The 144,179-nt window shown below is 44.1% G+C and overlaps 3 protein-coding genes across 6 annotated transcripts; 2 read left to right on the top strand and 1 right to left on the bottom strand.

The window, feature by feature from the left end:
* The first annotated feature begins 29,992 nt into the window (after positions 1 to 29,992).
* LOC121586737 (eomesodermin-like) lies at positions 29,993 to 36,775 on the top strand. 2 transcript variants are annotated; one of them, XM_041903682.2, is made up of 7 exons: positions 29,993 to 30,285; positions 32,378 to 33,029; positions 33,345 to 33,499; positions 33,646 to 33,767; positions 34,095 to 34,250; positions 34,533 to 34,594; positions 35,299 to 36,775. In XM_041903682.2, the coding sequence occupies exons 2-7, from the start codon at positions 32,506 to 32,508 to the stop codon at positions 36,062 to 36,064; spliced, it is 1,785 nt and encodes a 594-aa protein (XP_041759616.1). In that variant the 5' UTR covers positions 29,993 to 30,285; positions 32,378 to 32,505; the 3' UTR covers positions 36,065 to 36,775. The 2 variants fall into 2 exon arrangements, with proteins under 2 accessions (XP_041759616.1, XP_045070180.1); XM_045214245.1 differs by lacking the exon at positions 29,993 to 30,285 and having other exon boundaries at positions 32,167 to 33,029.
* A 5,706-nt stretch (positions 36,776 to 42,481) lies between these two features.
* On the top strand, positions 42,482 to 106,965 carry LOC121586735 (ankyrin repeat and IBR domain-containing protein 1). 2 transcript variants are annotated; one of them, XM_041903680.1, is made up of 20 exons: positions 42,482 to 42,663; positions 51,979 to 52,257; positions 61,025 to 61,325; positions 66,828 to 67,004; positions 67,656 to 67,773; positions 72,369 to 72,577; positions 76,948 to 77,036; positions 77,369 to 77,513; positions 78,402 to 78,568; positions 87,099 to 87,187; positions 88,647 to 88,777; positions 90,765 to 90,899; positions 93,635 to 93,721; positions 94,155 to 94,221; positions 96,035 to 96,180; positions 96,679 to 96,857; positions 97,092 to 97,143; positions 101,910 to 102,012; positions 105,259 to 105,302; positions 105,645 to 106,965. In XM_041903680.1, exons 2-20 carry the CDS (start codon positions 52,070 to 52,072, stop codon positions 106,548 to 106,550), a joined length of 3,333 nt encoding a protein of 1,110 aa, XP_041759614.1. In that variant the 5' UTR covers positions 42,482 to 42,663; positions 51,979 to 52,069; the 3' UTR covers positions 106,551 to 106,965. The 2 variants fall into 2 exon arrangements, with proteins under 2 accessions (XP_041759614.1, XP_041759615.1); XM_041903681.1 differs by lacking the exon at positions 42,482 to 42,663 and adding an exon at positions 51,200 to 51,282.
* An 8,633-nt stretch (positions 106,966 to 115,598) lies between these two features.
* Positions 115,599 to 123,099, bottom strand: LOC121586734 (protein lifeguard 1-like). Of its 2 annotated transcripts, none has more exons than XM_041903678.1 (10): positions 123,025 to 123,099; positions 122,249 to 122,663; positions 121,726 to 121,804; positions 121,257 to 121,310; positions 120,911 to 121,001; positions 120,790 to 120,827; positions 120,123 to 120,210; positions 116,689 to 116,778; positions 116,300 to 116,347; positions 115,599 to 116,029 (listed from the first exon to the last, which is right to left on the bottom strand). In XM_041903678.1, the coding sequence occupies exons 2-10, from the start codon at positions 122,625 to 122,627 to the stop codon at positions 115,880 to 115,882; spliced, it is 1,017 nt and encodes a 338-aa protein (XP_041759612.1). In that variant the 5' UTR covers positions 122,628 to 122,663; positions 123,025 to 123,099; the 3' UTR covers positions 115,599 to 115,879. The 2 variants fall into 2 exon arrangements, with proteins under 2 accessions (XP_041759612.1, XP_041759613.1); XM_041903679.1 differs by having other exon boundaries at positions 123,030 to 123,071.
* Positions 123,100 to 144,179: the final 21,080 nt, after the last annotated feature.

Here is a 144,179-nt window from a genome sequence, read left to right as displayed (position 1 = left end):
TGATGCGAGGAGCAGGCACAGGCCGGGCCGGACTGGCGACGCGCACCACTGGCTTGATGCGAGGAGCAGGAACAGGCCGGGCCGGGCTGGCGACGCGCACCACTGGCTTGGTGCGAGGAGCAGGAACAGGCCGGGCCGGACTGGCGACGCGCACCACTGGCTTGGTGCGAGGGGCAGGAACAGGCCGGGCCGGACTGGCGACGCGCACCACTGGCTTGGTGCGAGGGGCAGGAACAGGCCGGGCCGGACTGGCGACGCGCACTACTGGCTTGGTGCGAGGGACAGGAACAGGCCGGGCCGGACTGGCGACGCGCACCACTGGCTTGGTGCGAGGGGCAGGAACGGGCCGGGCTGGCGACGCGCACCACTGGCTTGGTGCGAGGAGCAGGAACGGGCCGGGCCGGGCTGGCGACGTACACCACTGGCTTGGTGCGAGGAGCAGGAACGGGCCGGACCGGACTGTGTAGGCGGCCTGGAGGTCTGGAGCGGAGAGCTGGCACAACCCGTCCTGGCTGGCTGCCCACTTTCGCACTACACGTGCGGGGCGCTGGCACAGGACGCACTGGGCTGTGCACGCGCACTGGCGATACAGCTCGTAGAACTGGCGCAGGATATGCGGGACCGAGGAGGCGTACTGGAGACCAGGAGCGTTGAGCCGGCACACCCCGTCCTGGCTGGATGCCCATCTTCGCACGGCACGTGCATGGTGCAAGCACAGGACATACAGGACTGTGCCGGCGCACTGGCGACACAGTACGTAGCTCCGCATAACACAGAGCTTGCCCAGTCATACGCCTTCTCGCGTGAGTACAGGGAGTTGGCTCTGCTCTAACCCTAGGCTCCGCCAACCACCCCGTGTGCCCCCCCCAAAATGTTCTTGGGGCTGCCTCTCGGGCTTCCTCCTCGACCGGCCTCCTCCGTGTTGCCGTTGCTCCTCTCCTGCCTGGGCATCTACCTTAGCCCATGGTCCTTTCCCTGCAAATATCTCTTCCCATGACCACAATTTGCCCACCTGTGACATGGCCCTTCGCTCCGCCTGGGCACGCTGCTTGGTCCTCGTTTGGTGGGATCTTCTGTCACGTTCGTTGAATGACGGGTCAGACCAAGGCGCAGCGTGATATACGTACATGTTTATTTAAATGAATAAACAACCGACAAAACAACACAGTCCAAGGCAGCACAACACAACATACCTTAACCGGAACAAGATCCCACAATTTGACAGTGCCAATAGGCTGCCTAAGTATGGTCCCCAATCAGAGACATCGAGCGACAGCTGCCTCTGATTGGGAACCACACCGGCCAACATAGATCCACTCATACTAGAACTTCAACATAGAAATACACAACATAGAACATACACACCCTGACTCAACATATACGAGTCCCCTGAGTCAGGGCGTGACACGGAGCTAGTTTTTTTTCAGAGTTCCCAGTTGTCTTGAACGCACTGAAGTCGGAAGTCGGAAATTTCCGAGTTCCTAGTTGTTTTGAACGCAGCATTAATGCTCAGAGGGAGAAGGCAGGGTATTCCCTTTGAGTCAGGAACCAAAACTCTTCCATAGTGACCCGTGAATGTGTTGTTTGCAGCATTCGGTCAGGACAGCTCGATCAGCTGTTCGATTTCACTTACCGGTATGTCAACTGAGCCAAGATCACAGTCAGACGGATTGGGAAGTAGGTCCCAAGGTGCTCTTCCACGCGTTTGGAGGTGAGCAGTCATCACTTGTGTGGGACACTTACTGATGCTGTTTTCTGTTAGAAACATGCACAGCCGAGGGAAGGGGGCAGTGGTGTAAAGTACTTAAGTAAAAATACTTTAGAGTACTACTCACTAAACGCATGCTTCGTTTGTAAATTATGTCTGAGTGTTGGAGTGTGCACCTGGCTATCCGTAAATAAAAAAACAAGAAAATGGTGCCGTCTGGTTTGCTTAATATAAGGAATTTGAAATGATTCATACTTAAGTATATAGCAATTACATTTACTTTTGATACTTAAGTATATTTGAAACCGAATAGTTTTAGACTTTTGCTCAAGTAGGATTTTACTGGGTGATTTTCCATTTTACTTGAGTCATTTTCTATTAAGGTATCTTTACTTTTACTCAAGTATGACAATTGGGTACTTTTTCCACGGCTGGAAGGGGGCACGGTTTGCTTTTGAAAGACTCTCTCCGATAATAATAATCCACTGATTCAGTCACTGATCTGTAGAATGTTTTTATATTTCCCCTGCTTACTTGCGTTCAGTTTGTTCAGTTTCCCAAATAAGTCTGTTACATAGGCAAGGAGACACATTTTATTTTCATTACTAACGAATTCAACCAAATCTTTTTTTTTTTTTATCCATCGTGAATGACAACAGTTCCTCTCTCAATGCGGAAAATCTTTCCAACACTCCCCCTCGATAACCACCAAGCCTGGGTGTGAAATAGAACATTGTCATGCTCAGTGGCGATTTTAGCATGTCAATCTTGGTGGGGCAAACTCCCCCATTTTTTTTTTTAGGAATGCCAGCAAAGCCACAACACAACACTAAACAATCCATTAATTGCACTATAATGGTGACAAACGGTGCCCACAAACTGTTAGGGCCTACATAAAGCTATCCCAACAGCAGAACTTTCTTTTCAGCACCATGGAGTGAATCCTTACCCCACCGCTACACCTGGCTATCAGCGGAGCCTTGTCTGGCAGCGAAACAGTTAATTCAGCCTCATTTACTGCCTTTAAAAAAAACATAACTGATATGGCTGACTTGCTTAAACAAATGTGGTTTCTACTGACAATTGAGATGTACAAACTATGGCATAAGGGGACGACGAGCGGATAAGAGGCAATCCGTAATATCGATTAAGACATTAATGAGCGACCTAGGACGGACGTAGTCAATATAACTATTTGTTCAACACTTTTGAAATGTACAGCGACAGAATTCAGAACATGGGCCGTTCTTACAGTGTTCTCCCTGTACACCAAGTCAGAACCATAGGATAAATAAAGGGGGCATATAAGCAGACAATGAAAGCTCTTACAATATTTGATGATGACATTTCTCTAAGACAGGCTATAGGCTACATGTGCACCACCAAGTCAGAACAATAGGCTAAATTCTGAGGGGAAAGGGACCAAATGATTAGGGTGTAGCACATGGGCAACTAACTGCTTACTACACAACATACACATAGTATTACTTTCTTAGCTACAGTATACATATTTCCCTGGCATATTACATCAGTTATGCAGCAGCGTACAATACATTTTTGGACTCACCTTGTTGTGCTGTGCTCACTTGAACAGGAAGGTGGTGCGGTGGTCCTTCTTGTGGGCAAATTTTGTCATTAAACTTTGTCATCAAAGTCTGGTATTCTCTGGATTTATGGTGCTTTCAAGACAACTGGGAACTCTGAAAAAAAACAAGGTCGAATCATGACGTCAGTGATCTTCAGGTCGGAGCTCTATAAATACTTTTTTCAAAACATATTTTCCCAGTCGGAGCTAGTTTTTTTTCTCACTGAAGTCTGAGATTTCCCAGTTCAGAGTTTCCAGTTGATTTGAATGCAGCAGAAGTCATGCTGGATTGACAGCATGGCCAATGTATTCAACCTTTTCTGGCCTATGGCATGTGAATGTTTATCCTTTTAAACTTGGAAAAGAGACCCTTAAACCCAGACTTGGACCACACACCCACTCCACTGAATAGCAGACTAGTGATTGCTTTGCAACGCTTGCAGTTAGCCACTGATTCCTTCCAAACCACTCATTGTTGAATTTGCGATGTCCATCTTGTTGTGTAATGTTTATGTCCAATGGCCGATGAGCACCGATACATTTTATCTATAATTTCTCTTCATATGACAAGGATTGAAAAGGATTTGCCAGTAGATGGTCGACTTGATTCATGATTATGACTGCTAAGATTTTGAAAGTATGATGTTGAAATGATCTGTCCAATCAAAGCTACGGTAGATATAACATGATTTTATGTAATTTTATCTGTGGCCAATGACCTTGAGCCTTATTGGATGGGCATTACTAATGTAAATATATGGCAGCACCCAAGGGGCTTGAATTTTCGAGCTCTCCCTGTAGATTTTGTGGTGACGTAGTGTCCCCATGAGTGACAGAACACTGAGCCAATCACGGCACCACTAGAGAACATTACCAACCCCTACGCTCCGTATTTTCCGCTGGCTGCCCCACCACCACAGAAATCACTGAGCTAGGCTGAAACACCTGCATTTTTGAGGCGTCTTACTCAAGAAAGCAAAAAAGAGACCATGTTTGTATGCGGCTTTATTAACTCAATGATTTGTCATGCGACGTGTATGCGGTCAGCGAAGTCAAACGCAGGACACAGAGCGGCTGGCAACGTACTTTTCCTGAACACAGTAAATAGAGTACAAAAACAACAAACCTCCAAACAGGGAGGAAAACACAATAACCCGTACACCAAAGCAACTGCCGGAATGACAAAGAACAATCACACACAATAACCAATGAGAGACAGGGGTTAATATAGGGAATACAATACAACATAATGGGAAACAGGTGTACACAATAAAGACTAAACAAGACAAACACCGAAACATCGATCGGCAGTAGCTAAATTATAATTATTTTAGCTAAATAGGTGGCACTCAAAACAGGCCCTGAATGACAGGTCGCCACTGGTCATGCTCTGATCCCATATCTCCACATAGTTTTGCGAACAGGCATGCGCAATGTAGTTTACAATCGAAGTTACCTGCTGCAGTATATCTCAGAGTTCTGTGCTCAGCTCTTTTGCCACCAGTTGCTGTCGGTGTATCATACAATGCATCCATATGGCAGAGGGAGACTCATTCATAGACCTGCCCGCCGTGCCACCATAGATGGAGCCCCATCTGTGCAAGAGCCCACCATTCGATCCCATGGAATCTGTTTTTCGTCAATATAGCCACCACAGGAGGTTGGTGGCACCTTAATTGGGGAGGACGGGCTCGGGGTAATGACTGGAGCGGAATTGGTGGAATGGTATCATATCAAGCACATGGTTTCTAGGTGTTTGATGCCATTCCATTTGCTCCGTTCCGGCCATTATTAGCAGCCTTCTGTGATAGCCACGCAGCACACTGAACTGAAAATTGCAGTTTCATGCTCGGGAATCGTGATACAGAACAATATGTCCTCGTGAATAGCATCCCCTGATATGTATGGCGAACAAAAGTCAATGCATGGGCATCTCGGCCCTCACAGCTAACGTCCATCTGGAGAGCATAAGCTTGGGAGTTTGAGTCATTCAGTCAGTTTCCTCTTGATTGCTAGCAATAGTATCAATTCTTCCTTTAACAGTCTTATCTGACAAAGGTATTGATGTGAGCATATGTGCCTCTGCCTCCCCACACATTGTTTTCACCATATCAATTGTGGCCTGTAATATCAACGTCTCTGCAATAGTGTGTGGTTTCATAGCATAGTGGGCCTAGCCATTTACTGTGGGAATGATTCAAGTGCAACGGTCAAGTGCTGCCTTTTCCCACGATCTAAGGGTGCTCTCTGGTTGAATTTTAGATCGGAATAATTTTCATTAATATTTTTAAGGTTAACCACATTACAATGATTTTGAGATACAAAGATGATATTATAATAAATCTATTTTTTTGTATATATATATATACACAGTATATATTACATTTTTTCAGGATTTGGGAAATTCTCCTGCAACCCCATTTTCATATCAGTCGACTGACTCCACATGGGGTCGTGACCACTAGTTTGGGAACTGCTGCTTTAGAACCTTGTGACATTTACATTTACATTTTAGTCATTTAGCAGACGCTCTTATCCAGAGTGATTTACAGTTAGGGAATGCATACATGTTGTTGTTTTTTTTGTTTGTTTTTTTCATACTGGCCCCCCATGGGAAACGAACCCACATCCCAGACGGCCAAACCCTCCCCTACCTTGGACGACGCTGGACCAATTGTGCGCTGGACCAATTGTGCGCCGACCAATCGACAGTCCATTATTACAAGATAAGGATGGTCTATGGGTCTTTATTATCAATGAATGATCAACCTAAAGATGAGAAACACACCTCAACAAGACCTCTACAGGATGATGAACCCTTTAATAATAATATCTGATCTAAAAGCAGTAGGTTATTTCAGCAGTGGCTAGTCTTTTTAATTCATCCTGGCTCCTATTTATCCTGAAGCATGGAGCAGATCACAGAAGAGCACAAGCTTCAGAGGAAAGGTGCTAAAATATACAGCGAGAAAAACTCCCAGTCTGATAGAGAGGAAACATATGGGGGAAGGAGGAGAGGGGGTTGATTTGGGTTTGAGTTCTGTGAGACTATACCAACCTGCCTACACTCCCAGGGGGAATTCTCCTCGGAGCAGTTTTGTATTTACATCTAAGGTTGTTTTCTATATGATGTTGTCTTCACCAAAGGAATGGAGTAGGTTTAGCTAACAAGGTCAGATACAGAGATATGGAGCAGGCTTAGTTACCAAGGTCAGATACAGAGATATGGAGCAGGCTTAGCTACCAAAGTCAGATACAGAGATATGGAGCAGGCTTAATTACCAAGGTCAGATACAGAGATATGGAGCAGGCTTAGTTACCAAGGTCAGATACAGAGATATGGAGCAGGCTTAGCTACCAAGGTCAGATACAGAGATATGGAGCAGGCTTAGCTACCAAGGTCAGATACAGAGATATGGAGCAGGCTTAGTTACCAAGGTCAGATACAGAGATATGGAGCAGGCTTAGTTACCAAGGTCAGATACAGAGATATGGAGCAGGCTTAGTTACCAAGGTCAGATACAGAGATATGGAGCAGGCTTAGTTACCCAGGTCAGATACAGAGATGGATCGTGAAGATCGTAGATCAACTGTCAGCGATCACAAGGATCACGATGATGATAAGCACAGTGTTATGAATATATTGAGGTGTATCTTTCATCTCTCTTTTATTTATTTCTTCCTTTCTTTCTCTGTGTTTGCTGGCTCCTCCTCTTTCCCCTCCATCTCTCCATCCCCTCCATCTCCCCACCCAGCCCCATCTCCTCCTCTCTCCTCTCCATCTCTCCATCTCCCCACCCAGCCCTATCTCCTCCTCTCCATCTCTCCATCATCTCCATCTCCCCACCCAGCCCCATCTCCTCCTCTCTCCTCTCCATCTCTCCATCCCCTCCAACTGCCCACCCAGCCCAATCTCCTCCTCTCTCCTCTCTATCTCCCCACTCAGCCCCATCTCCTCCACTCTCCTCTCCCCAGCACAGGGAGCAGAGCAGCAGCCTCTCAATTAACAACCTATCCTCACAGCTCCTCACAGCTCTCCACACCTCGCCTGTTTCTGTTAATCACAGGATCAGTGACTATGATTAAGATGCATTTAACCCACAGCACCAGCTACCATTCAACCACCATTACAAACCCTATTACAGTTTTTTTTCAATTGTTTAAGCACAATTTTGAAAACAGGGCCCGGTTTGTCAAAACACTACACACAATTAGCACAACCCTACACCAAAGTAGCACAACACTTCAGATCATTTGCAAAATGGAACACTTTTGTCAAAACTATACACGACTTCATAAAAACAATATTTTGTTACCATACGAAACACACACATTTCATATGACTTCAATCTTTTTGAACCAGTTACACACTGCTGTTGCTAACCTAAAACACTTTTAGCAAGTCTAATTCTCAGTGATTAGAGTACTGTAAATTAAGTACACAGAGAAAGTGCAACTATACAAACACTACACAAGACCAATGCTGCAGACTGAGGAAAATATCATTTATTTCTCTCCATATACCCAAATCAGTCAACATGTCAACATGGAGAATCACAACAAAACATGTCCCAGTTTTCATGCTACTACAGTAGTGTGCATAACACTGTTAGCTCAGCAAACAACAGACAAACGTAAAATACTGTATCCAGTACAGGTTACAATTACAGTAAATAACAACAAACATAAAAAATAATCTGAAAAAAAACGGACAATATTGTACAGAAAATACTACAGTAAAATATACTATACATTATCTCTTCGCCTAGCTGGATCTGGCCAGAGAATTTCATCAACATCACAAGCAATATCCTCATTAGCAAGACAACGCGGGAAGAACCGTCTTGAATGTCGAATCCATCCTTGCACAGCTGCGGCGTCGACTTGGTCACAGGCGTCCTCCATGGCCTGAATGAGGGGTACCTGAGCCTGGGGCTGGAGATCGTAAACCTTCCACCGCCATGCAGAGAAAAACTATTCGATAGGGTTTAGAAACTGAGAGTATGGTGGAAGGTATAGTACTGTCAACTGTGGATGGTGTTGAAACCAGTTCTGGACCAAAGCAGAGCGGTGGAATGATACATTGTCCCAGATGACAGTGTATTGCATCTGGTGCATTTCATTACCTGCTGTGACGATGTGGTGCAATCGGTCCAAAAATGCGAGAATGTGAGGTGTGTTGTAAGGGCCCATTTTGGCATGACGGAGGAGAACCCCATGCTGTGAAATGGCAGCGCAAAGGGTGATGTTACCCCCACGTTGCCCTGGGACATTGATTATAGCCCTGTGGCCAATGATATTTCTGCCTCTCCTTCTTGCTTTTGTGAGGTTGAACCCTGCCTCATCAATATATATGATTTCATTAAGGATTTCCTCAGCACCCATCTGCAAAACTCTCTGAAATAGAGTGAAAGACAAGATTGTGTAGTTCAGGATAGGTCTAGTATACAGTCAATGTAAAAAAGTCATGTGTGCAGTATGCAACATCACAGTGCTAAAGTGAACAATACAAACCTCCACATACTCATGCTGCAGCCATTTGACCCTCTCTGAATTCCGCTCAAAAGGCACTCGATAAAGTTGTTTCAGTTGAACCTGATGTCTTTTCAGGATGCGTGCCAGTGTTGACTGAGAGACCTGATGGACATTATTGAAAATGGCATGGTCACCGATAATGTTGGCTTGTAGTTCTCTGAGCCTGATAGCATTATTGGCCAAAACCATGTTTATTATCCCTCTCTCTTGTTCTTGCGTGAATATGGGCCCCCTTCCTCCTTGTCGTTCCCGACCCTCAATCCTATGTAGAGAATAATACATGTAACTTACTGTACAATTGTCAGCTTCCTGCTTCCCCTGTTTGTCTCCTGGCCTCTAGAGGTCAGCTGTGTTCCCCTTTGCCTTAGTTTTTCCTCATGTGTCCTAATTAGCTTATCTATGTCACCTGTGCCTTGTTTCCCCTTGAGTATTTTAGCTGTGTGTTTTCCCCTTGTTTCTCACTTGGTTATTGCGTCCTGTCTATGTGTCTCCTGCTTTGTCCCACCGTATCAGTCCTAGTAAGTTATTCAAAGTTATCTTTAGTTTGTTTTTCTCCCCTCGGGGAGTTGTTTTGTTTTGCCTCCTGTTTTGAACATTAAATCTACTTACCTGGAGTATTGCCTGGGGTGTTTCATTTGGGTCCTACAACATCTCCTCTGTGGCAAGGGGTAGTACCCCCAGCTCTACACATTTGAGACCGGAGTTCTAGCCCGGCTTGTGACAGAATAACCAAGTCAATCATGGACCCAGAAACACTCAGTTCCCAGGACCTGTTGGCGGTGATCATTCGACATGAGGCTTCTTTCCAGCGCCATGAAGCCGTTCTCAGCCGACAAGAGGAGCTGATGGCTAGACATTCTCAACTCCTGGCCGAAATGATGAGTTCCCTTCACCAGCTCTTTGAACGCCTCCTTGGTTCTCCCCCTTCCCCCGGTCACCTCCCAGTGACGACAGGCCTTCTCGGTTGGCGGAGCCCCGACTACCACCTCCCAAGCCCTTTTCTGGGGATCCAAGCTCTTGTCAGGTTTCCTCACCCAATGCTCCCTCACCTTCGAGCTCCAACCCTCAAGTTTTCCCACAGACCGTTCCAAGATTGCCTACCTCATTACCCTTCTTTCAGACAAGGCGCTCGCCTGGGCCTCTGCGGTGTGGCAGTCCCAGGAGGCCTGTTGTGACTCCCACGCTGCATTTGTAGAAGAGTTCAAGCGGGTGTTCGATCATCCTGTCAGTGGGCGGGAGGCTTCCAAGCGCCTACTGTCTCTCCGTCAGGGCCCCGAAGCACGGCAGATTTTGCCATTGAGTTCGAACCATAGCAGCAAGGAGCGGATGGAATGATGAAGCGCTGAGGGTCTGCTTTCAGGGAGGGTTATCTGAGCCCCTTCAAGATGAGTTAGCCACCCGTGAACCAGCTGAAGATCTCGAGTCCCTCATAGCCTTGGCCATCCGCCTGGACAATCGTCTAAGAGAGCGGAGAACGGCTCGCCGTCAGGTGTCTCAGTCCCAAGTTCCTCTGAGCAGCTCTGTTTCTCCTGTTTGGATTCCGTCATTCAGAGCTGCCCCGGCTCCTGAACTGCCCCAGGATTCCCCGGAGAGCATGCAGTTAGGCCGTTCCAGGCTTTCTTCCAACGAAAGGGAACGTCGCATGAGGGAGCGTCGGTGCCTCTACTGCGGGGTTGCCGGCCACTTCCGCTCCACTTGCCCCGAGCTTTCGGGAAACGCCTGTCCCCGCCCAGCTACAGGAGGGTTGTGATGGGGAAAATTAGAGCTCCTCCTACTAACGCGGTCCTAGCTATTCCAGCCACTCTGTCCTGGGAGGGCCACCAGCATCGGGTCCAGGCTATGATCGATTCCGGTGCCGCAGGTGATTTTATGGATGTAACCTTGGCTAAGGAACTTAAGATCCCTACCCAACTACTTCCTCAACCCCAGGCAGTTACAGCCTTAGATGGCAGACCTCTGGAACCAGGAAAAGTTACTGAGGCGACTCAGTCCCTGCGACTTACCATCTCTCAACACCAGCAGGAGGAGACCTTCTATCTCATTGACTCTCCCGAGTATCCTATTATCCTGGGTCACCCTTGGCTATGCAGACATAATCCCCAGATCGACTGGCCTACTGGCACCATTCTTAGCTGGGGTCCCACTTGCCAACTCACCTGCATGCTTCAGAGTTCCTCAGCCCCTAGTACCCAGTTTCAAGAGTCTGTTGGCGTCTCCCGAGTCCCCAGTGTTTACCATCGGTTCAAAGCAGTGTTCAGCAAGGCCCGGGCTACTGCCTTGCCGCCTCATCGCACTTATGACTGTGCCATTGATCTACTCCCTGGGTGCTGCCCTCCTAGAGGTCGGATCTTTTCCTTGTCCTCCCCCGAGCACGCAGTTATGGACACCTACATTAAGGAGTCCTTGGCAGCCGGCCTCATCTATGCCTCTACTTCCCCGGCTGGGGCGGGCTTTTTTGTTGAAAAGAAAGACGGGGGTCTGAGGCCTTGTATTGATTACCGGGGACTCAACAAGATCACGGTTCGGAATCGATACCCTCTTCCTCTCATGGCCACTGCTTTTGAGCTGCTTCAAGGGGCTTCCATTTTTACTAAGCTGGATCTCCGCAATGCTTACCATCTCGTGCGGATCCGGCCAGGAGACGAATGGAAGACGGCGTTCAACACGCCCACGGGACACTATGAATATCGGGTGATGCCGTTCGGGCTCACCAATGCCCCCGCAGTATTCCAAGCCCTGATTAATGATGTTCTCCGGGATATGCTTAATCTGTTCGTCTTCGTGTACCTGGACGATATCCTCATCTTCTCGAGGTCACTGAAGGAGCATGAGGGGCATGTTAGCCGGGTTCTCCAGAGGCTCCTTGACAATCACCTCTACGTTAAGCCTGAGAAGTGTGAATTTCATGTTTCTCAGACTCAGTTTCTCGGGTTTATTGTCACTCCCGGGCACCTAGAGATGGATCCCAAGAAGGTCAAGGCGGTCCACGATTGGCCCACACCTGCCACGGTCAAGGAGGTTCAACGGTTCATTGGCTTTTCTAACTTCTATCGGAAGTTCATTAAGAATTTCAGCTCGGTGGTAGCCCCCTTGACGACGCTTACCAAGGGAGGAGGGACCAAGATTCACTGGGGTCCGGAAGCAGCAGGGGCCTTCGAGGATCTCAAGCGCCGCTTCACTTCTGCTCCGATTCTGGTGACCCCTGACCCAGAGAGACCTTTCGTGGTGGAGGTGGACGCCTCAGAGGTGGGGGTGGGAGCCGTCCTGTCTCAGAGGGGGTGCGGATGGGAGATTACACCCTTGTGCCTTCATGTCTACGCCGCCTGTCTGAGGCCGGCGCAACTACCACGTGGGGGATCTAGAGTTGCTTGCGGTTAAACTGGCCTTGGAAGAGTGGCGCCATTGGCTTGAGGGGCTCAGCACCCTTTCCAGGTTCTCACAGACCACAAGAACCTGGAATATCTCCCAACAGGCTAAGCGGATGAACCCTCGGCAAGCACGATGGTCCCTTTTCTTTAATCGATTCCAGTTCATCCTGACTTACCGACCTGGCACCAAGAACGTCAAGCCGGATGCTCTGTCTCGAGTCTATTCTCCCGAGGTACAAGAGAAGCCCTTGGCATCGATTATTCCGAGGTCTAGGATCGTCGCACCTCTTCAGTGGGAACTAGAAAGAGGGGTACGAGAAGCTCTTGCCCATGAGCCCGATCCAGGCGGTGGTCCTGCCGGTCGCCTGTCGTTCCTCTCTCGGTTCGGGCCCGCGTCTTGCAGTGGGGTCTGAGTCGCCCTTGACATGCCATCCTGGCAGTGCTCGCACACTGGAGTTCCTCCGACGGCGGTTTTGGTGGCCGTCCATCAAGAAGGACGTGCAGGTCTATGTTGAGGCCTGCCCTGTGTGCAACCAGGGGAAAAGTCGACACGCCAGCGACCCCAGGGACTGCTCCATCCCTTACCTGTTCCTCGAAGGCCATGGTCACACCTTTCTCTGGACTTTGTTACGGGACTTCCTCTATCCCAGGGCAACACCGTCATCCTTGTGGTGGTAGACCGTTTCTCTAAAGGCTGCCCGGTTTATTCCCCTGCCCAAGCTGCCCTCGGCTAAGGAGACTGCGGAGCTCCTCATGAACCATGTCTTCCGGATATTTGGCATTCCCCTGGACGTGGTCTCTGACCGAGGTCCCCAATTCTCGTCCCGGTTTTGGGGGGCCTTCTGCAGGCTTATTGGGGCCACAGCCAGCCTATCGTCAGGATTCCATCCAGAGTCTAATGGCCAAACGGAACGGATGAATCAGGATCTGGAGACCACCCTGCGGTGTATGGCGGCCAGTAATCCCACGTCTTGGGCCACCTATATCATTTGGGCTGAATATGCCCACAACACCCTCCAGTCCTCAGCCACCGGATTGTCCCCCTTCGAATGCCAGTTCGGTTACAACCCTCCTTTGTTTCCAGAGGAAGAGGCGCAAGTTGGTGTTCCCTCGGCCCAGCGCTTTGTCCAACGCTGTAGGCGGACCTGGAAGAAGGCCAGGTGTACCCTCCTTCGGACCTCCCAGAGATACCAAAGTCAGGCTAATCGCCACCGCCGGACGGCCCCTAGTTTCCGAGCTGGTCAGAGAGTTTGGTTGGCCACTAAGAACTTGCCCCTCCGGGTCGAATCCAAGAAGCTTTCCCAGAGATACATCGGCCCTTTCCGCATTTCTAGAAAGGTTAACCCTGTGTCGTATCGTTTAGTTCTGCCTCGCTCCCTTAGAGTTAACCCCACTTTCCATGTTTCACTCCTTAAACCTGTCTTGTCTTCTCCTTTTGCCCCCCCACACAGACCCCCGCCACCTCCCAGGATCATAGACGGCCAGCCAGCCTACACAGTCCGCCGGATACAGGACTCCCGGAGGGTCCAGAACTCTCTGCAGTATCTGGTGGACTGGGAGGGCTACGGGCCAGAGGAGCGCTCCTGGGTTCCGGCCAGGGACATCCTGGACCCAGGGTTGATCCGAGATTTTCGCACCCTGGGGCCAGGGTGTTCTGGAAGGAACGTCAGGAGTCGTTCCTAGAGGAGGGGTCCTGTCAGCTTCCTGCTTCCCCTGTTTGTCTCCTGGCCTCTAGAGGTCAGCTGTGTTCCCCTTTGCCTTAGTTTTTCCTCATGTGTCCTAATTAGCTTATCTATGTCACCTGTGCCTTGTTTCCCCCTTGAGTATTTTAGCTGTGTGTTTTCCCCTTGTTTCTCACTTGGTTATTGCGTCCTGTCTATGTGTCTCCTGCTTTGTCCCACCGTATCAGTCCTAGTAAGTTATTCAAAGTTATCTTTAGTTTGTTTTTCTCCCCTCGGGGAGTTGTTTTGTTTTGCCTCCTGTTTTGAACATTAAATCTACTTACCTGGAGTATTGCCTGGGGTGTTTCATTTGGGTCCTACAACATCTCCTCTGTGGCAAGGGGTAGTACCCCCAGCTCTACACATTTGAGACCGGAGTTCTAGCCCGGCTTGTGACAACAATGTCACAGGAAGGGGTATCACAAGTGCTGATATGGTGCATACAATAGGCGGCTGATTACTGTAACTGTAGACAGATCTTCTTTTACCTGTTTTCCTGTCGAAAAGTCCTTATGACAGATGACACTGTACATCTGCTAAGATTTGGCTGAACTCTCAGTCCAGCCTCCCTCAGTGTCAATCCGTGGTTCACAACATGGTCCACTAGTGTTGCACGAATGTCATTTGCTAAGTTTGGTCCTCTTCTTCTTTGTGCACGTTCTCCTCCTGCTTCAGGTCTTCCTCGACCTCTGGCTCGGCCTCTGCCTCTTCCTCTACCTCCTTCTCCTCCTCTGTGTACTCCTCCTCTCACCCTCACTCTTCTTCTGACTCCTTCCATTTTGGTTGAAGGCAGGTGAACATACCTGCTGCATTTGTTTGGGGGGGCTGTGGGTTTATTTAAGATACTCTTTGAAGAGGTAGAGTTTCAGTTGTTTTTTTCTGAAGCTGGGCAGGGACTCTGCTGTCCTAGCTTCAGGGGGAAGTTGGTTCCACCATTGGGGTGCCAAGACAGAGAAGAGCTTGGACTGGGCTGAGCGGGAGCTGGAGTGGGTGGGAGGCCAAAGAGACCAGAGGCGGCAGAACGGAGACCTCGGGTTGGGGATCTGTACCCCTTCCCCGTGCCGTGCTGGGAACTTAAAGAGCTTACACATTACCGCTGGGGAAGTGATTAGCCACAGAACCAATACAGTACATCAATCAATGAATCTAATGAAGCCTGAGTGTCTCCGCTGGTTATTATCTATTTGCACTGATTTCCAATCATCTGTGGAATAACAATGAAAGGAAGAGAAGAGTCCATAGCAGGCTGTTAATCCTGATGTGAGACCAGACTCAGCAGATTCCACATCAGAGGCAGACGCCTTGCTCTGAAGAGAGGACTAATAATAGGGAAAATAGTGTTACCCCTCTCCCCAACCCATTCCATTCAATAGTAATACCCCTCTCCCCAACCCGTTCCATTCAATAGTAATACCCCTCTCCCCTACCCGTTCCATTCAATAGTAATACCCCTCTCCCAAACCCGTTCCATTCAATAGTAATACCCCTCTCCCCAACCCGTTCCATTCAATAGTAATACCCCTCTCCCCAACCCGTTCCATTCAATAGTAATACCCCTCTCCCCAACCCGTTCCATTCAATAGTAATACCTCTCTCCCCAACCCGTTCCATTCAATAGTAATACCCCTCTCCCCAACCCGCTCCATTCAATAGTAATACCCCTCTCCCCAACCCGTTCCATTCAATAGTAATACCCCTCTCCCCAACCTGTTCCATTCAATAGTAATACCCCTCTCCCCAACCCGTTCCATTCAATAGTAATACCCCTCTCCCCAACCCGTTCCATTCAATAGTAATACCCCTCTCCCCAACCCATTCCATTCAATAGTAATACCCCTCTCCCCAACCCGTTCCATTCAATAGTAATACCCCTCTCCCCAACCCGTTCCATTCAATAGTAATACCCCTCTCCCCAACCCGTTCCATTCAATAGTAATACCCCTCCCCCAACACGTTCCATTCAAACGCAATACCCCTCTCCCCCAATCCGTTCCTTTCAATAGTAATACCCCTCTCCCCAACCCGTTCAATTCAATAGTAATACCCCTCTCCTCAACCCATTCCATTCAATAGTAATACCCCTCTCCCCAACCCTTTCCATTCAATAGTAATACCCCTCTCCCCAACCCACTCCATTCAATAGTAATTCCTTCTCCCCAACCCGTTCCATTCAATAGTAATACCCCTCTCCCCAACCCGTTCCATTCAATAGTAATACCCCTCTCCCCAACCCGTTCCATTCATTAGTAATAACCCTCTCCCCAACCTGTTCCATTCAATAGTTTTACCCCTCTCCCCAACCCGTTCCATTCAATAGTAATACCCCTCTCCCCAACCCGTTCCATTCAATAGTAATACCCCTCTCCCCAACCCGTTCCATTCAATAGTAATACCCCTCTCCCCAACCCGTTCCATTCAATAGTAATACCCCTCTCCCCAATCCGTTCCATTCAATAGTAATACCCCTCTCCCCAACCCGTTCAATTCAATAGTAATACCCCTCTCCCCAACCCGTTCCATTCAATAGTAATACCCCTCTCCCCAACCTGTTCCATTCAATAGTAATACCCCTCTCCCCAACCCACTCCTTTCAATAGTAATTCCTTCTCCCCAACCCGTTCCATTCAATAGTAATACCCCTCTCCCCAACCCGTTCCATTCAATAGTAATACCCCTCTCCCCAACCCGTTCCATTCAATATTAATAACCCTCTCCCCAACCCGTTCCATTCAATAGTTTTACCCCTCTCCCCAACCCGTTCCATTCAATAGTAATACTCCTCTCCCCAACCCGTTCCATTCAATAGTAATAACCTTATCCCCAACCCAACCCGTTCCATTCAATAGTATTACCCCTCTCCCCAACCCGTTCCATTCATTAGTAATAACCCTCTCCCCAACCTGTTCCATTCAATAGTTTTACCCCTCTCCCCAACCCGTTCCATTCAATAGTAATACCCCTCTCCCCAACCCGTTCCATTCAATAGTAATACCCCTCTCCCCAACCCGTTCCATTCAATAGTAATACCCCTCTCCCCAACCCGTTCCATTCAATAGTAATACCCCTCTCCCCAATCCGTTCCATTCAATAGTAATACCCCTCTCCCCAACCCGTTCAATTCAATAGTAATACCCCTCTCCCCAACCCGTTCCATTCAATAGTAATACCCCTCTCCCCAACCTGTTCCATTCAATAGTAATACCCCTCTCCCCAACCCACTCCTTTCAATAGTAATTCCTTCTCCCCAACCCGTTCCATTCAATAGTAATACCCCTCTCCCCAACCCGTTCCATTCAATAGTAATACCCCTCTCCCCAACCCGTTCCATTCAATATTAATAACCCTCTCCCCAACCCGTTCCATTCAATAGTTTTACCCCTCTCCCCAACCCGTTCCATTCAATAGTAATACCCCTCTCCCCAACCCGTTCCATTCAATAGTAATAACCTTATCCCCAACCCAACCCGTTCCATTCAATAGTAATACCCCTCTCCCCAACCTGTTCCATTCAATAGTAATACCCCTTTCCCCAACCCGTTCCATTCAATAGTAATACCCCTCTCCCCAACCCGTTCCATTCAATAGTAATACCCCTCTCCCCAACCCGTTCCATTCAATAGTAATAACCCTCTCCCCATCCCGTTCCATTCAATAGTAATACACCTCTCCCCAACCCATTCCATTCAATAGTACTACCCCTCTCCCCAACCCGTTCCATTCAATAGTAATACCCCTCTCCCCAACCTGTTCCATTCAATAGTAATACCCCTCTCCCCAACCCGTTCCATTCAATAGTATTACCCCTCTCCCCAACCCGTTCCATTCAATAGTAATACCCCTCTCCCCAACCCGTTCCATTCAGTAGTAATACCCCTCTCCCCAACCCGTTCCATTCAATAGTAATATCCCTCTCCCCAACCCGTTCCATTCAATAGTATTACCTCTCTCCCCAACCCGTTCCATTCAATAGTAATACCCCTCTCCCCAACCCGTTCCATTCAATGGTAATACCCCTTTCCCCAACCCGTTCCATTCAATAGTAATACCCCTCTCCCCAACCCGTTCCATTCAATAGTAATACCCCTCTCCCCAACCCGTTCCATTCAATAGTAATACCCCTCTCTCCAACCCAACCCGTTCCATTCAATAGTAATACCCCTCTCCCCAACCCGTTCCATTCAAGAGTAATACCCCTCTCCCCAACCCGTTCCATTCAATAGTAATACACCTCTCCCCAACCCGTTCCAATCAATAGTAATAACCCTCTCCCCAACACGTTCCATTCAATAGTTTTACCCCTCTCCCCAACCCACTCCATTCAATAGTAATTCCTTCTCCCCAACCCGTTCCATTCAATAGTAATACCCCTCTCCCCAACCCGTTCCATTTAATAGTAATACCCCTCTACCCCACCCCTTCCATTCAATAGTAATACCCCTCTCCCCAACCCGTTCCATTCAATAGTAATACCCCTCTCCCCAACCCGTTACATTCAATAGTAATACCCATCTCCCCAACCCGTTCCATTCAATAGTAATACCCCTCTCCCAACCCGTTCCATTCGATAGTAATACCCCTCTCCCCAACCCGTTCCATTCAATAGTAATACCCCTCTCCCCAACCCGCTCCATTCAATAGTAATACCCCTCTCCCCAACCTGTTCCATTCAATAGTAATACCCCTCTCCCCAACCCGTTCCATTCAATAGTAATACCCCTCTCCCCAACCCGTTCCATTCAATAGTAATACCCCTCTCCCCAACCCATTCCATTCAATAGTAATACCCCTCTCCCCAACCCGTTCCATTCAATAGTAATACCCCTCTCCCCAACCCGTTCCATTCAATAGTAATACCCCTCTCCCCAACCCGTTCCATTCAATAGTAATACCCCTCTCCCCAACCCGTTCCATTCAAACGCAATACCCCTCTCCCCAATCCGTTCCTTTCAATAGTAATACCCCTCTCCCCAACCCGTTCAATTCAATAGTAATACCCCTCTCCTCAACCCATTCCATTCAATAGTAATACCCCTCTCCCCAACCCTTTCCATTCAATAGTAATACCCCTCTCCCCAACCCGTTCCATTCAATAGTAATACCCCTCTCCCCAACCTGTTCCATTCAATAGTAATACCCCTCTCCCCAACCCGTTCCATTCAATAGTAATACCCCTCTCCCCAACCCGTTCCATTCAATAGTAATACCCCTCTCCCCAACCCATTCCATTCAATAGTAATACCCCTCTCCCCAACCCGTTCCATTCAATAGTAATACCCCTCGACCCCAACCCGTTCCATTCAATAGTAATACCCCTCTCCCCAACCCGTTCCATTCAATAGTAATACCCCTCTCCCCAACCCGTTCCATTCAAACGCAATACCCCTCTCCCCAATCCGTTCCTTTCAATAGTAATACCCCTCTCCCCAACCCGTTCAATTCAATAGTAATACCCCTCTCCTCAACCCATTCCATTCAATAGTAATACCCCTCTCCCCAACCCTTTCCATTCAATAGTAATACCCCTCTCCCCAACCCACTCCATTCAATAGTAATTCCTTCTCCCCAACCCGTTCCATTGAATAGTAATACCCCTCTCCCCAACCCGTTCCATTCAATAGTAATACCCCTCTCCCCAACCCGTTCCATTCATTAGTAATAACCCTCTCCCCAACCTGTTCCATTCAATAGTTTTACCCCTCTCCCCAACCCGTTCCATTCAATAGTAATACCCCTCTCCCCAACCCGTTCCATTCAATAGTAATACCCCTCTCCCCAACCCGTTCCATTCAATAGTAATACCCCTCTCCCCAACCCGTTCCATTCAATAGTAATACCCCTCTCCCCAATCCGTTCCATTCAATAGTAATACCCCTCTCCCCAACCCGTTCAATTCAATAGTAATACCCCTCTCCCCAACCCGTTCCATTCAATAGTAATACCCCTCTCCCCAACCTGTTCCATTCAATAGTAATACCCCTCTCCCCAACCCACTCCTTTCAATAGTAATTCCTTCTCCCCAACCCGTTCCATTCAATAGTAATACCCCTCTCCCCAACCCGTTCCATTCAATAGTAATACCCCTCTCCCCAACCCGTTCCATTCAATATTAATAACCCTCTCCCCAACCCGTTCCATTCAATAGTTTACCCCTCTCCCCAACCCGTTCCATTCAATAGTAATACTCCTCTCCCCAACCCGTTCCATTCAATAGTAATAACCTTATCCCCAACCCAACCCGTTCCATTCAATAGTAATACCCCTCTCCCCAACCCGTTCCATTCATTAGTAATAACCCTCTCCCCAACCTGTTCCATTCAATAGTTTTACCCCTCTCCCCAACCCGTTCCATTCAATAGTAATACCCCTCTCCCCAACCCGTTCCATTCAATAGTAATACCCCTCTCCCCAACCCGTTCCATTCAATAGTAATACCCCCTCTCCCCAACCCGTTCCATTCAATAGTAATACCCCTCTCCCCAATCCGTTCCATTCAATAGTAATACCCCTCTCCCCAACCCGTTCAATTCAATAGTAATACCCCTCTCCCCAACCCGTTCCATTCAATAGTAATACCCCTCTCCCCAACCTGTTCCATTCAATAGTAATACCCCTCTCCCCAACCCACTCCTTTCAATAGTAATTCCTTCTCCCCAACCCGTTCCATTCAATAGTAATACCCCTCTCCCCAACCCGTTCCATTCAATAGTAATACCCCTCTCCCCAACCCGTTCCATTCAATATTAATAACCCTCTCCCCAACCCGTTCCATTCAATAGTTTTACCCCTCTCCCCAACCCGTTCCATTCAATAGTAATACCCCTCTCCCCAACCCGTTCCATTCAATAGTAATAACCTTATCCCCAACCCAACCCGTTCCATTCAATAGTAATACCCCTCTCCCCAACCTGTTCCATTCAATAGTAATACCCCTTTCCCCAACCCGTTCCATTCAATAGTAATACCCCTCTCCCCAACCCGTTCCATTCAATAGTAATACCCCTCTCCCCAACCCGTTCCATTCAATAGTAATAACCCTCTCCCCATCCCGTTCCATTCAATAGTAATACACCTCTCCCCAACCCATTCCATTCAATAGTACTACCCCTCTCCCCAACCCGTTCCATTCAATAGTAATACCCCTCTCCCCAACCTGTTCCATTCAATAGTAATACCCCTCTCCCCAACCCGTTCCATTCAATAGTAATACCCCTCTCCCCAACCCGTTCCATTCAATAGTAATACCCCTCTCCCCAACCCGTTCCATTCAGTAGTAATACCCCTCTCCCCAACCCGTTCCATTCAATAGTAATATCCCTCTCCCCAACCCGTTCCATTCAATAGTATTACCTCTCTCCCCAACCCGTTCCATTCAATAGTAATACCCCTCTCCCCAACCCGTTCCATTCAATGGTAATACCCCTTTCCCCAACCCGTTCCATTCAATAGTAATACCCCTCTCCCCAACCCGTTCCATTCAATAGTAATACCCCTCTCCCCAACCCGTTCCATTCAATAGTAATACCCCTCTCTCCAACCCAACCCGTTCCATTCAATAGTAATACCCCTCTCCCCAACCCGTTCCATTCAAGAGTAATACCCCTCTCCCCAACCCGTTCCATTCAATAGTAATACACCTCTCCCCAACCCGTTCCATTCAATAGTAATAACCCTCTCCCCAACACGTTCCATTCAATAGTTTTACCCCTCTCCCCAACCCACTCCATTCAATAGTAATTCCTTCTCCCCAACCCGTTCCATTCAATAGTAATACCCCTCTCCCCAACCCGTTCCATTTAATAGTAATACCCCTCTACCCCACCCCTTCCATTCAATAGTAATACCCCTCTCCCCAACCCGTTCCATTCAATAGTAATACCCCTCTCCCCAACCCGTTACATTCAATAGTAATACCCATCTCCCCAACCCGTTCCATTCAATAGTAATACCCCTCTCCCAACCCGTTCCATTCAATAGTAATACCCCTCTCCCCAACCCGTTCCATTCAATAGTAATACCCCTCTCCCCAACCCGCTCCATTCAATAGTAATACCCCTCTCCCCAACCCACTCCATTTAATAGTAATTCCTTCTCCCCAACCCGTTCCAGTCAATAGTAATACCCCTCTCCCCAACCCGTTCCATTCAATAGTAATAACCCTCTCCCCAACCCGTTCCATTCAATAGTTTTACCCCTCTCCCCAACCCGTTCCATTCAATAGTAATAACCCTCTCCCCAACCCAACCCGTTCCATTCAATAGTAATACCCCTCTCCCCAACCCGTTCCATTCAATAGTAATACCCCTTTCCCCAACCCGTTCCATTCAATAGTAATACCCCTCTCCCCAACCCGTTCCATTCAATAGTAATACCCATCTCCCCAACCCGTTCCATTCAATTATAATACCCCTCTCCCCAACCCGTTCCATTCAATAGTAATAACCCTCTCCCCAACCCAACCCGTTCAATTCAATAGTAATACCCCTCTCCCCAACCCGTTCCATTCAATAGTAATACCCCTTTCCCCAACCCGTTCCATTCAATAGTAATATCCCTCTCCCCAACCCGTTCCATTCAATAGTAATACCCCTCTCCCAACCCGTTCCATTCAATAGTAATACCCCTCTCCCCAACCCGTTCCATTCAATAGTAATACCCCTCTCCCAACCCGTTCCATTCAATAGTTTTACCTCTCTCCCCAACCCGTTCCATTCAATAGTAATACCCCTCTCCCCAACCCGCTCCATTCATTAGTAATACCCCTCTCCCCAACCCGCTCCATTCAATAGTAATACCCCTCTCCCCAACCCGTTCCATTCAATAGTAATACCCCTCTCCCAACCCGTTCCATTCAATAGTAATACCCCTCTCCCCAACCCGTTCCATTCAATAGTAATACCCCTCTCCCCAACCCGCTCCATTCAATAGTAATACCCCTCTCCCCAACCCGCTCCATTCAATAGTAATACCCCTCTCCCCAACCCGTTCCATTCAATAGTAATACCCCTCTCCCCAACCCGTTCCATTCAATAGTAATACCCCTCTCCCCAACCCGTTCCATTCAATAGTAATACCCCTCTCCCCAACCCGTTCCATTCAATAGTAATACCCCTCTCCCCAACCCGTTCCATTCAATAGTATTACCCCTCTCCCCAACCCACTCCATTTAATAGTAATTTCTTCTCCCCAACCCTTTCCAGTCAATAGTAATACCCCTCTCCCCAACCCGTTCCATTCAATAGTAATAACCCTCTCCCCAACCCGTTCCATTCAATAGTTTTACCCCTCTCCCCAACCCGTTCCATTCAATAGTAATACCCCTCTCCCCAACCCGTTCCATTCAATAGTAATAACCCTCTCCCCAACCCAACCCGTTCAATTCAATAGTAATACCCCTCTCCCCAACCCGTTCCATTCAATAGTAATACCCCTTTCTCCAACCCGTTCCATTCAATAGTAATACCCCTCTCCCCAACCCGTTCCATTCAATAGTAATACCCATCTCCCCAACCCGTTCCATTCAATAGTAATACCCCTCTCCCCAACCTTTTCCATTCAATAGTAATACCCCTCTCCCCAACCCGTTCCATTCAATAGTAATACCCCTCTCCCCAACCCGTTCCATTCAATAGTAATACCCCTCTCCCAACCCGTTCCATTCAATAGTTATACCTCTCTCCCCAACCTGTTCCATTCAATAGTAATACCCCTCTCCCCAACCCGCTCCATTCATTAGTAATACCCCTCTCCCCAACCCGCTCCATTCAATAGTAATACCCCTCTCCCCAACCCGTTCCATTCAATAGTAATACCCCTCTCCCCAACCCGCTCCATTCAATAGTAATACCCCTCTCCCCAACCCGCTCCATTCAATAGTAATACCCCTCTCCCCAACCCGTTCCATTCAATAGTATTACCCCTCTCCCCAACCCGTTCCATTCAATAGTTATACCCCTCTCCCCAACCCGTTCCATTCAATAGTAATACCCCTCTCCCCAACCCACTACATTCCCTCATCTAATGTATTGTAGGAGCTATTCCTTGGTGGTCCCAGATACATAGTAATATATATGTATAGTATGTGTTGCCGTTTCTTCGTCTCTCTGTGTTCCTTGACAATGAGGACATTTGACAATATGTCACTTGCTAGTGACCCGGGGTGGTTGAGTGCACTTAGATCAAGATCGAGGAAAATTGAAGACAAAGTTGTTTAATTAAATGTTTTTGCTTGATTTCAGTGATTTTAATTGATTTGATATTTAGATTTTTCTTCACGTAACTACAGTTTTTATCTCCTCGCCTATCGTCCCAGATTTAATGTCAGTAATTAACGTCAGCATCTTGTCTTTCTAGATAGATATTTAAATTCACCACCTTCTAAAAGTGTGTTGAATCTAAAATCATGCTAATAGAATCTAATTAGCAAATGCAAAGGAGAAAACCTGAGATGTTCAGCAAGAGGCAGAAGAGGAGCTCCACGGGAGAGCTGGAACATGTCAGCTCACCCACCCACCACCCCCACGCTGGGCACCAAATGTGATGGTCCACTCCTGCTGCTGCTCTGCACAGGACACTGGACTCTACCATTAATAGAAAGACGGGGGGTAGAGAGGAAGAGTGTCACTGGAGGGCTTCACCTTCTGGCATCCGTACCTGCCCTCTCCAAACTGTCCCAACGGTACATTTGACTGCATGGGGGGGGGGGGTTTATTTACTGTTATTCACATTCCAATAATTGTATGTAAAAATGTACACCCCTGAGTCAATCTGAATTCCACTATTTGCTGAGCATCAGATGGTAGGCCTACCCACTGCCAAATCAGTTCCACAGTTCTAGAAGCAATCAGAGCTGTGGAGAAAGAAGGAACTCACCATTCCACCAATCACAGCCTCTCATCGGCCTCTGCCATTATGACATCATGAGGAGCGTTGGAGCGTGGTGTTCCTGGCATGGCGCGGGGGCCGGACCTTCTGCTCTCCGCAGGGTGGGAGTGGCCTCACCCTCGGCAGCAGTGGCCAGGTCACAAGCTCTTTCTTCCTGCCTGGGCGCGGCGGGGGCGGTGGCAGGCAGGATGGCAAGGTGTCAGAAACAACCCTTTAGACGTGTCAAAAAGAAAACACAGGGGAAGCTGCTCATCAAGCGTGACGGTCGAGATATTCTCTCTTCCAAGACTGTCCATTCTGCATGCAGGAACAATACAGTACTGTTACCCTGTTGCACATCATGGAGGTACAGACCAGATAACCATTACACATCATGGAGGTACAGACCATATAACCATTACACATCATGGAGGTACAGACCAGATAACCATTGCACATCATGGAGGTACAGACCAGATAACCATTACACATCATGGAGGTACAGACCAGATAACCATTACACATCATGGAGGTACAGAACAGATAACCATTACACATCATGGAGGTACAGACCAGATAACCATTACACATCATAGAGGTACAGACCAGATAACCATTACACATCATGGAGGTACAGACCAGATAACCATTACACATCATGGAGGTACAGACCAGATAACCATTACACATCATGGAGGTACAGACCAAATAACCATTACACATCATGGAGGTACAGACCAGATAACCATTGCACATCATAGAGGTACAGACCAGATAACCATTACACATCATGGAGGTACAGACCAGATAACCAATAATGAATGTTGGTTTAAAGCTTTTCCTTAGTTATACCTTACATAGGCAGATAAAATTAATATAAGATGAACTTGGTTCTGTCAGAGTTGTGGTGGTTTTGTGATGGGAACATACAGTAAATCCGAATAGATATCTTCAGACCTATGTAACAGGTTGTCTAATGTACATTTACATTTTATTCATTTAGCAGATGCTCTTATCCAGAGCGACTTACAGTTAGTGAGTGCATACATTTTTCATACTGGCCCCCCGTGGGAAACGAACCCACAACCCTGGCGTTGCAAGCGCCATGCTCTACCAACTGAGCTACAGGGGACAGGTACCACGTATACCCCCCTCCTGTCCCTCTGTCCCCTCCTGTCCCCGTCTGCCCCTCTGTCCCCTCCTGTCCCTGTCTGCCCTTCTGTCCCCTCCTGTCCCCGTCTGCCCCTCTGTCCCCTCCTGTCCCCTTTTCCCCCTCTGTCCCCTCCTGTCCCCGTTGAGGGGGCAGAGTAAGGGGTCCGAGCTATGAGAGGGAGGGGAGCCCACCTCTTCACACCTGTGGGTAGCAGCAGAAAGATCCAATGAGTCACTGAGAGCAACAAATACTCCCACTTCTTGAACACACTCACACACACACACACACACACACATACACACACTCACACACAGACACACACTGTCGCCAACCAACACTTGTTCATCTGTTTGTGTGCATGCATCTGTGCATACGTCCTGATGCTTGTGTTCTACTGTCTGTGTGAAGACAGTGGCTTGTGTTCTACTGTCTGTGTGAAGACAGTGGCTTGTGTTCTACTGTCTGTGTGAAGACAGTGGCTTGTGTTCTACTGTCTGTGTGAAGACAGTGATCAAGTGTGTCTTTCGTATCTTCGCTTAAGAACCAAACCCACAAAAACGACATAACCCATCACAACCTGGCCCACAGCAGGGGAAACCAAACCACACGTCTGGTGGCAGGCCCAGTCTCGCTCTCTCTCTCTCACACACACACACACACACACACACTCACAAACACACACACACGCACACACATATTTTGCAGTACAATAAATCTCTATAAAAAAAAACATTCTGAATTCTTATGAAAATACAATTAAAATCATGTGATTATTTTTGAAGAATTTTAGAGCATTTTGAAGAACAAGGTTTCCAGACAGCATTATGACTCCAAATACCTATATATTGGTTTGAAGACAGTGATGCAACATAAGAGCCACTCCTACTGAGGAGGAAAACGTGTTAAAACTCCACATTGTAGCAAGAGTTTGAGCTGGGTGTATGTGCGATGTCAGTGTGCTGCAGGAGTTTGAGCTGGGTGTATGTGTGATGTCAGTGTGCTGCAGGAGTTTGAGCTGGGTGCATGTGTGATGTCAGTGTGCTGCAGGAGTTTGAGCTGGGTGCATGTGTGAAGTCAGTGTGCTGCAGGGGTTTGAGCTGGGTGTATGTGTGAAGTCAGTGTGCTGCAGGAGTTTGAGCTGGGTGTATGTGTGATGTCAGTGTGCTGCAGGAGTTTGAGCTGGGTGTATGTGTGTGCATGAGAGAAGAAGTAATGAGAGACAGAGAAAAAGAGAGGTGGAGAGAAGGAAGCCTTATTAGGGTCACAAGACAAGCAGAGTAAATAGACAATTTGCAGGCTATTCCCATGTCAGATGATGGTCCTCTGTAGCTCAGTTGGTAGAGCATGGCGCTTGTGATGCCAGGGTAGTGGGTTTGATCCCCGGGACCACCCGTACGTAAAAATGTATGCACACATGACTATAAGTCGCTTTGGATAAAAGCGTCTGCTAAATGGCATATTATTATTCTATTGTGATAAGATCCATCCTGAAAGGGGGACCATTTAACTGTTTGCCATTCAGATGTAATTTAAATTGGTTTTATTAACAGGATAAATTAAAAGATAGCCTCTCTGTGGAGTTTATTTGCAGTGGAACAACTACAGTAATCTCTTCACCATCAGCCTGTCTTTCACATGTAAAAGTCCCAGTAAGCAGCGTCTGGGGGCTTGACTGTGGCCTTAAAGTTCATGTTGCGACAGGATGTGTTTTAGAGGGTCTTTAAGCTGCTATCAGCTTAAAGACCCCCCCCAACAGAGCTCCCTGCCATTCAGGACCTCTATACCAGGCGGTGTCAGAGGAAGGCCCTAAAAATGATCAAAGACTCCAGCCACCCAAGTTATAGATTGTTCTCTCTGCTACCACACAGCAAGCGGTACCGATGCACCAAGTCTGGAAGTAACAGGACCCTGAACAGCTTCTACCCCCAAGCCAGAAGACTTCTAAATAGTTAGTTAAATAGTTACCAAATATCTACCCGGACTATCTGCATGGACCCCTTTGCACTAACTCTTTTGACTCATGAAATACACTGCTGCTACTGTTTATTATCTATCATGTTTCCTAGTCACTTTACCCCTACCCATATGTACATATCTACCTCAATTACCTTGTACCCCTGTACATCGACTCTGTACTGGTACCCCGTGTATATAGCCAAGTTATTGTTACATACAGTGGCTTGCGAAAGTATTCACCCCCCTTGGCATTTTTCCTATTTTGTTGCCTTACAACCTGGAATTAAAATGGATTTTTTGGGGGTTTGTATCATTTGATGTACACAACATGCCTACCACTTTGAAGATGCAAAATATTTTTTATTATGAAGCAAACAAGAAATAAGACAAAAATAAAGAAAACTTGAGCGTGCATAACTATTCACCCCCCCATTTACATTTTACATTTTAGTCATATAGCAGACGCTCTTATCCAGAGCGACTTACAGTTAAGTGAGTGCATACATTTTTCATACTGTCAATACTTTGTGGAGACACCTTTTGCAGCAATTACAGCTTCAAGTCTCTTGGGGTATGTCTCTATAATCAGGGATCAACCATAACCCTGATACTACCCTGTCTCCCAAAAGCATATTTTACAGTTAGTCTAAACAAACATATCTGGAACACTCAGCTTGTCATACACAATGGACCACTGGTTTATATCAAGACATCTCAGATTACACAGACCCAAAAAGAATTAGAAAAAAACAAATCCAATTTGGATAAACTCCCATATCTGTTGGGTGAAATACCACAGTGTGCAATCACAGCAGCAAGATTTGTGACCTGTTGCCACAAGAAAAGGGCAACCCGTGAAGAACAAACACCATTGTAAATACAACCCATATTTTATGTTAATTTATTTTCCCTTTTGTACTTTAACTATTTGCACATTGTTACAACACTCTATATATACATAATATGACATTTGAAATGTCTTTATTCTTTTGGAACTTTTGTGAGTGTAATGTTTACTGTTCACCTGTACACAGCCCATCTGTAATTAGCCCACCCAACTACCTCTTCCCCATATTGTTATTTATTTTGCTCATTTGCACCCCAGTATCTCTATTTGCACATCATCTCTTGCACATCTATCATTCCAGTGTTAATACTAATTGTAATTATTTTGCACTATGGCCTATTTATTGCCTTACCTCCATAACTTGCTACATTTGAACACACTGTATATATATTTTCTGTTGTATTTTTGACTTTATGTTTTGACCATATGTAACTCTGTGTTGTTTTTATCGCACTGCTTTGCTTTATCTTGGCCAGGTCGCAGTTGTAAATGAGAACTTGTTCTCAACTGGCTTACCTGGTTAAATAAAGGTGAAATAAATAAATAAATAAATAGAAAATGTTTAATTTGATATTGTTTATTATCTATTTCACTGGCTTTGGCAATGTTAACATATGTTTCCCATGCCAATAAAGCCCATTGAATTGAACTGAATTTTGAGAGAGAGAGAGAGAGAGAGAGAGAGAGAGAGAGAGAGAGAGAGAGAGAGAGAGAGAGAGAGAGAGAGAGAGAGAGAGAGAGAGAGAGAGTCATCAATTACCAAGGTGTGTGAGCTGGTTGCTTGGGGTGTGATAACGAAATTCATTCTGTGTCACATCAGTAAGTGTGTTTCAGTTTGATGTGATTTGATTGGATGGCAGTCCCAGTCATGTGCAGGCTTGTGCTACTAAATACGCCTTGTCAGTTGGCTAGGAGCATCCTGGCAGTTTCATTATCATTATTATTGATGTATTTTCCCGTTCTGCTCCGAAGTTCTAGCGCAACTACAACTAAGGCTGAAATTATACGACTATTTAGGGCCCACTATTGAGTATCACCGAGTGAAGCGATTGCTGCAGCATAACCTGCATTATTGCTGGCAGCGTGGTTCTCGAGTTGTAGGCCTATATAGTCTCCTGTAGCTCAGTTGGTAGAGCATGGCGCTTGCAACGTCAGGGTTGTGGGTTAACTAACTGTATGTCGCTCTGGATAAGAGTGTCTGCTAAATGACTAAAATGTAAATGTATATTCTGTATATATTCTGCTTCCCCAGTCGCTCTTGGGAATCGAAAGCTAAATTAATAAGAGGCTGCTATGTGCTCAACTTCGACACAAGAGAGCGCTCCTAAACCGGGACGGTTGCAGCTGAACCGCAAGACAGGAGCCTATAGCGACAAGACTACATATAAGCTCTTACTTTAACCATCTCCTCCAAAACAAGGAGAGGAGAGAAGATGCGTTGAAATACTTTAAAATTACCGCTCTCTCTTATTTTCGTTATTGTGATTGAAAAAAAAGATATGTTGCGTTCTTATTTATTTCCAAATTATTAGGCTAACAAGGACCAAGATTGGTAAGTTTGTTCTATTGATTTTTATATAATATAAATATACTAATCCTTTTTAAACGCATTTATCGGTATAGATTCATGCATTAACAATTCGTAGGTTGTAGATAAGTTACAAAAAAAATTATTATTATATTTCAATAGTTTAATTTAAAAATATGTATATTTTCTCTCAGTGAAATCAGTGCACTATATTTGAATGAGCACTGCTGCTTCAATTCTGTCGGAGCTTTGTTTCACCAATATGCTTGTATCTGTTTTCATAATGCAGTTCCTATAAGAGGCTGTCGGTTCTGCGATACATCACAGGCTTCTTCAAACGGAAAGATAATTGACCGTTTCCCCTCTGTTCACAAAGGGCAGTCCGGTGGGACAAAATAACGTGGACTCTCATCTCTCTGGAAATTAATGCAAATTCATGACTCTGAATTTAATGTAAACTCCAGATGTAAAAATATATTAATTCAATTATCTTAAAATGGAAGGAAATATACTAAATTATAGCCATAGTCTAATCAAACTGTTTGGAAAATAATTTATGAAATTATCAAATATTATTCTGAACAACCCGTTTAGGCTAGCCTATGGCCTAATAATTTTGTAGGCAAAAACAGTTAACAAAATTAAATAGAAAAAACCATTGAAAACATTACAGGCCTACTTAATATATCAGGGAACACAACGAGTCAAACCGTTATCGCCAAACGTAATTCTGTAGTGCTATATGAGCAATACCGTGGAAAGCGTGAGCAAAAAATACAAGTGCCTGTTTCGATAAGGGTGACAACTTTCCATAGAGCGTTTTCACGCCTTTATACAAACCCTCAGGTCTCGGCTTTTCTGAAAACAAATCTCATACAATTTGTCATGTGGTTTACAAGAAAACGAATAGCTAAGTGAAAGGTATAAATGGTAAGCAATGCAATGATTTACCGTAGCCAATTCCTCTTTATAGGTCTAATAGCCGAAATTTACTACAAAGATCTTTGCTATCAATTGAATTGTTACACCATAATTCAATTGTTCTTATTTTCTAGTGAGCATCTCGATGTTATAAATCAATATGACAGAAAAGAGGGCTTAAATAAACATTTAGATATACCACGGGGAGGTAGGCCCTATATGTCTTAGTGAAGGGTTCCATAATGAGGTGATAATGGTCGATCATCGGCCTGTCAATGACCTGATGGGCTGTAGAGAGATAGTTCAGTGACAGCTGTCTGCCGGGAATACACAAATAACTAGCGAGAGAAGGGGGAAACATGGGAAACTTTCATGTACATTTTCATTTAGGATGTTACAAAAAAAGACACAATATTTAACATTTACTCCAAGAAGTTCAAATATATAACTAGAAAAAATTAAGACTTTCTTGAACTAGCACTCGCACTTGACTCCCCTTACTAGCTCTGACCTTGCTGATAGCTACTTTATTGAGGACAAATGTACTTACTATGACCGTGATATGTGGTTGTCCCACCTAGCTATCTTAAGAATCTTAAAATGAATGCACTGACTGTAAATCGCTCTGGGTTAGAGCGTCTGATAAATGACCAAAATGTTAAAAAAAATGTCAAATATAGGCTAGACATGGGAAGTAGGTTATTCCTTTTTTATTGCAAATTTACAGACCAGAATAAGAATCATGCCTATCTGACAGGTCCTTATCTGGGAGATGAAGTGCAGCTCAAAATGTCAGTATAAGCCTAACTGCGCAATAATATTTTGTGTGGACTAAAACATTAAAAATGAAATTTTTATCAATTAATTCACACCCCAAAATGGCCATATATGTGGACTGAGCCATCTATCACGATCCATCCTCAAAGCCACACCCATGGCCTTCACGGCAAATTGGGAGTGTGAAATTGGAATCACGTAATCACCGGTGCAGGTTATCACAGGGGAGCAGCTCGTGAGTTTACACAGTCGTACTCAGTGCACGCGGCCAGCCAGACAGGCAGGAGGACTTCTCTGCCTCTTGATTTACAGAAGCCTATAGCCAGTTAGCCCGTTTGAGAGTATAGGTCTATAGCCTATGCAATTATAATTTTGGATATACTTTTAATAAGATAATTGTACTTTTGTTTCTCAAAAGAATGCAGAACTTATCAAGAAGATCCCTGGCACCGGTGCGTCTCCAACCCTTCTGACAGAAGCCCCTGAGCAGAATTGGAAAAGAAAGTTGGACCACATCTAATATAACCTTGCCTGACAAAAATTGCCATGCTCGGAGAGAGAGAGAGCAACGCCTTTCCTTCCCCCAAGGACGCCCCCCGCCCGGAGGAGAGGAGAAAGTCCCCGGTGGTGGGCGCAGATGACCCGGCAATGGCCGGCAGCGCTAGCCGATACACGGAGGGACTCGGGTCAGACCGCTATTATATCTCACCTCCATCCAAGCAAACTGTAGACATGGCGAGTCCATGTTCGTTATTCCCTTATTCCCAGTCCAGTACCGTTTACACGGCATCCGGCGGATCCAGGTATTCGACCTCGCTTCACTTCAGCTCGGTGTTGCCTCCCACGGGATTCTCCTCGGCGGTGTGCGCCGGGCGCAGTCAGTTCGGCTCGGCCTACCAGTTAGGACAGGGTGGATGTCTCTACCCTCCATACAGTACAGGGTCCGGGATCGGCACAATGCCCCTACCCTCAGGCACCGGGGTGAGGGCTCAGGTCTACCTCTGTAACCGGCCTCTTTGGCTCAGGTTCCACCGTCATCAGACCGAGATGATCATCACCAAACAGGGCAGGTGAGTGCGATGTGGCCAGCGGCTAAATCCTTCCGAATGCTTCGGTTTGGCTGGTGCCGAGTGTGCTCGCATACTCCATTAAAAGACCTTCGCTTGAAATACCATAAAAATGTGTCCGCATACTTAAAAGGATGCCATCACCAGTTCGATTGTATTTATATTTTATGTTGTGAAACTGTATTCTCTGAAACGCACCCACACAATCATTTTTTCGCTCTCAAATTCTCACCTGCTCTGGCACATGCATAAAACACCCACACACCGGCACGCACACACACACACACACACACATTTGAATCTCTGTCTGTTTGTCAGGCGGATGTTCCCGTTCCTGAGTTTCAACCTGACGGGTCTGAATCTCTCTGCTCATTACAACGTGTTTGTGGAGGTCGTGCTCGCTGACCCCAACCACTGGAGGTTCCAAGGCGGGAAATGGATCACCTGTGGAAAGGCAGACAATAATATGCATGGTATAATCCTAGCAATTATTAGGCAGTATAAGGATTCTAAACCATTTCTAAATAGATGTTATTATCACATTATTATCACATTACCCACAGCGATGAATAACTCATTTGATTACGAAACAATTTTTATAACCATTTTCTTTCTTTAGGAAACAAAATGTATGTCCATCCTGAATCTCCCAACACGGGAGCACACTGGATGAGACAGGAGATCTCCTTCGGCAAACTGAAGCTCACCAACAACAAAGGAGCCAGCAACAACAACGCACAGGTGATGCATTTTTATGCCACGTGCATGGGAATCATTTTAAGGAAAATAAAACATACCATAAGCCTGGGAATGTATTGATTTATGTAAGAATATTTTCATCCTCTGAAAGTAAATGTCTTCCTACAGTGGTTAGTGTGTAACTTCTAGGCGCACCCACATTTTTTAAAATGCAAAACAAAATAAACACGTATTTTATTCAGTGCGGGCCAAATCGTGAAAACTTTCGCGTAAAATTGCATTGATGTCAGTGGGAGTTTTATGCGAAGTATGCATGTGTATAGGATTTGGCACACAAATTGACTTTCTGTTTTGTTTTTCTGTCTATAGATGATAGTCCTTCAGTCTCTTCATAAGTATCAGCCGCAGCTGCACATTGTTGAGGTGATAGAGGGGGTGGAGGACATGAGCAGTGACCCAAAGACCCAGACCTTCACCTTCCCTGAGAACCAGTTTATAGCCGTCACTGCTTATCAGAACACTGATGTAAGAATGCATCTTTCTCTCTCTCGCTCTCTCTCTCTCTCTCTCTCTCTCTCTCTCTCTCTCTCTCTCTGTCTCTGTCTCTCTCTCTCTCTCTCTCTCTCTCTCTCTCTCTCTCTCTCTCTCTCTCTCTCTCTCTCTCTCACCCCCCCCTCTCTCTCTCTCTCTCTCTCTCTCTCTCTCTCTCTCTCTCTCTCTCTTTCTCTCTCTCTCATGATGTTTCTTAACCCTTTTATCTCTTTATAATACATTGAGTTTTCTAATTGCTTCTCTCTCTTTCCATAGATCACACAACTGAAAATTGACCACAACCCTTTCGCAAAAGGATTCAGGGATAACTATGATTCGTGAGTATCTTTAATTTTTCAGCAATATTTATATTCACTTACAGTGACTGTAATTTTAACAGCTGATTTTCATTACTACTTGGTGATGTCTTATCCCTGACACATTTCCTTATACACTGAGTATACAAAACAATAGGAACACCTTCCTAATATTGCATTGCAGCCCTATTGCCGTTAGAACAGCCTCAATTCATCGGGGCATGGACTCTACAAGGTGTCGAAAGCGTTCCACAGGGAGGCTGGCCCATGTAGACTCAAATGCTTCCTACAGTTGTGTCAAGTTGGCTGGATGTCCTTTTGGTGGTGGACCATTCTTGATACACATGGGAAACTGTTGAGTGTGAAAAACCCAGCAGCGTTGCAGTTCTTGACACACTCAAATCGGTGCACCTGGCAACTACTACCATATCGCATTCAAAGCCACTTCAATCTTTTGTCTTGCCCATTCACCCTCTGAATGGTACACATACACAATCCTATACACAATCCATGTCTCAATTGTCGCAAGGCTTAAAAATCCTTCTTTAACCTGTCTCCTCCCCATCATCTACACTGATTGAAGTGGATTTAACAAGTGACATCAATAAGGGATCATAGCTTTCACCTGGATTCACCTGGTCAGTCTGTCATGGAAAGAGCAGGTGTCCCTGATGTTTTATACGCTCAGTGTACATTCTCCATCTCACTACTCCTGTGGTTTCTAGGATGTACACAGCTCCAGAGGGTGACCGACTAACCCCCTCCCCCACCGACTCCCACCGCTCCCACCAGATCGTCCCAGGTGCCCGCTACGCCATGCAACCTTTCTTCCAGGACCAGGTCATCAACAACCTGCCCCAGAACCGCTTCTACAACAGTGAGAGGACAGTACCCCAGACCAACAGCCTCCTTTCCCCCCAGCCAGAGGACAGCGCCTCCCAGAGGTGGTTTATCTCCATGCAGCAGGGAGGAGCTGGCCCCAACAAGCTGGATCTCAGTTCCTATGAAGGGGACTACTCCAGCAGCCTGCTCCCCTATGGTATCAAGTCCCTGCCTCTACAGACCTCCCACGCTCTCACCTACTACCCTGACTCTCCCTTCACCTCCATGGCAGCAGGATGGGGGTCTAGAGGATCTTACCAGAGAAAGGTGACCACAGGCCTGCCCTGGTCCCCTAGACCCAGCCCCACTGGGTTCCCAGAGGACCAGCTGTCTGTGCCTGACAAAGACAAGGCTCAGGAGGAAGAGATCAGCAGTATTGGTGGTAACATAGCTTCAGCATGGACTGATACTCACTCCTCCACTCTGAGCCTGGAGAAGGCTGACTCTGGGAACATGGTGTGTAAGAGGAGACGTACGTCTCTGAGTGGACCCGGCACAGAGAACTCCCCCACTATAAAGTGTGAGGATCTGACTGCCACTGACACCTACAGCAAAGACTCCTCCGTTTCTAAAAGCATGGCTTACTATTCCTTCTACACAAGCCCTTAATTAAATTGTTTCTTGTCACCTTTTAAAATCTTGTTGCCAGATTTCCCCCTTTCGTATTTGTTGGAGTTCCAAGTCTGTTGATATTCTGCCAAACCATTACCTATACCAACCTTACCCACCAGAGTTCTAAACCAGTACCTATACCAACCTTACCCACCAGAGTTCTAATAAACCAGTACTACCTATACCAACCTTAGCCACCAGAGTTCTAAACCAGTACTTATATCAACCGTACCCACCAGAGTTCTAAACCAGTACCTATACCAACCTTACCCACCAGAGTTCTAAACCAGTACTACCTATACCAACCTTACCCACCAGAGTTCTAAACCAGTACCTATACCAACCTTACCCACCAGAGTTCTAAACCAGTACCTATACCAACCTTACCCACCAGATGTTTAACAATATGTGACTGACATTGTGATTTTTAACAATATGTGACTAACTGTGTGATTTTTCTTAAAGTGCCAGAGTATTTGATACACCCAGTGGGTTGTGCTATAATGTGTATTGTCCTTCAATGTACCCAATGTATGTACAATATATGCCTTCACATTGAAGTTTTGTTTACAAATGTGACTTTTTATTGAAGGAATGTGAATATGATATTTGTGCACTGTAAAATGTGAGGGATCTTGTATAATATATACTGTACATTGCAATGTTAAGAGTTTTTGTTTTTGTAATAAAAAGCTTCAAGCTTCGTTATCCAACTACTGGAAGAATAGGTGTCTTCGGCCCATCAGCATAGCGGATTAAAGATAACAGTCTAAATCAGGGCTATACCAGCGACTCTACCACTACAGGGCCAATGCAATACGATCTCCATCTATACCATCAAGGTCCAGACATCTTGGCAGTTTGTTACTTCGGATGGTACAGTCTCAGAAATACATATCCTCTCTTCTGGTCACAGATATATATGTTTCATTGTCACACACCGGATAGGTGCAGTGAAATGTGTTGTTTTACAGGGTAAGCCATAGTAGTACGGCACCCCTGGAGCAAATTGGGGATGTTGTAATGAGGAAATATGCTGGATCTTACTCTGATCATCAGTTAGAGCAGTGGTGGTCACCAACCTTTTTGGAGTCAAAGTCACTTTCGGAATCAAAAAGCAAGCCGAGATCTACCACTCAGATTTTTTTTTTACTCTCTTGAGTCAATTTCCCAGAAGCCTCACTAGACTCATGAAGGTAGTAGCCTGGTACCAGTTCAAAAAATCAGTAATTTAGTGTCTAAAAAAGGAGTTAAATATGTGTAAAAATAAACAAAGTTTCCTGATCTTTCTTATATCTCTGAGATATAGGACAGACACTTCAAAACAAACTTCCTTTAGATTAGTTTTTTGCTATCTGTTTTTCCATGTATGAATCTGTTCTTCAATGCGTTTCTATGGGCTAATAGCAGTAAGGCCAAATACAATGTTTCGTCCCCCCCCAAAAAAGGGGTCCTAAAATTCTAAATCAAACATCTAAATGATCCTTGGTAGGAACATCTTAAAACAATTCCATGTTAGCTTAGTAGAACACCCCACCTCATATTGTTCCTATGACCAGAGCAAGTTAAATAATCCTTGATATTAAAGCTGCAATATGCAGAAATCGCTCCGCCATTTTCTGGTTGCTAAAATTCTAATAGTTCACCTAATTTCAGTTTATGTGACAAAACAAGCAGTGTAGAGAATCATTGTACCATCTAAATCGCTGTGAAATATATTTTCAATTACCAAAAATATTGTAATTTCAGATGTTTGAAGCTGGTGTACAAAACCGAAAGTAAAACTAAACTTAACTGCTTCTTAGACTTGCTTTCAATGAGAATGACAGATCTACAGTGCCTTCGGAAAGTATTCAGACCCGTTGACCGTTTCCACATTTTGTTATGTTACAGCCTTATTCTAACATTTATTAAATAGTTTTTCCCCTCATCAATCTATGCACAATACCCCATAATGACAAAGCAAAAATAGGTTTTTAGAAATTGTTGCTAATTTATTACAAATAAAAAATGGAAATATCACATTTACATACACTCAGTGATGGAGTGGCAAAGCTGTCATCAAGGCAAATGGTGGCTATTTGAAGAATCTCAAATATAAAATACATTTTGATTTGTTTAACACTTTTTTGGTTACTACATGATTCCATATGTGTTATTTCATAGTTTTAATGTCTTCTAAAACTTTTGACCGGTAGTGTAAGTATTCAGACCCTTTACTCAGTACATTGTTGAAGCACCTTTGGGAACAAGTACAGCCTTGAGTCTTCTTGGGTATGACGCTACAAGCTTGGCACACCTGTATTTGGGGAGTTTCTCCCATTCTTCTCTGCAGATCCTCTCAAGCTCTGTCAGGGTGGATGGGGAGAGTTGCTGCACAGCTATTTTCAGGTCTCTCCAGAGATGTTAGATCGGGTTAAAGTCTGAGCTCTGGCTGGGCCACTCAAGGACATTCAGAGACTTGTCCCGAAGCCACTCCTGTGTTGTCTTGGCTGTGTGCTTAGGGTTGTTGTCCTGTTGGAAGGTGAACCTTTGCCCCAGTCTGAGGTCCTGAGCGCTCTGGAGCAGGTTTTCATCAAGGATCTCTCTGTACTTTGCTCCTTTCATCTTTGCCTCAATCCTGACTAGTCTCCCAGTCCCTGCCGCTGAAAAACATCCCCACAGCATGATGCTGCCACCACCATGCTTCACCGTAGGGATGGTGCCAGGTTTCCTCCAGACGTAACGCTTCGCATTCAGGCCAAAGAGTTCAATCTTGGTTTCATCAGACCAGAAAATCTTGTTTCTCATGGTCTGAGAGTCTTTAGGTGCCTTTTGGCAAACTACAAGCGGGCTGTCATGTGCCTTTTACTGAGGAGTGGCTTCTGTCTGGCCACTCTACCATAAAGGCCTGATTGGTGAAGTGCTGCAGAGATGGTTGTCCTTCTGGAAGGTTCTCCCATCTCCCCAGAGGAACTCTAGAGCTCTGTCAGAGTGACCATCGGGTTCTTGGTCACTTCCCTGACCAAGGTCTTTCTCCCCCATTGCTCAGTTTGGCAGGCCAAACTTCTTCCATTTAAGAATGATGGCGGCCTCTGTGTTCATGGGGACCTTCAATGCTGCAGAATTCTTTTGGTACCCTTCTCCAGATCGGTGCCTCGACACAATCCTGTCTCGGAGCTCTATGGACAATTCCTTTGACCTCATTGCTTGGTTTTTGCTCTGACATGCACTGTCAACTGTGGGACCTTATATAGACAGGTGTGTGCCTTTCCAAATCATGTACAATCAATTGAATTTACCACAGGTGGACTCCAATCAAGTTTTAGAAACATCTCAAGGATGATCAATGGAAATAGGATACACCTGAGCTCAATTTAGAGTCTCATAGCAAAGGGTCTGAATACTTATTTAAATAAGGTATTAATGTTTTTTATTTTTCATACATTTGCAAATATTTCAAAAAACCTGTTTTAGCTTTGTCATTATGGGGTATTGTGTGTAGATTGCTGAGGATTTTTATTTATTTAATCCATTTTAGAACAAGGCTGTAAAGTAAGAAAATTTGGAAAACGTCAATGGGTCTGAATACTTTCCGAAGGCATTGTATAACTCATATTTCTATGTGAATTTGGTTTGGTCATATTGCATCTTTAAAATAAACATGAGGAGCTGATAATAATAATAAACAGTGCGAGGGGAAGTAGGGAGAAGAGCATTTATGTTTTATAAAAGTGTTTAATAAAAACAGTGTTGACAGCGCTGAATAAAACTTAAACATGAACTCACTTATATAAACAGAAACAATTTGCTGTACTCTCTCTGGTCATGGTTTTAAAAGTGATGAAATCTCACCTAGGCTGGTATCAAACTTTCCTGTGTGGTTGTGGAAGCTGTAGGAACGGTGATTTGAGCTATCTGATTGGCTAGCGTAGTAGGCATACCTTTTTTTTTAGCTCTCCTGGTCCGCTGGGTAGGCAGAGTTTACCCCATCAGACAAATGAAATGGTTCAAAATGGGAACACTTTGCCTACCAGGCACGCAGGGCTTCTGAAATCTAGTGCACCTGCCGCCAACAGACAAATTGAAAAACAAAATAGGAGCGCAAGGCTTTATTGTTGGCTTTTCCACAGAAATGTTTGGTGATCGACTAGGAATGCCTTGAAGATCCACCGGTTGATCTCGATCCACTGGTTGGTGACCACTGAGTCGGAGCGTTTGTCAAACACAAAACTGTATCTGGCAAAGCAAGACAACCCCTGAAATACACTTTCAATAACTTATTTTCTTAAATGATCAGTGACATGGAATACTTTAAATCAATGGATTTTGAACCATGATCAGAATGTTAGATCTATCCTATGTAAATAAAGCTCTGAGCCTACCTACGCACAATCACATCCTCCATTGAGAACAATGAGGGGATTCGATTAATCTGTCCCGGGTGGTCCTAGGCGTGTTTTGCACGGGTGAAAGTTGATTATGTTCGTTTTGGAACTGGGCTGCCTCCAGGGCTTGAGCCAGGTGCCCCGCTCTGGCCCACGGCGAACTCGGCTCAAAACAAAAGTGATGTATAGGAGTGAACGTTATTTATTAATAAGGGTTACATGGAGAAAATCAGACCTCTCTGAATGCTTGGAGAAAAAAAACAAGTGACCCTCCCCTATACCCAGAATAATAATTAAAACAAAGTGGATAGCAGAGAACATGTCTACCATTTACCCTCACTTATTGGACAGACCAGAGCCTTAGATGTGCTGTTTTAGAAACTGTTCTTCATCCTGTAAGCATTAAATGGCAACGCAGGAATTTTGATAGGTTCAGGGTTGCGAGCCAGAAGGTTGTGGGTTCGTAGACCACTGTGGACAAGAGGAGGGGTGGAAAGATCTGCTTTATAGTAAAAGCATTGCATGAATCTATCATCATATTTGCAGGTCCAAGAAAAAATTGTGTTTTATAAAAATGTCATGCAATTCTACGTCATTTTACATATTAGCGGAATCTTCAAGGCTAAGAATGGACAGAGAGATAGGCCTATGTGTTCATCTGACAGGCTAAGAATGGACAGAGAGATAGGCCTATGTGTTCATCTGACAGGTTAAAAATGGACAGAGAGATAGGCCTATGTGTTCATCTGACAGGTTAGGAATGGACAGAGAGATAGGCCTATGTGTTCATCTGACAGGCTAAGAATGGACAGAGAGATAGGCCTATGTGTTCATCTGACAGGTTAGGAATGGACAGAGAGATAGGCCTATGTGTTCATCTGACAGGCTAAGAATGGACAGAGAGATAGGCCTATGTGTTCATCTTGTCATATTTCTCCAATGCCAAATCAGTGTGTCTTGCAGCAATGGGACAAGACCGTAACTACCAATTGGGGAGAAAAAGGGGTAAAAATAACAAAAGCAGCAGCTCTTTGCTGTTTCCTTTGACAGTCTCTCTCTGGTCATGGTTTTAAAAGTTATGAAATCTCACCTAGGCTAGTATTAAACTTTGCTGTGGGGTTGTGGAAGCTGTAGGAACAGTGATTTGAGCTATCTGATTGGCCAGCGCAGTAGGCGTACTTTATTTAGCGCTGGGTAGGCAAAGTTTATTCCATCAGACAAATGAAATGGTTCAAAATGGGAACACTTTGCCTACCAGGTGCACAGGGCTTCTGAATCAAGTCACCTACCGCCAACAGCGCAAGACTAATTGAAAAACAGACATTTCTACAGAAATGTTTGGTGATCGACTAGGAATGCCTTGAAGATTGACCAGTTGATCTCAAACCACCGGTTGATGACCACTGCTCTATGCACTTCTTGATGAACTCAGTCACCGAGTCAGTGTATACATCAATGTTATTCTCAGAGACAACCCAGAACACATCCCAGTCTGTGTGATCAAAACAATCTTGAAGCATTGATTCAGATTGGTCAAACCAACATTGAACAGTCGCTTCTTAGGCTGCGTTTACACAGGCAGACAAATTCTGATATTTTTTCACTAATAGTTATTTTGACCAATCGGATCTGAAAAATATTGGATGTGAAAAGATCTAGTGAAATACCCATACATCATTGGTTGAGAAAGCCTGGACCAAGAGAAGCATGACTATTGAAATGATGGACTCTGCCGCCCTCGAGTGGGAGAAAGTCACAAGTGCTGGTTGTACAAGAGGAAAACTCTCATTTGTTTTTTTTTTAATGTGGAACATTCACTTTCTGGAAGGGAGGAAGCATTTACCGGTAATTTACAGTAAACAAACAGGACATGAGTAATTGTTGACATAAAAATATTCTGAAAGATTCTTAGAGAAAGGAATCATCATTTAACTTAAAACTTCCTAGAACGTTAACATCCTGCACTTTACAGCGTAGCCCTGATTCCTGATAACACCCAACTGGCAGTCTGGTGCTTTGAGCGTCAGTGGCCAACAAAACAGAGGGAGGGCAGAGTGCAGACAGCCAGCTACACAGGCAGACTAACGGCTAGAGGAACAACGAAAGCTTTTGAGTACACACGCATTATGGAATATCAGCATTGCCTGACAGAAGAATAGGGAATAGTCACTGGCAGCAGAAGTGCGAGTGTTCAGGACAACATTCTGGGGAACCGCACGAGCCTCTTTTGTAAGTCTAGTTAGTTAGCTGGCTAGCTAGTTAATCAATGTTTTTAACTTGCTAGTTAGCGAACACAGAAAAGCCAGAGAAGTGTAGTTAAATTGCTAGCTAGTCATTGTCAACTGCTGCGAGTTGTTAGCTAAGGTTGGCTAGTTAGTTAGCTTTCTCAAGGTACTGTTAGCTAGCTTGGTCAAAACAGCTAGCTAACTTTAGCTAGTTGGCTAGCTAACGATAATGTAGCTAGCTAATCTGCCTAAAACACAGATTTGTGGTCGCTAGCTAGCTAGTTTACAAACATGAACAATTAGTAAGCAGCTAACTAGCTAGAACGTTTTAAAATGTGTTCGTTAAAACAACAAAAAGTTGGACGATGAAGAAGCTAACTAACGTTAGCTAGCTACAATAATGCTAGTTACAAAACATGTCAGCCACTTGATATCCCCTAACGGCCTAAAATTTAACTTTACAGTCAAGTCTGGCTGACTGGGCATTGTTACTTTGTCTGTTGAATATATTGGTTGCTACTGATTAGCTAGCTAGCAGTCAGGCGAAATTTCCACCTTTGAAAAGGCAGTGCCAATGGACAGTGTTTTGGTTGACAGCTGTTAGATAATAAATAGCTAGCTAGCTATCATGTTAGCTGGACGTTCGTATCAAAGATTGAACACTAGTATCAACAAGTGACCCAGTGATTCCAAGAAATGTGTTATTTCTACCTTCTGCCTTGGTACAAAATGTGTATGGCGGGCGGTATCTTAAACCTTTTTCGGGGGGGGACTCAGTCGGTGTCTCAACTTACTGTTGAGTTAGAATAATAGAATACACAAGGTGTAATTTCGAAAATTGGTTGTGCATCAGCAGTCACTTAATTAGCCCATGTCAGCATTTTGTTGTTGTTGATTGGTAAGTTAGTCTAGCTATCTAAACTTGTAGTAAGCATGGTCTAATTACCGACTTGGGTGGGGCCATTGATCATCAGGTATCAAATGCAGACCCATGAGCCACTGCAGCCCCTCATGATGAGTTCTGTTTTTTTGTGGCCCCCATCCCTGAGCTAGCTAACACTAGACTGACATAATGTCATGCAAACAGGCCAGATCCAGCATAGTTCTCTGACACATTTGACAGTTCTAATAGCTTGGGTACCAGCATACCAGTATTCATTAATATTCACTCAACTGGACATTACATTTACGTCATTTAGCAGACGCTCTTATCCAGAGCCACTTACAAATTGGTGCATTCACCTTATAGCCACCTTATAGCCAGTGGGATAACCACTTTTCACATTATATATATTTATTTCTTTGTGTATATATATATACATTTTATTTTTAGTCTTTTTTTTTTGGGGGGGGTAGCCCTCATAGCCTGGTTCCTCTCTAGGTTTCTTCCTAGGCTTTCGCCTTTCTAGGGAGTTTTTCCTAGCCACCGTGCTTCTACACCTGCATTACTAGCTGTTTGGGGTTTTAGGCTGGGTTTCTGTACAGCACTTCGAGATATTAGCTGATGTAAGAAGGGCTATATAAAATAAAATTGATTGATGATTGATTGATAGAAGGATTACTTTATCCTATCCCAGGTATTCCTTAAAGAGGTGGGGTTTCAAATGGGAGCTTGTTCCACCATTGGGGTGCCAGAGCAGCGAACAGTTTTGACTGGGCTGAGCAAACATCTCATGCAGTGTCAGAAAAACCAGGGGACTTCTAAGAATGTAACTCCAGTGTTAAGAGAGAGAATGAACCTCTTCTCTTTTTAGTCATAGATATGGCTACAAAGGCTGCGTTCATACAGGAAACCCAATTCTAATATTTTCTCAATAGTTGGTCTTTTGACCGTTCACATCCAATCCAATTATTATTATTATTATTATTATTATTATTTTTATATTTTTTATATTTTCAACAACAACAAAAAATATTTGCATTTATGTTTTTTACACTCCAGATACAAACTTATACAAAGTCACCTCCATCCCTACTGCCTGCATTATTGTTTGCCACTTGGCCTTAAATTGTACCAATTTGTTTTTCTCGGTCGCCCATGCTATTTCAATATTTGAATAATAAATAATTTGATTTTTCCATTGTGTCAATGATGGCAGATTGATTGACTTAAAAGTTTTTTGTAAACATTTTTTCAAGATGGGAAGAGAATCGTCTAGCCCATTGGGTATTTCACTAGATCTTTTCACATCCAATATTTTTCAGATCCGATTGGTCAAAAGAAAAATTAGTGAAAAAATATCAGAATTTGTCTGCCTGTGTAAACGCAGCCTAAGAAGCGACTGTTCAATGTTGGTTTGACCAATCTGAATCAATGCTTCAAGATTGTTTTGATCACACGGACTGGGATATGTTCTGGGTTGTCTCTGAGAATAACATTGACGTATACACTGACTCGGTGACTGAGTTCATCAAGAAGTGCATAGAGCAGTGGTCATCAACCGGTGGTTTGAGATCAACTGGTCAATCTTCAATGCATTCCTAGTCGATCACCAAACATTTCTGTAGAAATGTCTGTTTTTCAATTAGTCTTGCGCTGTTGGTGGTAGGTGACTTGATTCAGAAGCCCTGTGCACCTGGTAGGCAAAGTGTTCCCATTTTGAACCATTTCATTTGTCTGATGGAATAAACTTTGCCTACCCAGTGGACCAGGAGCGCTAAATAAAGTATGCCTACTGCGCTGGCCAATCAGATAGCTCAAATCACTGTTCCTACAGCTTCCACAACCCCACAGCAAAGTTTAATACTAGCCTAGGTGAGATTTCATAACTTTTAAAACCATGACCAGAGAGAGACTGTCAAAGGAAACAGCAAAGAGCTGCTGCTTTTGTTATTTTTACCCCTTTTTCTCCCCAATTGGTAGTTACGGTCTTGTCCTATCTCTGCAACTCCCGTATAGACTCAGGAGAGTCGAACGTCGAGAGCCATGCGTCCTCCGAAACATGACCCCGCCAAGCCGCACTGCTTCTTGACACACTGCTCGCTTAACCCGGAAGCCAGCCGCACCAATGTGTCGGAGGAAACACTGTACAGCTGGCGACCGAAGTCAGCGTGCATGCGCCCGGCCGCCACAAGGAGTCGCTAGAGCGCGATGGGACAAGGACATCCCAGCCAGCTTAACCCTCCCCTAACCCCGACTACGCTGGGCCAATTGTGCGCCACCTCACAGCACCAGGATCAAACCCGTATCTACAGTGCTATGAAAATGTATTTGCCCCCTTTCTAATTTTCTCTACTTTTGCATATTTGTGATACTAAATGTTATCAGATCTTCAACCAAAACATAATATTAGATAAAGGGAACATAAGTGAACAAATAACACAACAATTACATATTTATTTCATAAACAAAGTTATGCAACACGCAATTATGCAACACCTGTGTGAAAAAGTAATTTCCCCCTTACACTCAATAACTGGTTGTGCCACCTTTAGCTGCAATGACTCCAACCAAATGCTTACTGTAGTTGTTAATCAGTCTCTCACGTCACTGTGGAGGAATTTTGGCCCACTCTTCCATGTAGAACTGCTTTATCTCAGTGACGTGTGGGTTTTCAAGCATGAACTGCTCGTTCCAAGTCCTGCCACAACATCTCAATTGGGATTAGGTCTGGACTTTGACTAGGCCATTCCAAAACTTCCAATTAGTTGCTTTTTAGCAATTTTCATGTAGACTTGATTGTGTGTTTTGGATCATTGTCTTGCTGCATGACCCAGCTGCGCTTCAGCTTCAGCTCACAGACGGATGGTCTGACATTCTCCTGTAGAGTTCTCCGATACAGAGCAGAATTCATGGTTCCTTCTATTAAGGCAAGTCGTCCAGGTCCTGAGTCAGCAAAGCATCCCCCAACCATCACACCACCACCACCTTTGGTATGATGTTCTTACTGTGGAATGCAGAGTTTGGTTTTCGCCAGGCATTACTGGAAACATGTCGTCCAAAAAGTTATACTTTTGAATCATCTATCCATAGAACGTTCTTCCAAGAGTCTTGATGATCATCCAGGTGCTTTTTGGCAAACAAGTCAACTTTTTGGATGAGATGGGTCCCATTATGCCTGGCGTAAACCAAACACTGCATTCCACAGTAAGAACATCATACCAAAGGTCAAGCATGGTGGTGGTGGTGTGATGGTTCTGGTCAGTGTCACGGGAGGAAAGGAGAGAGCAGGTCCCTGCTCCCTCCGCTGAGACTGACCATCAGATGCAGGTAGGCCTACCCTACCATCAGTCCAGTAAAATGAAAAAGCAAATAATGTTAACGGATCTATTTTATTATCAAAGCTCGAGTTTTGAAATATAATATGGTCTGAGAAGAACAATATTGGTAAGCTAGGCATATAGCCAATATGCTGTGATAATGTATTAGGCCTACTGCAAAAACTGTTTTTATTAGGTTAATGTTGCATAGGCGTACATATTTTAAGTAAGAAGCTGAGCGGTAGATCTCGGCTTGATTTTTGACTCCGAAAGTGATCTTGACTCAGAAAAGGTTGGTGACCACTGGCATAGGGTATGGTGTTTCCACTGTGACGATTAGAACTTATCCAAACCAAAAGCCGTGGATAGATGGCAGCATTCACGGAAAACTGAAAGCACAAACCTCCGGATTTAACCACGGCAAGGTGATTGGGAACATGGACGAGTACAAACAGTTCAGCTATGCCCGCCGTAAGGCAATCAAACAGGCAGAACGTCACTACAGAGACAAAGTGGAGTCATAATTCAACAGCTCAGACATGAGATGTATGTGGCCGGGTATCCAGACTATCATGGATTATAAAGGGAAAACCAGCCATGTCGCAGACACTGATGCCTTGCTTCCGGACAAGCAAAACACCTTCTTCGCCTGCTTTGATGAAAACACAGTGCCGCCGACTCGGGTCACTGCCGCTGATGAGGACTGTGAGCTTTCGTTCTCAGTGGCCGACGTGAGTAAGACATTTTAACCATGTTAACCCTCGCAAGGCTGCCGGCCTCAGAGCTAGCTGGCTGGAGTGTTGACGGACATATTCAATCTCTCCCTATCCCAGTCTGTTGTCCCGACTTGCTTCAAGATGTCCACCGTTGTTCCTGTACCCAAGAAAGCTATGGTAACTGAACTAAATGACTATCGCCCCGTAGCACTCACTTCTGCTAGTTAAGGTTCATATCACCTCCACCTTACCAAACACCCTAGACCCACTAACATTTGCATACCGCCCCAACAGATCCACGGATTACACAATCGCCATCGCACCGTGCAATGCCATATAGCTATGTAAGAATGCTGTTCATTGACTGCAGCTCAGCCTTCAACACCATAGTGCCCTCCAAGCTCATCACTAAGCTTGGGACCCTGGGTCTGAACCCAGCCCTGTGGAACTGGACCCTGGACTTCCTGACGGGGCAACCCCAGGTGGTGAAGGTAGGCAACGACACCTCCACTACGCTGATCCTCAACACAGGGGCCCCACAAGTGTGCGTGCTCAGCCCCCTCCTGTACTCCCTGTTCACCCATGACTGCGTGGCCACGCACACCTCCAACTAAATCATCAAGTTTGCAGATGACACAACAGTAGTAGGCCTGATTACCAACAACGATGAGACAGCCTACAGGGAGGAGGTGAAGGCCCTGGCAGAGTGGTGCCAGGAAAATAACCTCTCCCTCAATGTCAACAAAATGAAGGGGCTGATCATGGACTTCAGGAGACAGCAGAGGCAGCATGCCCCCATCCACATCGACAGTGCTGCAGTGGAGAGGGTGAAAAGCTTCAAGTTGCTTGGCGTGCACATCACTGACAACCTGAAATGATCCATCCACACAGACAGTGTGGTGAAGAAGGCGCAACAATGTCTCTTCAACCTCAGGAGGTTGCAGAAATTCTTCTTGGCTCCTAAGACCCTCACAAACTTCTACATACGCACTATTGAGAGCATCCTGTTGGGCTGTATCACCGCATGGTATGGCAACTGCACTGTCCGAAAGCGCAGGGCTCTTCGGGTGGTGCGGTCGGCCCAACGCATCCCTGGGGGCACACTGCGTGTCCTCCAGGACATCTACAGCACCCGGTGTCACAGGAAGGCCAAGAAGATCATCAAGGACCTCAGCCACCCGAGCCACGGCCTGTTCACCCCACTATCTTCTAGAAGGTGGAGACAGTACAGGTGCATCAAAGCTGGGACCGAGAGACTGAAAAACAGCTTCTATCTCAAGGCCATCAGACTGTTAAATAGTCACAACTAGCCGGCCTCAGCCCAGTGCCCTGCCCTGAACTTTAGTCACTGTTACTAGCCGGTTATCACCCGGTACTCAACCCTGCACCTTAGAGACTGCTTCCCTATGTACAAAGTCATTGAACACTGGTCCCTTGAATAATGTTTTACCAATAACACCCATTCAAACATCTTCCATCCTGCTTTATAGGAATCCATCCAGTCCCGTGTAGCTCAGTTGGTAGAGCATGGCGCTTGCAACGCCAGTATGTCGCTCTGGATAAGAGCGTCTGCTAAATGACTAAAATGTAAATGTAAAAATATTATGACAAGAACAGCTCAAATAAGCAAAGAGAAACGACAGTCCATCATTACTTGAAGACATGAAGGTCAGTTAATCTGGAAAATTTCAAGAACTTTAAAAGTTTCTTCAAGTGCAGTCGCAAAAACCATCAAGCGCTATGATGAAACTGGCTCTCATGAGGACTGCCACAAGAAAGGAAGACCCAGAGTTACCTCTGCTGCAGAGGATAAGTTCATTAGAGTTAACTGCACCTCAGATTGCAGCCCAAATAAATGCTTCACAGAGTTCAAGTAACACATCTCAACATCAACTGTTCAGAGGAGACTGCGTGAATCAGGCCTTCATGGTCGAATTGCTGCAAAGAAACCACTACTAAAGGACACCAATAAGAAGAAGAGACTGAGACTGACTTGAGCCAAGAAACACAAGCAATTGACATTAGACCGGTGGAAATCTGTCCTTTGGTCTGATGAGTCCAAATTTGCAGTTTTGTACTGCTCCTACGGCCGCTTCTACAGTGCCTTGCAAAAGTATTCATCCCCCTTGGCGTTTTTCCTATTTTGTTGCCTTACAACCTGGAATTCAAATGGATTTTTGGGGGGTTTGTATCATTTGATTTACACAACATGCCTACCACTTTGAAGATGCAAAATCTGGCCTACGTCCTCTGGTCTTGTCCTCTGTGACGATCTAAACTCATTTGGGATGCAGAAGGTCCTATGGTCCTGTCCTCTGTGACGATCTAAACTCATTTGGGATGCAGAAGGTCCTATGGTCCTGTCCTCTGTGAAGTTCTAAACTCATTTGGGATGCAGAAGGTCCTCTGGTCCTGTCCTCCTGTGAAGACCTAAACTCATTTGGGATCACATTATACTTTATTGATACCCAAGGGGAAAATGAGTTTGTTATCAAAACAGCCCCAACAGGTCACACAATAAAACCGTCAAAAACAATCAAGACAATCACATTGAATATGTGGAGGCTGAGCCAAATAAACAAACATTTTGTAACGTGCCCAGGAAGAGTTGCAAATTAAAACAATTTGGTGGTTTGTCACATGAATTCCCAAACGTTAGCTAGTAGCATGTTTTGTAATTTGTACTGCTGAGTGGAGTTGAGGTTTTAATACAGTCTGTGCCTTTGTAAGACGTGACAATATAGTCCTAGTCTACACTGGGTACATGTCTTTGTAATCTATTACAATACACACTTGGTACTGACTCATACAGTCTATGTCTGGGTACTGACTCATACAGTCTATGTCTGGGTACTGACTCATAAAGTCTGTCTGGGTACTGACTCATACAGTCTGTCTGGGTACTGACTCATACAGTCTATGTCTGGGTACCGTCTCATACAGTCGATGTCTGTGTACCGACTCATACAGTCTATGTCTGTGTACCGACTCATACAGTCTATGTCTGGGTACCATCTCATACAGTCTATGTCTGGGTACCGACTCATACAGTCTGTCTGGGTACCGAGTCATACAGTCTGTCTGGGTACTGTCTCATACAGTCTGTCTGGGTACTGTCTCATACAGTCTATGTCTGGGTACTGTCTCATACAGTCTATGTCTGGATACTGTCTCATACAGTCTGTCTGGGTACTGTAGAGATGTCCCTATTGTGAGTAGAGCAGGATGGTAGTAGGAGCATGTCCGTCTCCACTGCCCTGTGCCTGTGTACCCACATCGACATATGGCATCGGTGGAGTCCAAGTCCACAATGGGTCTTATGGTTAGTCCCAAATGGCGCCCTATTCCCTATGTAGTGCGCTACTTTTGACCAGGACCCAAAGGGCTCTGGTTAAAAGTAGTGCACTACATAGGGAATAGGGTTCAATTTGGGCCTGGGCCCTGATCTCAGAGTGAGGACAGTTGGCAGAGTGAAGCAGGAAGCCCCTGGTGATACTAGAGGAAGTCTTGTCTCTCTCTCTTTCTCCCCATGAGATGAGCTGGCACGGTGAGCCAGTCAGAAAATAGCATTAGCCCTAGCAGGACAACAAGGTGCATGCGTGGAAACGGGACTTGTGTGGAAATCAGACTCTTCCCCTCAGTTAGTGGTTTTGTGGTTTGGACTTGCAGTTACCCAGTTAGGCTACTCTTCTCCTGTTTTATTGTTGGTAAGTAGGGTGGTTTTGTAGGATTCTATGATTTTATATTTGTTGTCAATTGAAAAGCTTTTATTGTTAGGAATTCTAGGATAAACCAGAATGACAGTTGAAATTTGAAAGTCTTAGGTTAACCAGAAAAATGTCTTTAGCTATGTTTGGCATGACACATCCTGTTGTTGTGTCTTGTTGAAATCTGGGTTGTGTTCGGTAGGGAACAATGTTGTGGAATGTTCAGACAGAAATATAGCATAGAGCATACGTACCTCTCTGAGTAAAGGAATCATGTAGATTAAAGGAATGTTATTCAATGCATTGCACCTTCCTAAATGATATTCAATACATTGTACCCTCCTAAATGTTATTCAATGCATTGCACCCTCCTAAATGTTATTCAATGCATTGCACCCTCCTAAATGAAATTCAATGCATCGCACCCTCCTAAATGTTATTCAATGCATTGCACCCTCCTAAATGTTATTCAATGCATTGCACCCTCCTAAATGTTATTCAATGCATTGCACCCTCCTAAATGTTATTCAATGCATTGCACCCTCCTAAATGTTATTCAATGCATTGCACCCTCCTAAAGGTTATTCAATGCATTGCACCCTCCTAAATGCGAGCATGATGTATTGTTATGGTCTGATGGAACTAGCTGTATTTCTTTGGCTGTAATTTCATCTCTATCCTCTCTGCTCTCCTTAGGAGCTCCAGTATGCTGTCCTTCTGCACTTGGACAGGTTGAATATCACCAAACACCTTCAGGTTGAAGCTCCTGCTGGAATCTGAGGTGGCGATGGGGAACACAGCCACCAAGTTCCGCAAGGCTCTGATCAATGGTGACGAGGGTCTGGCCTATCAGCTGTATGAGGGTAGCCCCCAGTTTAAAGAGAGTCTGGACCCCAACACCTCGTATGGCGAACCCTACCAGCATAACACTCCTCTCCACTACGCCACCAGGCACGCCATGACACGAATCATCAGGTGAGGACATGACGGATACATGCCCCTTTCAAATATCTGACCCTCTGGCCCATCTAACTGTATGAAGTCATCTGAAATTGGGAGTCAATTAAATGTGTAATAACCAGAAATATGAAAACTGTGGAAAGAACCTGAATAAATATATATTGAACGAAGAAGCTAAAAACGTACGTCCCTCGGTTATAGCAAGGTTTCCCCACGTGATTTTATTTGCCCCCCCAAGTTTTCGGAGCAAAAAAATAAAATAATATACACTACTGTTCAAAAGTTTGGGGTCACTTAGAAATGTCCTTGTTTTCGAAAGAAAAGCAATTTTTTTGTCCACTAAAATAACATCAAATTGATCAGAAATACAGTGTAGACATTGTTCATGTTGTAAATGGCTATTGTAGCTGGAAACGGCTGATTTTTTATGGAATATCTACATAGGCGTACAGAGGCCCATTATCAGCAACCATCAGGCCTGTGTTCCAATGGCACGTTGTGTTTGCTAATCCAAGTTTATCATTTTAAAAGGCTAATTGATCATTAGAAAACCCTTTTGCAATTATATTAGCACAGCTGAAAACTATTGTGCTGATTAAAGAAGCAATAAAACTGGCCTTCTTGAGACTAGTTGAGTATCTGGAGCATCAGCAATTGTGGGTTCGATTACAGACTCAAAATGGCCAGAACCAAATAACTTTATTCTGAAACTCGTCAGTCTATTCTTGTTCTGAGAAATGAAGGCTGTTCCATGCGAGAAATTGCCAAGAAACTGAAGATCTCATACAACGCTGTGTACTACTCCCTTCACAGAACAGCGCAAACAGGCTCTAACCAGAATAGAAAGAGGAGTGGGAGGCCCCGGTGCACAACTGAGCAAGAGGACAAATACATTAGTGTCTAGTTTGAGAAACAGATGCCTCACAGGTCCTCAACTGGCAGCTTCATTAAATAGTACCCACAAAACACCAGTCTCAACGTCAACAGTGAAGAGGCGACTCTCAGCCATATCTCAGACTGCCCATCTTAATCTTTTGAAGCTGCCAGTTGAGGACCTGTGAGGCATCTGTTTCTCAAACTAGACAGACCTCCAGGCTGTGTAAGGGCTATTTTACCAAAAAGGAGAGCGATGGAGTGCTGCATCAGATGACCTGGCCTCCACAATCCCCCGACCTCAACACAATTGAGATGGTTTGGGATGAGTCGGACTGCAGAGTGAAGGAAAAGCAGCCAACAAGTGCTCAGCATATGTGGGAACTACTTCAAGACTGTTGGAAAAGCAATCCAGGTGAAGCTAGTTGAGAGAATGCCAAGAGTGTGCAAAGCTGTCATCAAGGCAAAGGGTGGCTATTTGAAGAATCAAAAATAAAAAACACTTTTTTGGTTACTTCATGATTCGATATGTGTTATTTCATAGTTTTGATGTCTTCACTATTATTCTACATTGTAGAAAATAGTAAAAATAAAGCAAAACCCTTGGATGAGTAGGTGTTCTAAAACTTTTAACTGGTAGTGTATAAATATATTTTGTTGTTGTTGGTGTTAGATATAAAAGACTAGATGTTGGAACATTGCTGCAGGGCCTTGCTTCCATTCAGCCACAAGCATTAGTGAGGTCGGGCACTGATGTTGGGCGATTAGGCCTGGCTCGCAATCAGTGTTCCAATTCATGCCAAAGGTGTTCGATGGGGTTGAGGTCAGGGCTCTGGCAGGTCAGTCAAGTTCTTCCACACCGATCTCACAAACCATTTCTGTATGGACCTCACTTTGTGCAGGGGGGCATTGTCATGCTGAAACAGGAAAGGGCCTTCTTCAAACTGTTGCCACAAAGTTGGAAGCACAGAATCATTTAGAATGTCATTGTATGCTGTAACATTAAGATTTCCCTTCACTGGAACTAAGGGGCCTAGCCCGAACCATGAAAAATACCATTATTCCTCCTCCACCAAACTTTACAGTTGGCACTATGCATTAGGGCAGGTAGCGTTCTACTGGCATCCACCAAACCCAGATTATTAGTCGGACTGCCAGATGGTGAAGCGTGATTCATCACTCCAGAGAACACATTTCCAATACTCCAGAGTCCAATGGCGGCGAGCTTTACACCACTCCAGCCGACGCTTGGCATTGCGCATGGTGATCTTAGGCTTGTGTGCGGCTGCTTGGCCATGGAAACCCATTTCATGAAGCTCCCAACGAACAGTTCTAGTGCTGACGTTGATTCCAAAGGCAGTTTGGAACTCGGTAGTGAGTGTTGCAACCAAGGACAGACAATTTTTACGCGCTTCAGCACTCGGGCGGTCTCAATCTGTGAGCTTGTGTGGCCTACCACTTTGCGGCTGAGCTATTGTTGCTCCTAGACGTTTCCACTTAGCAATAACAGCACTTACAGTTGACCGGGGCAGCTCTAGCAGGGCAGAAATTTGACGAACTGAAAGGTGGCATCCTATGATGGTGCCACGTTGAAAGTCACTGAGCTCTTCAGTAAGGCCATTCTACAGCCAATGTTTGTCTATGGAGATTGCATGGCTGTGTGCTCGATTTTATACACCTGTCAGCAACGGGTGTGGCTGAAATAACTGAATCCACTAATTTGAAGTGGTGTCCACATACCTTTGGCCATGTCGTCAAATATTACATCCGCTCAAGAAAAAAACGACCGGCGGCTGAATCTAGTTTATGATCCTTGGGTTATAGCATAGATACCCAGGATGCTCACTGGTGAGTGTTCCCACAGTTTTGTTGTGCAACATTACGTTTTGACCTGAAGGTCTTCGTCTGGACCCAGCAACAAACAGCTTGTTTGGTTTCACCGCTAATTCAATGTATTACATTTACATTTTAGTCATTTAGCAGACGCTCTTATCCAGAGCGACTTACAGTTAGTGAGTGCATACATTTTTTATTTTTATTTTTTCATACTGGCCCCCCGTGGGAATGAAACCCACAACCCTGGCGTTGCAAGCGCCATGCTCTACCAACTGAGCTACACGGGGCCCTGGTTATTCACATCCTCTCTGGTTATTCATCTAACCGTTTGTTTAACCTTTATTTATCCAGCAACAGCAAGTCAGTTGACAAAGTAGTATTTAGGCTACAGTTATGACTTGGAAATTAAATTCAGTAGATTTCTATTATCCCCAAAGGGCAAAATGGTGTCAGTGAGTTGCACACAAACGAAGCACAGACAGACAAACATGCTATTTAAAATGTGATTGAATTGAGCAGTTAGTTTAAAGATGACTTGATGGGGATGGCTTCCCCTTTATATTCAATGGCTTTTCAAGTGGAGTTATTCACCACTACCTTTTAGCTGTATGTAGCCTATGTGGTAGCAGCTACTCCCCTGCTCTCTGTGTCCAGGATGGGGAGAGTGTTGTGTGTCTCTGTGGTCCTTCTCAGTGTGCTCTGCCCCATCTGCCCCTGCTAGGAACCATCTGTTAGACACACACAGGAATGCAAAACACCCTGAGACTGAGCTACAAGCCTCCTTCACTCTCTAACACTATACTTACTATAGCAGGGCACCAATTCCTATAAAGCCAGGGTGGTGTTCATTAGGCACCAAACAGAAGAAATCCTACTGAAACAGGAAGTGACTACCTGGACTGCAGGGTTCCACTACTAGCACTAGTCTCTAACACTAGGGCCCTGTTACAATACTTTAGAAATGCGTCCTTCCTTCCTTGTTGCATTGAGCTAAGCACAGATCTATAAATAATTGGACAGGGTGGAAGCGAAGTTACCACCATACTACTTCTACCAACCCAGCCAGTTCAGATATGTGATTGTTTCAAAGGAGGAAGGAAGCACGCTAATAATTTCTGAAGGATTCCAACAGGATGTAGTTCTATAGCAGGGCACCAGTTTCTATAAAGGTAGTACTTAGCTCTATACATTCTATGAAGGTTTAATTGGGCATGATAGTCTGTGTGTGTATTTCTCTAGGGCAACTTGCAGGGAACTACATTGACCGGAGACACCATTTTTCCTGCTTCTTCATCATACTGTCATTTACTTAGGATGTGTCTCAAATGGCTTCCTATCCCCTATGTAGTGCACTGCTTTTGACCAGGGGCCTACATATACAGACTTGGTGTTATTGTCTGGACCTGTCAGAGTAGCTGTGTACTCCTGCTTCAGTACTCTTGAGTTCATCACACGCTCAGAGGGAAATCTATTCTATGCTGTTATTGGTAATCAATTGTTGGCCATCAGTACAAGTGGCCGTGGTCCTTTGTAACCTTGTGGTTGGTTTGGCTGTGGACATGTGGTGTTCTAGACCACAGAGAGGATAAATGAGTCAAACTGTTAAAGTCAGATAAGACTGTTTTTCATCGTAACAACAGCGGAGTTGACAGTAGCCCCTGGGCTAACCATTAGTGTAGAGAACAACCAACCATCGTGTCTGGAAACTGTTCCCACCAGACTACTGCTCTGCTGGCCATTCCTGCCAATTCTATGAAGGCATCATTACCCCTCTGTTTGCTTGAAGACAACGTTAATTTGCTTTGACTCTTGTGCTCCATAGGCCTACATGTGCATTTGCGGGGCACAACAAAAAAGAAACCAAGCCAAGCATCACGCAGTTCTTCTCCCTAAATTCCCTTTCCACTCTGTCTCACTCACTCAGTTGCGTTCCATCCGCTCCCTCTACACACACGTCCTGAGTGCGCACACAAGCTCCCGTTAGTCCTACAGAAATAAATGCCTATTAAAAACGTATCTAACTGATTGTATACACAAGCTACATTTCTTGCCAAATGACGACAGTTTTATCACAAATTCAAAATGGACTGGTTGATTGAAGTAGGGCAATATGTGTTCCAACAACGAGCTGCAGTTTTGGAATAATTGCGTTCAGTCTGTTATCCGCTTAGGCTACCTTGCGAACTGCTAGTGCCATTTAGAATTGGTTAGCCTAGGGCTAGGCTATAACCCCCTTAACATACACAGGTTAGTTAGCCTAGGGCTAGGCTATAACCCCCTTAACATAGACAGGTTAGTTAGCCTAGGGCTAGGCTATAACCACCTTAACATAGACAGGTTATTTAGCCTAGGGCTAGGCTATAACCCCCTTAACATAGACATGTTAGTTAGCCTAGGGCTAGGATATAACCCCCTTAACATAGACAGGTTAGTTAGCCTAGTGCTAGGCTATAACCCCCTTAACATACACAGGTTAGTTAGCCTAGGGCTAGGCTATAACCCCCCCTAAACATAGAAAGGTTCTACACTGAAAATATGCAAAAACCTTATTTTGATAAATACAGAGCGAATTTTCATCAGAATCATTAAGCCTTACTCACCAAACAGATGTTGTGGCCGTAATTCATCACCATGCAGTGTTCAACGTGGAATAGTCCATTTAGAAAATTCCAGAACAGGCAGAATAAACAAAATTGAACGTCCTATATATCGAAAAGTTTTGGAACCCTGAAATTGTTTTTATTTCAACTTTTCAAATTTAGCCCTGTTTCAAACAAGGTAATGCCATTGCAAAGCCGTAGGCTTCTACAAGCAAGCACCACTGCTGAGGTTACTACCTTTTTGAAGATTGTGTTCCACAATATAATGTAACTAGTTGATATTATGGTTTCAATAAGTCAATCTTAAACGGCACTTGTTTTTTTTATTGACTGAATGTGTACATTGCCTTCAGAAAGTATTCATGCCCCTGGACTTATTCCACATTTTGTTGTTACAGCCTGAATTCAAAATGGATTCAATAGAAATACCCATCATGACAGTGAAAACATGTTTTTGCAAATTTATTGAAAATGAAAACTTAAATATCAAATTTATTCACACCCCTGAGTCAATACTTTGTAGAAGCACCCTTTGGCAGAGATTACAGCTGTGAGTATTTCTGTCTCTAAGAGCTTTCCACACCTGGATTGTGCAAAATTTGCCCATTATTCTTTTTCAAAATTCTTCACACTCTGTAAAATTGGTTGTTGATCCTTGCTAGACAACCATTTTCAGGTCTTGCCATAGACTTTTAAATAGATTTAAGTCAAAACTAACTCGGCCACACAGGAACATTCACTGTCTTCTTGGTAAGCAATCTCCAGTGTAGATTTGGCTTTGTGTTTTAGGTTATTGTCCTGCTGAAAGGTGAATTTAATCTCTGTGTCTGGCGGAAAGCAGAGTGAACCAGGTTTTCCTCTAGGATTTTGCCTGTGATTAGCTCCATTGCGTTTCTTTTTCATCCTGAAAAACTCCTTAGTCCTTAACGATGACAAGCATACCCATAAAATTATGCAACCACCACTGTGCTTGAAAATATGGAGAGTGGTACTCAATAATGTGTTGTATTGGACTTGCCCCAAACATAACACTTTGTATTCAGGACAAAAAGTTAATTGCTTTGCCACATTTTTGCAGTATTACTTTAGTGCCTTGTTGCAAACAGGATGCATGTTTTTGAATATTTTTTATTCTGTACAGGCTTCCTTCTTTTCACTCTGTCAATAAGGTTAGTATTGTGGAGTAACTACAATGTTGTTGATTCATCCTCAGTTTTCTCCTATCACAGCCATTAAACTCTGTAACTGTAACTCTGGACTCCCGAGTGGCGCAGTGGTCTAAAGCACTGCATCACAGTGCTAGCTGTGTCACTAGAGATCCTGGTTCGAATCCAGGCTCTGTCGTAGCCGGCCGCGACCGGGAGACCCATGGGGTGGCGCACAATTGGCACAGCGTTGTCCAGGGTAGGGGAGGGAATGGCTGGCAGGGATGTAGCTCAGTTGGTAGAGCATGGCGTTTGCAACGTTTGGTTCGTTTCCCACGGGGGGTATAAAAAATAATGTATGCACTAACTGTAAGTCGCTCTGGATAAGAGCGTCTGCTAAATGACTAAAATGTAAATGTAAAATGTTTTAAAGTCACCATGGGGCTCATGGTGAAATCCCTGAGCGGTTTCCTTCCTCTCCGGCAGCTGAGTTAGGAAGAATGCCTGTATCTTTGTAGTGACTGGGTTTATTGATACACCATCCAAAGTGTAATTAATAACTTCACCATGCTCAAAGGTATATTCAATATCTGCTTTTTTTTTTTACCCATCTACTGTACCAGTAGGTACCTTTCTTTGCGAGGCAATGGAAAAGCTCCCTGGTCTTTGTGGTTGAATCTGTGCTTGAAATTGCAACTTATTGTGGGACTTGTTAAGCAAAGTTTTACTCCTGAGCTTATTTAGGCTGGCAATAACAAAGGGGTTGAATACTTATTTACTCGAGACATTTCAGCTTTTCATTTTTAATTAATTTCAAAAATTCCACTTCGACATTATGGGGTATTGTGTGCAGGCCAGTGACAAAAAATCTCAGTTAACACAACAAAATGTGGAAAAAGTCAAGGGGTGTGAATACTTTCTGAAGGCACTGTATATATGGTGCAATTTAGCAATTATGATTTGTTATCTGTAATGGTTATGATAAATTAGTCATTGTTGCGGACTGTTGGCATATAGGCCTGTTTCTGGCTTTGTGTTTTAAAAATATATTAGTTTTTTTATTTGAGTACTCAAGTTCAATATAATTAGTGGCAGATCCTAAGAAAAATAGTTGTGTTCTGTTCATAAATATGGTTAGAATTTTTTTTTTTTTTTTTATCATGTAAAATGTTTTATTATATAATTTTTTTAAGAGAATTGCACCCCCACTTTCAGACAGTCAGGCGCTCATGATGTAGGGCAACCCCCGAAGGGACTCTTCTTATCAACTGTATGCAAGAATTTCATGTGTTCTCTTAGGAATCCAACCCCCATTGTCTCACCTCTGAGAAGCAGAGGTTCCATCCTGTAGGTCTGATATGAGGTTAACTTTACAGTAATACTATTGGTCAACAACTCAGATTTTAAATCCAAACAACTCGGATGTTATAAAGGGTCTTAGAATCATTGTTCTTTCTCTTATGTTCCTGACTTGGTGTGGTGAGAAACCTACATTCTTTCGTTCTCTCTCCCATGAACTATGGTCCATGACTCAAGCCATGGTTTCTTTGTCTCTCTCTCTCTCTCTCTCTCTCTCTCTCTCTGACCATGCTTATAATAATGTCTTGTAATGCTTGTTAATGCTTTGTAACTTAAGCTTTATGCCTTGAATGTGAATCCATTAATTTGACAAAGTAATTAAATACACTTGTATTTAGAATTCCATTCAGACATTTCTTCATTGCCTACTACTGTAACTCAATAGTGTTCTTGCATATTGCTAATTATCTTTATGGTGTCATAAACATTTTAATAGGCTAATTGCTTAGTCTTATTTCGAGTCTCATGTGAGGTATAAATAGTATACTGTATATACACATATCAAATATTACTTCACTACAGTAAAATAGTCTGATGTACTCACTAAGTACTAGTACTTAAAGGGATAGTTCGGGATTTCCCCAGAGTGTGATGAACTCGTAGAGACCATTTTTATGTCACTGCATCCAGTATGAAGGAAGTTAGAGGTAGTTTCGCGAGCCAATGCAAACTAGCGTTAGCGCATTGACTGGAAGTCTACAGGAACAGCTAGTATGTTAGCTGTTCCCATAGACTTCAAGTCATTGCGCAAACGCTAGTTATCAATTTTGCTAACACTACTTCCTTCAACCTGAACGCAGAGACATAAAAATGGTTTTCACGAGTTCATCTGAATCTGGGCAAGTAGACATAGGGGCCCCATTGCCAAAATCCCGAAGTATCCCTTTAAGGATGACTGTGAAATGTCAAAAGGGTCTTATTAGTACCAACTAAACCATGTCCCTTCTTCCTCTTCTCCTCTCCTTCCAGGTCGTTTCTCTTCAGTAAGGACGGCAACCCCAACAAGCGTAACGCTCACAATGAGACGTCCCTCCATCTCCTCTGTATGGGCCCCCAGATCCTAATGGGGGAGGGGGCTCTGCAGCCGCGGCTGGCCCGGCCCGAGCTGGACGAGATGAAGAGGGCCGAGTGTCTCCAGATCATCCTGAAATGGACCGGAGCCAAGCTGGACCAGGGAGAGTATGAGAACGCTGATGTCAACGCTACTGATAACAAGAAGAATACATCGCTGCACTACGCAGCCGCCTCAGGGATGAAGAAGTGTGTAGAGGTGCGAACCCCTAATCCTTTAGACACTTCCCATAAGACCTACCTCATAGGCACTTCTTCCCTAAAGCCCCTTTCCCCTAGGCCAGGGCTCTCCAACCCTGTTCCAGGAGAACTGCCCTCCTGTAGGTTTTCGCTCCAACCCCAGTTGTAACTAACCTGATTTCAGTTTAAAAAACAGCTACATATTAGAATCATGTGTGGGTTGGAGTGAACCTATAGGACGGTAGCTCTCCAGGAACAGGGTTGGAGTTAAACCTACAGGATGGTAGCTCTCCAGGAACAGGGTTGCAGGGAACCTATAGGATGGTCGCTCTCCAGAAACAGGGTTGGAGTGAACCTACAGGACGGTAGCTCTCCAGGAACAGGGTTGGAGTGAACCTATAGGACGGTATCTCTCCAGGAACAGGGTTGGAGTGAACCTATAGGATGGTAGCTCCAGGAACAGGGTTGGAGTGAACCTATAGGATGGTAGCTCTCCAGGAACAGGGTTGGAGTTAAACCTATAGGACAGTATCTCTCCAGGAACAGGGTTGGAGTGAACCTATAGGATGGTAGCTCCAGGAACAGGGTTGGAGTGAACCTATAGGATGGTAGCTCTCCAGGAACAGGGTTTGAGTGAACCTATAGGACGGTAGCTCTCCAGGAACAGGGTTGCAGGGAACCTATAGGACGGTAGCTCTCCAGAAACAGGGTTGGAGTGAACCTACAGGACGGTAGCTCTCCAGGAACAGGGTTGGAGTGAACCTATAGGACGGTAGCTCTCCAGGAACAGGGTTGGAGTTAAACCTATAGGACAGTATCTCTCCAGGAACAGGGTTGGAGTGAACCTATAGGATGGTAGCTCCAGGAACAGGGTTGGAGTGAACCTATATGATGGTAGCTCTCCAGGAACAGGGTTGGAGTGAACCTATAGGACGGTAGCTCTCCAGGAACAGGGTTGCAGGGAACCTATAGGATGGTAGCTCTCCAGAAACAGGGTTGGAGTGAACCTACAGGACGGTAGCTCTCCAGGAACAGGGTTGGAGTGAATCTATAGGATGGTAGCTTTCCAGGAACAGGGTTGGAGTGAACCTATAGGATGGTATCTCTCCAGGAACAGGGTTGGAGTGAACCTATAGGATGGTAGCTCCAGGAACAGGGTTGGAGTGAACCTATAGGATGGTAGCTCTCCAGGAACAGGGTTGGAGTGAACCTATAGGACGGTAGCTCTCCAGGAACAGGGTTGCAGGGAACCTATAGGATGGTAGCTCTCCAGAAACAGGGTTGGAGTGAACCTATAGGATGGTAGCTCTCCAGGAACAGGGTTGGAGTTAAACCTATAGGACGGTATCTCTCCAGGAACAGGGTTGGAGTGAACCTATAGGATGGTAGCTCCAGGAACAGGGTTGGAGTGAACCTATATGATGGTAGCTCTCCAGGAACAGGGTTGGAGTGAACCTATAGGACGGTATCTCTCCAGGAACAGGGTTGGAGTGAACCTATAGGATGGTAGCTCCAGGAACAGGGTTGGAGTGAACCTATAGGATGGTAGCTCTCCAGGAACAGGGTTGGAGTGAATCTATAGGATGGTAGCTTTCCAGGAACAGGGTTGGAGTGAACCTATAGGACGGTATCTCTCCAGGAACAGGGTTGGAGTGAACCTATAGGATGGTAGCTCCAGGAACAGGGTTGGAGTGAACCTATATGATGGTAGCTCTCCAGGAACAGGGTTGGAGTGAACCTATAGGACGGTAGCTCTCCAGGAACAGGGTTGCAGGGAACCTATAGGATGGTAGCTCTCCAGAAACAGGGTTGGAGTGAACCTACAGGACGGTAGCTCTCCAGGAACAGGGTTGGAGTGAATCTATAGGATGGTAGCTTTCCAGGAACAGGGTTGGAGTGAACCTATAGGACGGTATCTCTCCAGGAACAGGGTTGGAGTGAACCTATAGGATGGTAGCTCCAGGAACAGGGTTGGAGTGAACCTATATGATGGTAGCTCTCCAGGAACAGGGTTGGAGTGAACCTATAGGACGGTAGCTCTCCAGGAACAGGGTTGCAGGGAACCTATAGGATGGTAGCTCTCCAGAAACAGGGTTGGAGTGAACCTACAGGACGGTAGCTCTCCAGGAACAGGGTTGGAGTGAATCTATAGGATGGTAGCTCCAGGAACAGGGTTGGAGTGAACCTGAACAGGGTTGGAGGGAACCTATAGGACGGTAGCTCTCCAGGAACATGGTTGCAGGGAACCTATAGGATGGTAGCTCTCCAGAAACAGGGTTGGAGTGAACCTATAGGACGGTAGCTCTCCAGGAACAGGGTTGCAGGGAACCTATAGGACGGTAACTCTCCAGAAACAGGGTTGGAGTGAACCTACAGGACGGTAGCTCTCCAGGAACAGGGTTGGAGTGAACTTATAGGACGGTAGCTCTCCAGGAACAGGGTTGGAGTTAAACCTATAGGACGGTATCTCTCCAGGAACAGGGTTGGAGTGAACCTATAGGATGGTAGCTCCAGGAACAGGGTTGGAGTGAACCTGAACAGGGTTGGAGTGAACCTATAGGACGGTAGCTCTCCAGGAACATGGTTGCAGGGAACCTATAGGATGGTAGCTCTCCAGAAACAGGGTTGGAGTGAACCTATAGGACGGTAGCTCTCCAGGAACAGGGTTGGAGTGAATCTATAGGATGGTAGCTCCAGGAACAGGGGTAGAATGAACCTATATGATGGTAGCTCTCCAGGAACAGGGTTGGAGTGAACCTATAGGACGGTAGCTCTCCAGGAACAGGGTTGCAGGGAACCTATAGGATGGTAGCTCTCCAGAAACAGGGTTGGGGTGAACCTATATGATGGTAGCTCTCCAGGAACAGGGTTGGAGTGAACCTATAGGATGGTAGCTCTCCAGGAACAGGGTTGGAGTGAACCTATAGGACGGTAGCTCTCCAGGAACAGGGTTAAAGGGAACCTATAGGACGGTAACTCTCCAGAAACAGGGTTGGAGTGAACCTACAGGACGGTAGCTCTCCAGGAACAGGGTTGGAGTGAACCTATAGGACGGTAGCTCTCCAGGAACAGGGTTGGAGTTAAACCTATAGGACGGTATCTCTCCAGGAACAGGGTTGGAGTGAATCTATAGGATGGTAGCTTTCCAGGAACAGGGTTGGAGTGAACCTATAGGATGGTAGCTCTCCAGAAACAGGGTTGGAGAGCCCTGCCCTAGGCACTTCTGTAGATCTGATTTCACAACAAGGAAAATCTGTCTTGTCGATTATCTTCGAACATCCCATATACAGTGGGGAAAAAAAGTATTTAGTCAGCCACCAATTGTGCAAGTTCTCCCACTTAAAAAGATGAGAGAGGCCTGTAATTTTCATCATAGGTACACGTCAACTATGACAGACAAATTGAGATTTTTTTTCTCCAGAAAATCACATTGTAGGATTTTTAATGAATTTATTTGCAAATTATGGCGGAAAATATGTATTTGGTCACCTACAAACAAGCAAGATTTCTGGCTCTCACAGACCTGTAACTTCTTCTTTAAGAGGCTCCTCTGTCCTCCACTCGTTACCTGTATTAATGGCACCTGTTTGAACTTATCAGTATAAAAGACACCTGTCCACAACCTTAAACAGTCACACTCCAAACTCCACTGTGGCCAAGACCAAAGAGCTGTCAAAGGACACCAGAAACAAAATTATAGACCTGCACCAGGCTGGGAAGACTGAATCTGCAATAGGTAAGCAGCTTGGTTTGAAGAAATCAACTTTGGGAGCAATTATTAGGCAATGGAAGACATACAAGACCACTGATAATCTCCCTCGATCTGGGGCTCCACGCAAGATCTCACCCCGTGGGGTCAAAATGATCACAAGAACGGTGAGCAAAAATCCCAGAACCACACGGGGGGACCTAGTGAATGACCTGCAGAGAGCTGGGACCAAAGTAACAAAGCCTACCATCAGTAACACACTACGCCGCCAGGGACTCAAATCCTGCAGTGCCAGACGTGTCCCCCCTGCTTAAGCCAGTACATGTCCAGGCCCGTCTGAAGTTTGCTAGAGTGCATTTGGATGATCCAGAAGAGGATTGGGAGAATGTCATATGGTCAGATGAAATCAAAATATAACTTTTTGGTAAAAACTCAACTCGTCGTGTTTGGAGGACAAAGAATGCTGAGTTGCATCCGAAGAACACCATACCTACTGTGAAGCATGGGGGTGGAAACATCATGCTTTGGGGCTGTTTTTCTGCAAAGGGACCAGGACGACTGATCCGTGTAAAGGAAAGAATGAATGGGGCCATGTATCGTGAGATTTTGAGTGAAAACCTCCTTCCATCAGCAAGGGCATTGAAGATGAAACGTGGCTGGGTCTTTCAGCATGACAATGATCCCAAACACACCGCCCGGGCAACGAAGGAGTGGCTTCGTAAGAAGCATTTCAAGGTCCTGGAGTGGCCTAGCCAGTCTCCAGATCTCAACCCCATAGAAAATCTTTGGAGGGAGTTGAAAGTCTGTGTTGCCCTAGCGACAGCCCCAAAACATCACTGCTCTAGAGGAGATCTGCATGGAGGAATGGGCCAAAATACCAGCAACAGTGTTTGAAAACCTTGTGAAGACTTACAGAAAACGTTTGACCTGTGTCATTGCCAACAAAGGGTATATAACAAAGTATTGAGAAACTTTTGTTATTGACCAAATACTTATTTTCCACCATAATTTGCAAATAAATTCATAAAAAATCCTACAATGTGATTTTCTGGATTTTTTTTCTCCTTTTGTCTGTCATAGTTCACGTGTACCTGTGATGAAAATTACAGGCCTCTCTCATCTTTTTAAGTGGGAGAACTTGCACAATTGGTGGCTGACTAAATACTTTTTTCCCCCACTGTACAGGTAACTGCCAAAATTAATGAAACACTAAATGAGGGATACAAAGTGTATTGAAAGCAGGTGCTTCCACACAGGTGTGGTTCCTGAGTTAATTAAGCTATTAACATCCCATCATGCTTAGGGTCATGTATAAAAATGCTGGGCAGGCCATTATTTTGACTACCATGGCTATCCCCCCATAGGATGACAATGCCCCCATCCACAGGACATGTGTGATCATTGAATGGTTTGATGAGCATGAATACGATGTAAACCATATGCCATGGCCGTCTGTCACCAGATCTCAACCCAATTGAGAGATTCTGGAGTGGCGCCTGAGACAGTGTTTTCCACCACCATCAACAAAACACCAAATTATGGAATTTCTCGTGGAAGAATGGTGTCGCATCCCTCCAATAGAGTTCCAGACACTTGTAGAATCTATGCCAAGGCTCATATGAAGCTGTTCTGGCTCGTGGTGGCCCAACGCTCTATTAAGACACTTTATGTTGGTGTTTCCTTTATTTTGGCAGTTACCTGTGAACAGTGACTCTCCTCTGCCTCTAGATCCTAGTGAAGAGAAACCCACCTGTTTGACTATTCTCTCTTTCCAATAAATGCCATGTCTCTCCTCTCTCTGTCCTCTTCTAGATTCTAGTGAAGAGGGAAGCGGACCTGTTTGCAGAAAATGAGGACCGTGAGACGCCGTGTGACTGTGCAGAGAAGCAGCACCACCAGGAGCTGGCCCTCAGCCTGGAGTCTCAGATGGTCTTCAGCCTGGCCCCAGAGGGCATAGAGGCAGAGTACGCTGCTCTGGATCACAGAGAGGTAGGCTAGATACTAGATATCCCTACTGTAGAGAGATACTGTAGTGTAGTTACCCCACCATGTCTTCAGTCTGGCCTCAGGGGACATAGAGGCAGAGTACGCTGCTCTGGAACACAGAGATGTAGGCTAGATACTAGATATCCCTACTGTAGAGAGATACTGTTGTGTAGTTACCCCACCATGTCTTCAGTCTGGCCTCAGGGGACATAGAGGCAGAGTACGCTGCTCTGAAACACAGAGGAATTCAGACCCAACCAAGGTCATCTCCAGTGCAACATAGCAAAAGGTATTTTGCAATACTGGGGACTGTCTTTGAATACAGTCCAGTGTTGTTGTAGGAATGCGCTGACCACTTGAACAGCGAGGCGGAACCGTCAGCTGGGCTATTGGCCACACTACAGAAACATTATCACGGTTATAGTCCCATGCATGTGACTGCCCTGTTCTCTCTCTCTCGTTCTCTCTCTCTCGCTCTCTCGCTCTCTCACGCTCTCTCTCGCTCTCACGCTCTCTCTCGCTCACTCTCACTCTCTCTCTCTCTCTCTCTCTCTCTCTCTCTCTCTCTCTCTCTCTCTCTCTCTCTCTCTCTCTCTCTCTCTCTCTCTCTCTCTCTCTCTCTCTCTCCCTCTCTCTGTCTCTCTCTCCCTCCAGCTATACGAGGGCCTGAGGCCTCAGGAGCTGCGTCGTCTGAAGGACATGCTGATAGTGGAGACAGCAGACATGCTGCAGGCCCCTCTCTTTACTGCTGAGGCTCTGCTCAGAGCACATGGTATGGACTACACGCCACACACACACACACACACACACACAGCTAAACTGTTCAGAGCTGAAATGACATGTGAATAGGGGACTGAGAGAAGCCTATATGAATAGGGGACTGGGAGAAGCCTATATGAATAGGGGACTGGGAGAAGCCTATATGAATAGGGGACTGGGAGAAGCCTATATGAATAGGGGACTGGGAGAAGCCTATATGAATAGGGGACTGGGAGAAGCCTATATGAATAGGGGACTGGGAGAAGCCTATATGAATAGCGGACTGGGAGAAGCCTATATGAATAGGGGACTGGGAGAATCCTATATGAATAGGGGACTGGGAGAAGCCTATATGAATAGGGGACTGGGAGAAGCCTATATGAATAGGGGACTGGGAGAAGCCTATATGAATAGGGGACTGGGAGAATCCTATATGAATAGGGGACTGGGAGAAGCCTATATGAATAGGGGACTGGGAGAAGCCTATATGAATAGGGGACTGGGAGAATCCTATATGAATAGGGGACTGAGAGAATCCTATATGAATAGGGGACTGAGAGAATCCTATATGAATAGGGGACTGCTAAACTGTTCAGAGCTGAACTGACGTGTGATAGTAAAGACATTTGAATGATGCTATTATTATTCTGTACTTTAGGGAATCCCGCTTCATTTGATCAGATACGCTGGTCTCACTCAATTTTTATCACTGAGCTAAATTTCCTTTACAACCATGTAAGGAATGTCACTTATCAAAGCCTTAAGGACAAAGCTCAGGTCTCTCACTTGCTATAATGTCCCTCTCGTGTTGTATTATAGACAAGGTTTAATTCTATGGGAATAGAGGAAACACCAGAATGATCCTGAAGGAGATCATATAGAGGCTGAAGTATATGACTGAGGATGCATCCCATAATGCTTCCCTATTCCTTATATAAAGTGCATTCGGAAAGTATTCAGACCCCTTCACTTTTTCCACATTTTGTTACGTTACAGCCTTATTCTAAAATTGATTAAATATTTTTTCCCCCCTCATCAATCTACACACAATAACCCATAATGACAAAGCGAAAACACGTTTTTAGACATTTTTGTAAATGTATTAAAAATAAAAAAACAGATACATGATTTACATAAGTATTCAGACCCTTTGCTATGAGACTCGAAATTGAGCTCCGGTGCATCCTGTTTCCATTGATCATCCCTGAGATGTTTCTACAACTTGATTGGAGTCCACCTGTGGTAAGTTCAATTGATTGGACATGATTTGGAAATGTTTACATACACCTTAGCCAAATACATTTAAATTCAGTTTTTCACAATTCCTGACATTTAATCCTAGTAAAAATGTCCTGTTTTAGGTCAGTTAGGATCACCACTTTATTTTAAGTATATGAAATGTCAGAATAATAGTAGAGAGAGTGATTTATTTCAGCTTTTATTTCTTTCCATCACATTTCCAGTGGGTCAGAAGTTTACATACACTCAATTATTATTTGGTAGCATTGCCTTTAAATTGTTTAACTTGGGTCAAACGTTTCGGGTAGCCTTCCACAAGCTTCCCACAATTAGTTGGGTCAATTTTGGCCCATTCCTCCTGACAGAGCTGGTGTAACTGAGTCAGGTTTGTAGGCCTCCTTGCTCGCACACGCTTTTTCAGTTCTGCCCACACATTTTCTATAGGATTGAGGTCAGGGCTTTGTGATGGCCACTCCAATACCTTGACTTCGTTGTCCTTAAGCCATTTTGCCACAACTTTGGAAGTATGCTTGGGGTCATTGTCCATTTTGAAGACCCATTTGCGACCAAGCTTTAACTTCCTGACTGATGTCTTGAGATGTTGCTTCAATATATCCACATAATTTTCCTTCCTCATGATGCCATCTATTTTGTGAAGTGCACCAGTCCCCCCCACAGCATGATGCTGCCACCTCCGTGCTTCACGGTTGGGATGGTGTTCTTCGGCTTGCAAGCCTTCCTCTTTTTCCTCCAAACATAACGATGGTCATTATGGCCAAACAGTTCTATTTTTGTTTCATCAGACCAGAGGACATTTCTCCAAAAAGTACGGTCTTTGTCCCCATGTGCAGTTGCAAACCATAGTCTGTCTTTTTTATGGAGGTTTTGGAGCAGTGGCTTCTTCCTTGCTGAGCGGCCTTTCAGGTTATGTCGATATAAGACTCGTTTTATTGTGGATATAGATATTTTTGTACCTGTTTCCTCCAGCATCTTCACAAGGTCCTTTGCTATTGTTCTGGGATTGATTTGCACTTTTCGCACCAAAGTACGTTCATCTCTAGGAGACAGAACGCGTCTCCTTCCTGAGCGGTATGACGGCTGCGTGGTCCCATGGTGTTTATACTTGCGTACTATTGTTTGTACAGATTATTGTGGTACCTTAAGGCGTTTGGAAATTGCTCCCAAGGTTGAACCAGACTTGTGGATGTCTACACATTTTTTTTCGGAGGTCTTGGCTGATTTCCTTTGATTTTCCCATGATGTCAAGCAAAGAGGCACTGAGTTTGAAGGTAGGCCTTGAAATACATCCACAGGTACACCTCCAATTGACTCAAATGATGTCAATTAGCCAATCAGAAGCTTCTAAAGCCATAACATCATTTTCTGGAATTTTCCAAGCTGTTTAAAGGCACAGTCAACTTAGTGTATTTAAACTTCTGACCCACTGGAATTGTGATACAGTGAATTATAAGTGAAATAATCTGTATGTAAACAATTGCTGGAAAAATTACTTGTGTCATGCATAAAGTAGATGTCCTAACCGACTTGCCAAAACTATAATTTGTTAACAAGAAGTTTGTGGAGTGGTTGAGGAACGAATTTTAATGACTCCAACCTAAGTGTATGTAAACTTCCGACTTCAACTGTATATGGTCCCACAGTTGACAGTGCATGTCAGAGCAAAAACCAAGCCATGAGATCGAAGGAATTGTCAGTAGAGCTCCGAGACAGGATTGTGTCGAGGCACAGATCTGGGGAAGGGTAACAAAACATTTCTGCAGCATTGAAGGTCCCCAAGAACACAGTGGCCTCCATCATTCTTAAATGGGAGAAGTTTGGAACCACCAAGACTCTTCCTAGAGCTGGCCTGACAAACTGAGCAATTGGGGGAGAAGGGCCTTGGTCAGGGAGGTGACCAAGAACCCGATGGTCACTCTGACAGAGCTCCAGACTTCCTCTGTGGAGATGGGAGAACCTTACAGAAGGACAACTATCTCTGCAGCACTCCACCAATCAGGCCTTTGTGGTAGAGAGGCCAGACGGAAGCCACTTCTCAGTAAAAGGCACATGGAGTTTGCCAAAAGGCACCTAAAGACTCATGAGAAACAAGATTTTCTGGTTTGATGAAACCAAGATTGAACTCTTTGGCCTGAATGCTAGCGTCACGTCTGGAGGAAACCTGGCACCATCCCTACGGTGAAGCATGGTGGTGGCAGCATCATGCTGTGGGGATGTTTTTCAGAGGCAGGGACTGGGAGACTAGTCAGGATCAAGGGAAAGATGAACGGCGCTAAATACAGAGATATCCTTGATAAAAACCTGCTCCAGAGCGCTCAGGACCTCAGACTGGGGAGAAGGATCACCTTCCAACAGGACAACGACTCTAAGCACACAGCCAAGACAACGCAGGAGTGGCTTCGGGACAAGTCTCTGAATGTCCTTGAGTGGCCCAGCCAGAGCTCAGACTTGAACCCAATCGAACATCTCTGGAGAGACCTGAAAATAGCTGTGCAGCGGCGCTCCCCATCTAACCTGACAGAGCTTAAGAGGATCTGCAGAGAAGAATGGGAGAAACTCCCCAAATACAGGTGTGACAAGCTTGTAGTGTCATACCCAAGAAGACTCAAGGCTGTAATTGCTGCCAAAGGTGCTTCAACAAAGTACTGAGTAAAGGGTCTGAATACATGTAAATGTGATATTTCAGTTTTTAATACATTTCTAAACATTTCTAAAAACCAGTTTTTGCTTTGTCTATATGGGGTATTGTGTGTAGATTGATAAGGGGAAAAAAACAATTTAATCAATTTTAGAGTAAGGTTGTAATGTAACAAAATGTGAAAAAAGTAAAGGGGTCGAAATACTTGCTGGACAGGACGCCAGTCTATCGTAGGGCCCATAGGGCTCTGGTTCAAAGAAGTGCACTGTGTAGGGAATAGGGTGCCATTCAGACACATCCAGAGAGTTTCTAAGAAAGGCTGGTTGTGGCTTCTGACTGCATTATGTGTCCTGTGGTGCAGAATAGAATACCCAGAAACACCATGAAAGAAAGATGTTTGAAATCAGGTTCTTCCCATTGTCCTCCAGGAGAGGCAGAACATGTTGTCATTCTCCTTGTACCTTAGTTTGAAAGAGAGTAGTGAGAGAGAGGATTATTTTTCCTTTACAGACAAAAGGCTAGAGTAAATGATTTGAGTTTCTTGTATAAGAAAGGTCTGGTATGCCCTAAATTGCAGGTGCTGACCAGATTGTCTGTTGCTACTGTGCCACAGATTGGGACCTAGAGAACCTGCTGGAGTATTTGGTTGAGAGGATAGCTTTAAGACTGAAAGGGTATTACCTAACTAGTGTTTTCTATCTCTCCTGCTATAGACTGGGACAGAGAGAAGCTGTTGGAGGCCTGGATGTCTAATTCTGAGGAGTGCTGCCAACGGTCTGGGGTCCACATGCCCAGTGCTCCCCCTAGTGGGTACAACGCCTGGGACACCCTGCCCTCCCCTCGTACCCCCAGGACCACCCGCTCTTCCATCACCTCCCCCGACGAGATCAGCCTCACCCCCGGGGACGATGATAGAACACTGGTGAGGGCAGGAAGCATAGAGAAAAGAGGAGACACGCACATACACACACACACACACACACACAGATACAGGCGCATACACACACACACACACACACACACACACACACACACACACACACACACACTGGTGCTTATAGATCATTCATCCAGTCAAAGACAGCTCAATAGTGTGAAGGGGCTTCCCTTCCTATGTTATCTCTGGTGAAATGAATTTATTGAAACTGAAAACCTATTGAATTCCAAACCTTTCATGTGTCAGAGACAAGGAAAGGAAGCCCTGAGACAGTATGACTAAAATGTAAATGTATTGAGACTTACTCCCAGTATCATGTCAGAGACAAGGAAAGGAAGCCATGAGACAGTATTGAGACTTACTCCCAGTATCATGTCAGTGACAAGGAAAGGAAGCCATGAGACAGTATTGAGACGTACTCCCAGTATCATGTGTCAGAGACAAGGAAAGGAAGCCATGAGGCAGTATTGAGACTTACTCCCAGTATCATGTCAGAGACAAGGAAAGGAAGCCATGAGACAGTATTGAGACTTACTCCCAGTATCATGTGTCAGAGACAAGGAAAGGAAGCCATGAGACAGTATTGAGACTTACTCCCAGTATCATGTCAGAGACAAGGAAAGGAAGCCATGATACGGTATTGAGACTTACTCCCAGTATCATGTCAGATACAAGGAAAGGAAGCCATGAGACAGTATTGAGACTTACTTCCAGTATCATGTGTCAGAGACAAGGAAAGGAAGGCATGAGACAGTATTGAGACACTCCCAGTATCATGTGTCAGAGACAAGGAAAAAAAGCCATAAAACAGTATTGAGACTTACTCCCAGTATCATATGTCAGAGACAAGGAAAGGAAGCCATGAGACAGTATTGAGACTTACTCCCAGTATCATGTCAGAGACAAGGAAAGGAAGCCATGATACGGTATTGAGACTTACTCCCAGTATCATGTCAGATACAAGGAAAGGAAGCCATGAGACAGTATTGAGACTTACTTCCAGTATCATGTGTCAGAGACAAGGAAAGGAAGGCATGAGACAGTATTGAGACACTCCCAGTATCATGTGTCAGAGACAAGGAAAAAAAGCCATAAAACAGTATTGAGACTTACTCCCAGTATCATATGTCAGAGACAAGGAAAGGAAGCCATGAGACAGTATTGAGACTTACTCCCAGTATCATGTCAGAGACAAGGAAAGGAAGCCATGAAACATTATTGAGACTTACTCCCAGTATCATGTGTCAGAGACAAGGAAAGGAAGCCATGAGACAGTATTGAGACTTACTCCCAGTATCATGTGTCAGAGACAAGGAAAGGAAGTCATGAGACAGTATTGAGACTTACTCCCAGTATCATGTGTCAGAGACAAGGAAAGGAAGCCATGAGACAGTATTGAGACTTACTCCCTGTATCAGGTGTCAGAGACAAGGAAAGGAAGCCATGAGACAGTATTGAGACTTACTCCCAGTTTCATGTGTCAGAGACAAGGAAAGGAAGCCATGAGACAGTATTGAGACTTACTCCCAGTATCATGTCAGAGACAAGGAAATTAAGCCATGAGACAATATTGAGACTTTCTCCCAGTTTCATGTGTCAGAGACGAGGAAAGGAAGCCATGAGACAGTATTGTATTGAGATTTACTCCCAGTATCATGTCAGAGACAAGGAAAGGAAGCCATGAGACAGTTTTGAGACTTACTCCCAGTATCATGACAGAGACAAGGAAAGGAAGCCATGAGACAGTATTGAGACTTACTCCCAGTATCATGTGTCAGAGACAAGGAAAGGAAGCCATGAGACAGTATTGAGACTTACTCCCAGTTTCATGTGTCAGAGACAAGGAAATGAAGCCATGAGACAGTATTGAGACTTACTCCCAGTATCATGTCAGAGACAAGGAAAGGAAGCCATGAGACAGTATTGAGACTTACTCCCAGATCATGTGTCAGAGACAAGGAAAGGAAGCCATGAGACAGTATTATATTGAGATTTACTCCCAATATCATGTCAGAGACAAGGAAAGGAAGCCATGAGACAGTATTGAGACTTACTCCCAGTATCATGTCAGAGACAAGGAAAGGAAGCCATGAGACAGTATCGAGACTTACTCCCAGTATCATGTGTCAGAGACAAGGAAAGGAAGCCATGAGACAGTATTGAGACTTACTCCAAGTATCATGTGTCAGAGACAAGGAAAGGAAGCCATGAGACAGTATTGAGACTTACTCCCAGTATCATGTCAGAGTCAAGGAAAGGAAGCCATGAGACAGTATTGAGACTTACTCCCAGTATCATGTGTCAGAGACAAGGAAAGGAAGCCATGAGACAGTTTTGAGACTTACTCCCAGTATCAGGTGTCAGAGACAAGGAAAGGAAGCCATGAGACAGTATTGAGACTTACTCCCAGTTTCATGTGTCAGAGACAAGGAAAGGAAGCCATGAGACAGTATTGAGACTTACTACCAGTATCATGTCAGAGACAAGGAAATGAAGCCATGAGACAATATTGAGACTTTCTCCCAGTTTCATGTGTCAGAGACGAGGAAAGGAAGCCATGAGACAGTATTGTATTGAGATTTACTCCCAGTATCATGTCAGAGACAAGGAAAGGAAGCCATGAGACAGTATTGAGACTTACTCCCAGTATCATGTCAGAGACAAGGAAAGGAAGCCATGAGACAGTATTGAGACTTACTCCCAGTATCATGTGTCAGAGACAAGGAAAGGAAGCCATGAGACAGTATTGAGACTTATTCCCAGTTTCATGTGTCAGTCAAGGAAAGAAAGCCATGAGACAGTATTGAGACTTACTCCCAGTATCATGTGTCAGAGACAAGGAAAGGAAGCCATGAGACAGTATTGAGACTTACTCCCAGTATTATGTGTCAGAGACAAGGAAAGGAAGCCATGAGACAGTATTGAGACTTACTCCCAGTTTCATGTGTCAGAGACAAGGAAAGAAAGCCACGAGACAGTATTGAGACTTACTCCCAGTATCATGTGTCAGAGACAAGGAAAGGAAGCCATAAAACAGTATTGAGACTTACTCACAGTTTCATGTGTCAGAGACAAGGAAAGGAAGCCATGAGACAGTATTGAGACTTACTCCCAGTATCATGTGTCAGAGACAAGGAAAGGAAGCCATGAGACAGTCTTGAGACTTACTCCCAGTATCATGTGTCAGAGACAAGGAAAGGAAGCCATAAGACAGTATTGAGACTTACTCACAGTTTCATGTGTCAGAGACAAGGAAAGGAAGCCATGAGACAGTATTGAGACTTACTCCCAGTATCATGTGTCAGAGACAAGGAAAGGAAGCCATGAGACAGTATTGAGACACTTCCATTATCATGTCAGAGACAAGGAAAAAAAGCCATGAGACAGTATTGAGACTTACTTCCAGTATCATATTGAGTCTCTAGTGCCTCTTGTGTTATGGCATGGTTCTACCAGACAACCTTGATTTGGAGAAAAACACACATCATCTCTGAGAGGAAACTGAACTAATAACAATTTCTGTCAGACTGAGATTTGACTTTATCAGCAAATCAACTCAGTGGAGGAGTAAACCAGTGAATAGCTAGGCCAGTCCTCAACCTAACTGTTAGGCTACACACTGTGTTGATTGACCAATTCTGTACTCAAGGGTCCTTTCTGAAGGTTTCAGTAGATGGGATTACAAGCTGCCTCTTTCAGAGATCAATACAGTCATTGTTGAGTTCCAGTGGGTTCCTCACAGTCCATTGTTCCTCTTCAGACTGTAGAACAAGGCAGCAGTGTGTGGAGTAGAGGATGCCTGGGCAATGCATTGTGTTTTATGGAATAGACATTTTGTCAAAAGAGATGATGATGATGATGATGGGCCTCAGGAAGATCTGCTCGGCTGTTCTCCACATCACAGATAGTCAAGTTTAAAAAGTGCATATGTTAATAAGAACTTCCTGTACACTGTTACACTGTAGCCAGATCCTCAAACTTATCCAAGCAGGATATTTGTTTTTTCAAATTGAATATGCACTAAACAGAATCTATAATATTGCCTGTCATTCTGTCAGTCTTGTGTGTTTTTTCCTGATGCTCTGACAATCTAATCAGCTATTGCATGTTTGTTAGTTTTGTCATTTATTTTGCTGTAAAGATACTTTGTAATTCCTGTCAAAATATGTGTTTCCTGTCATTCTCAGTTCTGTGTTGTATTCTCCCTGTGTCTTTGAAAGAAACTTATCTAAACATCTATTATGCCTATGTGGGCTGGGCATCCTTGAAGATGAATGACACTATAATAATACAATAAATCAATCAATCAATCTGTAAGCATCTTAGTTGTGTTCTTCTCCCTGTCTCTCTGACAGTGTGGGATCTGCATGTGCCCCGTGTCTATCTTCGAGGAACCAGTTGACATGTCATGTGGTCACGAGTTCTGCCGAGCCTGCTGGGAAGGGTGAGCTTATTCCTTCCATAAAACAGCTGCGTCCCAAATGGCACCCTATTCCCTACATAGTGCACTACTTTTGACCAGAGCCCTGTTCAAAAGAAGGGCACTACATGGGGAATAGGGTGCCATTTGAGATGCACACGTTTCTCTGTGGTTTCTTCATTGATTTGAACTTAGTTGGTTTTTCAAGGTGTAAGCGTGATTAATTGGACAATAGGGGAAGATAAACCACTAGTAGGATATTTAACCTTAAGCGTGTGTCTCTGTCTCTGTGTCTGTCTGTCCGTCTCTCTCTGTGTCTCTCTCTGTCTCTGTCTCTGTCTCTGTGTGTGTGTCAGGTTTCTGAATCTGAAGATCCAGGAAGGGGAGGCTCACAACATCTTCTGCCCGGCGTACGACTGCTTCCAGCTGGTTCCTGTGGAGGTCATAGAGAGTGTCGTCTCCAGAGAGATGGACAAGCGCTACCTGCAGTTCGACATCAAGGTACATGTAGACGCACATGCGCGCCACACACACACACAAGGAAGTACACAAGCTACACCAGCAGGCAGGCAAACTGAAAAGGAAGGAAGATGATTTATTTCTCATTGAATGTCAAAGCTGTATTCAGTTAAACATGTATTAGTAAGGAGGAGAGGAGACATCTACTGCTGTCCCTGACCCTGACCATATAACTATGAGACCGTACACACAGTCTCTGGTGGTTTTACATGGACAACAACAACGGAACTCCTGATCTATTCTGAGACTGACCTTAAGACATGACCTAACCTCTCCCTACCTACCTACATTGTCATGGAAACATCAAGTCTTATTGGGTGACATGGAGGCTGTGATTGGTTGGTATTTTCTGGGTCAGAGGTTAATGACTGACAGAGTGATTGGCTGGGAGGATTGCAGTTGGACCTGTGGTGCAGTCCAGTTTATAAATGAGTCAGGAGTCACGACCCTGGTGGAGAAGACTAAAACAAGTATAGGTGTATTCTGGATGAAAAGGGCCTGTATTCATAAAGCCTCTCAGAGTATCAGCGCTGATCTAGGATCAGGTCCATTCATTGTAATCTAAAAGGGGAAACTGATCCGAGCTCAACACTCCTACTCTGAGAAAACTTTATGCATACAGGCCCAGATCAGAAATGGTTGTTTTCCTATTTTTGGTGCTGACCCTAACAGCAGGCGGTGCTGACCCTAACAGTAGGCAGTGCTGACCCTAACAGCAGGCAGTGCTATAATGAACCCGCAGTCCTATGTGGCACAGATGTTGCAGTTTAGAAATGTTTCAGTTATATTGCAAAACACTGCTCTCTCTTCTTCAGTTCTGTAGCCAAATATTGATACTGTATTCATGTGTTTTAAATTTTTCCTCCCCAGGCGTTTGTGGAGAACAACCCAGCTATCCGCTGGTGTCCCAAGGCGGGGTGTGAGCGGGCGGTGCGTCTCTCATCCCAGGGTCCAGGTAGCAGCTCCTCTGACCCCTTCAGTCAACCCCTCCTCAGAGCTCCTGCTGTGGACTGTGGCAAGGGACATCTCTTCTGCTGGTCAGTTCTACTCTGATCTTCATACATCAGCTTATAAAGGTTTTTTAGAGAATTCATATAGTCTTCATAAGCACTACATAGACTGTGGCAAGGGACACCGTTTCCCTGGTCAGTACTGCTGCTCTGTGTTCCATAGGGGTCATTATATGTGATGCACTTGGAACAACAGCTTATAAAGACTTCATAGAGCATTGATCAAGTCTTCATAAGCATTACATGCATAGATCAGGGGCTATCTATCGACTGTGGCAGAGAACACCTCTTCTGCTGGTCAGTTCTGCTGTTGTCCACCGGGGCCATTACATGTGTTAAAATGTAAACTAACAACGGCTTAGAAAGGCTTTATAGAGCAGTACGTAGGCGCTTCACAGATCATTCATAGGCATTACATGCTGCGCTGCACTACACATCTCCTTTGTCAGCTGCTCTTTGTCAATAGGGAGAACATACAGATACTGCCATAAATATACATTTGTACATTTGCATTTTAAAATGTAAAGAATGTCTCTGCTGTCAAGACTTTATTTTCATGTAGGCTATGGTGCCCTGCAACATTCCATAACATACTTAGCATAACTTATTTAACCACTGTAGTTCTTCTCCTGCTATTAATGTCAACTCACCTGTTTCTCCTCAGAGAATAGGATTAGAATCTACAGGTATACGTTAGGGATTAGACCTACCTGTACTGTGGCCCTCCCCTCTCTCTCTGTCCCTCGCTAGCTCACAATGAAAGATGCAAGTGTTTCTGTTCTCGGAAGTACGGCAGCTAATCAGTCTCCTCCGTTCCAAAATGACTGAATCTCAACACTTCTTCCGCTAGGAATCGACTCCTTTATTTCTGCTAAATGTCTTGGTATTTAACAAATTTTAAAGTACCTTTTTAGGAGAGCGTGGTCTGCGCGCAGGCAGATCGAGATTATTTGATTGACAGTTCTGGTCCCCTAGTGATGGACGTTAGTCCCGCTTCAGAAACGGCATTCCTTAACAGACAAGTAAAATGCCCGTTCGGTCTCCAGAGAAGATGTACCCTTCCACACAAACAAACATGCCATAACCAAGGTGCTTTCAAGGGTATATGACTGCGGCAGATAACTTCGTTGTCCGGCCCTAGCAGTCATACAGGAGTAATAGGACTATTATTCTGTGTTGTGAATTGATGTGGGATTTTATATTTTCTTATCATTTTAACAGAAAATGTTTAAACGTTAAGAAAATTGTCAATTTGTCCCATCCCTAGTATACATGCCACTCTCTTCACACCTGGTTCAGCTTGCCATGGTTCAGCAGGCCATCAACCCTTAAGGAAGTTGGCTAAGAAAATATAATGTGTGCTTGCATGTTTCCAGCATCCCATTGTCTCTTTCTGCATGAGGTTTTTGAATGTGCGTGTGTGACTGTGTGTGCATACGTCCCCATTGCTATAAGTGTGTGTACACATTCTCATCTAGTCTGTGTTCATATTGGTCTCTGTGTACTGGGCCTGGCTGGCATGGGAGCAGGCAGAGAGTGGTACCACCTCTGGCGCTCTACCTTCTGTCCCTACCAACAGGGTTGGGCCGTATCCAGATTTTCTTATCGCGATACCGTCCTTCTAGCATCCCGGGATTTAGGGTATTACCGACTTAGTACACAAGGGGGCGCCAAAAAAGAAAAGCCCATTGGGCGTCTATTACCAGAATGCTAACAAAATTAGCACAAGTAATAGCGAATTTGTAAAGAGTTTCAATGGAGGCTGCTAGCTAAACATGCTAATGAGCACAAATGAAAATAAGCGAATTGCAAAGACGCATAAAGTTATACATATACAGTGGGGAGAACAAGTATTTGATACACTGCCGATTTTGCAGGTTTTCCTACTTACAAAGCATGTAGAGGTCTGTAATATTTATCATAGGTACACTTCAACTGTGAGAGACGGAATCTAAAACAAAAATCCAGGAAATCACATTGTATGATTTTTAAGTAATTAATTTGCATTTTATTGCATGACATAAGTATTTGATCACCTACCAACCAGTAAGAATTCCGGCTCTCACAGACCTGTTCGTTTTTCTTTAAGAAGCCCTCCTGTTCTCCACTCATTACCTACATTAACTGCACCTGTTTGAACTCATTACCTGTATAAAAGAGACCTGTCCACACACTCAATCAAACAGACTCCAACCTCTCCACAATGGCCAAGACCAGAGAGCTGTGTAAGGACATCAGGGATAAAATTGTAGACCTGCACAAGGCTGGGATGGGCTACAGGACAATAGACAAGCAGCTTGGTGAGAAGGCAACAACTGTTGGCGCAATTATTAGAAAATGGAAGAAGTTCAAGATGACGGTCAATCACCCTCGGTCTGGCGCTCCATGCAAGATCTCACCTCGTGGGGCATCAATGATCATGAGGAAGGTGAGGGATCAGCCCAGAACTACACGGCAGGACCTGGTCAATGACCTGAAGAGAGCTGGGACCACAGTCTTAAAGAAAACCATTAGTAACACACTACGCCGTCATGGATTAAAATCCTGCAGTGCACACAAGGTCCCCCTGCTCAAGCCAGCGCATGTCCAGGCCCGTCTGAAGTTTGCCAATGACCATCTGGATGATCCAGAGGAGGAATGGGAGAAGGTCATGTGGTCTGATGAGACAAAAATAGAGCTTTTTGGTCTAAACTCCACTCGCCATGTTTGGAGGAAGAAGAAGGATGAGTACAACCCCAAGAACACCATCCCAACCGTGAAGCATGGATGTGGAAACATCATTCTTTGGGGATGCTTTTCTGCAAAGGGGACAGGACGACTGCACCGTATTGAGGGGAGGATGGATGGGGCCATGTATCGCGAGATCTTGGCCAACAACCTCCTTCCCTCAGTAAGAGCATTGAAGATGGGTCGTGGCTGGGTCTTCCAGCATGACAACGACTCGAAACACACAGCCAGGGCAACCAAGGAGTGGCTCCGTAAGAAGCATCACAAGGTCCTGGAGTGGCCTAGCCAGTCTCCAGACCTGAACCCAATAGAAAATCTTTGGAGGGAGCTGAAAGTCCGTATTGCCCAGCGACAGCCCCGAAACCTGAAGGATCTGGAGAAGGTCTGTATGGAGGAGTGGGCCAAAATCCCTGCTGCAGTGTGTGCAAACCTGGTCAAGACCTACAGGAAACGTATGATCTCTGTAATTGCAAACAAAGGTTTCTGTACCAAATATTAAGTTCTGCTTTTCTGATGTATCAAATACTTATGTCATGCAATAAAATGCAAATTAATTACTTAAAAATCATACAATGTGATTTCCTGGATTTTTGTTTTAGATTCCGTCTCTCACAGTTGAAGTGTACCTATGATAGAAATGACAGACCTCTACATGCTTTGTAAGTAGGAAAACCTGCAAAATCGGCAGTGTATCAAATACTTGTTCTCCCCACTGTATAGTAGAGAACCAATATGGATTTTTTGCGGGTCAAGGAGGCAGATGGCCGATATTTTAGGCCGATATTCAATATCATTCAATTAGAATGCCAGACCCATGGGGTGGCGCACAATTGGCCCAGTGTCGTCCAGGGTAGGGGAGGGAATGGCCGGCAGGGATGTAGCTCAGTGGGTAGAGCATGGTGTTTGCAACGCCAGGGTTGTAGGTTCGATTCCCACGGGAGGCCAGTATAAAAAATTAATAATGTATGCACTCACTAACTGTAAGTCGCTCTGGATAAGAGCGTCTGCTAAATGACTAAAATAAATAAAATAAAATAAATAAATAGGGTCAAGAGAGGGGAGGGTCAAGAGAGAGGGTGATAGGGGATAGTCTAGACAGTAGATCCGGGACAAGGTAGCAAGGTAGACAAAGTTATCCCCGGACAGGGCCAACCAGGCAGGATATAACCCCACCCACTTTGTCAAGCACAGCCCCCACACAACTAAAGGGATATCAACAGGCCACTAACTTACTACCCTGTCAAAGACTCCAGCCACCCTAGTCATAGACTGTTCTCTCTGCTACCGCACGGCAAGCGGTACCGGAGCGCCAAGTCTATAACCAAAAGGCTCCTTAACAGCTTCTACCCCCAAACCATAAGACTGCTGAACAATTAATCAAATGGCCACCCGGAACCCCCCCCCTTTGTTTTTACACTTCTGCCACTCGCTGTTTATTATCTATGCATAGTCACTTTAAGCCTACCTACATGTTCAAACTACCTCGACTAACCTGTACCCCCGCACATTGACTCGGTATCGGTACCCCTTGTATATAGCCTCGTTATTGTTATTTTATTGTGTTACTTTTTATTTTATTTTTTACTTTATTTTATTTAGTCAATATTTTCTTAACTCTATTTCTTCAACTGCATTGTTGGTTAAGGGCTTGTAAGTAAGCATTTCACGGTAAGGTCTACACCTGTTGTATTCTGCTCATGTGACAAATAAGATTTGATTTGATTTGAGACGAGGCCGATTATAGCCTACGAAGATCTCCCCAACCGCACGTGCCCAAGGACAGAAAGGATGGGAGAGCTTGAGCAATCCAGTGACTCAGCCCCCGTAATAGGGTCAGAGGGAGATAATCCAAGTGGAGAGAGGGGAACTGGCCAGGCAGAGACAGCAAGGGTGGTTCGTCACTCCAGTGCCTTGCCGTTGACCTTCACACCCCTGGGCAACACTACACTCAATCATAGCACCTACTGAAGAGATGAGTCTTCAGTAAAGACTTGTGACCGAGTCTGCGTTTCTCACATGGATAGGCATACCATTTCATAAACATGTAGCTCTATAGGAGAAAGCCCTGCCTCCAGCTGTTTGCTTAGAAATTCTAGGAACAATAAAGAGGCCTGCATCTTGTGACCGTAGCGTAGGTGTAGGTATGTACGGCAGGACCAAATCAGAGAGATGGGTAGGAGCAAGTCCATGTAATACTTTGTAGGTTAGCAGTAAAACCTTGAAATCAGCCCTAGCCTTAACAGGAAGCCAGTATCAAAAATACATTTAGGATTGTTTGTATTCTCCTCAATCAGGTTGGAAAAGTAGGCTGATCTGGCAGCAGTAAGGATATTGCATGGTATCTTTCCAAGCTAGTCGGAAGACTTCCAATTTGGTGGAGTGCCATTTCCGTTCCAATTTTCTGGAAGCTTGCTTCAGGGCTCTGGTATTTTCTGTATACAAGGGAGCTGGTTTCTTGTGACACGTTTTTTGTTTTTAGTGGTGCAACTGCATCCAGGATTTTACGCAAGGTTACGTTTAGATCCTCGGTTAGGTGGTTAACTGATTTTTGTACTCCGACGTCCTTGGGTAGGTGGAGGGAGTGTGGAAGGGCATCTAGGAATCTTTTGGTTGTCTGAGAATTTATAGCGCAGCTTTTGATAATCCTTGGTTGGGGTCAAAGCAAATTATTTGTTGCGATTGCAAACGTAATAAGATGGTGGTCCGATAGTCCAGGATTAAGTTGAATCAGGAAAGTTACAACTGGGGTTGAATTGAAAACCTACAGGAGGGTAGCACTCCAGGACCAGGGTTGGAGAGCCCTGTCCTATCTGATATCTTAGCAACATGTTTATCTAGCCAGCTAGCTAGCATAGTAGCTTATATAGCTAGCTAGATAACACCACAGATGAAAGGGTTAGATATCATAATCTTTGATAGTAGCTTATATAGCTAGCTAGATAACACCACAGATGAAAGGGTTAGATATCATAATATTTGGTAGTTGCTAATATAGCTAGCTAGATAACACCCCAGAGGAAAGGGTTAGTTATCATAATCTTTGATGGTAGCTAATATAGCTAGCTAGATAACACCACAGATGAAAGGGTTAGTTATCATAATCTTTGCTAACAGGTCACATAGCTACTATATCTGCTTAGCTAGCTAGCTAGCTTATTGCATGCATGTCCGGGCATGTCGACACAAGCCTTATTATTAGTGAACTAAACTAATATTTGCAACAGGAGTTCGATTTTGGTCACTAGGGCAATGGGCCTGCTTGGAGAAGACGGGGGAGGAGCAGACGGGCCGAGAACGGAGAAGAGAAAAAAATGCAAGGAAATCAAAAGATAGCAGTGGCAGCTGTACAGATAACTCATCCAAAGGGCTTTGACATCTTAAACACGGCAGAAAGCGAACACAATATGATGCCTTATTAATTCAGCCACTTACTTAGATAACTAGCAAGTAAAATCTAGGGGTCGCGTTAATGCAGAATTCTTTGTTTTTCATGCAGGAAAAATAGATAAAACGCATAAGAAATGTCTTGTTGAGTTTTGGAAACGCAGATGTAAAATACTTCTTATTGTAATTTCTGCTCAGCAACAGACTGTTGTGCTTCAATTGCACTTCTCCACTCGGGTGAGAATTCACACAAACGGGCATTCTATCAGCAGACAGCCTCTCCGTGTAGCCAGCTTACTTTTCTGTGGTAAAATGCAAGATTAACTTTAAGCAAAACATTAGGAAATGTAGCTGGCTACATTCTTTCTATGATAAATATTAGAAATATGATGGCTATGCATAGTTTTACAATAAAAATACTTTTATTTTTCATTGTAAGGTCATTTACTTGTGTGGTTGCCACTCAAATAGCGTTGCACGTCCCTGATCACTCTATTGAAGCAAAAATACACTGTTGACTTTCAATATAAAATACGATCCCTGTCAATACACAGCTGGACTCACCTGCTCCCGCTTTCTCCTGTTGTGCTATTTACAAACAAACACGAGACTGGCTCAACTGTTCTGGGGAACAACGGTAAGATTCATAATGTAAAATAATGTGACGGGTGAAATGAAGAACGCGATCTGCTGTATCTCCTAACGTATTGCACAAGTTGACTGCAGGGATTTACTTAAAAAGTAGCTACAAATATAAACGTTTAGTTTCAACGGTATTGAAAAAGCATCCCGTGGCTATTTCCGAATACCCCGGTATATGGTATATATTGTATACATCCCAAGCCTACCGACCAACACAACCATGGCCCAGCCCTGGCCCTGCTCAACATATCCCCAGGTTCCCAGTGATGCCATGACCCTCCCAATACATCCTCACGCATCAATGCCCTCTCCTCCTCCACCAGTGAAAAACACTGCTGCTTTCAGCCATCACCCAGACAATTATAAAGTAATGTTCTTGTCCCTTATAATGCAGTTCTGCTGGGGAACATCAGTGTTATCAAACACATAGCATTTTTAAAATATATATACAGGTAACTGCCAAAATGTGGTCCTCTGTAGCTCAACTGGTAGAGCACGGCGCTTGTAACGCCAGGGTAGTGGGTTCGATCCCCGGGACCACCCATACGTAAAAATGTATGCACGCTTGACTGTAAGTCGCTTTGGATAAAAGCGTCTGCTAAATGGCATATTAAATTATTGTTATATTATATTATTATTTATTATATTATATTATTATTATAAAATAAAGGAAACACCAACATAAAGTGTCTTAAGAGAGCGTTGGGCCACCACGAGCCACCAGAACAGCTTCAATGCACCTTGGCATAGATTCTACAACTGTCTGGAACTCTATTGGAGGGATGCGACACCGTTCTTCCACGAGAAATTCCATCATTTGGTTGATGGTGGTGGAAAATGCTGTTTCAGGCGCCGCTCCAGAATCTCCCATAAGTGTTCAATTGGGTTGAGATCTGGTGTCACACACATACACACACACACACACACACACACACACACACACACACACACACACACACACACACACACACACACACCCTTTAAGCACCCCATGCTCCTTCGAGACCCCTCTTTCAAAGTCACTGAGATCTCTTCTAGCCATGGTAGTCAAAATAAGGGGCAACTGGGCATTTTTATACATGACCCTAACATGATGTGGAAGCACCTGCTTTCAATATACTTTGTATCCCTCATTTACTCAAGTATTTTCTTTATTTTGCCAGTCACCTGTATATATTTATTCAGGTAAAACATTTTTATATGTATTTCAAGTTATTACACATTTCATGATTTAGAATTTCAGATTACTTCATACAATTACATACATTTAGATGGGTCGGGTACATTCAAGGTCAAGGACATTTTTACATTGTTCAAAGGCAGTGTTTCTCAAATCTGGTCCAGGGGACCCAACGGGGCGCACCCCCCCAGCCCCACCCCCACCCCCACACCCCCAGCCCCACCCCCACACACCCCCAGCCCCACCCCCACACACCCAACCCCAGTGATATGTTTGACGATGAGTTGAATAGAGCTAGGGATCTCAAAGCATTTTGATTCTGCATTCTATCCTGTCTATTCATTGTCTGTTTGTAAACACATGCATCACTTAGATTAGTAGTAGAAGAAGTAACTGTTCTCTTATCTTCTTAGAACACAAAGATGTTCCATACTGCATTCTATGGTCTGCTACTTTCATGTCTGTGGTATCTGAGTAATGCATGGGTTGTGTTCCCAGACAGAACATTTATAGACAAGTGGTATAAGGAGTATGACGTGTCTGGAGGGTAAACTCTACTGTCTGTGTCTGTCTGAAGTGTTATCATAAGTGGGGTAAACCAACACCATGTCTGTCTGTCTCCAGGGAGTGCCAGGGAGAAGCCCATGAACCATGTGACTGCCAGACATGGAAGATGTGGCTGGCTAAAGTTACTGAGATGAGACCCCAAGAATGTAAGCACCTCTACTATGAATGTATTCGTTTTCTAAAGAAAACCAGTATACTTCTTAATCTGTTGTTGTTGTGCGTCTCTTTCTCTTTCACCTCTGAAGACTGTTGATACCCCTTCACACACTGTGGCTTCTGGCCTTCTGCAGTTACACATTACAACATTCTACCTGTGCCTTTTGACTGAAGCAGAAATATTTATGAGAGCAGTTTAGTCACCCAAACAGCTTCCTACTGAGGGAGCCAAAAGCCCAAATGTTTGTTTCTGTGTGATGATATGGACACGCTGCCTTAACAGATATCAAATAAACTCAAAACAAATGCAGCTGTATCAGGTCAGTGCTGCTAGGCTTGATATCTAGCATCCATTGATGGACCGTTCAGTTCACGGACTCAAGTCCTTGTCTGTGTCTCAAACACCACCCCTATTCCCTATATAGAGCACTACTTTTGACCAGAGCCTATATAGTGAATAGGGCGCAATTTGGGACTCAGTCCTGCTCACATCACCACTTCAGATGCTAGCTACAGACAACACTAGGTTTCAGATGCTAGCTACAGATAACACTAGGTTTCAGATGCTAGCTACAGACAACACTAGGTTTCAGATGCTAGCTACAGACAACACTAGGTTTCAGATGCTTGCTACAGACAACACTAGGTTTCAGATGCTATCTACAGATAACACTAGGTGTCAGATGCTGGCTACAGATAACACTAGGTGTCAGATGCTATCTACAGACAACACTAGGTTTCAGATGCTAGCTACAGATAACACTAGGTTTCAGATGCTATCTACAGACAACACTAGGTTTCAGATGCTATCTACAGATAACACTAGGTTTCAGATGCTATCTACAGATAACACTAGGTTTCAGATACTATCTACAGATAACACTAGGTTTCAGATGCTAGCTACAGATAACACTAGGTTTCAGATGCTAGCTACAGATAACATTAGGTTTCAGATGCTAGCTACAGATAACACTAGGTTTCAGATGCTAGCTACAGACAACACTAGGTTTCAGATGCTAGCTACAGACAACACTAGGTTTCAGGCAGGAATAAAAGTAGTTATTGTTGTGCTTTAAACCATTCTCCCCATGTGCTTTTGTTCTGGTTTTAAAAGCTGTCACGGTTCCATTCTGTTCAGTCAGTGGTTTTCTCAAATGGCACCCTATTCCCTACATAGTGTACTACTTTTGACCATAACCCCTATTTGCCCTGGTCTAAAGTAGTGCACTATATAGGGAATAGGGTGCCATTTGGGATGCGGCTAGAGAATAAAGGCGCAGTGTTTCAAAAGCAGCGATTACCGTCAGCGTGAATGGGCTATTAGAGAGAACAAACACACACACACGCTGTAGGTTGTAAGAACACTACCACTTTTTCCTCTCTGACTCCTGAGCTGTGGAATATGCCATGTTCAGTTAGTGGTCTGTTGTGTTGTTGTTTTCTGGGAAGTGGCTGGTGTGAGTGAAGCCTATGAAGATGCAGCCAACTGCTTGTGGTTACTCACAAACGCCAAACCCTGCGCCAACTGCAAGTCCCCTATTCAGAAGAACGAAGGCTGCAACCACATGCAGTGTGCTAAGGTAGGTAGGCCATAGTGTCCCAAATGGCACCTCACTCCCTATATAGTGCACTACTTTTGACCAGAGTCTGTGGGCCCTGTTCAGAAGTAGTGCACTAAATAGGGAATGGGGTGCCATTTGGGAGGTCATCAGAGTTGGGAGGATATCAAACTGAGGAATGTTATAATGTTAGATACGCCAGAGAATGTATTTGAGACCTAGAGTTATCTGGAAAATGCTGTTTTGCTATGGTCAGGGAAAGTAGGGCAACTCTGTGATGGTGTGGAGCTCTAAGGGTCTAATCATGTTCAACCCTCTGAAACTCTTTCTCTTTATATACAGTGCCTTCAGAAAGCATTCATACCTCTTGACTTATTTCACATTTTGTTGTGTTACAGCCTGAATTCAAAATGGATTAAATATATATTTTTCTCACCCATCTACACACAATACCCCTTAATGACAACGTGAAAATATGTTTTTAGAAATATTTGCAAATTGATTGAAAATGAAATACAGAAATATCTCATTTACATACAGTATCAGTCAAACGTTTGGACACACATACTCATTCCAGGGTTTTTCTTTATTTTTACTATTTTCTACATTGTAGAATAATAGTGAAGACATCAAAACTATGAAATAACACATATGGAATCATGTAGTAACCAAAAAAGTGTTAAACAATTCAAAATATATTTTATATTTGAGATTCTTCAAATAGGAACATTTTAGTAAGCAACTCCAGTGTAGATATGGCCTTGTGTTTTAGGTTATTGTCATGCTGAAAGGTGAATTTGTCTCCCAGTGTCTGTTGGAAAGCAGACTGAACCAGGTTTTCCTCTAGGATTTTGCCTGTGCTGAGCCGTTGACAAGCATACCCATAACATGATGCAGCCACCAGTCAGTGATGTGTTGTGTTGGATTTGCCCCAAATATAACACTTTCTATTCAGGACATAAAGGTCATTTCTTTGCCACATTTTTGCAGTTTTACTTTAGTGCCTTAATGCAAACAGGAGGCATGTTTTGGAATATTTTTATTCTGTACAGGCTTCCTTCTTTTCACTCTGTCATTTAGGTTAGTATTGTGGAGTAACTACAATGTTGTTGATCCATCCTGAGTTTTTTCCTATCACAGCCATTGAACTCTCTAACTGTTTTGAAGTCACCATTGGCCTCATGGTGAAATCCCTGAGGGGTTTCTTTCCTCTCCGGCAACTGAGTTAGGAAGGACGCCTGTATCTTTGTAGTGATTTGTTGTTTTTTCCTTTCTCAATCCATTTTAATTCAGGCCCATTTTAATGATTGAATAAGTTAGTTGTTAATGATATACCCGCCATGACACTGATGACCACCGCTGTATGAGAAGCATGTCTCCAACAGCCATTAAAACATGTCTCACGTCTCAGAGGTTAGGGCCTTGGTATTTCCTGCTACTGACTGACTACCTTTAGCCATGCAGAGGTTAGGGCCTTGGTATTTCCTGCTACTGACTGACTACCTTTAGCCATGCAGAGGTTAGGGCCTTGGTATTTCCTGCTACTGACTGACTACCTTTAGCCATGCAGAGGTTAGGGCCTTGGTATTTCCTGCTACTGACTGACTACCTTTAGCCATGCAGAGGTTAGGGCCTTGGTATTTCCTGATACTGACTGACTACCTTTAGTCATGCAGAGGTTAGGGCCTTGGTATTTCCTGCTGCTGACTGACTACATTTAGCCATGCAGAGGTTAGGGCCTTGGTATTTCCTGCTGCTGACTGACTACCTTTAGCCATGCAGAGGTTAGGGCCTTGGTATTTCCTGCTGCTGACTGACTACCTTTAGCCATGCAGAGGTTAGGGCCTTGGTATTTCCTGCTTCTGACTGACTACCTTTAGCCATGCAGAGGTTAGGGCCTTGGTATTTCCTGCTGCTGACTGACTACCTTTAGCCATGCAGAGGTTAGGGCCTTGGTATTTCCTGCTGCTGACTGACTACCTCCTCTCCCCTCTCTTCCTCCCTGCAGTGTAAGTATGACTTCTGCTGGATCTGTCTGGAGGAATGGAAGAAACACAGCTCGTCTACGGGAGGCTACTACCGCTGTACCCGCTATGAGGTCATCAACCAGGTGGAGGAGCAGAAGAAAGACATGACTGTGGAGGTGGAGTACACACACACACACACACACACACACAGAGAGACACGCAGACAGACAGACACGCAGACAGACAGACACGCAGACAGACAGACACGCAGACAGACGCAGACACACACGCAGACACACACGCAGACACACACGCAGACACACATGCAGACACACACACAGACACACACACAGACACACACACAGACACACACACACACACACAAAGACAGACACACACACACAGACACAGACACACACACACACAGACATAGACACACACAGACATACACACAGACATACATACACACACAGACAGACAGACACACACACAGACATACATACATACATACACACACAGACAGATACACACAGACACACACACACACAGACACACACACACAGACACACACACACAGACACACATACAGACACAAACACACACAAAACACACACACACAGACACACAGACACACATACAGACACAAACACACGCACGCACACACACACACACACACACACACACAGACAGACACAGACACACACAAAACACACAGACACACACACACACACAGACATACACACATACAGACACACACACACACAGACATAGACACACACACACACAGACATACACACAGACACAGACATACATACATACACACACATACAGACACAAACACACGCACACAGACACACACACAAAACACACACACACCACACACACACAGACAGACAGACACAGACACACACAAAACACACAGACACACACAAAACACACAGACACACACACAGACACACACACACACACACACACACACAGACACACACACACACAGACAGACACACACACAGACAGACACACACACAGACACACACACACACACACACACACACAGACAGACACAGACACACACAAAACACACAGACACACACACACACACAGACATACACACATACAGACACACACACACACACATACATAGACACACACACACAGACATACACACAGACACAGACATACATACATACAGACACAAACACACGCACACAGACACACACACAAAACACACACACACAGACAGACAGACACAGACACACACAAAACACACAGACACACACAAAACACACAGACACACACAGACACACACACACACAGACAGACACACACACAGACACACACACACAGACAGACACACACACAGACACACACACACACACACAGACACAGACACACACACACACAGACATAGACACACACACACACAGACATAGACACACACACACACAGACATACACACAGACACATACATACATACATACATACATACATACATACATACACACAGACACACACACAGACAGACACACACACAGACAGACACACACACACACACAGACACACACACACAGACACACACACACAGACACACATACAGACACAAACACACGCACACAGACACACACACACACACAGACAGACACAGACACACACAAAACACACAGACACACACACACAGACACACACACACACACACAGACACACACACAGACACACATACAGACACAAACAGACACACACACACACAAAACACACACACCACACACACACACACACAGACAGACACAGACACACACACACACACAAAACACACACACACACACACACAGACACACACACAGACGCAGACCCACAGACACACACACACAGACACACACACGCAGACACACACACACACACAGACACACACACACAGACAGACACACACACGCAGACACACACACACACACAGACACACACACACAGACAGACACACAGACACACAAAGACAGACACACACATACAGACATACACACACACACACACACACACACACACACACAGACAGACAGACAGACAGACAGACAGACAGACAGACACACACGCAGACAGACACACACACACAGACACACATACAGACACAAACACACGCACACAGACACACACACACACACACAAAACACACACACCACACGCACACACACACCCTGCTTGCTTGCTTCAGAGAGAAACTCAGTCACAGTCCACCTCCATCACAGATGACCAGAGGGTCATCAACATGTTGTTAATGTACTTCTGCAGTACACCTTTATCCTGTGCTATATTCCTGTACTCCACTCACCAAGACCAGCCCTGCCCTGCCAGGGAGAGATGAGAGACTGGAGGCAATAAGAATCAGTGTTTTGTCATTGCTGGCAGGTACACATCAGAGCACACTGTGGCTGGATGAATTGACGCCCTGTCACCTATCCCCATAGGGCTCTGGTTAAAAGTAGTGCACTATATAGGGAATAGGGTGCCATTTGGAACGCACTGTGAGTCTAGAGACTAGAGCAGGGCTGGGGAAACGTTTTTTCTGGAGGGCCACATCGGGATTTAGAATTTCAACGGAGGGCTCACAGTTTCTTTTTTGACCGATTTTTGTTTTCTAAATCAATTTGCGGGCCAGAAATAGGGCAGTTATTTGAAAATGTATAGGTCCATTATAATTTCTTCATACCTTCTATCTAGTTTTAGATAGTGGGGTGGAGTGTTTTTTTAACCATATTTTTTTAACTCAAACCTCACGCGGGCCGGATTAAATGGGCTCGCGGACCGTAGTTTGCCCAACCCTGGACTAGAGGTAACACTCACTGTCTGACAGGGAACTATCAGGACACTGAGTTTAGAGACTAGCGGTAACACTCACTGTCTTGTCTTCTTGTCATTGCAGGCTGAGAAGAAACACAACAGCTTCCAGGAACTGGACCGCTTTATGCACTACTACACCCGCTTCAAGAACCATGAACACAGCTACCAGGTAAGAACTGGACCACTTCAAGAACCATGAACACAGCTACCAGGTAAGAACTGGACCACTTCAAGAACCATGAACACAGCTACCAGGTAAGAACTGTACCACTTCAGGTTCCATGAACACAGTTACCAGGTAAGAACTGGACCACTTCAAGAACCATGAACACAGCTACCAGGTAAGAACTGGACCACTTCAGGAACCATGAACACAGTAACCAGGTAAGAACTGGACCACTTCAAGAACCATGAACACAGCTACCAGGTAAAAGGGCCCACAGTGCGTTTGTGTAACTCCTATCAGTTTGTATTAGTAAGTCCTGGTGTAGCCTGATACCAGCTCTGTCCAGGTAAGTAGGGCAGAGCTGGGTTTGTTTAACTGTCTTGTAGCATCAGTACGTCCTGTAGTGAGACGTTACCTTGTCTGTTCTTCTATCTAGCTGGAGCAGCGTCTACTGAAGACAGCCAAAGACAAGATGGAACAGCTGAGCAGGGCCTTGAGTGGAAGTATGTGGATATTCCTCGTTTCAATGTTTTGTTCAGTTGTTTGCAGATAGCCATTTCACATACAGTGGGGAAAAAAAGTATTTAGTCAGCCACCAATTGTGCAAGTTCTCCCACTTAAAAAGATGAGAGAGGCCTGTAATTTTCATCATAGGTACACGTCAACTATGACAGACAAAATGAGATTTTTTTCCCCAGAAAATCATATTGTAGGATTTTTAATGAATTTATTTGCAAATAATGGTGGAAAATAAGTATTTGGTCAATAACAAAAGTTTCTCAATACGTTGTTATATACCCTTTGTTGGCAATGACACAGGTCAAACGTTTTCTGTAAGTCTTCACAAGGTTTTCACACACTGTTGCTGGTGTTTTGGCCCATTCCTCCATGCAGATCTCCTCTAGAGCAGTGATGTTTTGGGGCTGTCACTGGGCAACACAGACTTTCAACTCCCTCCAAAGATTTTCTATGGGGTTGAGATCTGGAGACTGGCTAGGCCACTCCAGGACCTTGAAATGCTTCTTACGAAGCCACTCCTTCGTTGCCCGGGCGGTGTGTTTGGGATCATTGTCATGCTGAAAGACCCAGCCACGTTTCATCTTCAATGCCCTTGCTGATGGAAGGAGGTTTTCACTCAAAATCTCACGATACATGGCCCCATTCATTCTTTCCTTTACACGGATCAGTCGTCCTGGTCCCTTTGCAGAAAAACAGCCCCAAAGCATGATGTTCCCACCCCCATGCTTCACAGTAGGTATGGTGTTCTTTGGATGCAACTCAGCATTCTTTGTCCTCCAAACACGACGAGTTGAGTTTTTACCAAAAAGTTATATTTTGGTTTCATCTGACCATATGATATTCTCCCAATCCTCTTCTGGATCATCCAAATGCACTCTAGCAAACTTCAGACGGGCCTGGACATGTACTGGCTTAAGCAGGGGGACACGTCTGGCACTGCAGGATTTGAGTCCCTGGCGGCGTAGTGTGTTACTGATGGTAGGCTTTGTTACTTTGGTCCCAGCTCTCTGCAGGTCATTCACTAGGTCCCCCCATGTGGTTCTGGGATTTTTGCTCACCGTTCTTGTGATCATTTTGACCCCACGGGGTGAGATCTTGCGTGGAGCCCCAGATCGAGGGAGATTATCAGTGGTCTTGTATGTCTTCCATTTCCTAATAATTGCTCCCACAGTTGATTTCTTCAAACCAAGCTGCTTACCTATTGCAGATTCAGTCTTCCCAGCCTGGTGCAGGTCTACCATTTTTTTTCTGGTGTCCTTTGACAGCTCTTTGGTCTTGGCCATAGTGGAGTTTGGAGTGTGACTGTTTGAGGTTGTGGACAGGTGTCTTTTATACTGATAACAAGTTCAAACAGGTGCCATTAATACAAGTAACGAGTGGAGGACAGAGGAGCCTCTTAAAGAAGAAGTTACAGGTCTGTGAGAGCCAGAAATCTTGCTTGTTTGTAGGTGACCAAATACTTATTTTCCACCATAATTTGCTAATAAATTCATTAAAAATCCTACAATGTGATTTTCTGGAGAAAAAAAAATCTCAATTTGTCTGTCATAGTTGACGTGTACCTATGATGAAAATTACAGGCCTCTCTCATCTTTTTAAGTCGGAGAACTTGCACAATTGGTGGCTGACTAAATACTTTTTTTCCCCACTGTAAATAGACCAACACACAGACTGCAATCATACAGTGGAGATGTTTTTAATTACGCTCTAAAATACTTAAATCTATCACGTTTCTGAATGTGATATGATGAGTCGGTGTGTGTGAGAGAGGAATCATATTGCATATTAATCTCTCAGGAGAAGGAGGCCCACCTGACACTACGTTCATTGAAGATGCGGTTCTGGAGCTTCTGAAAACGCGCCGCATACTCAAGTGCTCTTACCCCTACGGCTTCTTCCTGGAGACCAAATCCACCAAGAAAGAGATTTTTGAACTTATGCAGGTAGGAACGGATCTTAGAGAAAGGAAGGTGGTTCACTTCACAGTTCACACCAATCATAAAGAACATTTGAAATGTTTGGTCAAAAACCTACTTCCTCTCAAACACTGAGGTTTTAAACGTACTTCCTCTCAAACACTGAGGTTTTAAACGTACTTCCTCTCAAACACTGAGGTTTTAAACCTACTTCCTCTGAAACACTGAGGTTTTAAACCTACTTCCTCTCAAACACTGAGGTTTTAAACCTACTTCCTCTCAAACACTGAGGTTTTAAACCTGCTTCCTCTCAAACACTGCGGTTTTAAACCTACTTCTCCTCAAACACTGAGGTTTAAAAAAAGAACAGGTGTTGTTGTGAGGAACCCTTTTTACGCTCTTCGTTAATATGACTTCCTCACACGGCTGGCCGTAAAAACTATACAGCTAAGAGAGATTGTACAAAATACTTTTCCCTCTACAGTTTGTAGCCTTTTTGACTTGCCTCTTCCTGTCTGTGTGTAGACTGACTTGGAGATGGTGACCGAGGACCTAGCTCAGAAAGTAAACCGGCCTTACCTCCGAACTCCGCGCCATAAGATCATCCGAGCTGCCTGTTTGGTGCAGCAGAAGAGACAGGAGTTCCTGGCCTCCGTCGCCCGCGGGGTGGCCCCCAGCGACTCCCCAGAGGCCCCTAGACGCAGGTGGGAACCCCTGACCCCCCTCCCCCCACAACCCTTACATTAACCCCTGACCCCTCACAAACTCGTTTAGTCCCCAATTCAATCAATTGCAGATCAAGGTCACCCCCACTGTGGGTTCACTCAGCATGTTTTCTTGTGCAGTTGCTGTGTTCTGTTCTCTCTCCACTAATTGAAGTGTTTTTAAAAAACGTAACAGAATAACTGCTATTACAGTTGTACTTTTTGTATTTCCAGTTTTGGAGGTGGAACGTGGGACTGGGAGTATTTGGGCTTTGCATCTCCTGAGGTAAGTAAATATCTAGTTACCTAACTGTTGTAGGTATGAATATCTAGCTAAATGTCAACGACCTCTGTGAATGTCTAGTTAATCAGTATGTGAGTGACTATTAGAAAGTTAATAGAGCTACTTAATACATCATGTGACTATTAGAAAGTTAATAGAGCTACTTAATACATCATGTGACTATTAGAAAGTTAATAGAGCTACTTAATACATCATGTGACTATTAGAAAGTTAATAGAGCTACTTAATACATCATGTGACTATTAGAATAAGTTTCCAGTTGGTTAAATGTTGCATATGGTTTAATAACAACAGTGTTCCAGCTAGAAGGTATAGATATGCTGGGAAGTATAGAGAAGGTATTGAGAGATGCAGTATATATACATTATTTAATGATCTGCTGGAAGGTCTGTTCCATTAAGATCTCCCTGAGGAACCTCTCAGTACTGGGAGGATCAGGGAATGATCAGAGCACAGAGAACTGTCTTAATACAGGAAGCCTGCAGCAGGTATAACTTACTACTACTGAAGACACAAGTATCATTCAGAGCAGCCTGCAGATCAGATTCAGTTACTTGTGTTTTTAGAATAGTAACATAAATGATACTGACACGAATGTGAATTTGTGACAGAACGATTGGAGAGCATTCATTATTAACATTAACACAAGCAGCAGCAATACTACAGTAGATGGGTATGTTATGTCTGACCATGTTATACAGTAGATGGGTATAGTCTGTCTGACCATGTTATACAGTAGATGGGTCTATTCTGTCTGACCATGTTATACAGTAGATGGGTCTATTCTGTCTGACCATGTTATACAGTAGATGGGGCTATTCTGACTGACCATGTTATACAGTAGATGGGTCTATTCTGTCTGTCCATGTTTGCCAGGGTTGTGGGTTCGTTTCCCACGGGGGGCCAGTATGAAAAAATGAATGCACTCACTAACTGTAAGTCTGCTAAATGACTAAAATGTAAAATGTAGATGGGTCTCGTCTGTCTCTTTAATAGTCAGGGCAGAACATCTCCTTCTACTCTGGATGCCATATTCGCTTGGATCGACCCCCCCCCCCCTTCCTCCTCTTCCTCCTCCTCCTCATCTTCCTCCTCCTCTTCTTCATCTTCCTCCTCCTCATCTTCTTCATCTTCCTCATCCTCCTCTTCCTCATCATCTTCCTCATCTTCCCCCTCCTCTTCCTTCTCCTCATCTTCCTCCTCCTCAACTTCCTCCTCCTCCTCCTCATCTTCCTCCTCCTCTTCATCATCTTCCTCCTCCTCTTTCCCCCAGGATACCCATAAGTCATCAGTATTGGAACATTGCATATAAGATGAAGATGCGTCCCTCTACAGATTCACTCATCTCTTCTGTTCCTCCTTGTAGTTAATGAAGCTTACATTTTCCCTGGAATGGATTGACAATGCCTTACGTCTGTAATGCCGTCATCTCTGTATCATAACAATACTTGCTACCGGCATGTTTTGGCTTTTCTTTTTGTTAAACCGTGCATACATACAACCTCTGTATGAACAATTTAAAAATAGATGACTGACTCCCCTCTAGTTAAAATGCTTTGGAGATGTGAAATCTGAAGGCATGAAATCTGAGAGGGTGTTTGATATGCCGTCTTTTTATACAGTATTTGTTAATGTCTTTGATCTTATGAGCTGCATGAGGATTGGGTGGATGAGGACATTCCATGTAATTATTTCTGTCAGTGGTGGGTGCCAGAAGGTCTGTGTGCCAAGACAGCTTGGGGGCCACTGGTGCTGATCTTAGAAGGAGTACGTGATGGAATATCCTGACTAGGGTTCAACACGATACCATATTTACATTTTAGTCATTTAGCAGACGCTCTTATCCAGAGCGACTTACAGTTAGTGAGTGCATATATTTTTCATACTGGCCCCCCGTGGGAATCGAACCCACAACCCTCTCGTTGCAAGCGCCATGCTCTACCAACTGAGCTACAGGAGGCCTATAGGGTGATACTATTGTTGTTGGGAGTGACACTCAATAATGGTTGGCAACTGTTGGATGGAATTAGCTTGCAAAGCCGTATATAAACTGAGAGAATTTGTATGCCTATCATTCAGATGACAATAGGCTACGCCCATACCGCTTGTCATGTGAATCCGGTACTGTAACTATTAAATAACTCTGAACCAGCTCTCCATCTAAGTGTTTAACTATTCTCTTACATCCTGAAGTACTCGATACCAGAGAAACTCGTCATAACAGTGTTCATCAAAAGAAATGAAAGCATTCTACCAAGGCTATTAGGCTGCGTCACGACGAATCTACGCATGTTAAGACTATAGCTGCATTCACTCTGTGCCCTAAATAGTGCACTACTTTTGACCAGAGCCTATGAGGCATAGTGCTCTACTTTTGACCAGAGCCTATGAGGCATAGTGCACTATATAGGGAATAGGGTGCCATTTCAGATACAAGTTGTCTTGCCTACTACTTACTAAAACTGCATGCTGTGTACTAATCATACTACATACTATTTAGAACGTACTGTTTAGTAAAAACGACTGCAGTAAGCAAGACATATCAACATACTAGGCTAATCCATCCTGAGAATGCGTCATCTAATGTGCATTTGCGTTGATTCCTGCCATTGGTTCATTTGGGCACAGAGCCTCCCCTTTATCAGCTGATTGTCAGCTGTTGTCAGACATTCTCTTTCTCTAAAGTGTGCAGAGAATTTTACTAGATGAAAAGCTGAAATGTATATAACATCCTGGCATTTAAAGCACACAATCAACATTTCTAATACGATAAAACGTTATATTTTCACATAGCTAAAATGCCTACCATTGAGAACGTGCAGTCTGTTAGCTGTCATGATGATGAATGTTATTGAGCCATTATGCTGACCCATTACTTTCACTGTCCTGCCATCCTCCTCAGAGCATCATGGTGGTTTGGTATAGGGTCAGTTCCATTTTGATTCCCAGAACCATTAAGGAATTTAATGGAATTATTTTGGAGAAATTCCATGTCCGATTCAACTGGCGGGAACTGATATGGAATGGTCCCAAACTCTGTATGCTATGATACCATGATGGCTGTCTGCCAGGGGTTCAGACAGTGCTGTGATACCATGATGGCTGTCTACCAGGGGTTCAGACAGTGCTGTGATACAATGATGGCTGTCTGCCAGGGGTTCAGACAGTGCTGTGATACCATGATGGGTGTCTGCCAGGGGTTCAGACAGTGCTCTGATACCATGATGGCTGTCTGCCGGGGGTTCAGACAGTGCTGTGATACCATGATGGCTGTCTGCCAGGGGTTCAGACAGTGCTGTGATACCATGATGGCTGTCTGCTAGGGGTTCAGACAGTGCTGTGATACCATGATGGCTGTCTGCCAGGGGTTCAGACAGTGCTGTGATACCATGATGGTTGTCTGCCAGGGGTTCAGACAGTGCTGTGATACCATGATGGCTGTCTGCTAGGGGTTCAGACAGTGCTGTGATACCATGATGGCTGTCTGCCAGGGGTTCAGACAGTGCTGTGATACCATGATGGTTGTCTGCCAGGGGTTCAGACAGTGCTGTGATACCATGATGGTTGTCTGCCAGGGGGTTCAGGCAGTGCTGTGATATCATGATGGCTGTCTGTCAGGGGTTCAGACAGTGCTGTGATACCATGATGGCTGTCTGCCAGGGGTTCAGACAGTGCTGTGATACCATGATGGCTGTCTGCTAGGGGTTCAGACAGTGCTGTGATACCATGATGGCTGTCTGCCAGGGGTTCAGACAGTGCTGTGATACCATGATGGTTGTCTGCCAGGGGTTCAGACAGTGCTGTGATACCATGATGGCTGTCTGCTAGGGGTTCAGACAGTGCTGTGATACCATGATGGCTGTCTGCCAGGGGTTCAGACAGTGCTGTGATACCATGATGGTTGTCTGCCAGGGGTTCAGACAGTGCTGTGATACCATGATGGTTGTCTGCCAGGGGTTCAGGCAGTGCTGTGATATCATGATGGCTGTCTGTCAGGGGTTCAGACAGTGCTGTGATACCATGATGGCTGTCTGCCAGGGGTTCAGACAGTGCTGTGATACCATGATGGCTGTCTGCCAGGGGTTCAGACAGTGCTGTGATACCATGATGGCTGTCTGCCAGGGCTTCAGACAGTGCTATGATACCATGATGGCTGTCTGCCAGGGGTTCAGACAGTGCTGTGATACCATGAAGGCTGTCTTTTTGCCTCAGTGGATCGATGTTAACTTTTTCTGCCCATTCCCAAAAGCATTTGGTGCGCGTACAGTTAGGTCCTAAAGCTTAGGCTTACGCACTAATGCCAGATATCCTCAAATAATGAAAGAAAAACCTCAATGTAGCCTATAGATATAAATTGCACAAGAATTATACATTTTTGGATTTTTTAAGGTATTGTTTTCTCTTTATTCAACCCGCCACCCACCCGCCCGGCCTTCATCCACACAATGTTTCATGACCCTCAACCCACCCGCCCCGCGGATATAACCGCGGGGACTGCGGGTTATGAGTCAACCCGCGCATCACTATCAGACAGTGGATGTCTGGAGAATGTGGCTCTATCTCAATTTGTCTTTCTGGGATTCAGTGTATCCCTCACCTCCTTTAACTGCATTGGATGAGAATGTCAGAGGTCCGAATAGAGAGGATGTGAGGAGTCAAGGAAATGCAATTGAGATTCTCCCAATATGTGTGTACGTTATGACGTACGACCTGTGACATCATCATGTGTTATGTGGTTGTCCCTACAGGAGTATGCAGAGTTCCAGTACCGGCGGAGACACAGAGATCGTCAGCAGAGGAGACAGAGAGGGGACATTCCCGATCTTGACGAACCTAGCGACAGCACTTTAAGTAATAATGAATCAATAACTAAAAGATAGATGGATAGATACTATAGCTTTTTCTAGATGCTAAACTAGCAATCACAGTGCTTTAAACTAGCCATCACAGTGCTTTAAACTAGCCATCACAGTGCTTTAAACTAGCCATCACAGTGGGAAAAAAAGATTATATTTCGCTGAAAGACGATGCCCAGAGCTTATCCATGATGTTGCACAACGATTTAAGTCAATAAGTCCGATGCGCTCAGGGTTTTGTTACATAGCCTATCATTTGAGCGGCGTGCATCATGAACAAAGTCATTGTAGCCTATCATTTCACTTCCTCTGTGAGAACCATGAGCACAGGATGTCTGACTTGGCTTTGCTGTACCGCAGCCAAATAGCCTTCCATCAGCGCCACTGTTATTGGATGACAATTTCAGAATTTTAACAGACTTCTATCCGGAAAATAGCTTACCAAAGGTTTAGATAAGGTTAGCATGCTAGCTAGCTACCCTGACCGCTGTCCGTGTCAGAGTCCTAGTGGGTATATTTCTCTCCAGTCCACGTGGAATTCACGGCGACGTTCAGACCCCCAATTCCTGAATATGTATTAGGCGCACTAGAGGTCTTCATTGGTCCAAAAATGTGGACCTGTTCCGAAATGGATCCGTGGCTTTCCCACCCGACCCGATATTCATGAATACATTTTCAAAAAATGGAGACCCGTTCCGAATGGACCCAAGGGCAGTCAGACCCGTTCCGAAAAGGCCCATGGGAAAAACCAACCCAAACAGACCCGTTCTGGTTCGGATCTGAGACCCGTTCAGATACCAGAGTAGAGAGAGAGAAATAAACCTCCAGCTGGTCGCTGCCAGCGCCATCAATAAACAAGCCATATTGGCCAAATGATCCACTGTTATGTGTCCTTAAAAACTGCCTATAACAAATTGCAGCAAAAAAACTATTTGTTGTGTTTCGATCTGTAGCATATTAAAAACTTTATAGTCTATTGTTTTATTGGTTTTTTAACTTCCTAAAACAATAATTGTCCACCTCGCGGTTCAGCTGTTGGAGATTTGAGCACTAAATGCATCAGGGCATTGCATGCATAGGCCTATAGGCTTCGGTGTCCTCTGTATAATATTAATATTAAATCAACATAAAGGAAGAGAAGCTTTTAGTTCGAGCCCTAGAGAGAAAGAAAGTGATATGCCGGAACCATGTTCCCGACACCGACATGAATGTCTTTATTCTTGTCAGATAGGCTACAGCTGCTATACAGATACAGGCGTACAGGAGGCTAATTTGTAAATCGATCAGAATATATATTTATAAAAATAAGCATTATTGTTAGATTAAAAGAGTAACTGTGGCCTAAAACATTCTTCCTCATCTAAAGTTCAACTGTCGGAGTCAGTTGGAGTGCTGGTGCGTTCTGCCTTCGTAGGCCTGCTGTAGCTAAGCCTAATAATAGCCACACCAATCCTTCACAAAAGTTTCTTAACTTTATTAGGGTAATAATCAATATCACACAGTCCATTTGGCCGCACCAGCGTTCTTCTCGTCTTTGTTCACTTGTCCCCGAGGACATTCCCCTGTAGCTCAGTTGGTAGAGCATGGCGCTTGCAACACCAGTGTTGTGGGTTTGTTTCCCACGGGGGGCCAGTATGAAAATGTATGCACTCACTAACTGTAAGTCGCTCTGGATAAGAGCGTCTGCTAAAATGACTAAAATGTAAAATGTAATTCCCCTTCTCAGCTTCTCGTCAGCATACTCTTTCTCCTCTGTCATTTTACTTCAATAAAAAAAGGCCTCCATCTTCGCAATCAACAGTAGCCTGGCAAAGGCTCCTTTCAGTCACTCTCTCTCTCCTTGTCCTCAGCAGGCGCACGTGAGGTGAGCAGCTGGAACCAGTTTCAGCTGGACATAAGCGATATGTTTTATTGAGTTGCAATAGGCTGAAACGGATAACAAGCTCGCTCAGTTCTCATAACGTTTACATGACATAACCTCACACATGTTAAATTAACAGAGGACGGGTCCAGTTAGTAAATCTACTTTAATTGCACATACCCGAGACCCGTGGCAATTATATCAGACCCGATCCGGACCCACTCAGGTCCCGGGTAGGATCTCGGAATTTCAACCTGTTGGACCCGTGAAGACCTCTAGTTCGCACCCCCAATTCCTGAATATGTATTAGGAGCCTAGGTCATTATTCGGAGGTGGAACTAAACAGGCATTTCTGCTCTAGGACAGGAATTCCATTGAAATAGGGGCGGCCCTGTGGGTGTGGCTTTAAACAAGCCATCACACTGCCAACTCACATCATCTCACTACTAATGTGTAGCACCCACTGTATGTGTTTGCAGGTATCTGTCTACCTGGTATTTCTATAGGATATCCAGCTATGACTGTATGTGTTTTCAGGTATCTGTCTACCTGGTATTTCTATAGGATATCCAGCTATGACTGTATGTGTTTTCAGGTATCTGTCTACCTGGTATTTCTATAGGATATCCAGCTATGACTGTATGTGTTTGCAGGTATCTGTCTACCTGATATTTCTATAGGATATCCAGCTATGACTGTATGTGTTTGCAGGTATCTGTCTACATGGTATTTCTATAGGATATCCAGCTATGACTGTATGTGTTTTCAGGTATCTGTCTACCTGGTATTTCTATAGGATATCCAGCTATGACTGTATGTGTTTGTAGGTATCTGTCTACCTGGTATTTCTATAGGATATCCAGCTATGACTGTATGTGTTTCCAGGTATCTGTCTACCTGGTATTTCTATAGGATATCCAGCTATGACTGTATGTGTTTTCAGGTATCTGTCTACCTGGTATTTCTATAGGATATCCAGCTATGACTGTATGTGTTTGCAGGGATCTGTCTACCTGGTATTTCTATAGGATATCCAGCTATGACTGTATGTGTTTGCAGGTATCTGTCTACCTGGTATTTCTATAGGATATCCAGCTATGACTGTATGTGTTTGCAGGTATCTGTCTACCTGGTATTTCTATAGGATATCCAGCTATGACTGTATGTTTCCTATACGTTTCCTAAAAGGCTGATGTGTTTTTGTCCCCATTTAATGGGTCAGTGTTTTCACCACATGAATGACTGCTTTCCTGGAAAAAGTAACATAGGAATAATAGCTAGCTTTTCCTTTGCTGGGAAGGCCTTGAATGGTTTGAGCTCTGAGTTTGTCAGTGTGATTGTTCTGTTACATTGACTGACTGGGTTTTTATTCATGAACAGACACACAGGAAATTGGAGGTGGTCGAAGACACGGTCCCCCCATGGTGAGTTCAGTGTTTTCATGTCGTCTGTGTATTCGTCTTCCTCCCTGCCAACGATTTATCTCTTATTATATAAGCCAGATAGTTTATTGACAAAATACATTTCGGGACCAATGTCAAGTTCAGACTGCCGGTATAAAATTGTTTTATTTCTTACTTTTGATAACATTTTCTTTACTGTCTGTCTTCACACAAATGTATCTTACGTCATAACAACACCTTACAAGACATAGAAACAGCACCAATAGGTTTAAACAGACTAAATATTTATATTCTACAAGACCTTCGTCCCTCTTTCCACATGAAATGCATACTTTCCCCCATCGTTATGTTTATGTGTTACAGGGCTTGGGCTCATTGGATGAGGACGATCCCAACATCCTGTTGGCTATCCAGCTGTCACTCCAAGAGTCTGGGTTGGCGATGGGCGGGGACACTCCAGACTTCTTGTCCAATGAGGCGTCCCTGGGGGCCATCGGCACCTCCCTCCCCTCCAGACTGGACGCGGGGCCCCAGGGGGTGGAGGTGGGGCCCCGGGGAGCCATCAGCAGCTCAGAGCTCCTGGAGCTGGGGGATAGTCTCATGAGACTAGGCAACATGAGGACCATCAGCAGCCAGCACCAGTATGAAGGGTCTCCAGGGGTCCAGGCCCCACACCAGCACTACAGCAACCACAATCTCAACCCATTCAGGGAGCCTTCTTCAGGTGGGGCTCTATTCTCATCATCCAGTGATACTACGGACTCCACTACCACCACCTCAACAGGGCTCCAGGACCCCTCACACCCCAACACTAACCTGCTGGGCAACATCATGGCCTGGTTCCATGACATGAACCCTCAGAGCATCACCCTCATCCCCTCCACCACCACCACCTCCTCAGACACAGACCTAGACTTCAACACAGCAGCACAGACCACAGCCAGCACTAACCTCCACCAGCCCCATGCCAAGCCCCAGGGGGGTGAGGGCGAGGTGGGGGAAGATGGGGACTGTTTCCCCTTCCTTTCCCAGGGCCTGGAGGAGATGGAGGCTGAGAGGGAGAGGCCCACCCAGCTAGACCTGGTGGTGGGGTTGGAGGCCATGGCCCCGCCCTGCATGGTGACTTCCGGGACAGGGGACCGGGGCGGGGAGAGGCTCGGTGGGGGTAACGTCGTTCACGTTGACACACCCATGTGTGACTCTGTGACCTCTGACCTTCTGCCGAGCACCAGCTCTTCAGAGTGGGAGGAGCAGATACACCTGGTCTGATTGGTGGAAAAATCTAAGTGGGAGGAGGAGACACACCTGGTCTGATTGTGATTGGATGAAAACTCTGAGTTGGAGGAGCCAACTCTCCTGGTCTGATGGAAGACAGAAGCCTTCAGAGGGATAAAACCACTGACATGCAGAGCGAAAGAGGACCAATCCTTACTGAGAGGGGACATTACCAAGTAGCCAGTGATGGTGTTGGGGGAATTAATCCTGACTTGATTGTAGTGCAGTAGAATATATATTATGAGGAATGGAGTGTATTTCACTTTCCAGTGTTTACAAGTATACATCAGACACTTGATAGCTGATCTAAATTGGCATGTGATGCCCCCAGGGTATTTACATTTTTTTTGTCATTTAGCAGACGCTCTTATCCAGAGCGACTTACAGTTAGTGAGTGCATACATTTTTTCATAATGGCCCCCCGTGGGAATCAAACCCACAACCCTGGCGTTGCAAGCGCCATGCTCTACCAACTGAGCTACACGGGACTGGATGACTGGATGGATTCCTATAAAGCGGGATGGAAGATGTTTGAATGGGTGTTATTGGTATTATATTACCCAAATGGATATTTGCTGATAAGATGATGAACAAGTTGCTTCTCTCAGATGATCTGTTTTAGATTACAACATGAGATGATGCAGTATTATAGTGCATTATTATAGTCAATACATTTGCAGGAGTTTTTGATCTAATATTTTCTGATATTGATAATAATATATATTTTTTAATTCCGCTGGAGTATAAGAGCCTACTGTATTGTGTTTGGACTTGGTTCTGAGGGAGGTTGTAATCAGCTGAACGGGAGAGTTCTGAGGGAGGTTGTAATCAGCTGTACAGGAGAGTTCTGAGGGAGGTTGTAATCAGCTGTACAGGAGAGCAGTGCCGTGCTGTGATGCGTGTTTCTAGTAGTTTTATTATACCAATATAACAGTGCTCTCAGTCCCATCCAGATCTGCCTAATGTGTCGGTAAGTTGTTAGGTGCCAAACACTGGCTAACAAAAGCACAGTTTGTAATCACCAAGTGGACTCCAAGCGAATTGTGCCTGCTTAGATCTATTAGACCTTGTTGTACTGAACCCATTAGAAGACTGACTGACAGTATTCGTAAAGATACACAGGCTAGCAGCCCTGACAGGAGAATAGAAAGTAACATAATCGTTGCTGCTGCTGTTCGCTCAGTAGGAAAACAACAGTAGTAAGAGAAGAATTGTAATCAGATACTTGTTTATACCTAATCACTGTAGTAATGATGTCACTGGTCATTCTAAACTAGTATAGGGCTGCTTTCTCAGACACACAGTAAACCTAGTCCTGGACTAAACATCACTTTCAATGGAGATTCTCCATTGACCCTGCTTTCTAGTCCAGGACTAGGTTCAGGCCTAATCTGTGTCCAGGAAACCAGCCCATAAAGCTAAATAAACTCTTATAAAGTTCAAGCCTTGATGGGACTCAGCAACTACAGTAGAGGGGTTCAGCGGGTCTTAAAAACGGTTCTCTACACAGTTCATTACAGTGCCTTTATGTCAATCTTTTTTAATTTATTGCCACATTTTCCTGAGGTCTTACAGAAATTAATGGTGTGTAGCTACACTATATATATGAAAGTATGTGGACACCCCTTCAAATTAGTGGATTCGGCTATTTCAGCCACACCCGTGGCTGACCGGTGTATACAATCAAGCACACAGCCATGCAATATCCATAGACAAACATTGGCAGTAGAATGGCCCATACTGAAGAGCTCAGTGACTTTCAACGTGGCACCGTCATAGGATGCCACCTTTCCAACAAGTCAGTTCGTCAAATGTATGCCCTGCTAGAGCTGCCCCGGTCAACTGTAAGTGCTGTTATTGTGAAGTGGAAACATCTAGGAGCAACAACGGCTCAGCCGCGAAGTGGTAGGCCACACAAGCTCACAGAATGGGACCGCCGAGTGCTGAAGTGCGTAACACGTAGAAATCATCTGTCCTCGGTTGCAACACTCACTACCGAGTTCCAAATTGCCTTTGGAAGCAACGTCAGCACAAGAACTGTTCGTCACAAGCTTCATGAAATGTGTTTCCATGGCCAAGCAGCCGCACACAAGCCTAAGATCACCATGCGCAGTGCCAAGCGTCGGCTGGAGTGGTGTAAAGCTTGCCGCCATTGGACTCTGAAGCAGTGAAAACGCATTCTCTGGAGTGATGAATCACGCTTCACCATTTGGCAGTCTGACGGACTAATCAGGGTTTGGCGGATGCCAGGAGAACGCTACCTGCCCGAATGCATAGTGCCAACTGTAAAGTTTGGTGGAGGAGGAATAATGGTCTGGGGCTGTTTTTCATGGTTTAGGCTCCTTAGTTCCAGTGAAGGGATATCTTAACGCTACAGCATACACATTCTAGACAATTCTGTGCTCCCAACTTTGTGGCAACAGTTTGGGGAAGTTCCTGTTTCAGCATGACAATGCCCCCATGCACAAAGCGAGGTCCATACAGAAATGGTTTGTCGATATCGATGTGGAAGAGCTTGACTGGCCTGCACAAAGCCCTGTCTTCAACCCCATTGAACACCTTTGGGATCAATTGGAACGGTGACTGCGAGCCAGGCCTAATCGCCCAACATCAGTGGCCGACCTCACTAATGCTCTTGTGGCTGAATGGAAGCAATTCCCCGCAGCAATGTTCCAACATCTAGTGGAAAGCCTTCCCCAGAAGAGTAGAGTCTGTTATAGCAGCAAAGAGGGGACCAACTTCATATTAATACCCATGTTTTTGGAATGAGATGTTCGACGAGCAGGTGTCCACATACTTTTGGTCATGTAGTGTAAAAACTACAAAGACACGTTATAGAAATTCCGCTCATAAAACTAACACGTGTCCAAACTTGATACTTTTTAAATACATTTTTATATCCATTTGTTGCCTCCTTTAGTGTGGTTCCAGATTGTTTCCGGTGCGTTTTATATAATGCATTTATTAAGTATAACTGTGATTTTACTTGATTATGTATATTGAACACTGTTTGACATATCTGTGGGTCGATAACTGAACTACAAGTTTATGACGAGAGTTGACTTTGGAAAGGTATCTGTAATGTGTATTCTGCAGCAGAAAACACTATATATTGAAAAACTGACTTATTTATTTAAATTGAACGTTTCTTATTACGATTGAAAATGGATATCAAGATATACTTAATAACTGATTTGAAAAAAATAAGATGTATTGATTTATCGTCTATAAAGTAAATGTGAAATATAAATAATATTGATATTTCAAAGTTTCACTTTTGGAATTGATCTTTATCCAATCTAGTGTGATTTGTATTGAAGTAATCGTAAATTGACCATTGAAACAACCGCTAAAGAAACGTATTGCATTGAAATGTATTTAGCAACCGTTAAGCTGTGAGCGCCATACATGGAGCTGGTGAACTTGTGGGAGTAATGTAAATCGGTTGAGTTGTCCTTGATGTAACAGTATGATGTGCATGAAATGAGTAAAACAGAAAATAACGTTGAATTTGGACATTCTTAGCATTTTATTATAAAGCAACTAATCCTTGAAATGCTATTTGCACTTTCATAGTCTATACTTTATACATTCCCTCTTTATATGAAAAACATACTGTTTGATGTGTTGCCAATAAACCTTGAGTTTTACGACTGAGTGGAATGTATTTTTTTCTATACAAAAACATTAAAATCTATATCAATCTTAACCAGTGCTTTCTATTGAGTTTTACATTTACATTTTAGTCATTTAGCAGACGCAATGTTATTTTTGTTATAAAACGTACAAATCTATATTTCTATCATCACCGCTTTCTATTGAGTTTTACTTCTGAGTGGAATGTTATTTTTTATTATAAAACATTCAAAACAAATAAAACGTTCACCAATGCTTTCTATTATCTACATTCATACAGTGTCTTCAGAAAGTATTCTTACCCATTGACTTATTCCACATTTTGTTGTTACACCCTGAATATTTTTTTTTATTAAATATGTTTTTTCCTCACTCATCTACACACAATACCCCATAATGACAAAGTGAAAACATTTTTGTAGAAATGTTTGCTAATTTATTGAAAATGTAATACAGAAATATCTCATTTACGTAAGTATTTACTCCACTGAGTCAATACGTTAGAATCACCTTTGGCAGCGATTACAGCTGTGAGTCTTTCTGGGTAAAAGGCACTGCATGGTCAATCCAACGTCTGCATTGGCCATGCAGCATTTACAGTGATATGGCCTCTGCAGAAGGCAGGACATTCTTACTTCTTGCGCTTAGCGTAGCAGAGCTGTTGTGAAGGAAGATGTCAAGGAAGTGAGTTTGTGTTCATACAGGACCTCCCGCCCTCAGCTACTGTCAACCAATCATGTCAATGTGGAGTTATATGGAGCCCTCCGCATTGTTTCAAAATTTGAGAGGCACACGGCGATGCGGTATGGAGCTCAATTTGGCCTCCAGAGGCGCCGCAATTGCGTCACACCATCCATACGGCGCCTCAGACCACATTTTCGGATCAAGCTTAAATTGGCTCTTAGTCTCTAAGAGCTTTGCACACCTGTATTGTACAATATTTGCTCATTATTCAAGCTCTGTCAAGTTGGTTGTTGATCATTGCTAGACAGCCATTTTCAAGTCTTACCATAGATGTACAAGCTGAATTAAGTCAAAACTGTAACTAGGCCTCTCAGGAACATTCAATGTCATCATGGTAAGCAACTCCAGTGTAGATTTGGCCTTGTTTTAGGTTATTGTCCTGCTGAAAGGTGAATTTGTCTCCCAGTGTCTGTTGGAAAGCAGACTGAACCAGGTTTTCCTCTAGGATTTTGCCTGTGCTGAACTCTATTCCATTTATTTTTATCCTAAAAAACTCCCTAGTCCTTGCCGATGACAAGCATGCCCCTAACATGATGCAGCCACCACCATGCTTGAAAATATGAAGAGTGGTACTCAGTGATGTGTTGTATTGGATTTGCCCCAAACATAACGCTTTGAATCCATGACATAAAGTTAATTTCTTTGACACATTTTTTTCAGTTTTGCTTCAGTGCTTTACTGCAAACAGGATGCATGTTTTGGAATATTTTTATTCTGTACAGGCTTCCTACTTTTCACTCTGTCATTTAGGTTAGTATTGTGGTGTAACTACAATGTTGTTGATCAATCCTCAGTTTTCTCCTATCACAGCCATTAAACTCTGTGACTGTTTTAAAGTCACCATTGGCCTCATGGTGAAATCCCTGAGCGATTTCCTTCCTCTCTGGCGACTGAGTTAGGAAGGACGCCTGTGTCTTTGTAGTGACTGGGTGTATTGATACACCATCCAAAGTGTAATTAATAACTTCACCATGCTCAAAGGGATATTCAATGTCTTTTTTTCTTCTTATTATTACCCATCTGCCAATAGGTGCCCTTCTTTGCGAGGCATTGGAAAACCTCTCTGGTCTTTGTGGTTGAATCTGTTTGAAATTCACTGCTTGACTGAGGGACCTTACAGATAATTGTATGTGCGGGGTACAGAGATGAGGTAGTCATTCATAAATCATGTTAAACGCTATTATTGCACACAGAGTCCATGCAACTTATTATGTGACTTGTTAAGCACATTTTTACTGCTGAACTTAGTTAGGCTTTCCATAACAAAGTGATTAAATACTTGTCTAAAAACTAAAGACATTTCAGCTTTTCATTTTTTCAATATTTAAGGGGGTGGATCATCTTTAATATTGCCGATAGATTGTGGCTTCCGTTAAAGTAAATGTTTGCATCATATCCAATCCCCTTATATGTTTTTAAAATATATTTTCCTTTATTATTTTCCACTAACCCTACCTCCCTTCCCCTAATTGGAGTAAACTAGTGGGAAACAACAAATAGGCTTGCTTCTACTTCCAGCTACCTACTAAATACAGTACATTTTACGGACACAGTATATTTTACATTAGTTATCTCGTTATTTTTAGTCCCACCCTTCAGCTCCACTCAACCCGTCCCATCTATCTCTGAAGACCATCCAGTTTTTTTCTAGTTGCCATATATTTTTCAACTGTGCTGTGATGTTTCACAAAAGTTCTGAACCTTTCTATTCTAATAGTTTCTACAGTTTGTAAATTAAAGATAGACATTTTTGCTAAGAGTATTATTATATTTTTGATCGATTGACTATGACATTTCAAATCACCCAGCAGTGCTATTTGCAGAGGTAAATGTTGCATTTCTTCTGCCGTTCCTGAAACTGCGACCAAAAACAAGCTACATATGGGCAGTACAAAAACAAATGATCTAATGATTTTGTCTCTTTGCAGCAAAGTCTGCAGAGCTGGGATGGCTGTATCCCCCCATATATATCACATTCTATTGGTTGCAATAATTTTGTATAATAATGTAAATGGTAAAACTCGAAGTTTGGAATCTGACATAGTTTTGTTCATCAGTTCATAAACCATATGCCATAGAATCGGTACATCGAAAATCTCTTCTCAACTATTTTGCAATATATATGGCACAGCTGTACATTTTGTGGTCCTTAAATTAAACTGGTATACTTTTTTATTTATCACAATTTCCTTTAACCAATGTTGGTCTTTAATGCCGACAGACAAGCTCCTCACTTTCTTCCCCTTCCACTTACCTCTTCCATTTTTGTGGTAATGCTGCAATTAGTTGGTTGTAATTTTGAGTAGAGCAAACATTTCCATATATTTTTGGTAGCTGCATGTGTGACAACTCCACCAGTCCTATTTATATAATTTACAAAGATTATACAGTTTTTAAACATTTCTTTCCAAAAATATAGCTTTTTAAAAAATCAATTAGTATATTTGAGTTTAACCGTAATATTTGTTCTGTCTTTTCTGGTGGATTAAACTGAAATTGCAACCAACTTTATGAGGCTGTGGAGGGATCCAAATTGTGGATTTAAAAGAAAACAATCATTAGTGTACAATGACATCTTTGTTTTTAAGCCCTGGATTTCTAGCCCCTTGATATTGTTGGATCTGATTTTAACAGCTAACATTTTGATGGCAATAATAAATAGATATACCGATAGTGGACAACCTTGTTTAACTCCTCTTGACAGTTGAATACTTTCTGAGAAGTAGCCATTATTTACTATTTTACACATAGGGTTACTATACATAACTTTAACCCATTATATAAGATATTCTCCAAAATTGAAATATTCCAGGCATTTATATACACTGCTCAAAAAAATAAAGGGAACACTTAATCTGAACTGAATGAATGAAATAATCTTATTAAATACTTTTTTCTTTACATAGTTGAATGTGCTGACAACAAAATCACACAAAAATTATCAATGGAAATCAAATGTATCAACCCATGGAGGTCTGGATTTGGAGTCACCCTCAAAATTAAAGTGGAAAACCACACTACAGGCTGATCCAACTTTGATGTAATGTCCTTAAAACAAGTCAAAACGAGGCTCAGTAGTGTGTGTGGCCTCCACGTGCCTGTATGACCTCCCTACAACGCCTGGGCATGCTCCTGATGAGGTGGCGGATGGTCTCCTGAGGGATCTCCTCCCAGACCTGGACTAAAGCATCCGCCAACTCCTGGACAGTCTGTGGTGCAACGTGGCGTTGGTGGATGGAGCGAGACATGATGTCCCAGATGTGCTCAATTGGATTCAGGTCTGGGGAACGGGCGGTCCATAGCATCAATGCCTTCCTCTTGCAGGAACTGCTGACACACTCCAGCCACATGAGGTCTAGCATTGTCTTGCATTAGGAGGAACCCAGGGCCAACTGCACCAGCATATGGTCTCACAAGGGGTCTGAGGATCTCATCTCGGTACCTAATGGCAGTCAGGCTACCTCTGGCGAGCACATGGAGGGCTGTGCGGCCCCCAAAGAAATGCCACCCCACACCATGACTGACCCACCGCCAAACCGGTCATGCTGGAGGATGTTGCAGGCAGCAGAACGTTCTCCACGGCGTCTCCAGACTCTGTCACGTCTGTCACGTGCTCAGTGTGAACCTGCTTTCATCTGTGAAGAGCACAGGGCGCCAGTGGCGAATTTGCCAATCTTGGTGTTCTCTGGCAAATGACAAACGTCCTGCACGGTGTTGGGCTGTAAACACAACCCCCACCTGTGGACGTCGAGCCCTCATATCACCCTCATGGAGTCTGTTTCTGACCGTTTGAGCAGACACATGCACATTTGTGGCCTGCTGGAGGTCATTTTGCAGGGCTCTGGCAGTGCTCCTCCTTGCACAAAGGCGGAGGTAGCGGTCCTGCTGCTGGGTTGTTGCCCTCCTACGGCCTCCTCCACGTCTCCTGATGTACTGGCCTGTCTCCTGGTAGCGCCTCCATGCTCTGGACACTACGCTGACAGACACAGCAAACCTTCTTGCCACAGCTCGCATTGATGTGCCATCCTGGATGAGCTGCACTACCTGAGCCACTTGTGTGGGTTGTAGACTCCGTCTCATGCTACCACTAGAGTGAAAGCACCGCCAGCATTCAAAATGACCAAAACATCAGCCAGGAAGCATAGGAACTGAGAAGTGGTCTGTGGTCACCACCTGCAGAACCACTTCTTTATTGGGGGTGTCTTGCTAATTGCCTATAATTTCCACCTGTTGTCTATCCCATTTGCACAACAGCATGTGAAATGTATTGTCAATCAGTGTTGCTTCCTAAGTGGACAGTTTGATTTCACAGAAGTGTAATTGACTGGGAGTTACATTGTGTTGTTTAAGTGTTCCCTTAATTTTTTTGAGCAGTGTATATAAATTCTAGTCGTGCTTTATCAAAGGCCTTTTCAAAGTCAGCTATGAATACCAGGCCTGGTTTCCCAGATTTTTCATAGTGTTCTATTGTTTCCAGTACATATCTTATATTATCTCCAATGTATCGTCCATATAAAAAAAACCTGTCTGATTAGGATGAATAATATCCGACAATAACTTTTTAATTCAGATTTTTTATTTAAAATTAATTAGTAAACATTTCTAAAAACATAATTCCACTTTGACATTATGGGGTATTGTGTGTAGGCCAGTGACATAAAATGTCAATTTAATAAATTTTTTATTCAAGCTGTAACACAACAAAATGTGGAAAAAGTCAAGGGGTGTGAATACTTAGTGAAGGCACTAAGTTGCATAACATGGAATGTCAATGGGGTAATTTATACATCAAAGAATACGAAACATAGAAGTGCTTTCTCTGGCTGAATCTTTGATGCTGATCCATATTAAAAGGCATTGTCTTCGACAGTTGGTGTAACTCCTCCTCAACGGATCAGGACAGGTGGCTTGTTGCGCTATCAGACGTAAGACAATGTATTAAGTTAACGGCTGAGTCCAATGAGTGACAGTAGCAAAGTGAACAGAGAGATGATGTCCAGGTACAGGTTGAGAGCCGCAAAGATGTACTCCTCTGGTGAAATGCTGTATTTGTGGTTCCCACCCAGTATGAGCTGGGTGTCCATCACCAGGTACTGGAGAGAGACACAAATATACACTAATCAGTTGTTCAATTGCTACAAAAATACATTACTGTTTCTACCTGCTAACAGAATGAGTCATAAACAGCATGGGTGACCATTCCAAAGCTTCTTAAAGATTGTGTATAAAGGACTCGTGAAACCTTACATACATTCTTATAAAGATGTCAGTGAATGTTTATTGCTTGGTGGTATGAAGGTGGCCAAATTAATAGCTTTGACAACAACCATGAATAGAATAGATGTAGGAAGAAGGTTACTTACCAAAGAAAATAGCAAGGTCCCCAGGCAAGCATACACAATGTAAAGGTACTATGGATTAAAACACAACACTAAGTTAGTTCTGAACAAGTGTATTTCTAAAACGGAAACATAGTTAATGTTCTTCAATCTCCAATACAATACACAATATAAAATACTGTGTTTTAAAGGGGCAATCTGCGATAGGTACATTGATTTTCGGCCAGTCCTTGCATCCTTAGATCTGTCTATGAATTTGAGAGTGGGTACATTACATTTACATTTCGCCAGACCCATTCATCAGCTGTTTACCAAAACAGTGGCAGGTTGTGGCTTTGTTATTGTTTAAACTGCAGATTGCCCCTTTACATTTTTTGGACATACTGGTATACCTGTGAAATGGCTTGACTTACCTGGGATCGCATGATTCCACACAACAATGCAAAGGATATGAGAGTCCAACCGAACACCCACAAGCCCCCACTGGCTAAGGTGAAGTCCCACTATAACAGAAATTAGGGAAGACGGTAGATTACTAGTAAGCTACATTTTAGTCATTTAGCAGACATTCTTAACTAGAGCTACTTAGTCAGTGCATTCAACTGTACACTACGTGACCAAAAGTATGTGGACACCTGCTCGTCGAACATCTCATTCAAAAATCATGGGCATTAATATGGAGTTTGTCCCCTCTTTGCTGCTATAACAGCCTCCACTCTTCTGGGAAGGCTTTCCACTAGATGTTGGAATATTGCTGCGGGGACTTGCTTCCATTCAGCCACAAGAGCATTAGTGAGGTCGGACACTGATGTTGGGCGATTAGGCCTGGCTCGCAGTCGACGTTTCAATTCATCCCAAAGGTGTTTGATGGGGTTGAGGTCAGGGCTTTGTGCAGGCCAGTCAAGTTCTTCCACATCGATCTCGACAAACTATTTCTGTATGGACCTCGCTTTGTGCACGGGGGCATTGTCATGCTGAAACAGGAAAGGGCCTTCCCCAAACTGTTGCCACAAAGTTGGAAGCACAGAATTGTCTAGAATGTCATTGTGTGCTGTAGTGTTAAGATTTCCCTTCACTGGAACTAAGGGGCCTAGCCCGAACCATGAAAAACAGCCCCAGACCATTATTCCTCCTCCTCCAAACTTTACAGTTGGCACTGTGCTTTAGGCCAGGTAGCGTTCTCCTGGCATCCGCCAAACCCAGATTTGTCTGTCGGACTGCCAGATGGTGAAGCGTGATTCATCACTCCAGAGAACCCGTTTCCACTGCTCCAGAGTCCAATGGCGGCGAGCTTTACACCACTCCAGCCGACGCGTGGCATTGCGCATGGTGATCTTAGGCTTGTGTGCCGCTGCTCGGCCATGGAAGCCCATTTCATGAAGCTCCCGACGAACAGTTGTTGTGTGCTGACGTTGCTTCCAGAGGCAGTTTGGAACTCGAGTGAGACAGACGATTTTTACGCACTTCAGCACTCGGCGGTCCCGTTCTGTGAGCTTGTGTGGCCTACCACGGCTGAGCCGTTGTTGCTCCTAGATGTTTCCATTTCACAATAACAGCACTTACAGTTGACCGGGGCAGCTCTAGCAGGGTAGAAATTTGACGAACTGACTCGTTGGAAAGGTGGCATCATATGACGTTGTCACGTTGAAAGTCACTGAGCTCTTCAGTAAGGCCATTCTACTGCAAATGTTTGTCTATGGAGATTGCATGGCTGTGTGCTCAATTTTTTTATACACCTGTCAGCAACGGGTGTGGCTGAAACAGCCGAATCCACTAATTTGAAGGGGTGTCCACATACTTTTGTATATATAGTTGTAGGTAAGACAACCACAGATCACAGTCACTAACCATGTTTCCTTCCAACCTTTGTATGCCAGTAAAGTACATGTCGGATGGAAACCGCAAAGGTGGGATCTTTTTGTGTCAGTAAAATGTATAACGTGAGAAATGAAGGTGGAAACGCTTTTATGTGCAAATATTGATATAAAAACCATCATATGGCAGTAAACTTGGAGTCACGTGATATTGACGGCGGCAGGTAGCTTAGTGGGTAAGAGCGTTGTGCCAGTAACCGAAAGGTCGCTGGTTCTAATCCCCGAGCCGACTAGGTGAAAAATCTGTCGATGTGCCCTTAAGCAAGGCACTTAACCCTAATTGCTCATGTAAGTCGCTCTGGATAAGAGCGTCTGTTAAATGACTAAAATGTAAAATGTAAAATGATGTGTAGTTGTAGACACTACCACCACCATGTGGAAAAGCATGTGGAGTTTATAGGCAGATGGAATAAGTTATGAACTTTAGGCCTAACATACACTGAGTATACAAAATACAGTGTACCTTTTAGTTACAATTTTGTCGACAGACTCACTAGAATACACTGAGTATACAAAACATTAAGAACACCTGCTCTTTCCATGACAGACTGACCAGGTGAAAGCTATGATCCCTTATTGATGTCACTTGTTAAATCCACTTCAATCAGTGTAGATGAAGGGGAGGAGACAGGTTAAAGAAAGATTTTTAAGCCTTGAGACAATTGAGACATGGATTGTGTATGTGTGCCATTCAGAGGGTGAATGGGCAAGACAAAATATTTAATTACCTTTGAACGGGGTATGGTAGTAGGTGCCAGGCACACTGGTTTGTGTCAAGAACTGAAATGCTGCTGGGGTTTTCACGCTCAACAGTTTACCGTGTGTATCAAGAATGGTCCACCACCCAAAGGACATCCAGCCAACTAGACACAACTGTGGGAAGCATTGGAGTCAACATGGGCCAGCAACCCTGTGGAACGCTTTCGACACCTTGTAGAGTCCATGCCTCGATGAATTGAAGCTGTTCTGACGGCAGAAGGGGGTGCAACTCAATATTAGGAAGGTGTTCCTAATGTTTGGTATACTCAGTGTATTTCATAACTTATGGTGCTTAAAGCAAAACTCCACCCAAAAACTATCTTTCGCTATTTGTTTCATTAGTCTATTGTTGATATAGCATGTTTTCAAGATATGTTACTTTCAAAATACATAAATGTGGGCCGTATGATGCATTTTGGCTGCCAATTATCAAATAAAAAACTTTTATCCATATCTCAACATATAACCTACTCTGTCCACTTCATCAGCAAACTGTCTAATGAATGTCTGGTTCATGGGAACCCTAACCCTAACTCTAACCCTAACCGCAAAAGGGTTTTTTATGCCATATCTCATCACACACAGCATTTTATCCGCAACAAGTCAGTCTGATGGAAACACCCCTCTGATGGGAAAATGTGCAATTGCATTTCCTTGAATCCTCGCGTCCTCTCTCCTCGTCTCCTTCTCAAAACCCATTGGATGAGAAGGTCGGAACTCTGACCTTCTCATCCAATGGGTTTTGAGAAGGAGGGACCTCTGACCTTGTCATCCAATTGGTTTTGAGAAGGAGGCGAGGAGAGAGGACGCGAGAAATCAAGGAAACGCTATTGAGATTCTCCCCATTTTGAAGTAGCCATTTGGGTGAGACTCCCTATGTGTTAAGAAGATCACAGAATTCCATCCAGGTCATCAGGAGGTGTCAGCCAATGATTTAAACTCCTGAGCAAGCATTCCATAACTGCAGGTGGCAGTAAATCACCAACCTGGCTTTATACCTGTTCAGACTGTACACACAGCAGCACAGTAGATGGTGATATGCAGCATGCTGTTGTTTCTTTATGGATTACCAGTACACTCACAAGTAGAAGGAGAGGAAATTGACTACTTTAAAATGGAGTTAGCCACAATGGCGCTGCCCATGCTTTCACAGAACACGGCCATTACAAGGATTTAAAGTGTGCCATCTTTCTATATCTATGGAGAGGACGTACTCTGGACTGCATGGCAAAGACACTCAGAGCTAGGGAGACCAGTGCTGTGGCGCCCACAGCCCACATAACAGCGTCCGCCTCATAGAACCTGCAACACAAACCAAACTGTCATCTTTCACTGAAATAGGGTTGCAAAATTTCTGTAACTTTCCCAAAATTCCCAGGCTTTTACAGAAATCCTGGTTGGACGATTCCCGGAATTGGTAGGGAATAAGCAGGAAAGCAGGAATTCTCCAACCATGATTTCTGGAAAACTTGGGAATTTTGGGAAAGTTACCAGAGTTTTTCAACCCTATGCTGAAATATCACTGGATGTATTAGAGTCAGGTTTCCTTTGGTGGAATAATGGTTTAGGCATAAGCTTATACTGCAAACTGCCATGGAGGAATGATTTAGCCATAAGCTTATACTGCAAACCGACATTGAGGAATGATTTAGCTATAAGCTTATACTGCAAACCGCCATGGAGGAATGATTTAGGCATAAGCTTATACTGCAAACCGCCATGGAGGAATGATTTAGCCATAAGCTTATACTGCAAACCGCCATTTGCATGAGTTCACTTTGACTGACAGGTGACATATAAAGCTGCTGGTTTATAAAGGATTTAGTCTATATAGCAGAGAGAAAGTACATCAGGTTCACTCCAGAGGCATACAGTACTCACACAGTCACAGAGCCCAGCAGTAGACCTTCTGCAATGGTCTACACAGAAAAATAACACAAAGGTCAGAAAATACAACCAACTTGTTTTCATTGATTGATGCCTTCTTGGAATGGATACTTACAAACAGTCCCAAGGCTATGAAATTGAGCGGGACCTTCCGACGTATATTGACACAACAGGACAAGGCTATTATGAGGACGAGCACCACTGCCCTGTTCAGGAGAAAACAATACAATATATTCATATAATAGTTTAGACATCAGGGCCTGTATTCATAGAGCCACTCAGAGTTGGAGCACTAACCTAACATCAGGCCCCATGTCCGTGTCATGGCATTCATTATGATCTAAAAGACCAATCGGATCTTAGATCAGCACTCCTACTCTGAGAAGGTTTCTGATTACTGGCTCAGGAGTCAAAGCAGAGAGATGTTAAAAGGATTCAGTGGTTGTCATGCCGTTACTTACATCATGGAGTAAGAAAACCAGTAGGTGTTCCTGGACCAGACCCTCAGATCCTCCCTGCAATTACAGAGAACATTTCATCTCTCTGTTTTATGCACTCCTTCTAGGTACATTATTATAACGCTGTGGTGTTGTGGAGCTTAAAATGGAACATTGAATCTAACAGGAACTGCTTTCAACACTTCAAAGTGTTGGGCAACTGCAAGTGTTGAAGTCTTTAAGTGTTACCCAACTTTAACACTTCAACACTTTTAAGTTGGGTAACATTTAAAAATGTTGAAGTGTTCAAATTGGGTAACAAAGTGTTAAAGTGTTAAAGTTGGGTAACACTTAAAGTGTTAAAGTTGGGTAGCACTTAAAGTGTTGAAGTGTTAAAGTTGGGTAACACTTAAAGTGTTGAAGTGTTAAAGTTGGGTAACACTCAGTGTCGAACACTGTAAATGGAGTAATGATGAAAGTGTCAGTGTCTCACCAATACAGAAAGGCACAGATGATTCCAAAGGTGAGTAGAAGCTGAATCATCAAAGTCAGATACACCTTCTTTATAAAGCCTGTGGAAACAAATCCCTTGACTGTGAGCAGATGTTTACCGTAGGCCCACTAGTTTACTTCAGGGCAATAACATGGAGCAGAGCATTACGGTCGCATTCACCACAACACTTGTTTAATCAATAGCGCCAGGGGCCATGTGTATCAAGCGTCTCACAGTAGGGTTGCTGATCTAGGATCATGTTCACCTTGTCCACACGATCTTATTAATTATGATCTTAAAGGCAAAACTGATCCTAAATCAGCACCCCTACTCTTCAAGGACTGATGCGGCTCCAGATCATCATGATACGAGGACACCAACCAAAAAACACTGTCTGAGTTCCAAATGGCACCCTATTCCCTATATAGTGCACTACTTTTCAGCAGAACCCTATGGGCGCTGGTCAAAAGTAGTGCACTACACAGTAAATTGGGTGTCATTTCAGTCGCAGCCACTGACTGACCTCTTCTTATAGCTTTGTCATCAAAGCAGCCGGTGTCCTCCAGCCCAGTGGAATAGTCAGCCTGTAGTGGTAGTGGAGTAGCCCAATGTTGCTGCTGTTCCTCAGGATGACCCTGACCCATGTCATCATACTGACCCGCTGGAGAGACCACCGCTATGTTGCCAGGGCCAACGTTCAGACCATAGTGGGGATGACTATAGTTGTTTTGACCATAGGCGTTCTGCTGCCCATAGGTGTTCCGTTGGCCATAGGTGTTCTGTTGCCCATAGGTGTTCTGCTGGCCATAGGGGTTCTGCTGGCCATAGGTGTTCTGTTGCCTATAGTCCTGAGAGTAGGGCGGTGGGGGTTGGGCTTCACTGCTTGTTTTAGATTGATCCATGTTACCCTCCAAAAGATTACCGCCAGGTAATGAGTCCTATTCATTAACACACAAAGAAATGTACCTGCGTCATTAACTGGCAATAAAACTTCCTCTTCCTTCTACTGTACTGATAGACACAATGATCCTGTTGAATAATCAGTGAAATTCAGAGAAAAGCACTAGTAATTGTAGCAAAATGATGGACTCTAAAAATACAAATATATTTGTAAATCATATAAGTAAAATCCAACTCTAAAGCCTCCCTTGCCATTGTGGAATAACCCACCACTGTTGATAAGGCAACTGTTTTGAAGGTACTGACATACATCATACATTTAATATACAACAGCAGTTGGTGTAACAAATCCTTTGAGCATATTGATTGTATTATAATTCTTCTCTCAGATCTACTCACCTTACCTCTTACACAGGGCTCCGATCCTTCTCTTCCTGGAACTGTCCCTCCAGGGCAAAGTCTACCTCTAATCAGTTGGAGTGCATCCCAAATGGAGCCCTATTCCCTAATCCCTATGTAGTGCACTATATAAGGAATAAGTTACCATTTGGGACGCAACCATGGTTTCCACAGAGACAGGACTTTGCTTTCAGCTAAATTATACATATTTAAGGTTAGGTTAGGGTTATAGGGGAAGGGTTAGCTAACATGTTAAGTAGTTGCAAAGTAGCTAAAACGTTGTAAGTAGTTGCAAAGTTGCTAAAATGCTAAAGTTGTCCGTGAGGCGATTCGAATACGCAACCTTTGGGTTGCTAGACGTTCGCGTTATACGCCCACCAATCCACCCCGAACAACCACCCTCCTTTCGTTTTTGCCTTAAGTAATCTTCTGTCTTATGTAACCGTACCATACGTAACATATCATACTAATTTGAGTGTCCCGGATTTACATTTACTATGTTACGTCTAGTCTATGAGACCATGCTGATCATTCATTCATGTGAAGGATGCATTACATACAGTATCAAAAAGAAATCAAACAAACCTTTTTTCAAAGTGTAAATCCCTTTTGGTGTTTCTTCTAATACAGGTCCAAGGCCAAACGCAACTGTTTACATTTAAAACACGTGAGGATGTAAACAACAGATCAATCATATATTTGGCATATAAGATTGTTTCTCATGTTTTACTTTATACTAAGCTATTTGATCTCTGTTTATTCTTTGAATAGTTATTGTGTGAGTGGGTAGCAGTAGAATGGACCTTTTCACATACAGTCAAACCTTCTCTGCTTAAACACGACTGTCACGTGACAGTCGTACACCCTTACCATACACCCCCCCTTACCCCACCCCACCCCCCCAAAAAAATAAAAATAAAAATAAATGTGTAAAGTGGTTATCCCACTGGCTATAAGGTGAATGCACCAATTTGTAAGTCGCTCTGGATAAGAGCGTCTGCTAAATGACGTAAATGTAAATGTAAATTAATTCTGTTAACTATTGATAACAAGGTATTTATGCAAATCATAGTCTACATGAGGAATCTCCCATCTACACAGTCAAGTGTCTGTGTAGCATACATTTCTCAGACTGTCACCAGACTACGGGAACACTGCTGCTACGTCCCTCTCCAACCAAGGAACACTGCTGCTACCTCCCTCTCCAACCAAGGAACACTGCTGCTACCTCCCTCTCCAACCAAGGAACACTGCTGCTACCTCCCTCTCCAACCAAGGAACACTGCTGCTACCTCCCTCTCCAACCAAGGAACACTGCTGCTACCTCCCTCTCCAACCAAGGAACACTGCTGCTACCTCCCTCTCCAACCAAGGAACACTGCTGCTACCTCCCTCTCCAACCAAGGAACACTGCTGCTACCTCCCTCTCCAACCAAGGAACACTGCTGCTACCTCCCTCTCCAACCAAGGAACACTGCTGCTACCTCCCTCTCCAACCAAGGAACACTGCTGCTACCTCCCTCTCCAACCAAGGATAATGAATTGAGGAGCCAACTGAAGACAGGAGGATGTTCAAGAGGACAATGACATTTGATTAAACAAATGTATAATAAAGAAGCATTTAGCATCAACTTCCATTGTCCTCCAGTGTCACCCAGGTTACACAGAGACCTCAGCACCAAGGAACACCTCTAGATGGCATTCCTGCTTTTCCTGTCAGGTAGAGATGAACTACTACACCAGACTGAACTTCCTACATCTAACAGCAGGATACAATGACCAGGAACATCATTTAATCATTTTAATCCTATTATGTATCTTTAGTGTAATCAATAATGGTATTATGAGGTAATGATCAAGAAGAGTAAACCACTGGTAAAATGAGAAAACAGCAGATGTAGTATCTGTATATCACTTGGACTGTTTGATCTGAATTTATCTGGAATAATACCTGTGGAGGGTAAAGTAAAGAGACATTATACAATGTGGTTTTACTTGATCGTTCGTGTACAGAGTAAAATCACAATGACATCAAACAACATTCAAATACATTATTATTATTCATACCACAAACAGACACTGGAGGACACTAGGCTCCATCAGTTTCATAATTGCAGTGATTTGGCTTTTTAAATTCACCACAATAACTTCAGAAGGAACACAGCTAAGGAAATATAACCATTCTGTGTAGAACATCTCTCATCTCTCATAGATTAGATCAGACAGAGACAGCTAGGTTTATAGGAAATAACAGGATGATTGGTTTACAGCAGTGGTTCCCAACCAGGGGTACTAGGACCCCTGCGGGTACTTGAGAAGACTAATGAGGCTATAGGCTTACTGGTAAAATACACATGAGGGGGTACTTCAGGGGTACTCCTTGCAGGTAGAGGTACAGTAACAGAAAAAGGATAGGAACCACTGGTTTACAGGAAATAAGTAGATGATTGGTTTTACAGGCTTGTGCTGTTGTGTCAGAGAGGAGTGAAAGTGGTGCTGGTGCCATAGGAACAGCACAGTGGCTTTCAAAAGAGCTGGCACTATGTCCCAAATGGCACCCTATTCCCTATATAGTGTACTACTTACACCGTGGTGTACTATTTAGGAAATAGGGAGCCATTTGGGATGCAGCCTGAGAGTGACAAAGGAGAAGGAGAGACCCGCTGAGGAGAGAGAGAGAGTGTTAAGGGGGAGGTAGCCAGAAACCGGCTGAGGAGAGAGAGAAAAAGTTAAGGGGGAGGAAGCCAGAGATACCCCCCCAAACCAACCATGCCCACACCCCATATAGACCCCCTCAGATCAGACCTATGCCCCTCCTGCCCACCCCATGCCCCCCACTCCCGCAAAGAAGGCCTCAATTGCTAATTTGGTATAGAGCAGACCTAACTCACTCTATTAAATTAATCAAAACAGGATCATTTTACATCTGGTACAGTAACAGAAAAAGGTTGGAAACCACTGGTTTACAGGAAATAAAGAGATGATTGGTTTTACAGGCTTGTGCTGTTGTGTCAGAGAGGAGTGAAAGTGGTGCTGGTGCCATAGGAACAGCACAGTGGCTTTCAAAAGAGCTGGCACTATGTCCCAAATGGTACCCTATTCCCTATATAGTGTACTACTTACACCGTGGTGTACTATTTAGGAAATAGGGAGCCATTTGGGATGCAGCCTGAGAGTGACAAAGGAGAAGGAGAGACCCGCTGAGGAGTCTCCATTATCATCAACAGCAGACAAGTTCATTTCCTCAGTGAAAACAATGTACTGAGCAAATGTCAAATTGGCTCTTTACCAAATTACCGTATGACAGACCACGTATTCACCCTGCACACCCTAATTGACAAACAAACAAACCAAACCAAAAGCAAAGTCTTCTCATGTTTTGTTGATTTAAAAAAAACTTTTGACTCAATTTGGCATTAAGGTCTGCTATCCAAATTGATGGAAAGCGATGTTGAGGGAAAAACATACGACATTATAAAATCCATGTACACAAACCACAGTTAAAATTGGCAATAAAAAAATAACAGATTTCTTTCCACAGGGCCGTGCGGTGAGACAGGGATGCAGTTTAAGCCCCACCCTCTTCAACATATATATCAACGAATTGGCGAGGGCACTAGAACAGTCTGCAGCACCCGGCCTCACCCTATTAGAATCTGAAATCAAATGTCTACTGTTTGCTGATGATCTGGTGCTTCTATCACCAACCAAGGAGGGCCTACAGCAGCACCTAGATCTTCTGCACAGATTCTGTCAGACCTGGGCCCTGACAGTGAATCTCAGTAAGACTAAAATAATGATGTTCAAAAAAAGGTCCAGTAGCCAAGACAACAGATACAAATTCCATCTAGACACTGTTGCCCTAGAGCACACAAAGAATTACACCTACCTCGGCCTAAACATCAACACCACAGGTAACTTCCACAAAGCTGTGAACGATCTGAGAGACAAGGCAAAAAGGGCCTTCTATGCCATCCAAATAAACATAAAACTCACCAACCAAGAATTCACAAAATGGGAAAAACACCCAATTGAGAATCTGCATGCAGAATTCTGCAAAAATATACTTAGTGTACAACGCAAAACCCCAAATAATGCATGTGGAGCAGAATTACGACTATACCCGCAAATGATCAAAATCCTGAAAAAAGCTGTGAAATTCTACAACCACCTAAAAGAAAGCGATGCCCACACATTCCACCACAAAGCACTCACCTACAGAGAGATGAACTTGGAGAAGAGTCCCCTAAGCGAGCTGGTCCTGGGGCTCTGTTCATAAACACAAACAGACCCCACAGAGCCCCAGGACAACAACAACAACACAATTAGACCCAACCAAATCATGAGAAAACAAAAAGAGAATTACTTGACACATTGGAAAGAATTAACAAAAAAACAGAGCAAACTAGAATGCTATTTGGCTCTAAACAGAGAGTACGAAGTGGCAGAATACCTGACCACTGTGACTGACCCAAACTTAAGGAAAGCTTTGACTATGTACAGACTCAGTGAGCATAGCCTTGCTATTGAGAAAGGCCGCCGTAGGCAGACCTGGCTCTCAAGAGAAGACAGGCTATGTACACACTGCCCACAAAATGAGGTGGAAACTGAGCTGCACTTCCTAACCTATGTATGACCATATTAGAGACACATATTTCCCTCAGATTACAGCGATCCACAAAGAATTCGAAAACAAACCCAATTTTGATAAACTCCCTTATCTACTGGGTGAAATACAACAGTGTGCCATCACAGCAGCAAGATTTGTGACCTGTTGCCACAAGAAAAGGGCAACCAGTGAAGAACAAACACCATTGTAAATACAACCCATATTTATGTTTATTTATTTTCCCATTTGTACTTTAACTATTTGCACATTGTTACAACACTGTATATAGACATAATATGACATTTGAAATGTCTTTATTTTTTTGGAACTTCTGAGTGTAATGTTTACTGTTAAGATTTATAGTTTATTTCACTTTTGTTTACTATCTACTTCACTTGCTTTGGCAATGTTAACATACATTTCCCATGCCAATAAAGCCCTTACATTGAAATTGAATTGAAATTGAATTGAGAGAGGAAGCCAGAGCCTGTCTGAGGAGAGCGAGAAGAGAGAGAGAGAGAGAGAGAGAGAGAGAGAGAGAGAGAGAGAGAGAGAGAGAGAGAGAGAGAGAGAGAGAGAGAGAGAGAGAGAGAGAGAGAGAGAGAGAGAGAGAGAGAGAGAGAGAGAGAGAGAGAGAGAGAGAGAGAGAGAGAGAGAGAGAGAGAGAGAGAGAGAGAGAGAGAGAGAGAGAGAGAGAGAGAGTGTGTGTGAAGTCAGAGCCCGGCTGAGGAGAGAGGGTAAATTAAAGAGGGAGGCCGTTTTCTGTGTATGTTCTATGTCAAAGGAAATACTTCATTCAGGCTCTCTAGATCTTATTCAAACAAAGAAAATTGATTTGTCATCATAACCCGTGACAGCCATGACAGAACATAACTGATAGTGGCGTTTCTTCCATGCTTCAGAGGAGAGAGTGTTACCACCACAACCTCCCAACTGCCAAACAGTCAAAATTGGTTTTGTTTCGTTTTGGAAATGCAGTTGCTCGGTTTATCAAATGTAGATGTTTTAATGTTGGGAAGATAAGATCATTTAAAACTAAAAGAATGAATAGAATAATGAGACTTCCACACAATATCAGTTGCATTTCATAAAATGGTGAAGCATACTCACAAGGCTTACACGTTAGCTTATACTTACAGTTAGATATGAACTCCGGTTACTAAAAGATTATGCAGTATTTGATCTCATGGAGATATAAATAAAAAATGTATCCATCCAACTCCAGGCCTAGTTAGTATGATACAAGACCCATCAGCACATATTGTTCTCATAGGAAAGGGCTACGTCCCAAATAGCAGCCTATTCCCTACTTAGTGCACTACTTTTGACCAGGGCCCATAGGGTTATGGTCAAAAAATGAATTCACTATGTAGGCAATAGAGTGCTATTTGGGACGAACACCATGTCTCCTAAGAGAGTTATCTTCCTTGGGACAAATGTGCTATAAGATGAAGAGTTTAAGATAGCGTCATGTACTGTGCTGTTCTCCCTCCAGATAGCATCCTGTACTGTACTGTTCTCCCTCCAGATAGCATCCTGTACTGTTCTCCCTCCAGATAGCATCCTGTACTGTGCTGTTCTCCCTCCAGATAGCATCATGTACTGTACTGTTCTCCCTCCAGATAGCATCCTGTACTGTACTGTTCTCCCTCCAGATAGCATCCTGTACTATACTGTTCTCCCTCCAGATAGCATCTTGTACTGTACTGTTCTCCCTCCAGATAGTATCCTGTACTGTACTGTTCTCCCTCCAGATAGCATCCTTTACTGTACTGTTCTCCCGCCAGATAGTTTAATGTACTGTACTGTTCTCCCTCCAGATAGCATCATGTACTGTACTGTTCTCCCTCCAGATAGCATCCTGTACTGTACTGTTCTCCCTCCAGATAGCATCATGTACTGTACTGTTCTCCCTCCAGATGGTATCCTGTACTGTACTGTTCTCCCTCCAGATAGTTTAATGTACTGTACTGTTCTCCCTCCAAATAGCATCCTGTACTGTACTGTTCTCCCTCCAGATAGCATCCTGTACTGTACTGTTCTCCCTCCAGATAGCGTCCTGTACTGTACTGTTCTCCCTCCAGATAGCGTCCTGTCCTGTACTGTACTGTTCTCCCTCCAGATAGCATCCTGTACTGTTCTGTTCTCCCTCCAGATAGCATCATGTACTGTACTGTTCTCCCTCCAGATAGCATCATGTACTGTACTGTTCTCCCTCCAGATAGCATCCTGTACTATACTGTTCTCTCTCCAGATAGCATCCTGTACTGTACTGTTCTCCCTCCAGATAGCATCCTGTACTGTACTGTTCTCCCTCCAGATAGCATCCTTTACTGTACTGTTCTCCCTCCAGATAGTTTAATGTACTGTACTGTTCTCCCTCCAAATAGCATCCTGTACTGTACTGTTCTCCCTCCAGATAGCATCCTGTACTGTACTGTTCTCCCTCCAGATAGCATCCTGTACTATACTGTTCTCCCTCCAGATAGCATCATGTACTGTATTGTTCTCCCTCCAGATAGCATCCTGTACTGTACTGTTCTCCCTCCAGATAGCATCCTTTACTGTACTGTTCTCCCTCCAGATAGCATCCTGTACTGTACTGTTCTCCCTCCAGATAGCATCCTGTACTGTACTGTTCTCCCTCCAGATAGCGTCCTGTAATGTACTGTCGTCCCTCCAGATAGCGTCCTGTACTGTACTGTTCTCCCTCCAAATAGCATCCTGTAATGTTCTCCCTCCAGATAGCACAATGTACTGTACTGTTCTCCCTCCAGATAGCGTCATGTACTGTACTGTTCTCCCTCCAGATAGCATCCTGTACTGTACTGTTCTCTCTCCAGATAGCATCCTGTACTGTACTGTTCTCCCTCCAGATAGCATCCTGTACTGTACTGTTCTCCCTCCAGATAGTTTCATGTATTGTACTGTTCTCCCTCCAGATAGCATCATATACTGTGCTGTTCTCCCTCCAGATAGCATCATGTACTGTACTGTACTGTTCTCCCTCCAGATAGCATCATGTATTGTGCTGTTCTGTACTCTACTGTACTGTAATGTTCTCCCTCCAGATAGTATCATGTACTGTACTGTACTGTTCTCCCTCCAGATAGCATCATGTACTGTACTATACTGTTCTCCCTCCAGATAGCATCATGTATTGTGCTGTTCTGTACTCTACTGTACTGTAATGTTCTCCCTCCAGATAGTTTCATGTACTGTACTGTACTGTTCTCCCTCCAGATAGACCATTTACTGTACTGTACTGTTCTCCCTCCAGATAGACCATTTACTGTGCTGTACTGTTATTCTTCCAAATGATGCTTGAGTCAGCATCTCTGCCATGCAGTGTTACTAGACAGAGTGAGTCCATGCAACTTATGTGACTTATGAAGCACATTTTTACCCCTGAACCTACTTAGGCTTGCCATAACAAAGGGGTTGAATACGTATTGACTAAATAAACTTCAGCTTATCAAATTTAAAAAAAACATAATTCCATTTTGACATTATGGGGTATTGTGTGTAGGCCAGTGACACAAAATGTCAAGTGCCTTCAGAAAGTAATCACACCCCTTGACTTTTTCCACATTTTGTTGTGTTAGAGCCTGAATTTTAAATGGATTAAATTGAGATTGTGTGTCACTGGCCTACACACAATACCCCATAATGTCAAAGTGGAATTATGTTTTTCGAAATTTGATAAACTGAAGTTTATTGAGTTAATACGTATTCAACCACTTTGTTATGGCAAGCCTAAATAAGTTCGGAGTAAAAAAGTTTGTCATTGTCACGAAGCCACACCCAAGTTCAGAACGAGGAAGTGAATGCTATATAGAAATGATGACACTCAAACTGAAAACCATAAGACAAAATAATAAAGATTTCTATCAGCCTGATTAATGGAGGTGTAGATTACATCACAGGGTTCCAATTTGTAACAAGGCTGCATGGGATTATTACTAATGCGACTCCGCGCATCCAATGGCAACGTCCGTGATAGAGCAGTTTGCTGATTTGACAGCTCCAGCGGTTACACCTCCGACATCGCCTAACTGAAACAATGCTTGTCAGTTATCGCGTGGGTTAAAGCAGAACTGGTTGAATCTAGCCCTTATTCTAAAACTAAAGTGTAGGGTTAGGGTTGTGACTGGAGCTAGGGTTAGGGTTAGGGTTGTGACTGGAGCTAGGGTTAGGGTTGTGACTGGAGCCAGGGTTAGAGTTGGGGTTGTGACTGGAGCTAGTGTTAGGGTTGTGACTGGAGCTAGGGTTAGGGTTGTGACTGGATCTAGGGTTATGGTTGTGACTGGAGCCAGGGTTAGAGTTGGGGTTGTGACTGGAGCTAGGGTTAGGGTTGTGACTGGATCTAAGGCTAGGGTTGTGACTGGAGCTAGGGTTAGGGTTAGGGTTGTGACGAGCTAGGGTTAGGGTTGGGGTTGTGACTGGAGCTAGGGTTAGGGTTAGGGTTGTGACTGGAGCTAGGGTTAGGGTTGTGACTGGAGCTAGTGTTAGGGTTAGGGTTGTGACTGGAGCCAGGGTTAGGGTTGTGACTGGAGCCAGGGTTAAAGTTAGGGTTGTGACTGGAGCCAGGGTTAGAGTTAGGGTTGAGACTGGAGCCAGGGTTATAGTTAGGGTTGTGACTGGAGCTAGGGTTAGAGTTAGGGTTGTGACTGGAGCCAGGGTTATAGTTGGGGTTGTGACTGGAGCTAGGGTTAAGCAAGCAAGCAAGCAAGTTTATTTATATAGCACAATTCATACATCGAAGCAATTCAATGTGCTTTACAAAGATGTTTATAAAAAATAATGAAAACATCATAATAATAAAAATACAATAAAAAACAACAACAAAAAAAAACATATAAAGATTAAAAATTAAAAATGGGATAAAAACATAGGAAGCTATAAGGCTAAACAGTGTGGTTAAGTTTAAGTGCTCAGTCGTAGGCACGTGAAAAGAGAAGTGTTTCTAATCTGGATTTAAAAATGGATACGTTTGGGGCCCATCTAAGATCTTCTGGTAGTTTATTCCAGTTGTGTACAGCATAAGTGCTAAACACAGCTTCTCCATGTTTAGTTTGGGCTCTGGGCTCTACTAGCTGACCTGTGTTCATGGATCTAAAAGCCCTGCTCGGTTTATATTCTTCAAACATATCAGACATGTACTCGGGTCCTAAACCATTCAAAGATTTATAAACTAAAAGCACCACTTTGAAATCAATTCTGTAACTGACTGGAAGCCAATGTAAAGATTTAAGAACCGGAGTGATGTGCTCTGTTCTCTTGGTCCTGGTTAACATTCTAGCAGCTGCATTCTGAATGAGCTGCAGCTGTTTTACAGTCTTTTTCGAGAGTCCTGTTAAGAGGCCATTACAGTAGTCAACCCTACTAGAGATAAAAGCATGGATGCGCTTCTCTTGATCTTTTTGGGACACCAAGCCTTTAATTCTGGCTATATTTTTTAGATGATAGAATGCTGTTTTGGTGACCGCTTTGATATGACTGTTAAATGTGAGGTCTGAGTCTATCAGAACACCAAGATTATGCACTTGATCGCTGGTTTTAAGGACCCGAGAATCCAGCTCTTTACTAATACTTGTTCTTTTATTTTTGTTGCCAAACACAATAATCTCAGTTTTAGAGGTTAGAGTTACACAGACCTAGCAGGAGTTAGAGAGGTTAGAGTTACACAGACCTAGCAGGAGTTAGAGAGGTTAGAGTTACACAGACCTAGCAGGAGTTAGAGGGGTTAGAGTTACACAGACCTAGCAGGAGTTAGAGAGGTTAGAGTTACACAGACCTAGCAGGAGTTAGAGAGGTTAGAGTTACACAGACCTAGCAGGAGTTAGAGGGGTTAGAGTTACACAGACCTAGCAGGAGTTAGAGAGGTTAGAGTTACACAGACCTAGCAGGAGTTAGAGAGGTTAGAGTTACACAGACCTAGCAAGAGTTAGAGGGGTTAGAGTTACACAGACCTAGCAGGAGTTAGAGGGGTTAGAGTTACACAGACCTAGCAGGAGTTAGAGAGGTTAGAGTTACACAGACCTAGCAGGAGTTAGAGGGGTTAGAGTTACACAGACCTAGCAGGAGTTAGAGGGGTTAGAGTTACACAGACCTAGCAGGAGTTAGAGGGGTTAGAGTTACACAGACCTAGCAGGAGTTAGAGAGGTTAGAGTTACACAGACCTAGCAGGAGTTTGGTTCATACAGTTGCACAGTTTGTCTGAACAACCATTAGGCCTATTCCCAAGTCACAAAACACTTTCCCACCACATCAGAACGCTGATAATGAAGATGTGGAAATGTTGCCTGGTGTTATCCATTAATTGGCTTGTAATAACATTGTTACTGTTTTTGTAACATTCAGTTTACTTTTAGTTTCCATGGTTGCCATAGTCAGATTGTTGTGTAACAGCTGGGAGTTTGTGTGTGTGTGTGTGTGCGTGTGAGAGAGAGAGCTGTAGTTCTGAGGAAGATCTGAATAAAATATTGCATGTCTCATTTCAATTAGAAATGGCTCATTGATCTTCCTTGTGTTCTTGGTGTGTATATGTGTGTGTGCTTGTATGTGTGTTTGCGCATACAAAGGGTGTTCCTAAGGGGTTTGCCAAGGAGGATAGTTAATATACTGTATCTATTGACCTCTGAAGGTTGGCTCCAGAAACATGTTGGAATGCCAGTAGTATCTGTGATATAAAGCCAGTAGTATCTGTGATATAAAGCCAGTAGTATCTGTGATATAAAGCCAGTAGTATCTGTGATATAAAGCCAGTAGTATCTGTGATATAAAGCCAGTAGTATCTGTGATATAAAGCCAGTAGTATATGTGATATAAAGCCAGCAGTATCTGTGATATAAAGCCAGTAGTATCTGTGATATAAAGCCAGCAGTATCTGTGATATAAAACCAGTAGTATCAGTGATATAAATCCAGTAGTATCTGTGATATAAATCCAGTAGTATCTGTGATATAAAGCCAGTAGTATCTGTGATATAAAGCCAGTAGTTTCTGTGATATAAAGCCAGCAGTATCTGTGATATAAAGCCAGTAGTATCTGTGATATAAAGCCATTAGTATCTGTGATATCAAGCCAGTAGTATCTGTGATATAAAGCCAGTAGTATCTGTGATATAAAGCCAGCAGTATCTGTGATATAAAGCCGGTAGTATCTGTGATATAAAGCCAGTAGTATCTGTGATATAAAGCCGGTAGTATCTGTGATATAAAGCCAGTAGTATCTGTGATATAAAGCCAGTAGTATCTGTGCTATATAGCCAGTTGTATCTGTGCTATAAAGCCAGTAGTATCTGTGATATAAAGCCAGTAGTATCTGTGATATAAAGCCAGCAGTATCTGTGATATAAAGCCAGTAGTATCTGTGATATAAAGCCAGTAGTATCTGTGATATAACGCCAGTAGTATCTGTGATATGAAGCCAGTTGTATCTGTGTTATAAAGCCAGTAGTATCTGTGATATAAAGCCATTAGTATATGTGATATAAAGCCAGTAGTATCTGTGATATAAAGCCAGCGGTATCTGTGATATAAAGCCAGTAGTATCTGTGATATAAAGCCAGTAGTTTCTGTGATATAAAGCCATTAGTATCTGTGATATCAAGCCAGTAGTATCAGTGATATAAAGCCAGTAGTATCTGTGATATAAAGCCGGTAGTATCTGTGATATAAAGCCAGTAGTATATGTGATATAAAGCCAGTAGTATCTGTGATATAAAGCCAGCAGTATCTGTGATATAAAGCCAGTAGTATCTGTGATATAAAGCCAGTAGTATCTGTGATATAAAGCCAGTAGTATCTGTGATATAAAGCCAGTAGTATCTGTGATATAAAGCCAGTAGTATCTGTGATATAAAGCCAGTAGTATCTGTGCTATAAAGCCAGTTGTATGTGCTGTGATGTGAATATCAGCATTGCTGAGACGAGATGAAATATTCATTTTCCAGAACTTCATCCATGTAGTTATGCAGGATATGCAGTTCATCATAACATAACATCAGAACACTAGTTTAAAACCTTGAGAGCTGAAAATAGGCTGCATTGAATTCCTTTGCTGTCACATCTTCAGTTGCTTTATTCATTTTATTTTTTGCATGTCACCCTATCTGCTCTTCACTTCCAGTAGATCGTCCTGATGGCGTTGAGAATTAGCTAAAATTCAGGAGAGAGGACCAGACTTGAATGCAACACTTTAAACTAGTAGCCTTGAACGCAGAGTCATTTGATAAAAGTGCTGCTTGGCACATTTTATTATACCAGTAATTAAAGTTGTCTAGGGTCACGCTTGCCACAGTCCATGTGATGGCAGGCCATACATAGTATCAGATTACACCAGTGTGTTGCATAAATACAACCATACTGTATATTGGCCACATACTATCATCCTGCAGACTGGCCTTCTCTAGAAAGGCCATCTTCATGTCATTGCATGGCGTCCGTCCAGCCATGACTGTTCTCTCTGTCTTGTTATTGCTCTCTCCCTCTTTTTTTCCTCTTGTCCACGGCTGCCCCTCCGGCCGGGACCAAGGCTGCCCCTCCGGCCGGGACCACAACCACCTCCACCCATGTTGCCACCCATGTTGCCTACCGCATGACGATACCACGCACCAAGAGCCACCATGAAGACATACCCTGCTGCCCACACTGCCTCATATTCATTCCTCCACTAACAATAACTCAGCCTCCAAGACTCATATTCATTCCGCCACCAACAACAACTCGGCCTCCAAGACTCATAAAAAAAACTCTAGACCACCTTTACTCCACACACAGAGACGCATACAAAGCTTTCCCTCGCCCTCCATTTGGCAAATCTGACCATAACACTATCCTCCTGATTCCTGCTTATAAGCAAAAACTAAAGCAGGAAGCACCAGTGACTCGGTTAATAAGGTAGTGGTCCGATGACGCAGATGCTAAGCTACAGGACTGTTTTGCTAGCACAAACTGGAATATGTTCCAGGATTCTTCCGATAGCATTGAGGAGTACACCACATCAGTCTCTGGCTTCATCAATAAGTGCATCGATGACTTTGTCCCCACAGTGACCGTACATGCATACCCCAAACAGAAGCCATGGATTACAGGCAACATCCGCACTAAGCAAAAGGGTAGAGCTGCCGCTTTTAAGGAGTGGGACTCTAACCTGGACGCTTATAAGAAATCCCGCTATGCTCTCCGACGAACCATCAAACAGGCAAAGAGTTAATACAGGACTAAGATTGAATCGTACTACACCGGCTCTGACGCTCGTCGGATGTGGCAGGGCTTGAAAACTATTACAGACTACAAAGGGAAGCACAGCCGCGAGCTACCCAGTGACACAAGCCTACCAGACGAGCTAAATAACTTATATGCTCGCTTCGAGGCAAGCAACACTGAAGCATGCATGAGAGCATCAGCTGTTCTGGATGATTATGTGATCACGCTCTCCGTAGCCGATGTGAGGTCAACATTCACAAGGCCGCAGGGCCAGACGGATTACCAGGACGTGTACTCCGAGCATGCGCTGACCAACTGGTCAGAGACCTGGCCGTGGGGTGCCAGGATAACAACCTCTCCCTCAACGTGATCAAGACAAAGGAGATGATTGTGGACTACAGGAAAAAAAAAGAGGACTGAGCACGCCCCCATTCTCATCGACGGGGCTGTAGTGGAACAGGTTGAGAGCTTCAAGTTCGTTGGTAACCACATCACCAACAAACTATCATGGTCCAAACACACCAAGACAGTCGTGAAGACGGCACGACAAAGCCTATTCCCCCTCAGGAGACTGAAAAGATTTGGCATGGGTCCTCAGATCCTCAAAAAGTTATACAGCTGCACCATCGAGAGCATCCTGACTGGTTGCATCACCGCACGGTATGGCAACTGCTCTGCCTCCAACCACAAGGCACTACAGAGGGTAGTGCGTACGGCCCAGTACATCACTGGGGCCAAGCTTCCTGCCATCCAGGACCTCTATACCAGGCGGTGTCAGAGGAAGGCCCTAAAAATTATCAAACTCCAGCCACCCTAGTCATAGACTGTTCTCTCTGCTACCGCACGGCAAGCAGTACCGGAGCGCCAAGTCTAGGTCCAAAAGGCTTCTTAACTGCTTCCACCCCCAAGCCATAAGACTCCTGAACAGCTAATCATGGCTACCCGGACTATTTGCATTGCCCCCCCCACCCCATCCCCCTCTTTTACGCTGCTGCTACTCTGTTTACTATTTATGCATAGTCACTTTAACTCTACCTACATGTACATATTACCTCAATTACCTCGACTAACTGAAGCCCCCTGCACAGTGACTCTGTACCGGTACCCCCTGTATATAGCCTCCATACTGTTATTTCACTGCTGCTCTTTAATCTATTTTTTAATGAACACTTATTTTTCTTAAAACTGCATTGTTGGTTAAGGTCTGGTAAGTAAGCATTTCACTGTAAGGTCTACACCTGTTGTTTTCGTCGCATGTGACAAATACAATTTGATTTGATTTGACTTGGTGTCTTCCCTGATGCATACCCGACACTGCCTCTGCTTGCTGCTCAGCTCCTCTACTCTCCCCTTCCTTCCTCTGAACAACTCTCAACCTTTGCTTCTTCCTCTTTGGTGAGGGACAGCTGTCGTTCCCGTGCTTCAACGACCTGGTTACTATGATTGCCTTCACCCATTCGACACTCCGGTGGCGACTCACCACCTATCACAGTCTTCCAGTCCCTGCCTCATTTCACAGACACCATCTACCTCACTCACTGTATCCTACCCAACCTCTCTCTCGCTGTCTCTCTCATATCCAACTGATGTATGTGTGTTAGGGAGCTGGTCCAGACCAAGGACTGACTATGTGATTTGATATGACACAGGACAGGACCACACAGGACACACTCTCTCTCTCTCTCTCTCTCTCTACTCCATCATCATTATATCACTCCTCTGTCTGTCACACATTTACTGCATTCCAAATGGCCAGTATTGCACTGAGAAGTGAATAGTGTGGCATTTGGGATGCAACCATTGTGAGATTGTCCTCAGGCTACCTTCCTTCTATAACTTTGTAACCCATCAATATTTGCTACTACTGCAGCATGATTCTACAATAACAACTTGTTGTTGAAGTTTCACTGTGTTGTGTAGTTCTCCAATCATTTGTGTGATCTTCTACAATGTTTGTTTCTTGGAGCGTGTGGTTCCAAGGCCTCCAATGATGGAGTTTCAATACTCCAGCTATTCTATTCTACTTTATCCCTTCACTACCTCTCTGTTAGTCTGGGTACCAGTCTGTTTGTCTCCTTTCACTACCTCTCTGTTAGCCTGGGTACCAGTCTGTTTGTCTCCTACCTCTCTGTTAGCCTGGGTACCAGTCTGTTGGTGCCATCATGCCACTCCTTGTCAGGCTGAACATGACAATGAGTTGACAAGAGAACACTCCCGAGTGTCTAAGGCACTGCATCGCAGTGCTAGCTGTGCCACTAGAGATCCTGGTTCGAGTCCAGGCTCTGTCGCAGCCGGCCGCAACCGGGAGACCCATGGGCGGCGCACAATTGGTCCAGCGTCGTCCAAGGTAGGGGAGGGTTTGGCTGGCAGGGATGTGGGTTCGTTTCCCACGGGGGGCCAGTATGAAAAAAAACTAAAAAAACGAATGCATTCACTAAATGTAAGTCGCTCTGGATAAGAGCGTCTGCTAAATGACTAAATGTAAATGTAAACACGAACAGATCTGGGATCAGGCTGTGTCTCGTCTGTATCTATGGAATCGTCTAAGAATTGACAATGTTCATCAGATATAAAGGGCACATCTCAGTGACAGGTACTCTCAAAACTGATGCCTTGAGCTGTGTGGTATACCTATCACACCAAACAGAAAGGCTACCTGCTAGACTAAACAGAAACTAACTGCTAGTCTAAACAGAAACTAACTGCTAGTCTAAACAGAAACTAACTGCTAGTCTAAACAGAACCTAACTGCTAGTCTAAACAGAAACTAACTGCTAGTCTAAACAGAAACTAACTGCTAGTCTAAACAGAAACTACCTGCTAGTCTAAACAGAAACTAACTGCAAGTCTAAACAGAAACTAACTGCAAGTCTAAACAGAAACTAACTGCTAGACTAAACAGAAACTAACTGCTAGACTAAACAGAAACTACCTGATAGTCAAAACAGAAACGAACTTCTAGACTAAACAGAGAAGCTAATCGCTAGACTAAACAGAAAAGCTAGTTGTTAGGAAGTTATGCAACAGCTTTTGTACGGGTTTGCTGAAAGGGTTTTACAAAAACAGATCAAGGTGCCAGTTTTGAGAGTATCTGTTGGTGGTCAATTGCAAAAATACTGTGTTTGTCCGACACCCCAATACATCCCCTACGAACAAAATGTCAACGACAAACTTTATACTTCACATTTTTATATATAAATTAAGGATTTATACATTGGCAATAAAGAAAAAATACAAAAACATTTTTTTAAATCTTACATGACATTTACACATGGAAATGTACACAACATACAGTGGGGAAAAAAAGTATTTAGTCAGCCACCAATTGTGCAATTTCTCCCACTTAAAAAGATGAGAGAGGCCTGTAATTTTCATCATAGGTACACGTCAACTATGACAGACAAAATGAGGAAAAAAAATCCAGAAAATCACATTGTAGGATTTTTAATGAATTTATTTGCAAATTATGGTGGAAAATAAGTATTTGGTCAATAACAAAAGTTTATCAATACTTTGTTATATACCCTTTGTTGGCAATGACACAGGTCAAACGTTTTCTGTAAGTCTTCACAAGGTTTTCACACACTGTTGCTGGTATTTTGGCCCATTCATCCATGCAGATCTCCTCTAGAGCAGTGATGTTTTGGGGCTGTCGCTGGGCAACACGGACTTTCAACTCCCTCCAAAGATTTTCTATGGGGTTGAGATCTGGAGACTCCAGGACCTTGAAATGCTTCTTACGAAGCCACACCTTCGTTGCCCGGGCGGTGTGTTTGGGATCATTGTCATGCTGAAAGACCCAGCCACGTTTCATCTTCAATGCCCTTGCTGATGGAAGGAGGTTTTCACTCAAAATCTCACGATACATGGCCCCATTCATTCTTTCCTTTACACGGATCAGTCGTCCTGGTCCCTTTGCAGAAAAACAGCCCCAAAGTATGATGTTTTCACTCCCATGCTTCACAGTAGGTATGGTGTTCTTTGGATGCAACTCAGCATTCTTTGTCCTCCAAACACGACGAGTTGAGTTTTTACCAAAAAGTTATATTTTGGTTTCATCTGACCATATGACATTCTCCCAATCCTCTTCTGGATGCACTCTAGCAAACTTCAGACGGGCCTGGACATGTACTGGCTTAAGCAGGGGGGACACGTCTAGCACTGCAGGATTTGAGTCCCTGGCGGCATAGTGTGTTACTGATGGTAGGCTTTGTTACTTTGGTCCCAGCTCTCTGCAGGTCATTCACTAGGTCCCCCCGTGTGGTTCTGGGATTTTTGCTCACCGTTCTTGTGATTATTTTGACCCCACGGGGTGAGATCTTGCGTGGAGCCCCAGATCGAGGGAGATTATCAGTGGTCTTGTATGTCTTCCATTTCCTAATAATTGCTCCCACAGTTGATTTCTTCAAACCAAGCTGCTTACCTATTGCAGATTCAGTCTTCCCAGCCTGGTGCAGGTCTACAATTTTGTTTCTGGTGTCCTTTGACAGCTCTTTGGTCTTGGCCATAGTGGAGTTTGGAGTGTGACTGTTTGAGGTTGTGGACAGGTGTCTTTTATACTGATAACAAGTTCAAACAGGTGCCATTAATACAGGTAACGAGTGGAGGACAGAGGAGCCTCTTAAAGAAGAAGTTGCATGTCTGTGAGAGCCAGAAATCTTGCTTGTTTGTAGGTGACCAAATACTTATTTTCCACCATAATTTGCAAATAAATTCATTAAAAATCCTACAATGTGATTTTCTGGATTTTTTTCCCTCAATTTGTCTGTCATAGTTGACGTGTACCTATGATGAAAATTACAGGCCTCTCTCATCTTTTTAAGTGGGAGAACTTGCACAATTGGTGGCTGACTAAATACTTTTTTTCCCCACTGTATTCAATAACTTACAATTGCTTTAATTGCATAAAAATAGATCTCTTTACGAAAGGTTTGAATATATACATATACATTGACTCTGAATTGTTTTATATTGGGAGTACCACTGATCTGTACAGTGAATAGCATTCTAAACTAGTTACTGATTTGTACAGTGAATTGCATTCTAAACTAGTTTGAAGTCTGACTTGAGACAAAGTTTCCATATATACCAGATGCATTTTTCTTTGTTGTCAATAAGAAATGTGAGATTGTGATATTACATATTGATAAAACAAGACATTTGCCAAATAGAATGCCATCAATTATCAAAACTGTATAAATGTACAAAATGTTACTGCAATGACAAGATAGATACACATGGTAGAAACATCTACAGCAGCATTGCTATACTATGATGTGATCATCTTTGGCAGACATGCATATGTATGAGCTGCTTTCAGCATGTCTCTTCAACATAAGGAAGGCTGACAGAAAATACAGTAAACTGCGTCCCAAATGGCACCCTATTCCCTATATAGTGCACTACTTTTGAACAGGGCCCATAGAGCTCTGGTCAAAAGTAGTGCACTATATAGGGATTAGGGTGCCATTTCGGACACATCCTAAATCATCAAAACAAAAGGTGGATGGATTAACACACTTTTGTGTTACTGATGAAATAATAAATCACGGTTTCTTTAAAACTATGCCCATACTGTATTTGACAAGGCACTGTCATGATTTATTTCATGATTTACAATGTTGAGTTCCTTAGTCCGTTATGACGGACTGGCACCTAAATAATGAGATATTGACGCATGGCAACTGATTTCAAATGCGTGCAAAATATATACAGGAATGTTAGTGGAGGCTGATGATCGTCCACTCTTAGAAAAAAAGGTGCTATCTAGAATATAAAAGGGTTCTTTGGCTGTCCGCATAGGAGATTTGGGTTCCATGTAGAAGAACAGCCAAAGAAGCCAAAGAAGCCTTCTGGAGCCCTTTATTCTAAGAGTGTACAGTAAAACAAACATTAATTTATTCCAGTCAGCATCCATGGGACAGACACACAGCAACATGTACAGTATGTATAGGAACTCTCTCAGGCTCACTGGCTAAAGGCTACATACCAACAGTTCCTTGCAAAAGTATTCACCCCCCTTGGCGTTTTTCCTATTTTGTTGCATTACAACCTGTATTTTAAACTTATTTTTTATTTGGATTTCATGTAATGGACATACACAAAATAGTCCAAATTGGTGAAGTGAAATGAAAATAATTACTTGTTTCATAGATTTCCAACAAATAAATAACGGAAAAGTGGTGCGTGCATATGTATTCACCCCCTTTGCTATGAAGCCCCTAAATAAGATCTGGTGCAACCAATTACTTTCAGAAGTCACATACAGTGGGGAGAACAAGTATTTGATACACTGCCAATTTTGCAGGTTTTCCAACTTACAAAGCATGTAGAGGTCTGTAATTTTTATCATAGGTACACTTCAACTGTGAGAGACGGAATCTAAAACAAAAATCCATAAAATCACATTGTATGATTTTTAAGTAATTAATTTGCATTTTATTGCATGACATAAGTATTTGATACATCAGTAAAGCAGAACTTCATATTTGGTACAGAAACCTTTGTTTGCAATTACAGAGATCATACGTTTTCTGTAGGTCTTGACCAGGTTTGCACACACTGCAGCAGGGATTTTGGCCCAATCCTCCATACAGACCTTCTCCAGATCCTTCAGGTTTCGGGGCTGTCACTGGGCAATACGGACTTTCAGCTCCCTCCAAAGATTTTCTATTGGGTTCAGGTCTGGAGACTGGCTAGGCCACTCCAGGACCTTGAGATGCTTCTTACGGAGCCACTCCTTAGTTTCCCTGGCTGTGTGTTTCGGGTCGTTGTCATGCTGGAAGACCCAGCCACGACCCATCTTCAATGCTCTTACTGAGGGAAGGAGGTTGTTGGCCAAGATCTCGCGATACATGGCCCCATCCATCCTCCCCTCAATACGGTGCAGTCGTCCTGTCCCCTTTGCAGAAAAGCATCCCCAAAGAATGATGTTTCCACCTCCATGCTTCACGGTTGGGATGGTGTTCTTGGGGTTGTACTCATCCTTCTTTTTCCTCCAAACACGGCGAGTGGAATTTAGACCAAAAATATATATTTTTGTCTCATCAAACCACATGACCTTCTCCCATTCCTCCTCTGGATCATCCAGATGGTCATTGGCAAACTTCAGACGGGCCTGGACATGCGCTGGCTTGAGCAGGGGGACCTTGCGTGCGCTGCAGGATTTTAATCCATTACATTTTACATTTTATGACGGCGTAGTGTGTTACTAATGGTTTTCTTTGAGACTGTGGTCCCAGCTCTCTTCAGGTCATTGACCAGGTCCTGCCGTGTAGTTCTGGGCTGATCCCTCACCTTCCTCATGATCATTGATGCCCCACAAGGTGAGATCT

Source organism: Coregonus clupeaformis, unplaced genomic scaffold (assembly GCF_020615455.1).
Source record: "Coregonus clupeaformis isolate EN_2021a unplaced genomic scaffold, ASM2061545v1 scaf0222, whole genome shotgun sequence".
Taxonomy (NCBI): Eukaryota; Metazoa; Chordata; class Actinopteri; order Salmoniformes; family Salmonidae; genus Coregonus; species Coregonus clupeaformis.
This window is presented reverse-complemented; position numbering and strand designations above follow the sequence as displayed.

What these genes read in the sequence shown, in the direction of transcription:
- LOC121586737 (XM_041903682.2), top strand. Translation starts at nt 32,506, where the DNA reads ATGCTCGGAGAGAGAGAGAGCAACGCCTTTCCTTCCCCCAAGGACGCC. An exon ending in ATCATCACCAAACAGGGCAG is followed by an intron (nt 33,030 to 33,344) that starts GTGAGTGCGATG and finishes TCTGTTTGTCAG; the next exon opens with GCGGATGTTCCCGTTCCTGA. An exon ending in TTCAGGGATAACTATGATTC is followed by an intron (nt 34,595 to 35,298) that starts GTGAGTATCTTT and finishes TGTGGTTTCTAG; the next exon opens with GATGTACACAGCTCCAGAGG.
- LOC121586735 (XM_041903680.1), top strand. Translation starts at nt 52,070, where the DNA reads ATGGGGAACACAGCCACCAAGTTCCGCAAGGCTCTGATCAATGGTGAC. An exon ending in AGAAAGACATGACTGTGGAG is followed by an intron (nt 90,900 to 93,634) that starts GTGGAGTACACA and finishes TTGTCATTGCAG; the next exon opens with GCTGAGAAGAAACACAACAG. An exon ending in ACCTAGCGACAGCACTTTAA is followed by an intron (nt 102,013 to 105,258) that starts GTAATAATGAAT and finishes ATTCATGAACAG; the next exon opens with ACACACAGGAAATTGGAGGT.
- LOC121586734 (XM_041903678.1), bottom strand. Translation starts at nt 122,627, where the DNA reads ATGGATCAATCTAAAACAAGCAGTGAAGCCCAACCCCCACCGCCCTAC. An exon ending in ATCTGTGCCTTTCTGTATTG is followed by an intron (nt 121,311 to 121,725) that starts GTGAGACACTGA and finishes CTGTAATTGCAG; the next exon opens with GGAGGATCTGAGGGTCTGGT. An exon ending in TCATAGCCTTGGGACTGTTT is followed by an intron (nt 120,828 to 120,910) that starts GTAAGTATCCAT and finishes TTTTCTGTGTAG; the next exon opens with ACCATTGCAGAAGGTCTACT.